The following is a 120,391-nucleotide window of genomic DNA, read 5'->3' as shown; positions in this document are numbered from 1 at the left end:
AATTAGAGTAGTAGTAGTAGTAAGATGTCAGTTCACACTACATTCCAAAATGTAGAACTCAAATGTTTGTTTTTTTACAGTGAACGGAATTTTGTTGTTGGTTTTAATCAACCAGCCAAACTGGTTCCGGGGAACACTTGCAAACAAAAACGGATCATCTTAAAGATAAAATATTTTTTAGTGTTAGAATTCACAGCATGTCAAAGAGAATGGGTTTAAAATACAAAAATGCAGCATACATCCTTATACTGTAAGTTTTCTTTTTTTTTTACCCAGTCCACAACTAGTTTAGCAGGAAATCCAAGAGTGGTTATTTCCTGATTTTACAGGACAATAAAAGACACACTTTATTGTTGGCCTTTCTTAAATTTGTGAAAAAATATATAGATATCTATATAGATTAGATAGATATCTTATTATATTAAATATCCACATTTTATGTTTGCTATAGAAAGATGTCTTGAATTATTTGGCTGATCTGGTCAACAAATGTATTTAACAATGAAGCTAGTGTAGGATTAATCCTGATATTACCATTCTTACAAAAAAGAGAACACCTTCTAGCTTGTTTGGTTACTATTGCAGAATTGATCTGAGCATCTCTTTTAACCATTTCTTGAAAGACCAAAAGGATTAGAGTAAACAACATAGTGTGGCTGTTCTTAACAGACACCCACCACCCTTTGTGCAAAGGATTGCTTTCATAATCTCAGTCCTAAATGTCCAAAATGTTTAAAATTCTATTTTCTCAGTACATTCTCAGGACTTTTAATTCTTCTATCTCATCTCTAGGGACACAAAGTAATTTCTCCGGGAGCCAAATATTATTTTGAATGTCATCAAATATTGAACTCAATAATATAATTCATAAGGAAAACATTGAGTTACACTTGCACAAATCTATGGTACATATTGATAAGGCAATTTGTAGTAGTTAAATCACCAATAATTCTCACACCCTAGGGCAGACACAGGAAAAGTGCTTTTTCTGTTGTATGAGTCAAAGTATTCAAACTATGGTATGTCATGTTGTTATATAACTTTTGTGTGACGACATGATTGTTTTTTGGTTGCACACAGAACAACAAAAGAATGATACCAGCTTCTCAGTCTTGCAAAATCAGTACTAATTTAGAGCTTGGGCTATGTTATCGCTGCAATAGGATATGAATGGTATGCTTAGTATTGGAGCGTTTCATAATATTTAGAACTATCACACAATGTCCTCATGTAAATGTTAACAAATTGCAATATTAATTATTTTTAACATCTAAAATAAAACAAAAGCAATCGAGACAGAACAAAATAACAAAAGGCTCACAAAATATTAAGTACAGATTTTTAATTTTTAATGTGTCTCATCAGTGTTTCACAGAACTTGGCCTGTTCATAAAGTCTATTTTATAGACTCGTATCAGATGATATTCAAATAGCTAATATTAATAATTGCTTACACTTACATAGTGCTTTTCTGGGCACTCCACTCAAAGTGCCTAACAGGTAATGGGGACTCCCCTCCACCATCACCAATGTGCAGCATCCACCTGGATGATGCGACAGCAGCCATAGTGCACACAGTGCGCTCACCACACATCGGCTATCAGTGGCTATCAGGGGAGGAGAACAGAGTGATGAAGCCAGTTCTAAAACATCCTAAACCAATCCTAATAAATGGGGATTATTAGGAAGCCAGGACTGGTAAAGGACAATGGGAAATTTGGCCAGGATGCGGGGGTAACACCCTACTCTTTTTGAGAAACACCCTGGGATTTTTAATGACCACAGAGAGTCAGGACCTTGGTTTTACGTGTCAACCAGAGGACAGCGCTTTTTTACAGTATAGCGTCCCCATCACTATACTGGGGCATTTGGACCCACAAACCACAGGGCGAGAGTTCCTACTGGTCCCACTAACACCTCTTCCAGCAGCAACCTTAGCGTTGCCAGGAGGTCTCCTATCCTGGCAGTGGCCAAGCTCACACCTGCTTAGTTTCAGTGGGTTGTCAATTGTGAGTTGCAGGGTGATATAGCTGCTAGTTAAGAAATCATTTCAAATTAGATTCAGTAATCACCATAATAAAAAAGCCTAAGGCTAATAAATTCTTCATCTATGGTGATGTTGATTATTATTATTATGTCCTGTCATTTGCCAAACCCACTTTATACCAGAGCCTACCCGGCAAGCAACGAGTGCAAGGCAGGGTACACCATGGAAGGGACGCCAGTCCATCGCATGGCAAGTGCAAGCCAATCATACATGGGGACAATCTGGAGGCCACGTTAAAGGCCGAGGGGGGGAATTTGGCCCGGACACCGGGGTAACTCCCTAATCTTATCGAGAAATGCCCGGGGATCTATAATGACCACTGAGAGTCTGAGAGACCTCGATATAACGTCTCATCCGAAAGACAGTGCCCACTACAGTATTGTGTCCCTGCCACTATACTGGGGCATTAGGACCCACACAGACCGCAGGGTGGGTGCCCCCCACTAGTCCCACTAACACCACTTCCAGCGGTCACCATAGCTTCCCAGGAGGTCTCCCATCCAGGCACTGACCAGGTTTAACCCTGCTTGGCTTCAGTGGGTAGCCAGTTGAGAGCTGCAGGGTGATATACAGTAGCTGCTGGCTATTATTATTATTATTATTATTATTATTCACAAGCCATTGCTGTCTCTTATAATGTGACTAGCGGCATTACGATATTAACATAATATTTTACTAGTAATATCTGATGATTTACATTTTAGTCTAGTTTTAGTTTTAGTCTAGTTTTATGTAAATTTAGTATTTACATAAATTCAGACGGAAATTCTCGAGTATTAGGTTACAAGTTTTTTTTTTGCATATACAGTATACATATTTCACATCTGAGGACGTTTTAAAACAAAAACAACGACCCCACGAGTTAACAATTTAATAATTGCAATAATGCAAAACATAAGTGTTGTGCTGTCCCCTAGCGTCATATCTACCACACTTCATGTTTTTCTGAAAATGACATGAGGAATCTGGAATTGTGCTGAACACCTACGCATGTTATCAGTTACATACGGATGTGATTGTCTTGCGTATACTATACCACTATAGCACTGGTGTGTAGGGTTTGTAGTGTCGTTTAAGATCTACAGTTTTTCGGTCACAAATTCACTTGGATTTAATTTCTGTAGTAAAAGGTTTGCTTAGCATCTCATGCAAAGAATAGATGCATTTTATACCCATATAAAGAAAATCATTGTGGAAACTGTAATTGTAATATTAGGTTAATAATATAATGTGATCAAGATTTTATAAATAGAGTTTTGGGTCCCATGGGGTCACTGTGAGTAAAGGCCAACAAACTTAACTGTTCAGCTGTTTCTCTGCTCAGCCTGACTCATAGCGACTCATGGAGCTGAGGAAGAGACAAAAAAGGAACTGAATATTACTCAAAGGTTAGAACGAGGCATTTCTGAATGAATACCACATGGTGTTGAAGTATCACCATCACGTTTTGCGGCAAAAATAATCGAGCTAAACACAGCTGAATTTTACGGAGCTTTGTTTCAATACTTCCTTTTTTTAGATGTCTCAAATGTAAGATTCCAGGAGCCTTTTCTTTGGATACCACAATTATAGACGTTTCAGATTGCTGATCTTTGTTGTTATTATACTCAGGTCTCCAAATAATATTTAATTGCCCATAACAGCCCTGGTGATTGTGTTATTGCCTTCCTTTACATAAGCGTCTCTAAAAATACGATGGACACACAATTTAAATAAAAATGTAACACTGTAATTCCATGTAGTGTAATTGCAGTTTAACGAAATTACCCCAATTGCCACGAATTTATCATTAGTCATAAACGTAGTTTTCATTAATCGGGGTTGTTCAATGATTAGCACAGGGCTAGCATTAAAGATATCTTTAAGAGTGAGGAGAATACCAGCAGCAATTAGTACAGTATTAAAATACATATTACATTATTTCGTAGCCATTTTAGTCTTTTCTCCAATTGTAAGTACCCTGGAGAAAACAGCCCATCAGACCAACAGAAATGTGACACCCCGTGTTTCAGAAAAGGTTGCTTTACTGTTGTTTACAGTTACAGGCTACGGCGATTGTTTTTTACTTTCCTTTAAATGTTATAAATCTATTTTGGTAGCATACGTAATTGGAAAATACAATCTGAATAAGAATTCGGATAATTACTGTGATCTTAAACAAACAGAAAGTATACTAGCAGACTCATCTGTGTAGGGTGTGGCGTAGATTAAAAAAAATGCACTTCTCCATAGCTGCAGAGCTGCCAAGAAGACTCCCATTTTTCTCTACGCTTGATTCTGGAGGATCCGACGATTCTTGTCCCTTCACAAAAGCGTTAGTCAGCCAAATTCGATTGACCTTATGGAAAAGTGACATTTCTTGTTTCTGTGAGTCTCGGTTAATAGGTAGGCAGAAGATAAAGGAAGTAAAAGCTTCCCGGGTAATGCTCTACCTAAATACGAACTAGCTCTGCTGTTGCTAGATTTTCCCTATATATATTTGTATATTTTGCGTAACAAAACCCTCAAATACAGGCCCTTTTCTGTTGTTTTATTTTTGGTAGCGGCAAAAATGTATCAGGCTGTAAGGAGACTGGTTTTCACTGACTCACGTTGCTTTGATGCGGAGAGCAAAAAGAAATACGAAGAACTCTTTAAGAAGCTGGACACCAATAAAGATGGAAAAGTAGATGTTTCGGAGCTGAAAGAAGGCCTAGAGGCAATGGGCATGACTCTGGGGAAAGGTGCTGCACAGGTAATCCACCTACAAGGACTGCATTTGCAACATATTTTTTTACTGTTCTCATATATTGTTTTTAAATTTCTGTTGCGCTTTGAGAGAGGAGACCTTATGGTCCAAAGCTAATCTTTGTTGAGTAAAATGTAAAAGGTGTTGCTGTGCTTAATTGTCAAGAGCGACGTGCAGATTATATACTTTGGTGCATAGCTTTCATTAAAAGTTATCTTTTTGATTTAATGCACGCTTTTTTATAACCGAACTTTAAATGAACCTTTAATGGGATTGTCGGTTACATTTCTCCTTTTTTTAATACAACCTGCTTCCTCTTTTGTAAATGTGTAAGTTCCACCCATCTGAAACGCCATAACCACTAAAAAGCTAGTAAAGCAATGTATAGTGCTTTGTTTCATATGAAAATATTTTCCAGCATGGACGGCAAAAAAAATATGTCTGCATCTTGTGTATGTATAGTCAAATATAAACAAAACATGAATAAAATTTGATACTTAAAATTTAAGACTGAACGACTAGAGATGAGAGAAATAGAATATTAGATTTGTTCCCTGTGGTGGAGAATGGGATTTTGCTGTAGTAAGATTCAATACAGAAGCATACTCGGATAAAAGGATTGCTGCAAAAAAAACAGTGCATTCTATGCATAATGTATGCTATGTCCACACCCATACAGGCTATTAAGAGGCATAGTTAGAGAAATTCAGGAAGCCACATGCTTGTTCTTTTAGGTATGCTTAAAGAATTAGTTTTTGGTTGTTTCCTCTAAGTCCTTTATTGATTTTTTTCTTCTTAAAATTTCTTATATGGGACATCTTATACTTTAACCCAAACACCTTAGTAAACCATGTGTCAGGTAATAAATGTTAAAAGTACTATCCAGTGATAGATATTGTACTGGTGAGCCAAAGTCTTAATAAATCATAAATCTAAAGGAAGCAAATGGTAGGTGGTAGATTTTATCATTTAAAAAGTGGTGAAATGACAAAACCAGATTACAGATTGCTCTTTTTACCGTTAAGGAGCATGATTTACAGTTTATCACTTAATATTAGTCACTTTTAAAATCATTTTACTTGTGCATGTTTTTTTTCTTCGAAAAATAAAGGGTGTGAATTTTGGATATTCCAGTTTTGGCAGTATATTGATTCATTCATTATTCATGACTGACCATGAAACACTTCAGTGATCCTGACTGCTTATGCACTAACTTACCTGATTGGTGAGACAGTTGAATGGACACAGGGGTGGGATGATGTAACGTTTTTAATGTCAAGCCTGGTTAAAATCAAGGAAGAAGATCATGGAAAGGAATCAATATGCTCCACTTATCAAGAGAACAGTGCATGTTTGCATCAATACATTGTAAGCTACATTAAGTCCATATGGTGTTCACAGCCAGCAGTTTCTACCCTGGCATAGTGTTAATGCCAAACACATTCCTTCAATGATAGGCCATGAACTGGGAGACCATGCGTCACAACACTGCGCCAAGATCAATATTCTCAGTGACAGTTCCACAGTATTGGAAATGCCAGGCTGCAGCAAGTGACTGATGGCAACTGGACTGCACAGCACCATATTAATCCGGTCCTGGGGTCTCACCAGGACCGATCCTCCCTTCACATGACAACATTCCAGCAGCACAAAGCATGTCCTCGTGCTGTTTATGTAATGTTGGGTCTTGTGCAGGCTGCAGAAATTGACAGTTGGGCCATGGAGTTTCTGTGTGCCAGGCATGATCCTCGTGGAACATCTGTAGGATGTGTTGGAACAATGTGTGGAGTCTAGGGCTTGTAGGCTTGGGAGCTCACTTGCCCAGGCTCTGCGAGAGCAATAGGAGTCCCACAAGAGAGCATCAAATGTACATCACAGATGTATTGCTTCCAATGGTAGGCTCACATGCTACTGGCCTGTGACTTTTACAGTAGACCCTCTGTTGATAATTAATGATCATTAACATAAAGAATGTACTTGTACAATATGTCATGACCAAAAGGAAGTCTGTGCACATGCTGCAAAAATACTATAATTTTCCTGATAATTGAATTTTCTGTATTTATAAGTGATAATTCTTTGACAGTATAACTGCTTGCTGATTCATTAAAATTATTGAGGGTGCCTGAAAACATTGATATTTAGGACCAAAGGCTTGTGTGTGGTTTGCTCATTTGTTTATTATCTACTCCGATAAGACTTTCTTATAATCTTCCTCAGAGGGTTCAGACTGGCTGAGCTAGTTATTAGTGCTTAGGTGAGGCCAGGAATTATAAGACACTCCTCTTGTTCAAACATGGAGCAAACCATAAACATTCCTTAGGTCTTAGACATAGGCTGCTTGTTGCAGTGGAGGTAACAGTTTCTTAGCCTGACTTCTTGACCCCCTTTAATAGGTAAGAGTTCAGTTTACTGTAGTCTATTTGACCTTTTTCCATCTTTACGGTGAACACTGTCATGTCCATTCTCAATTGCATAACAGATGTTCATTGTACCTAATTTAAGTAATTAAAATTTAATACTTTTCACTGATATGATCATTAAAATCAATTTTGTATTAAACTAGCATGGAATAGGAATATTATTATACACACTTTATTGCATTGAATTTCAAGTAAGTGAATATTGTAATGTTCTTGCAAATTGTACACAAATACTAAATGTATGGTTTATTTCATATTAGAAGATACATTTAAATAGGGTATGTTTACTGGGTGTTTTGCTATCATTATATGAGTTACTTTGGGCGAAAACATGGTAAAAAGTGAATAGTGTATTTTATGGTAAAACCTAATTAAAATTGTTCTGCCTTTTTGTGAAATGTTTGCCTTTCCATCTTAATTATAATATGCTGTATTGTCATGTTGTGACTTTTCATTAGGAAATAACTGAGTTTGTAATATTTACCTACACTTGGAATCCAACCAGTAGGTGGCACAGTATGCACCTCATTAGCTAACTTCCTAAAGGTACAGCATTGCTTTGGATCCTTATAACCCTTTAACCACTTCTCTTCAGAAAACCAAAGCAGAAAAACAGTAATTCCATTTCCAAATTTTTTGTATAAAAATTAAACTGATAACAAAGACAAGAAATGTGGAAAACATACCACAGTCTTCTCTTCCAATTTTGAAATCATAGCTTTCAAATCTGTGACTCCCTGCTTGGGTGAAATAACGTGGAAATATGTTCTATTTAAATATTAAATATTTATTTGTTTAAAAAATGAAAACTTTAGGCAGAACAGAAATGTGTGAAGATTTGTATGTTTTTCTTTTCTGTTATGTTTAATTTTCTGTTGCTTACTTTAAAGTCTGTTGTAACATCCCCATTGTTTTAACTGATCTTTGTATTTGGATGAGTATAGTGGATACAGATACCTAATGCTGTTCATTGTCTTTTGTTTTCATTCTCATTTTAGAAAATAGTTTCATCTGGAGACAGAAACAAGGATGGGGGGCTGGATTTGAAGGAGTTCTCCAGATATCTCGTAGAACATGAAAAGAAATTGCGACTGACTTTTAAAAGCTTAGACAAAAACAAAGATGGTATGTTTCTTTCAAGGATAATGAAAGTATGCTGTATGATTATACAGCTGATTATATTGTGTAAATATACAGTTAATTTATACATGTATGGATTTTAAATCTTAGTATATTTTTTTCCAGTTTGCGGTAGATAGAAGTGTTTCAAAACTTACTTTGATTAAATAATTACTGTTAGCAGTTAAATCACTTGTCTTTGTACGTTGAATAATTCCAGCCTTTGCACTTTAGAGTGTGATCTAATTCTGTGGCAGATAATGTCTAATCTCCCGCAGGAACTCTTTTTTCTGTATACAAAATGTTTTTAACTTACATTCATGTATTGAATATGCCTATGTGCTTAAGTAATAGCAGTAAGGAGGGTTTTTGGAAAATTAAAATCAAGGATTATGCTTTCCTTTAGTAGAGCTACAGAAATCACAATGTGACTGTTAGATGGGAACAAATTGGTTTCATATTACTGATGAAAGGACAGAGTGGAATCATTCTTAATTGACGTATTTAGTTTGCTGGTGTTTTGTCTAACTGAATTTTGAAATCAAGAAATTTTAGTTGAACAATGACAATGCTAAGGGAAATACTTTTTTTCTAGGATGTATTGATGCCTCTGAGATCAAGCAGGCTCTTGAAGACCTTGGAATGGACATAAGTGCAGAGGAGGCAAAAAGGATTCTTCAAAGGTTTGCACACCCACAAAGAGTAGTGCTTTATAGTACTTGTGTATTTTATTAACCATGCTGTAAAATCCCATTGGTATAACTAAATTCAGTTGTTTATAAAAATAAATTGAATTGAATTGAATAACTAAAAAGGCCCATTCTACATGGGCTGCCACATTTGTTTTCTCCAAAAGGATATAATGAAAGAAAAATAGACACCTGATGGCAGGGCTATCAAAGAGATTGAATTCCTGGGGTATTCAACATCTGTAATAATGAAATATCCCCATTAAGCAAACTCAAGGCTTGTTGCCCACAAAAAATATGGTACTTGTGACTAACAATAATGGTTGGCCACTTTGAAAATGTTTAAACTGAACAAACTACCAGAAGGCATGAGCATGAACATGTGTGGTTTCACCTGCTGAAATAAAAGCAACTTCATTAATTGTGATGAATATCATTGTATACTGTGTTGATAGCGATACTTTATAAAGAAATTGAAATATAAGTTATGAATAGGCTGAGGTTCTTTTATTTTGGTTTAGTATTGAAAGAGGCCTTGCTTTAGAGATCCTGCCTACAAAATAATCAGTCAAATTATTTTTTTGCTGTAGCTCCCGTTATAACAGTTTGCCACACAGCGCTTTATAGAATTATGCAGTACAACCATTAACGGTGTTGTACAGCTACTGTAGACCACAAGGGCAGGGTGGAGCAAAAAACAAGAACTCTGAGCAGGATAGATGTTAGATCACGGACAATCTCTGCAACATCAAAGGCTGGGATCCTGCTGCCCTTGGTCTACTGTCAGGATCACATGAACACATGAGCAATTTCTGCAATTTCCCTCACGGGATCAATAAAGTATGTATCTATCTATCTATGAGACTGGGATCCTTGCAGAGTGAATTAAAACAAAAGAAAAATGTATTGAGCTATGTCACATATGCATCCTTAGATTATTTAAATGTACATGCAGATTAGGGATGTTAGTTCTTGTCATATAAAATGTTAAATTTTATACATGAATATTTATGTAAAGAAAGCTTTATTTTATTTAGTTCAGGCGGGTAGGCTGCAAAGTAACAAGTAATAGGTTTATTCCATGCTGAAAAGAGAAGAAAGACAACACAACATTTCGGCCGTGGAGCCTTCTTCAGGTGTACTTTATTTATGAAGCATTATTCCTTAAAGGAGATTAAAAAAACAACTTTTAAGAGAGCATTGTGCTTCAGTTTTTAGTACAGTAAAGGCGTGCATGACTGCTTCTGTTTCTTATTTTCAATTAGACCAGGAATTTGGCTTTTCATCTTTTACGATGTTTTGTCAACTTTATTGGGTGGAGACCGTTTATAAGTAACGTACTACTGCAGAAAAGTTCTTCTGCAGTACAGATGATAAAAAGGAAAGCATGTGCCTTTGGGCATGCGAAAGAGAAAGTGCTTTACATTTGGTTTTATTTTTACTGTGCGCAGTAGGAGCACATTCAGGACATGAATTAAGGATATTTAAGATGAAGGTGAGAATTTTTGTCAGTTGAATTGTAGATAATTCATATTTGGGCTTATATTGTTTTATTTTAAAACAGTGTTTTCTGCTGCATGTGCTGTGTTTTAGTGCACAGTCTTAAATATATTCTATTAAAATATAGCAAAACCTTGATTTAACTCGCTAATAAGGGGAACTAAATCAATATTGTAGTAATACAATTATTATTAAATAAAAACACAGTGATCCAATCATTGCACCTGACATTAAATTCTAATAAAAATTGCACTAGTTTATGTTTTCTTTTTTAGAGTATGTCAGTTTCTTTATACCATACACATTGCACATCCAGCTTCTTTACAAAATTCTGTTTTCTGAATTACACTCAAATCAGCTCACTTCCTTGTCTCACCACCCTTAGAAGCCAGGATTAGATATAAACCCCTTACACCTACATACAAAATAAATTGAGACACATCTAGACAATAGCCTGAAATGGAGAATTCAAGTCCATTTTCACTGGGTGGTCAGGAGGCTAGCCATGCAGTGGGCCTCCACAGATTTTATTCATTGTTTCTGAATCTGTCACAGTGTGGTATTACTGTACTTTAAAAAAGACAGTTTGTTATTTGGGTTTTCTGTTATCAGTGACCACTTACTGTCTAATCCACTTAATGTAATCTAATTAAAAGCGATTTAGAAACTAGAACTAGAAAATCTAGTCAACCTGTCCAAGAAGAGGAGCCATTTTTTGCTCAAAGGGTTGTGGAAATACGGAACAAGCTACTTAGGTATGTAGTTAAAGTCGATATCCTGCTCTCTTTAAAGAAATGGCTTGATGAGATCCTAGGATCAGTTAGCTACTAAATATCAAAAGGCTTGATAGGCCAAGTGGCCTCTTGTTTAGAAACTTCCTTATGCTTTCAGTGTATCCAAGGTCAATTGAAGCAGGAGAAGGTAATGGGAGAGGGTAAAAATTCCATTCTGATTAAGATGAAAAATAAGTCAAAATGTTCAGTAGGACTGATGATCTGAATGAGCAGTGAGGATGAGAAGCCCAAAAAATTGGAAAGGGAATTATCACTGAGCTGGGATTTGAAATAAGAACTGAGGACTGGGCCCCCTTGATATTTGAAGGGCTTATATTGCAGTAATACAATAACATAATTAAAGTGCAAAAAAAACCCTTCAGGTTGTCTTACCTTAAATTTGTAATTGTCTTTTTCTTATCTTGGTATATATCTGTGAATATATACCAAGCTTTCCGGCTGTACTTGTGTTATTTACTTATTTAATGTCTTTTATTTCTAGCATTGATGCTGATGGGACCATGACGGTAGACTGGAATGAATGGCGTGAGCACTTTCTCCTCAATCCTGCCACTAACATCCAGGAGATCATCCGTTACTGGAAGCACTCCTCGGTGAGTCTGTAGGGAGTAGGCCTTCAGGGAACTTAAGAGAACTCTTTTCTCAGCAGCCATATCACCCTGCAACTCACAATTGGCACCCCACTAAAGCTGGAAAACTAAGGTTGCTGCTGGAAGAGATGTTAGTGAGGCCAGCAGGGGGCGCTCACCCTGCAGTCTATGTGGGTCCTAATGCCCTAGTATAGTGACGGGGACACCATACTGTAAAAATTTGCCATCCTTCGGTTGACACGTAAAACCGAGGTCCTGACTCTCTGTGGTCATTAAAAATCCCAGGGCGTTTCTTAAAAAGAGTAGGGGTGTAACCCCGGTGTCCTAGCCAAATTTCCCATTGGCCCTTACCAGTCTTGGCCTCCTAATAATCCCCATCTATGAATTGGCTTAATTACTCTGTTCTCCTCCCAGCTGATAGCTGATGTGTGTTAAGCATTCTGGTGCACTATGGCTGCCATCACATCATCCAGGTGGATGCTGCACATTGGTGGTGGTGGAGCAGAGTCCACATTACCTGTAAAGCACTTCGAGTGGAGTGTCCAGAAAAGTGCTATATAAGTGTAAGCAATTATTAATGTTATTATCAGACTGCCTGGTAGGTTTCACACACCAAGGTGTGGGGCCCATGATTCAGAGTACTTTTCTGCCAGAAACATTCCACTGGGGGCAACTTACTCAACTAGAGCCATTTGTGACATCCGTTAACTCATGTTTCATGCAGCTGTGCATTCTGCTGCAGATATTTTCCTGTAGAAACAGTTTGCTACGACGAGAGAAAATGTGAAGTTTTTTTTAGGAACCAATTTTTTTTAGTCAAAATCTTGTCATCCGTGAGAAAAAAAATGTGAATGTTAACGCATTGGTCAGGAAAGTTAATGAAGTGGTTCCAATTCTATTTAAATCTCTACTAATTACACTCTGGAAGATAAACTATAGTGATATGAATGAATTGAATTACACACTTTAACCTTTATGTGATAAAGTGTAAGAGAAGGTCTGAAATGTGGCAGTGATTCGCTAAGCTGCTTGGCATTCCATTAATAACTGTTAAAGAGAAGTAGGGGATCAAGCTTCTAATAAAACATTGCAGTACTGCTAAGATAATGAATGTGAATGATTATAGAAGGTCTCTGAAAACGATCTTGCAAAGTTAAATGACACCATAAAAAATAACCCCCATCATTGTTATGATTTTTAACAGTTGCCTACTTGAGCTGTTTGGTACCATTAAATTGGTTCTTTTTCTGCTCTTGCATTGATTACATAATTACTGTCAATTAGCTTGGATACCAGATTTTTCTCCTTATGGCACTTTAGACCTGTTCACATGCTCTTTTGGAAGGCTTTATGATGAAAGTATACTAAAGCAAGATAATCTAGCAGACTGTATCATTTTTATTGTATATCCTTGAAGAAAAGAATACTGTACGTATACTCCACTGGCCGAAATAGCTACATTTTGTATGTAAGAAAATAATATTTTATTTCAACTATTCAATATTCATGTAGTTTTCTGTGACTTGAAGACAGTGGGTCTTGCAAAGGAAATCCTATATAATCTAAACTAATCTACAGTCTTCTCAGAGGGATTAGGCTTTAAAAAGCTGGTCTGTACTCTGGGCTCAGGTGAAGAGGGGTACTTGTGATGTGGAAAGACCACAGTGGCACAGTTGTGTTTTGAGAGAAGCCATGGGGTGTTTATTTCAGGGATCAGGCCTGAATCAGGATGGCAGTTTTGCAGCTTCAGAAAGGAGAGTGGTTATTCATTGACTTTTGAGGATGATGGAAATATCCATCTATGAAGTGGTAGGTTTCAGAAGCTGACATCAGTAACACAAAATTAATCTGCTTGTCTATTGAGTGATTATTTTAAGTAGGCATCACGGGTGTAACTAAGATAAGTACTTTCTGTAGGTTAGGTTGAAAGAATATTTAATGAAGTACAAACAAATCCAAGGTTTTAAAGCACCTTTTGAACATTACAACCATCCGTGGTAGATGATACTGGGAATAAAAAGACTTTAGTTTGCAAGCTTAATCATTGTTTATAAATGTATTTAAAGTGAGGAAGTGTTCTGATTTATCTATTTTCAGATAATTATAAAAAACATTTATTTCATTATGTCAGTCAGTATTGGTATAATCTGAAGTCCAATTCACCCTGACCTTTTTTTAAAATAGTAGCAAAAAAGATTATTTTTCCCATTCTTAATCTCTTTCAGCAACTGAAACCTGCATAGTCTTTTATCATTGTTTGAAGGCCTGAGAAGAGGTATCTTTCTATATTTATCCCCAGGTTTTTAATTCACTTCACAGATGCAAGATTGTGTAGTTGTTGAAACTTTCACTTTTGAATTAACATGCACAGCTCTGTGAATTAGAATTAGTTGTAATGTATTGTTGAAGCATTTCATATTAAAATAGAACACTGTCTTATGTTTTTGCATCTTGTCTGTTAGGTTTTAGATATTGGAGACAGTCTTACAATCCCTGATGAATTTACAGAGGAGGAGAAGACAACAGGCATGTGGTGGAAACAGCTTTCAGCAGGAGCAATGGCTGGAGCTGTATCTCGGACAGGCACTGCCCCTCTTGACAGAATTAAAGTTTTCATGCAGGTAAAGAACATCTGGTTGGTTGTTGAGTGACTGAGCTGTGGAGACTTCCTCAGATCTTTAATTTGAGTGTGCTTTGTCAGTGGTTGTTTACACTGTAAATGTAATGCACTGAAGGGACATTTTTGCTGTGTCTTTCATAAGTGTCCATTTCTATTTGCCCAAGATGATTACAAATAGTTACACTTTTACTCTGGATTAAGTGTCTAATAGTGAATATCATGTGTACACGTTTAGTGTGCACTAGAGGGGCATTAAAAATTAGGTCAGAAATGTGGTTGATCACCAACTCACTTTTTGAGCTTAGGTAAGGGTTAAAGCTCACTCAATTCTGATCCAAATCTAAGAAGCTAATTAAATCAAACATACAACCTTGCAAATGCGGGCCAGGCTGCTTAGGAGAAGTTGGAAAAATTCTTAAATATAGCACTTTTAAATTAAACAAGAGAGAGAATACCATGAGAGCTTTAATTCCCCATCCTGACATGCACATGCTAGCTCACAGATTAAGCTCAGGGCAGGGGTGATGAATGGTGTTAGTATTGTAAGAGGACAACCCTGTAATTTTACAGTCCCTTTTTATTTAAATTCTATAGTAATTATACAAAACAGAGCTCTGAAAACAAACGGATAAAAAAACCCCATAGAATTTCAATTCTGTATGTATAATGTGAATCTTTGTTGTAGTTAAAGCTGAATTTACTTATTTTACTTGCATTTTAGGTGCATTCATCTAAGACCAACAAAATAGGCCTTGTCAGTGGCTTCAAACAAATGCTGAAAGAAGGCGGAGTGTTGTCACTATGGCGAGGAAATGGAGTCAATGTTATCAAGATTGCACCAGAGACAGCTATAAAGTTCATGGCATATGAGCAGGTATGGACATTGGCACACTTCTGAAAAGACTTTCCATATCTGGTCTGAGCATTTCAGTTAATTTTGAAAATCCTTATTAAACTGAATTTTTCTTGAAGACTGGGAAAAGGGTGTGCTGCTTAATCTTAAAAGTGCATACAATCCTTTTTGTCAAAGAAATAATTGAAGTCAGTTTTTAAATTTTATTACTTGTAGATACCTAAACTTAATGCCACTTGTGTTTTTCATCCTTAGTACAAAGATAACTTTTTATCTGTGGTAGCTAAATGACGATGGGACCTGTTCAGGGTGAAGCTCACAAAGACTCCTATTATGACTGCACTAAATTGCATGTGTGTTGGGACAACCTGAAAGAATCTAGAAGTAGTTAATTTGGCAGTTAATAGTAGCTTGATTGCAGACCTAGAGTTAACCTTTAACATATCTAGTGCACAAAGTTTTTTGAGGTGGGGGGTGTTGAACTTAGACTGGAATATGGACCACATTCTTTGCCCAACAGGTGCTTTTATGCCCCAACCATAATTCCTCATTATAATACACTTTGGCTCTGTGGCTCTATACAAGTACTACTTACTGGTCAATGATTTGTTATTCACTAAGCTTCCTTGACTTCGCACAGGAATATTTCCTTTATATACATATAAAATGTATATTTGTCATATTACAGTATGTTCAAATTCATGAATGGATAAACTTTTAAGACGCAAATCTCCAAAGCTGTAAAACGCTATTTTTCGAAAAACCTCTTGCAACAAGAACCACATTTGACAAAACGGGTGTAGCCAAACTTTGATATGCATTTCTGCTGTTTTGGATTCTAGGCTGTTTGTTGTATTCTGTCCTTACCGTGTCCTCTTTTCTGTGATAGTATAAAAAAATAATTTCTTCAGAGGGGGGAAAGGTTCGGACCCATGAGAGGTTTATGGCAGGATCCCTTGCTGGAGCTACTGCACAGACCATCATCTATCCCATGGAGGTAAGCAAACTCTGAACACCAGCTCTCAGCTTTCTAGTCTGTTCTGTTTTCTGATTTATAACCTTAGTATATGGTTCAGAAAGGACAATGTTTTATTTTCATGTAGTGTACCTTTCTAAGTCCTTAAAAGAAAGGCAATTTAAGATTTTGGGGAAATCTTGAGGTCTGGGGATAATTGGTCTCTTTTTATAGTGTTCATTTATCTTTTTAATTACCACAGGTGATGAAGACCAGGCTGACCTTAAGGAAGACTGGTCAGTACTCTGGAATGTTTGATTGTGCCAAGAAGATTCTAAAGCGTGAAGGTGTGAAAGCCTTCTACAAAGGCTACGTCCCTAACATTCTGGGAATCATCCCTTATGCAGGGATTGACTTGGCCATTTATGAGGTTTGTATATTGTGATCTTCTTCTATCAGTATATTAGAGGTGTACACTGACTCACAAAGCTGAAACAAATCTGGGTAACATGCCCTTATTGTTCTTTCAACCATTGCTTTCATGTTTGACATGATGTACGTTATAGATGAAGATTTGGGCCATATAATAGAGCTGTAAAAACATTAAGTCGTCTAAAATGAATGAGAAGAATGAATATCATCATAGCTAATACACTTTACCATTCTCTCTTTTCAGAGTTTGAAGAACGCCTGGTTATCGCACTATGCTACGGACTCTCCAAACCCCGGTATACTTGTCCTGCTTGGTTGTGGGACCATTTCTAGCACCTGTGGACAGATAGCTAGTTACCCTCTTGCTCTCATTAGAACTCGGATGCAAGCACAAGGTACGTTTGCACAGTAGTAAATTAAAATGTACGAATGCCAGGTTGGCAAGGATGTAATGTCTGAAGTTTCATCTCTCAATTTTTGTGAATTCTGTCATTTTGTCATTAAATTGAGTTCATTTAAGAAATAACTATGTCCTTGCTAAAATAATATATCTTAACATTAGGAATCACTTGAGTAAAGAAAAACACACAACATACGAAAGAAAACTGCATTGGTAAATCCCAATTAAAAGATTTATGTTTAAAACTAAAATGTTAATTCAGAATCTCTTCAGGTTTTGATCCAAATCTTGAATGTTTTCTTTCAGCTTCCTTGGAAGGATCGGAACAGCTTTCCATGGTCAGCTTAACTAAGAAAATTGTTACCAAGGAAGGGTTTTTTGGACTCTACAGAGGGATTCTCCCAAACTTTATGAAGGTTATTCCTGCTGTGAGCATTAGTTATGTTGTCTATGAATACATGAAGACAGGTTTAGGAATTTCCAAGTGAGAACTGTAGCCAGTTCCTACAGTGGTAGGAAATGCCAAACTGTATTTCCCTAAGAAAGCTTTAAGTGGGGAAAATCAATGTTCAGTCTGTTTGAATCTTTGACCCAAACAGAATAAGGTATATAATGTTTCAAAGATGTACGCCATTTCTATATATTTTTTGTTATAAAATATGTACATGCCCCTTTTACATGTTTTTATTTTGTCTCCATCTCCAGTAGATGTTCTGTAAACTAGCAACTCTTACAGCATTACAGATCTAAAATGAGAAATGTTTATATGGTATTGGAGAATGTTTTATATAAATATCGAATAGAATGTGCCTTATGAACCTTTCCAGGTTTTTATGGACTTCTTGAATGTCTCCTTATCTTTGTGAATAAGAATATTGCCTTCACTCATGTTAAGTTGGTGCTTTTCTTTTTACATTACAGTGTAATTTTAATGTGGCAAAATTGTAATTCAGGTATTCCACAGTTTTTCTCTGAATCCTTAGTTTTGACATATTTCTTTATTGAGGTGCTTCCATTTCTGATTTGCTATGAGCCTGTTTTAGTACTGTGCCATCAATTGCTCCCATTACCTAAAAGCAGAATTTGCTTTTAGTAATTATATTCTCAAAAGTTTCAATAAAATCCCAAGATCAGTAGAAGATTTGTCAGAGATTTGGAGAAAACCTCCAAATCGCCTGTTGCAAACATTTTGCTACAGTTATTTCATATCCAAATTCGTATTTAAAAACCAAATCATGTTGGATATTGCAAAGTCATATTCATTATATGCCAATATAAGCAATAAACCTATATCCAACTCCCCTTTAAGGACTGTTTTGGTTAGTATATATTGAGAACGCTAAATACCTTGTGTCAAGTCACCAAAAATGCATGGTTTATAAAGTAATAAGCTGATGAGAGTATAGGATTTGTCAGGTATTCCTTTCACTACAGATTTCAAAATAAATTTAATATCTGTTTAGAAAATTCTCTTCTGACTGGTTTTTCCCTCAGATGATACTGGTTTTTAAATGATCTTCATGACAATTTTGTCAAATTGAAATATTTGAAGGACTGAAAGAGAAGCACAGAATGACACAAACGTGACAAAAACTACCGTTCTACATTTCAGTATTGCTGCTCATTCCTATAGAAGTTACGCAAACTTTATTTCAAAATTAATAGTGTACTGTAATGCCTTCCATCCCCCCCATGTTTGAGCAATATGAACATTTCATTTTAGCATTGTAAATGGAGAAATGCAATACTGAGTGGAGTTTCATCCCAGACATCCTGTTTTAAACAGTCTGCAATGCTGTACCTACACAAGTTGTCTCAGTTCCAGAAGTATACTCCTGTGGTGCAAAACATCTTATTCAGCCAAGCTCCACACTGACTTTGTTTTTCTGGATTTATTCTTCTTTTTGTAGTTTTCAGTTTATTATTGTTTACATCCAGCAGCACTTAGTTTTAAAATACCATTCATTTAATTTATGCCTGTTCATGATTCAGAAAGAATAGGAAGCACTGGTGTTTAATTGAGCCTGTGGCTACATAATTTACAGTGCATATGGTACTGTTCATTATGAACTCAGTAGGCCATAGAATAAAATATAGAATAACAGCATTTCTATATAATTATATTCTTTACTTACTAAATGCGTATCAATTTTAAGGCATGTCAAAGTTTCCTATGCTTAGGCAGAAGTTACTTAGGATTCATACAGCATCTTCATGGCTCCTGCTTCAAGAGTAAATTTATAGTTTTGCAGAGGTAAATGCTTAACTTCCAAATTTCCAGGTATTTTTTTTTACTGAGTAGCACTTTTGGCACTAAAAACAAGAACAGCAATATTCACTTAGGGGACTTTTTTGTGTTGGTGTAGAACAAAATGTTTCCATACCGTTGTTAGCATGAAAACAAAATGAGGTGAAAAAAAAACTTGAGGTGAAACGTAGGAAAAAACAGAATACTTGGAACACAGTGCAACTTTACCGGACCAGAACACATGCATCAAGTTCCCACCTGATATACTTTCAGTAGGAACTTTCATTAACTGTTCCCTCAAAGCCTGCAAGTTGCATTAAACATTCATAAAAAGGAACACCAATGAGTGGTGAATGCACAAAAAAGGAAATTAAGCTTCATGGAGTTGTGCGACTTTCTTTGCCAGTTCAAGCAAGATCGGGTATCTGAATGTTCTGATCTTCCATGAATCCGGAATTCCTGATAACCCAACCTAAAAGAGAACAAAAAATCTTTAAAAAAAAACCATGCCCAACATTGTATTCGCTTTCTGTAGTTTTTAACCAAGTCTGACACTTCTCTCTCATGGGGTCATTTGACATTAAACAATTTGACTGCATGGGAAATAGAGGCTGAAAATAAACGGGTTCTAATTTCCGTACCTGAGCTCCCAAGCAGGCCCCAATAAAAGAGCTCCTGCTACTGGTGCAACCCCCACAGCTCATGGTGTTACGAATAGCCTGTTCAAACACTGTTTCAGTCAGGACGCCATGCAGAGCCGCTTGGAATGCACCAGGCAATCCTAGAATGAGTCACATGATAGGAGGTCATGCAGAAAGTTTAAGTGCTACATAAAGAATATTGTTTACCTACAATGATGCACATGCACACCGAAATGGATTCAGAACTATTGTAATATGCTTTTTTATTGTATTTCAACAACAGCAGACTGTAATGTGCTTTTTGAAAAATGTTTTATGAAGCCTGTCACTGTCTTTCCCAGGCCCAAAACGATTTGCCTTTTTCGAACATGTGTTTCTGCTTGAAAGCAGGCAGTTAGTCTAGAGGGAAATAAAGTTTATTTGAAGGATCAAAGACAAAAGGTGCACTCCTAGAAGAGAATTAAATAATCAGCTGAAACCTTTCATATTGTGTCATGGAAACGGTCAGAATTTGGCCGTTGGGAATTTTTAACAGGCAATTAAGCTTACCTCATGTGTTTGTGAACACTGCAGGCATCAATTCTTTAGGAATTTTAGATAAGTTCTCCTTTACTTTCTGAATGTACCCTAAAACAAGTATCAAACATTACAAAATTAACAACTTCAGTTAAGATGCATTATAATATAAATTATAATATATAAAAGAACTAGCACTTCCAATGTAATTAACTGCTTTCTAAGTTTTAAGTGTTTCACGGTTTAGGAAGAAAACTTTTCACAGTGCATTTTCCAAGAATCAAGCCTGGGCTACCCGTTTGGAAGACTTCTAAGATGACCACTATCCCACCAATGCTCACAAATAACTTCAAAATAAAATTTAAATATTTTTCTCACTTTCACATTAAAAAAAATAATTTTCACCCCAATTCATTGTATAGCTGATCAATATAATGCTGTGTACTTCTGACTAAAAAAATCTACTCATGTAAAGGGCATTAAAATTCTTCCTGAAATTACCAAAGTAATATGGGTTGTGTATTGACAGGTATATGCCTGAAAAAGGATGTCTAATAATTTCTGCAATGTATTGTATCTCTCCTCCTTTTCACCTTAACACTGCTTCCTCACGGTAATCTATTTTTTATTTTATAAACCCAGTTCTGTGTGTATTGGGAATAGGCTTCAGTACTGTACTTCACAATCAACAAGATTTAAAATCCTTTAAAAATCAAAATTATTCTTAACTGCCTTTTATAATCACATGGTGATGTGTAATTCAGCATAGCTGTAGCAACGATTGTCCCTTTGCAGTAGAAAAAATATTAAATACGCCTGAAAACTTTCAGAACAGTCAGATGAAAGGCTGGAAAAAACCTTTAAGTAAAAAAGGTACTAGCACTTGCGAAACTAATTTAGAGCAAAAAAAAAATTCTCTACTCCACCAACCGTAAACGGGTCCATCCAGATTCTGTGGGTTCATACTGTTCTGGTTCTTCAGCTGGTCTAGTACAACATCCAGGGCTTTCTGATCTGGGCCATGCAGGATGTAATACTCCAGGAATCTGCATAGAATTGGCTACTGTAATTAATCTTACCACAATATGATTATAATTACATGGTTCAAATGCGCTTTATCAAATGAACTTTGAACAGCATGCTCAAAAGAAACTATGCTTTCTTCAGAATTTACCTGCATGAAAAACGATTTGCATTAGATTGTGCTGATGTGCTGCCTGTGACTAGTGACCATGGAAATTATCTCTACAAAGCTAAATGTTCTGACTCAAATCAGTCATGTATGACTTGTTAGGTTGACAAGTCAACTTGTACATTACTACTGTATATTTTAAGAAGACTACACCATTAAAAACACTTTTATGAAAACTTTTTGTTTACACTTACACTATAAAAGTGCTATAAAAATCACAAGGTTACTTTTTTAAAATAATAATTACATGTATTGCCATTTTGTAGACTACAAAGGGGCAAATATAGAAGGGGTAGAAAAGACAGACCACATTTCAGACTGTTAAAAAATACTAGAAACATTTGTAAAAATACTAGCCTGGCTGCTGCTAGTGTCACTGCCACACAAGTGTCACTGTTCTGGGTGACACAAATTGCCTCCTTAACCTTCTCCAGCAACTCTGGTTTTCCAGCATATAAAGCAACAATTGGGGCCAGTTTAGCGATCCCATCTATTTGATTGTCCACATCGCAACCTTGAAGGGAAACAGAAAATTATTTTTTTTATTGCTCGTCTTTGTGTAATCTGCAACTCCTGCCCTAAAACTGTGTAAAAAAAAGCTTTTAATAACTTATTTGAGATACTAATCTCACGGGACAGGAAACTGTTCTTTTTCATAAAATGAAAGTAATATTGCATCTGCAAATATTTGGCAGAAAATTTGGCAGATCCCCAAAGAATCAAAGTGCATTTACCAGGTGCCAAATTGGGAGTTTTTGTGTTGTCTGGATGTTCTTCCATTTATCAAACTTTAAACCCACATGGTTCATTTTTTACATTCAATTTCATTTAATTGGTCTACCACTGTTTCCAAGTCTTTACTCGCTGAGGATAGGTTACCGATAAAACCTGGTGAACTGCAGCCCCTCAGGAGCAGGAGTGAATATCATGGTGTTAAGCTACAATTAATACCATCCCTAATGAAACTAGAAACTCCTAACCCCATCAACTTTAAACCTTACCTAATTGCCAGCTGAAAAACCTAGTCTAAATCCCATCCAATCCTTGTCCCATATCCCTACAACCAAGGTGCAGTCAGTCCCACTCTCCTTTTCAGCATTTTCTTCATATTCACTTCATATTTGCAAAATTCTGCTTTAAAATCTTTGATGCCGAAAGGTTGCTCTTAAATCGCAGTCTTTTAAAAGAAATGTTGATTGTGCAATAGGCTTTGCAGCTAGGTTCGATTCATACTCTTTGCAAAGATAAAGAGAAAGTCATTAAGAAAGTGATGCTGTGGTGTGTTTTTATCAGATGTGTCTGGTGACTGGGTTGAGTCGTAAGTGTCATTTATTTCACACCATTTGTGTGATAGTTGCCACCAACGTATGGTAAATGTTGTGCAACTATGCATCTTCATAGAATCACTTATAAAAGTATAGCTGTATGAAAGACATTGATATAATCACTTTTGAAAAAACATTTTACTTTGATTGATAACTAGTGGACCTATGTCATAATGTAATGTGTAGCTATCGCAGTACCAAAACTTTTAGACTATTATGCATTGTGCGAAGATAATTATAGTCAGAAACATGACGTAATTTAGATTTTAATGATAATTTGATTTGATTTCATTTAATTTTATATTGATGCAGGTTTTGGGAAACAAATACTGAAAAGCTTTCAATCTTATCTGGTCATTAGGATATTCTGATATACAGTATATCTCCATTTTCTGTTGGCATCTAAAATGTTAAGATAAAAACAAAAATAATCTAGAACCCTAAATTCATTTTTAGATTAACTCTATCCCATGCCTGTACCAAGAAAAAGAGTCCCTATCCCAGGCTTAACGCTAAATTGTAACTTTTAAATCTAACGCTATATCAACCCTTACTCTAAGCCCAAAATAAATCTTGTTCCCCCAGGTCTAGGCTCAGGCCAGCATTAACCCTCACATCATTACCCTTTACCTCGAACCACAATTGAATGTTAACTGTTAAAGTCATTCAAATTTTTGCTTAGTTATAGCAACTGTACAGTACATATTAGCTATCATATGCTCTTACCCCAATACTTTATCAACCATAATTGAAACCACAGCGATCCCTAACTCCATCTTATCTAACTTCTAACATGAAACATCACCCTAATCCCAATTCTAACCCTAAATATCTTTACTTATTGTAATCTAACCACAGACAGAGCTACACTATTGCCAAACGGGGATGCTTCTATCAGTACTGATCCCTTAGAAACTATAAATCAAACATGAATGCACTGCAGAATGATTTGTTTAGATTCATAAATTGCATGTGATACCATGAGACAATTTAAAATGAACTTTCCAGAACATCAGACAACACGGCTGATTGTATTTCATAGCAATAAAAAATGTCTAACCAAAACTAATTAATCTATCTTTAGATTTTATCTCCATTTTCTTTACCTGTATCTGTTTTTCCTGCTTCAAAGTTCTTTAAGAAACTCTTGAGGCTAGCATGTCTCCAAGGTCCTTCAATAGGAAGCTGGGGTCTAGGACCTGGAAAACCATAATGCCTGTCACAGGTACTGCAAACATTACAAGGCAAAGTCAATGTGAACAGTGCTGAAGGTTAACTAAATGAAAGACTCAATAGTGCTAAATGATAAGCTGCATAAAAACAAACATTCACCGAGTTTTCTACTTGTCATTTAAATGTCGTCCATTTGTCTATTACCCATAACCCATTACCCAGCCCGAAGAAGGCTCCACAGCCTACGCATGCTGAAGCAGCTACCCACCTGAACTACCATTACACATTACGTTCTGCAACACTGAACAATTCAGCTCAGCAGTTCCCACTTCAGTTAACGTATTTTTACCAGAATATTTGTAAGCAACTTTGAATTCACTGCAGTTTGCTGAGAATTTAGAATTACCACTCATTTTCTTTTTATGTAATCAGCAATGGTGTGGGCTCTGGGTTCATTTCCATCCCTTGGGAGCTATCTGTCTGGAGTTTGTATGATCTTCCTGTGTTTGTGTGGGTGCTCTGGTTTCCTCCCACAGTCCAAATACTGGTAGGTTAACTGGCTTTTGTGAAAATTGGTCCTAGTGTGAGTGTGTGTGTTTGTGTCTGTGTATCCTGTGAAGGACTGGTGTCCTGTCCAGGGTGTATCCTGTCTTGCCCACGTTGCTTGCTGGGACAAGCCTGCCACAAACATGCCCCTGAATTGGAAAATGTGGTTAGAAAATGGATGGATGGAAATCAGTAAAGGTAAATCAACTCATCTTTCCCATTATGACACTTGTACTCATGTGGGTTAGACCTGTTTAAGTTTCTCCTAAACTAGGCACTGTTAGTGCCATCTACCATTCACCCTGTTTATCTCACAGTGCCCGCAGGAGCACTGCACTGAGTTGAGTCTATCTTTCATTGACCAAACCCCAAGCTTGCAGACACACCCTACATATCACATCCGTCACTGCTTCACAGCAAGGTAACGATACTACCTTGCACAGAAGATCCCATTGGTGCTCAGCCAATTCTGTAACACTGCTTGGGGAACTGCAGTCACTGTAAGCTAACAACATAGCACAGGCTGAAAATATTAATGTCTGGACTAGACAACTCACCCTCTGCACTTATACTGGTTAAGATTCACATGTCAATGAGCACTGTATGTTCTTAATAGAAATGTTGTATGTTAATCATGATAAATAATATTTAACCCATGAATTAAAGGCTACTGAAATTGCCAACCTCCTTTGGGACGGTAAGGATCATTAACAGGAGTATCATACTCTGAGCCTGGTCCAAAGAACTTGTATGTGCGTTGTTTAAGGTCATCCACATTAAGCCCTGTTAAAAGAATACAGATCACAAACTACTGCATTAAAAAAATAATCAAGTGCATTGGGATAAAAGTGACTCATCTGTTAATATATAAAAAGCTATAAAATGCTCCCCTTGTAATTCTGTTCAACTGATTTGATTTTTATATCTTGTGCACCATAACTTACCACTAATTTGAAATACTGCAGTATATGTAATTCAGTTTATTTTACAGAATGTTATTCAATTAACATGTTGCCGTAATCTGGAGATGCAGAAGACATTCCAGTTACACACAGTTACATATCCTACAGTGTATGTATGCATGGTTACCTCCACATTCTGTTAAAGACTCCAGCAACACAAATGCCTGGTCTCCATAGCAACTCTGCTGACCAGTTTCTCTTCTGTAAAAGGGATTGGCCGACTGTGGTCTGAATTCTGGGCAAGGTTCATTTGATAAGATGGTATCAAGCCTTTTCAGGTCATAAATCCAGTGGAGGGGTTGGGCTGTAAGCACAATATACGAGATAAGTCCTTCTTTTTTCTTTCTTGGTAAGCACTTTTATTATTGCATGTTACACCCTCATTTTTTTGAGAGGTTTTCTACATTTAACACTGCATATTAAAAGCACTTTAATGTGCAAATAGCCCTTTCTGCTTTAATAAAGAGCTAACATTAGTCACACAGAAAGCTGCTCTTCTTGGAAAAAGGCAAATCTACTTTGAACTACATTTGGCGTTAACCCCCCCAACCCATTTCATAAAAAGCAAAACAACTTTACATCCACCAGATGCTCAAAGCTGATAAGTACTGCGAATCGCTGAAGCTGAGAAAAACACTACGGTGCAGCGTTTGTGCCAGTGTGACAATCATGTACATCTTTAAGAACAGCAGAGAAAATAAGTTACTATGTTACCTGCTGCATCTGCAACTGCCGCTCCAATAATTGCTCCGAGAATCCGGTCTTCCAAAATCAGAGCCATCTACAGATTACAATACCAAACACCATGCCTTCCATTAAAATATGCTCTGTTCTCGAGCTCGTCTGCAAGTAACAGTCTGTTCTTTATTTTTATTCACAGTAAAACAGTTTTATAAAACAATCGGAATTTCTGGAAAAGAGAAGGAAACTTAGAAATAAAAAACAAAAACATTTTGAAGCTTGCAAACGTAGCTGTTCTGCAAGTGAGCTATCGTACCTAATCCCTAGGTACTAGTTATTAGATACGATAGAGCAGCAGTATAAAGTGCGTCAAGATATAACATTATTTTTAAATTTTCGCAGTGTTAATAATATTAAACGTAGACACTAATATGCAATACATCTTATTTTACCTTCCATTCCCATGTGCGTTTATTTCTTACATTGAGCAGCACATAATGTTTCGGATATGAAACAACCTTTGTACGTCAGCGGGCGTGCGCTAACCAGCCAATTAATGGAGAGATCTACCATTCTTCAACAAATCACCAGGCGACTTCTTGTTTCTGCAAGTTCTCTTCCCTGATAATTCGTCATGTTACAAAACAGTGGGCAAGTCATGTGAAATTGTCGTCCAGTATGGATATTTGGTCTGTGGCAATGTCTATAAGTTGTTAATACTGGGTAATTTCTTTAAATTTCCAATATCCGAAAGAGAGAAGGACAATACAGTTAATTTACAGTGTTTTGAGCTAGCAGGATTTTTCTAGACATCTATATCATTCATAAGTAACAACAACAAATTTACGCTCACTTCTCCTTGCGTAGAGTAGCAGGAAAAATACTTAGGTAATTCCGTAACAGTCAACTCAGTGGATCAAGGGACCAGTATTTATACTTTTTTTTACGCATGAAGAGATCAGATCGCGCATGACTCCCCCTGGACGGGGAATGTAGTGGTGCAATTGGGGGTAATATACTTCTTTCAAGGTACAACATCGGTGTCTGGTGGGAGACTTTAACCCACAACTGATCAGTTATGAATCCACAGTACTCTTCTAACGTTGGCAGTACATATAGAAAATCATGCTGCTGTATATTCAGCACTTACACATATGCTGCTTATAATGCAAGTTACTTTAACAATGCCACACAAACTGTTGATAATCATAGGGTGCAAATTGTTAAAACAAAGACTATGTTTGCAATGCCAAAGGGCTGCACAAGTATAAGAAATGAGGAATAAATAATGTATCAATTTATGTCGCGAGTTGCATGAGCCATAAGCGCATTACATGCAGATAGGTTCCTCCTAGTACTCCTAGTAATATTGTAGCTTAGTTTCCTCTTTTCTCCTTTTTTCTTCTTTTAGGTGCTACTGTATATCTAGAGATCAGATGTGAACCCTGATGACCAGCCACTAAATTAATTTACACATAGTTAAAACAATTTTTCAGCCTCTCTGGTGGGGTGGGTATTTACGTTATTGTTATATCCAGTTGTTGTTAGACAGGTTTTACGAAAACTGTGTTTACATCATCCAAAAGTATTCAGATTTCTCTTGTCTGTCTAACCTGCTTTCAACAAACATTTTTGGCGCTTAGCTCTCCACAAGTTTTATCATCCAGTCCTTACTGTACATTTCATAATCGGGAATCAATGCTGCAAAGGTTTAAAGCAGTGGTTAAAATAAGCAGTATTGCAGTTATTGAGTAAATACAGAATATGCAATCTATATATACTGAGAAGCATTAAAAACAAAACAATGCTATTGTTTTATGGTTAATACATTTTAGTTTAATTAATAAAAAAAGCTAATCAAGATTTTAATTTGAAGTGCTTAAAGGATAAAATCTCAATTTTAATTCAATTAAAGTTGCTATGTGTGTTGTAAATGTTGCCTTGTGTTTATTGTATATCCTGTTGATAAAATTCTAATAGATAAAAATTACCTTCTGGTCTTATTTGTCATATATGACTAAACAACTGACTATAAATTTGAGTTTAAAGGCCACATCCTAGCACGTTTGAATACTCTTCTTTATAGGGTTCTGAAATGAGCATATCTTATTCATTACAAAGACAAGATTTTAATGGCTTTCACATATTTAGTCATTTTCTGTTTCTTTTGAATAGTCTTCTCCTGTTGGTAACCTTTCTTATTTAAAAATTACACTCCATATCCTTTGCTGATAGTTTGGTCCTTTTTTTCTTTCTTCGCACACCACTGGCAGAGACGTAGAGCACAACAGAAATAGTAAATCCCAAGAGATTTGTTCCATTTCCACGAAACTCTATCATCAAGAAACCTGGCTATTTTTCTCATTAGGATACTCTCTTGTGGTCTATTGATTTTTAAAACAGAGCCTGAACTGAAGAAAAATAAAACGCATGGTAACTTTATTCAGCCTGCACTTTATGGTAGCTTTATACTAATGAACAAATGTTTAATCTCAGATAAGGTGCTTGCTGGATGAAGAAATGTATTTTCATTTGATAAAAATAAAAAAGAACATGCTATCACAATATTGTTTGCTATTTTGATGTAAGGGGAAATGTTATATACAGTCTTAAATTAAAGAACAAAAATGTCATTCCATGTATAAAATCCCTAATTTATTATAAATGTAAAAGGTTATTGGAATAATTATAGATTTCTGTTTTGAAAAAGAAAAGATGTGCAGTGCTTGATAGATGACCGGAAGTTGTTTTCTCCCAATTAATCTCCAAACCAAAAACGACAGGTCATCTTACACCACCTTCAGCAGAAGAGTCAGTATTTCCAGCATCCAAATAAATGAGACTGATAAACATACCACCCAATGACCTTTTCAATTTATATTCTCACCACATGGAAAAGGAAGGATGTATGGCTCATTGGGTAGAGAACTATAATAATGAAGTGTCATAGAAAAGCAGACAGCTTTAGCACAACACTGCACAAATAAAAGTAATCAGAATAAGCTGTTTTCTAAGGAACATTAAAAGAGGCCATCTTAATATGAATTTGAAATTCTATAATAGCTCAAATACAGAAATTCAGAAGTCTGAATATATAATAGAAGAATTAGCTAGTTCTTGCCACTGGTAAGGTTTTCTGCTCTAGTCAGGCTTCCTTTGTTTCCTTTTCTATTTTTATTCTTTTCAGTTAAGTCATTGTTAGTCATTTGTCTATGTATAACCATAGTGATCATCATATTACTGCCAGCATTTGCAAACAAATTAGGTATAAAGTGCACCAGTGGCACAGTGTGTGTAAATAGGTTTTCTGGACTTACCTGCCCCTTAAGCCATCTTTATAAATATAGCTGTGCTGCTTTTTGTCATCAAGATATACTAGTTGTGGAAAGAGATAGAGATTTACATAGACATTCAGACAACACACAATTCAATCAACAGTCAACAGGGAAGTGCTGATAAAATGACCCTCAAGCCCACAATTTGTGACCTGTACAACACTGGAGGAACCTGGAAAACTTCCAGCAGTTTATCTGCATCTACAAAAACCATTGTAAAATCCAGCTCATTCTTGAAAGAGTGATTGCACTGGAGTTTGAGCTACAGGAGTTGAAAGAGCTTCGTGAGATGAGGGAGCTAGGAAACATCACATTCAGGGAGCTATGCACCTCAAATCATCATCAGAGTGCTAGCAGAAATACAAGAGAGAGAGGCAATGATCCCAGACTGTCAAATGAAGAAAAATATAGCAGTCTATCTAGACAATCCTAACATCAGATCAAGGCAGACAATCCAGGTTTGGAGGCTCAAGGTAGGAACTCCTAGAAAACGCTGATCACAAACACTGAAGTGCACGTACCAGTCACAACATCTGCAATCAGTGTCAGTGACACCAAAAACCTAAAAAAAAGTGTCAGATTTCAGAGATTCTTTTGTCAGAATCACTGAAATCGAGACATGCATCAACAACAGTATGCTGTTCATTGGAGCCAGACATTATCTAGAGATACAGCTTCTGACACAGCCAGGTAAAGACTGAATTCCTTTTAAATCTGAAAGGAAGGGGTAAAATCTAAAGAACCCCAGCAAGGGAGATAATGTACATAGGGAATACAATAAAAAATCAAGGGGGAAAACCAAAATATTAAAGGACCAAATACTTTGTCACTTACACTTTCATGCAGTATGTATTAGACAAAAATCACAAGAAACAGACAACTTATTCTTTAAAATCTGCATTCAGGCTGAGGAACATACAGTAAGAATGTCAGCAGCCGAAAATGAATTGGTAGATAAGGGAAACGACTGCTTTCTTACCTACTTTGTCAAAACATCTATTTTCTTTTCAAACAAAATACAGTGAGTAAAACAGGTGAGAGAACCATAAGGGAACTGTGATCACAATTTAGTCTGACTTGAACTTTACTGTACTCTGAAAACTATTAAGAATCCAAACAATGGTTTACAACTTCAGGAAAGCTGGCTATGAGAAAATGGGACACAGCTTAAAAGAAGTAGACTGGGACATCATAGATATGAAATTAGTAGAAATTGGACTGAAGCTCCTTGTAGATATTCAGCTTGAAGTACAGAATAGGTGGACCTCACAAGTAGGTTAATCAAAGTCAGAAAATAAGTAGTAATTTAGTTAAATAATAGAGAATAAGGAGAAAGAAAGTACTTTATAAAGCATTAAAAAAACAAGATCCAGTTCATAAAAAGAAGTATAATGAACAGCAAACTGAAGTCAAGAAGGACATTTTCAAGTCCAAAAAAGAAATAGGAATATAGCTTATAAGGCTAAAACTAATAATAAAATAAATAATTCTAGTACTCAAAGTCCTCAAAGGCTTTGATAGATTCAACCCAATGGGTATATTGCGAATCAACTCTTAATCATGAATTTGAGGGCATTTGTGGAAGCTACAGACAAGTGCGTCTAAATCTTAGAACAAGAGGGCCTTCTATATGCAGTAGAGATGAGTATGGAATAAGCTGCCCAGCCATGCCATTGATATACCTTGGTTTCTTTCAAGAAATGACTGGATGAAGGTTACTGAAAAACCAAGTGAATTAAGATTGGCTGAATGGTCTCCTTTAGTTTGTATCTATTCACTGTGTATATGCATATATAAATATACACCTTTGTTTTAATTTGTCATATCAAAAATATACTGGTTTAAGCTCTAATAACTGGCCTGATTCTTAGAAAAATGGAACAAAATTGATCTAGAAAATATTTAATGTAGGAGATACACAGTGTAGCGCCCTCATCAGGCAGTGATGGGGCACCAAGCAGACAAACGGTGGTGGCGATGTCAGCCCTGGGATAGCATGCTGGGATAGATGGGATCTTGTCTGGGATAGTTGGGAACTATCAGATACATTGTTAATTCCTGGGACTTGGGTGGAAGTTAATGAGTTGGAGTACATGGTATGTAAGTGTACATACGTGGTTGTTCCATGTTTCCCCATCCAGGTCAGTGACCTCAGGTTCCCACTTTTTATTTAATAAAAGTCCTTTTAAGGATGGCGAAACTATGCCATTTTATTTAATAAAAGAGCACTTCCATCCTCACTCTTCTGTGTGTTTATTGCTCACGTTACAGTATACTCTTTATAGATCACTTGCAATTGTTCCTTGGTTGGGTGTAGATTATGCTTTATAGCAAATAAATCCAAATGATCTAGAGGAAGAATTATTGAGACAGGTGTGAAAAAAATCTTCGTCTCCATGCAATTGTAAACTACATCAATAAAATTTAATTTTTCTGACCCCAAAATCAGTTATATCTAATCAGAATACTAAATTAGTTTGATGTGTTTTTGCTCCTGGAAATTGGGGAAGGTAATCTTATTAAATTCACAAGCTAAACACTAACTTCTTCAAAGTATAATGCATTAATGGTGTGATCTTGAAAAAAAATAAATGCTTTATTTCATGTTGTGTCTGTTATCTGCATGTTCTGATTTCTGATGTGTAAGGGTGGTAAGTAAATAACTTAAAATATGTTTTTCAAATTTCAGAGAATGCTTTAAAAAACATTCACAAAGTGAACTAACATGTGACAAAAGAACAGTTTGTTCTGCCACTTTTAGAGAGGTTAAAGCTATGCTTTGGCTCTCTAGCATAAGACAGATAACAGTTGCACAGATATCAACTGTAATTACAGGATATAGTGGTATTAGCTGTATAGGAATCACCATAAATTACTTGTGAAATACACTGTACTAAAGGCTATTAGCTCCACAAAATGCTTGCAATGTCACTTGCATAAACATTTGGAAAAGAGCTCAGGTTTAAAGCTTTGATCATCTGTCATCCCAGTGGGATCATGCCATCTTGTGCCAGGACTTTAAAATAGCAGCAGGGGGAAGTGGAGATAGACACTGACCTCGAACACACTGAGCTCTCCACTTCCTTCCTGTGCTGGCCTGCCTTATCAGGTTTCCTTCATCTTCTTCATGACAATTTGCTGGCTTACCAAAATGACTGTGAACCACTAGTTTGCCTGAATTCCCTTCTATACTGAATAAGAATTTTCCATCTTACGCAATATGCAGGAATACTTTACACTCTCCCTTACAGTGTATATTAACCTGCTTAACACTTTTATATATTTAATTTGTGAAAGATAGCTTAATTATTATTTTCTATTTTATGATCATATTATATTCTAGTATCAAATTCTGTATTTGATCATTTTTAGATACTTGTATTATTAGTTTTTTTAAATAATTTTTCATATACAATGAACTTGTAGACGTGCCCATCTATTGAATAGACACTGCCGTGCCCATTTGCAAATACCAATTTGATCTCAATGGAGTTATGTGGTTAACTAAACGATTAAAAATATATGACATCACAGGAGAGTTAAAATTACAGGTCAATTTTAATGCAATCTAGGTCAGATTACATTCTCCCAATAATAACCCTAATTTAGCATACCTTTAAGGCAGACTATGATTCTGACTAGGTCTAGGCCCTTTTTAATTTAATAAAGCACAAGGTTAAATCTAAACTTATGATCATTGCCGAGTCTAGACTATTTTCAAACGTTTATGTGTCCTGTGAACAAAAATATGTATTTAGGTCTTTCCAGTTCTACATTAAAAAGACATACTGTACCATTCTTATAAAGTATCATCAAATAGACATTTTTGTAACTTTTGATATAGTATTTCCCAATCTTGATATAAAAATAAATTAATCAACAAAACCTTTAAGTGCTTATACAGTATCTCACTAACCACCCTTCCTCATTCTGCTCTTAAAGATTGCTAAAATAACAGAGTGATGAGCAGTTGAACCTGGACATAAGCCAAGTTCCCCTTGATCTACTGTTGACTTGCAGTAGGATTACGTACACTAGGCGTGCAGCTGCCTTTAGTTTGGATCCCTGCTATTTTCTGAAATGTCATCATCATTGTAGATGTTATGTGTGGATCTTTAAAGGAACATCCCTTGAAAGCTTTGTAATCAATTTCAAAACATTATAATGTTGTTTTTTTCACCCATTCATATTTATTTAGTTTGCACATTGGTTTGTATATTCAAATTGAAAGTCAGTTTTTATTTATGATGACAATGAGATGATCTGTATTAGGAAAATGTAACACTCTCACATGTGTGACAGGTATAGGGTCTCATTTGAGTTCCATAACCTTAAATGTACTATTTAGAAATGAACACATATAATTACTTACAAAGGAACAGGGTTTATTCCATGCTGAAAAGAAAAGAAAGGAAACACAACGTTTCGGCCGTGGAGTCTTCTCCAGGTGTGAGTTTCATAATATTAGTGGGTCAGAATACTTGATTGAGCAATAAACCTCACACCTGAAGAAGGCTCCACAGCCGAAACATTGTGTTTCAATTTCTTTTCTTTTCAGCATGGAATAAACCCGTGGAATTACCTGTTCCTTTGCAGCCTATGCATGCTGATGCAACTACCTATTTTAATTACTTACAGCTGTCCATTAACATGTTAGACTGCAGGAACTAATATTTAGGTATTGATTAATGTATTTAAGCTTTGTAGTGGGCACTAATTTGAGATATTTCGATTGTACATTTCCCTATTTATAAATAAATATAATTAGGCAAAATGATTATTTTCCTTACTGCTCAGTAATACAGTCCAATACTGTAATACCCGAGCTTTAACAAACTCCAATATAGCTGACATGACTATTACAGCAAGGAGTCTTCATTCTGCTCGTTCTTGAATGGTTTATTGCTCAATCAAGTCTTCTGACCTACTAACATTATGAAACTCTAGCAATTGTATGTTTTGCTTTTTCTGGAAACATTACAGAAAGTGTTTATATTTCAGCATTAACATTGTTATCATAGTGGTACAGCTGAAACAAAATGTAGGAATAGAAGTAAATATTGTTATGCATAACAATGTATGTATTTTATACTGAAAGGTATAGAAGAAGTTAGACCTGATAGATTTAAGATTAGGATAATAAATGTGTGCATTCTTTATTTCTCTGAATTGTGAAACTTGGCAGCTGTTTTTGTCTTGCCCCACAGCTCCTTTACAATGAATGAACAGTTTCCATAAATCCGAGGTTAATCCCAGGGGAATGTTTGTTTTTCTGGATCTGGTACTGTACCCAGGAACTTTCTCCATACAAACTTTCTCTAATAAATCACATTACCACAATGTACTTTATTACTGTTTTTCACATAAGAGGGAATCACTAAAATGATTTAAAATATGTATTCTGCTAGTGACACTTGGCACAATTCTTACTTTTCATGCTACTAGCAAATGTTTAACAGAGATTACCAGTTTATGGGTGTTAACTATAGAAGCAGTAACTAAAAGAAAAAGGAACATAAGTGAAGTAAAATAATTTAATGACAAAGTTTATTGCATTTTTCAGAATGAGTGATTATAAATATAAAACGAGACTCATGTATGTTTTGATAAATCATCAAATCTATCAATTTTCCTACACACAACATTCCAAAATCCTTATAACATACTGAAATAAGAGAATATAAACTCCAGCACAGAAACATAGAGCAAAACAGTCTATGTATGCACAATTTGAATAGCTGATTTGATTGGCTCTTGTTGGCCATATTTGTTCATAGAACAACTTTGCATAATTACATTGATAAAATATGATACGAAGTTAATACATACCAAGATTCCAGTCAAATGTATGAAAGGTTCCTGAGAAGTTGTCGGTACAGGATGTTGTTTTTATCTTGGCCTTACTCAAAACTACAAAATATTCTACACTTGGACTCCCATTTATACAGCTACTCTTTAATGGTCATAAGAGTGTATGTTATAATACTTTAATGCAACATTGCTCAACAATGATGGTTGAACCATATTTCTCACAGGTTTGTAAAATGGACGCTGTTCCTTTTATTCTAGTTGGTTTACTTTACATACTTGTTAAAATGTGGTTTTGCTTTAGGCACCCTCTCTAATAAGAATGTTAGTAAATGAATTGCATCATCTTGATTCTCTAGATTATTTCTCCCTAAACTCACCACAGTAAAATATATACTCAACAAGCAACATAACAGGAACGCACAACGAGTAACATGTTGGGCCTCTGGGGTTTTCAGGAAGTGCTTGGTAGGTATTCCACAAGGTTTAAAAATATCTGCAGCACAAGCTGCATTTCGCTCATTAGGCAGGAATTCCTTCAGCTGAAGTTATGACACCAAGCTGTGTGGTATTGAACTCCATCTCCCACCAGCTCTTCCAGTTTTCAGTAGGACTGAGGTCTGGGAATTGTCTGTGCCAGCATGGGTGATGGAACTCATTCTCACTCTTCCCCACCATCCACAGACTGGGTTGACTGGGAATTGTTGATATTTTAGACATCTCATATGATATTTTATATAAGCAATTAAACTATAAAACTATAGTCTTTGGTTATATATTTATATAATCTTTAACTAGTAATAGGTTTATTCCATGCTGAAAAAAAGTAGAAAGAAAACACAACGTTTCGGCCGTGGAGCCTTCACACCTGAAGAAGGCTTACATGTGTGCTTTATCTTCATTTCCTTTTTAAAGAAGCCAGTGAAATTCCTTAGGGCATAAACATGTTCCCTGAAACACATAATTGGAAATCTTGCAGCCATTAAAGCATCGCTTCTGGAAATGAATACAGTACTACATACAGTACAGTATTCCAAGAGGATAAAAGGACACAGTCTCTTTCACCAGTAAAAACGAGCAGGTTTTCAATATTGTAAAGGAAATGAAAACATGTAACTAAATTCTTCAAATACATCAAAGAAATTATAACATGAGAGGAAATTCACTGTAAAACAATGGAGCTGCAAATGCAGTTAAGGCAGAAAACACTTCTTTTTTTTTAAAGTTTGTATTCTTAAGAGCCCATGATCAACCATTTCACTTGCTGTAGCGTTCTTTGCAAAACATTCATAGATAATTATTTTATTATTTACAACAGATAGAGCATTACTCTTCAATGTCCTTTTCTGGTATGCCATATTTACCAAAGTACAAAAAGCTATTCACTTTCTCTTTGCCATAAACCAATGCTATTTGTATATTGTATATACTGTATACAATATTTACCATGCTAACTATTTAATGCTGGTTATATTTGGTTATGGACGTAATTTTGTATTGTTGCAAAGCAGATTTCACAGATATATTTCTTGAATGGAAGAATACTCAGGCTTAGACAGTGACTTTGTAAGACTTTTTTTTTTGCTCTTCCTATTAAAATCCATTATCGCCCACAACATCATCTCTGACCTATCATTGACACATCTGTGAGCTCCCATCCCCCCTTTGATAAATTATTCATGGTTTGACGCCACTGGCATATGTCTAATGTCTCTGATGTCCCCAAACGTGTTTCTGATATCCTTTAGGGGATAAAAAAACCGATGGTTAAAACAATAACGTGCAACAAACAACGTGATTTACAAATTTAAACAGCTTATTGATAACAGTGTTTTTTTACTTAGTAAAGTTGATTAGCCAAGAGGTTTGAACAACACTGAATTGCATTGTTACCGTCACCTCCACTGATAGGGACTCTAATACCCTATATTTTTTAGGCTTCGTTTACGATGACACATTTGTCACCAATTGCTTCTTTCTCACTGTTCCGTTCATCGGGCTATAACCGACCTGACTATAGAGGTGTATTTGCAAACACAGACTCGGGATGGAGCTTTGAGCAGGCACTGTCTACAGTATTATATGGAACGTGTGAGTGGCAGACGGAAGAGAGAGAGTGAGACCGCAGCAGCAAGCGAGCAAGGGGAGGGAGCAGAGCAAGCTGTCAGCTGCACAGCTCGGTAGCTTGAAAGTCTGTGCAAGCTCTATACATCGATGTCTACCCGTTTGCGTGCGCAATGCAAAAGTGGGAAGTGAAATTGCCTTTTATTTCTGTATTTCACTTCCACGTAGGTAGTCTACAAGGGAGATACGGTTTGTAAATATATTAATTTAATCCCGGTTATCTTTTCTTTGAACAACAGTAATTTAAATACGTAGCTATAGATTTTTAAAAATTAACATTATTTGAACAAAATAATGATGGAACATTGGAGGCAATGCGCGTTGTGGCTGATCAATTGTAAGGTGCTACCACCGAACCATCGAGTAACATGGGAGTCTGCACAGGTATTCGATTTAGCCCAGACCTTAAGAGACGGGGTTCTTTTGTGCCAGCTTCTGAACAACTTGAGACCTCAGTCCATTAATCTTAAAGAGATAAATCTGAGACCGCAGATGTCACAGGTAAGAACAGTGTTTACATTTTCTTTCGCCGTACATTGTTACTGTAGTAATGTGATGATGAATGGAGTTTTCTGTCCAACAAAAAGCATCATACAGCTGGCCTTTGTGTAAGTATAATTTGCTGTAAAACATTTGGTAACATCCTCTTTCATTTGGTAATAATTTTTAAACATCTAACTAACGTAGTAAAGCAAAGCAACTTTCACAACTGTATTTAATTGTTCTTCACATTGTGACATCCATACGTTTTCTAGCAACAGAACAGGAAGGGTAAAAAAAGGATACAAAAGGAAAATAATGAACGTTTTAGTCTGAATCTATGTACACTGAGGGATCTGAGCTTGTCTTTTACTTTGCGAAATAAAAGCATCACCTTAACTTTACGTACTGAGAAAGTATAAGGAAGTTATTTTACTAAGAACCGTTATCTCAACGCAAACAATTCTGCCCTCTATAGGTGTAACGCCGGACCAGGATGTCTATGGCAAGTAACAGTAAAACAATGTAATGTTACAATATAACAACCAAAAAGCCGGAAAGAACAGGCAAACCAGCGCACACATACAAAAACAAAAAACGCACTTTTGATAACATTTGGCGTTCTGCATTTTCATAGAATAATGTAAAACTTAAGAGAGAAAGAATGTTAAAACATCCTGTGAGTCACATCTTACTATAGCGTTATTTCAGCAAATTGGGTTTTATTTATATTTGCAGCAATAATTGTTTTTATTTGGTGAGGAACAGTTAATTATGACAATGCGAATAAGAATAATAGCCAGACCAATTTACTGGACTGGACAAGTAAGAAAGATTACCTGGCACTCAAAGTTACAACATGTTAGAGTGAAGAATAGCAGAGTATGTACAGTACTGTATATGTTTAGTCATATGACAACAGTTCTCTAGTATATTTCAAGGTCTGGTGTTATTTTGGGCTCCTCAGAATGCTGCAAGGACAGTTTCATTTGAAACTATCACACAAGAGGTTGGCTATTGTAGAATCTTGTCCCGTTTGAATGCTTGGTTCACGGGATAAGAAACCCGCTCAGTTTCTGCACCTTAAGGGGCAAACGTTCCCGGAATGAACCGAGGCCTTCTTGCACAATGGGTAATGATGGTTCCATCTTACTTCATATTTACTGTATCATATTAGTTCGTCTGCTCTGGCGCTCACTGATGCTTTTCAATATATTTATTACACGTTCGTTGTTCATATTCAATAAAATATTCACTGCTATCCAGTAAAAGCATTCACATAATTTTTTAAAGTTTGGTTAAAATTTGAAGATTAAGATTATAACAGGTTAGTTTTATAAATGGGTACTGATCTGTCCTTGACCAGTCATTATGATTGAGACTTAGTCAGGAACTTCAGCATGGCATTTGAAAATCCTTCCAAATGAAAATGCCCTTTGCCATCTATCATAAATTTAAGAGGACTACCTGCAAAATATTAGCGATAACAAAAAGACAGTTTATGGTTATGAATGCTGTCCACAAGAAACACTTTATTTTGCATATTACCAAGTGAATATCAACATTGTCAGTGTCCATAAGATGGTTTATTCAGAAACTTTATGTCCTTAACCTATATTAAGGGTTTAACCTGTATTTACGTTACTTGAGTATTTTGTACTCAAGACATAGTTTGGAAACCCCAGACCAAAATAGAAATGCTTTTCATTACCGGGTTCAGATTTACATGACTAAGGGGTTTAATGCAAATTCCAAAATGAATTATTCATGAATTTAGAGACAGCTATTTTATCATTTCCACTCTACAGCACATGAGACATTCGCTGAGCTGACTCAAGGGAAAGAAAAGAAACAAAAGCCTGAAAATGTGCCATGCAATACAGGGTGAAAGCAAAACTTTTTGTGGATCAGTTTTAAATTGTATTTACGGGCTTTCAGAAATGAGTGTTACCACACTACTTGTATAGATTGAAATATACATATAACAATTTTGATATAATTCTAACTTAAATGTATGTTTAAATGGCTATAGATGTTGGGCTTGACTCTTAGCCTGTCTGAACGATCACCAGCTGTTACAAGTATTTGATTTTGATTCTGAGCATTGAAAGGTAGTAAATATAAATTATATAATGAGTGGTTTTGGCAGTGGACATATTGAACATAATGAGCTCATATGAAGTGAAATTTCATATATGCAATTATGGAAATAATTGACCAATTCTGATTTAAAAAAGTAGAATATGAATTTGACTCAAAGATATGCTTTCTACATGAACAGAAATTAGGTATAATTTGTATTTTATTGTCAACACGGTATGTTTGATTGAAAGGAAACAGCAACAGTTGTAACAGATGTGAGTGTGTGTTGTCTTTTTAATTTCATGATAGTATTCCAATTATGAAACATAGTAGATTGCGATGCAAGCACAGGGCCTTTTTGCTCATTGTAAGTGATTTTTAAAAAGGGTATAACAGGATCTTGTTAATAAGATAAGAGCTGTTTCAAGAAAGGTAGGTTAATGCATGATGACAAGGTGGTGTCTTTTTAAAGGTCAGAGTATTCTTCTGAATACTGTACATAGCTGAGCATGACCTGAGAACTGAGAGTATTATTATAGCCGTGGGTAACTGTACTGGCAGATGTAGTGATCTGTGCTTATTGGTAGAAAGTATTAGTTGAGAGGTCAGTAGTTTGTGCAAAACGCTTGGTGACTGGTGTCCAGAATGTTCTATCCTTATTACTTAAGGTGCACAAAACTGTTAGTGCGTTTATCCAAACTAGAGCACATTAAGCAAATTAAACCCTGGAGGCTTTTGAGTGCCAAGAATCAGTTTTGTTTTGTAATTTATGCATTAACATTAACATTTTTAAAAGGTGATGTCAGGAAGAGTTACAAATTTGCCCAATTAGGGATAATTAAGACATACAGTATGATGCCACACTTAGCAAAATAATGTTGCTTTTCATGCCTTTAGTCACCTGAAAGCTTGTAGTTTTCTTTCCCTTTGTGCTGTGTGCATTATGGACATATAAATCAAAATCAGACAGAACGACTGCCTCTGCAGTTTCAAAGAAAGCAGCAGGCTATTAAATTTATTAGTAAAACCAACAGACGCTGCAGTTTTACATTAATAATGACCTTAATTAAATGGAGAGATATCCAGGAAATTGAACGAGCAATGCATTGAAGTTAAATCTGTCATTCAGCCACTGACCTGTGTTTCCAGGGACTGATACCATTTCAGCGTTATTACGTCTCTTACCCATAGCTTTTAGTAGCATGTCTCTAGAAGTTTTTTATGCCAAAGTAAATTGTACATTTCAACTACTTAAATGATTAAAAAACATATAATATAGATATTATATACTAGAAAGTTGAAATATTCAACAGGATTGAGGCTGAGAGATTAATGTGGTGCTGCTTGGCTTGTAGAATTTACCTGGGGAAAATAAAAAAAAATGAACACTTATTATAAGTTTACTATATTTTTTTAAATTAAACATAGAAGCCTATGGACTCTTTCTGGCACATAGTAATTTATTTAAAAAATTGAAAGTGAAAATAAAGTACCTTGTTGGTTGATCACTACTAAAATTATGCAAAGTATGGGTTTTTTATTTTCCTATCACTGTCAATTTAAGTGTTTGAAATACTTCAGTATTGGCTCAATACAGTTTCCATGTAAGAAGTGCCTCGCAGTCTCTTCACCGAAAATATCAGATCTTCCACCTGCTGTTGGAAAAAGCTTACATAGTTAAAAAAACAGACACAGTTACCTGGATCTTAATTCTGTTGGGAAAACTGTGTAACTGCTATTCTGAATTTCTTAAATGTGTAAATTTTAAGGAGAGTAATTTCATCTCAAACGTCAAAGAAGTAGAATTCCCATTTTGATTGTAATTTCACGTAAAGTTGCTAATTTTTTCAAACAAACTAAAGCATTTGTCTTCTGATTTTAGAAAAAAAATAATAAGCCATTCCTTTTAAAATAGCTAATGACAAGGTAAACATTTATAGTAAAAGCTTTTACCGTAGTTAAAGGGTAGAACATACTGTAGCGTCTACTTAGGCAGGGAAGCAAGCCACTTTTAGGTTGTATTTTAATAAAATCAAACCTTCCTGCTAATAATCTCTGGAAATTTTCCTTTCATTACGTACAGAGTCAGAGTCTGGAGCAGCTGCCCTTGTAGTCTAATTGATATTTGGCAACTAATGAATTAGTTGAGAAAAGTACAAGTGTAAGCGCTGAAGCTCAGCATTTCCTCATTCTGGTCTACAGGAGCTTTTACGTGCTACAGCAGAATAATGAATACAAAGACCCTGGTTTCAAAACAGTTTTTCTACATTAAGCAAATTCTCACCATAGATAATATGCTATTGTCTTCCCAAGTATATGGAAATTTTGAGGCCTGTAATTAATGTTTTTGTTACAATTGTTCCCATCTTTTTCTCTGCTAACAAAAGGATCTCATTATTGGCTAAATTTGTTGAAAGACGTAGATTTCACTATAAACTGTTCAGGTTCCATGAATTAACTTGTGTTTGTTTTTAGTAATGAAATACTTACATGGAGTTAAGACAGTTTTATAACATTTGCTCTCTATCACATTACAAACTGATATCACAATAGAGCTATTTATATTGTGCTCTTAATAACCAACAATTTAAATAATTGTATTAAATAATAAGCACACTGAAGAATACAGAGGATAAAACAACAAAAAAGTGCCTTTTGGAAAATGTAAATGTTCAGGCTGTATGAGTCTAATGAGGCCCAGTGAGTCTGGGGTGGTATCTGAGGGCTTTTTACAATATTGCAATACATGTAAAAGATCAGTCATCTTGAAGTATGGACGGTCTCAGCCTCCTGTACATTCCTGGATTGTTCTCTTGTTTTTCCCTTTCCTGATGTAGATATCCTGCTGTAAGTTCACAGTTGTTTACGCGTTCTGCCTGCTTACAATTAAACTAAGTTCACCAGACACGCACCCTGCTGTGGAGCATGTTATTGTTAACTTATTTTCCTTATCCTTTTTCCAAAGCAGCTTAATTTTCCAATTATTTTTAACATACTAGTATTGCTACCAATTTATACAGATGGGGGTTTGCTTGAGTACTTTGCTTAAGGACACATGAACAGTTTTCACACCTGTATTTCACCCCAAAACCTTTTAATCAAAAGATTATAACACTACTAGTCACTACTCCACTATCCTCCAAGTTCTCTGGTCTAAAAATGCAATTTTATTTTAATTAAATCAAATTTAATCAAATGATTCATAGAAGTAAATGATCAAGTATCGTTTATTAGTATAACCTTTCACATTATTTTTTTTCAGTTTGAAAGGATGAAGGGCTTTCACTGTCTTGTTAGATAGTACCTTTGGCATCGTTTTAAATAAACTTTTTGCAGATCTTTACATGGTTGACTAGCCATCTTATCATTAGACCAGAGACTCGCACACGTGCAGTGACCTTTCATTTGGTCACCAAGGAAACTGACCTTCAGTCCTCGAGGGATCAAAATGCTGAACAGCTCTGCAATGGTGCTGCACATTTTATTTTCTTAATTAGCAAGGCTATAGATTAAATATTTTAAAATTCCAATTATGGTTTGTGTAACAACACTATCTTGTTTTTTGTAAGGATATAGAATTATGTGGTTTAAGGAAGTTCAAAATTGAAAATGTAGAGAAAAAGGAATATTTCTTATTGTAAGATAAAGAATAATAATACTGTATATTGTTCAAATGGGTGATATATACACCTTAAAGAATATGATTTAGCATGCATGTAAGATCTATATTATAAAAATGTTTGCAGTTCTGATTAATCAAAGCATATTTCCTCTTAGTATTCCTCTTTATATTGAAATAATTCATTGCCTGTTAGTATAATCTCTAAGTTCTGAATTGAGTATTGAACTGGGGAAAGATAGACATTCTCAGAAATTTGATTTGCATTTTGTGTTAAAGGCTCTGTCTTTTATGTTAGGGGATTTATCTACAAATCTCTCCCCTTTTGATGTCAGCCATCTGTTAAAATATCTTAAAATTAACAATCCCATATAAAACGAGAGAAATGTGGTCAGTGTGTAGTCTAAGCATGAAGCAGCATATCACTTTTATGTTTTTGCATTCCTAAGTCTGTTTTGCTGTTTATATTTGAGCAAAGTACTTTTTACGAATTTAATATAAATCCTATATTACATGCTAGCAGTCTGTATATATGCACTAGAAGTAGAATGTCCCTATATGAACTATATACACTATAAGAACTATATGGACAGGCTCAGTAACTTTGGTTCTAATTATAATGAAAGCAATTCTAATTAAAATGAATTTGATGTGAGAAAATATTATTCTAATTGAAGCTGAAAACCACAACTGGGACTGAAACTAGGAAGACAGGACTCAATATGAACTCAATATGTAATGTACTCAAATCAACCATTTTTCATTTTGAATATGGTGTATACAATTTGTAGCAGAATTTTTCTTTCGTGTTTATACATTCACTTTTACTTACAATAATTTGCTGTAGGATGGGGAAGAATAATGCTGAATATTTGCATGACAGTCCAGAGTCATGATAATCAACTCATTTTCCAAATTTAATATTGAGTGCAGTAGTGAGGATGTAGTCCAATTGCTAATGGAATGGGAGAGAAATGTGTTATGCTGTTACTATTTTTGAGAATGGACATTTCTGAAGTGCTACCTATATTCTGCGATTAATAATGTACATACAATGTATAAATATTAATTGCATTTATACAGTATAGTGTTTGATCACAAAAGGATCACAAACTGATTTACATTTAGGAGGGGATCCACTTCATTCACTGCTAAAGTACGTCACCTGCTTGGGTGACACATGGCAGTTGTTATGTGCTAGCAGCTCAGCTACACAGCACATCAGGTACAGAAGTGTGAAATTGCTTCAGAAGTTGCATTATGGGGGAACTTTTGGCAGCTCAGCCTCTGGACAAGCTGAGTGTGGAATTTTAGCAGTACAATGGGGTTAACATATGTTCTACTGTTTTGAACAATGTCGTGGAATGTTGCATTAGGATCTGGAATGACTTCAGTTAAATGTGTTATCCATCATCATCATACTGGAGTATTGGTTTAGAAATGAATCTCCACTGGGAAAAGTGACACCTACTGGACCACCAACAGCAGCAACTTAAGTTTTCCTTAGTGTCCCATGCCAGTACTGACATGAGAAGAGAAGAAAGATTACAAAAGCACGGGATCCGTCAACCCATCTAGCCCGTTTTGTATTTAGTAGCTAATTGATTTAAGACTCAGTCATGGTTCTACAACATGACTGGGTATCTTGTGGAACTGGGCAGCAGTAGGACTGAGCCTTTTTACACAACATTCATTTGATTTGGGAATATTTTTTTCTTTATCATCATCTTATAAATCTACTTGAAGGATAGTGTTGTTAAATCATCCAACATTTACAAACTGACAGTACTTTTCAAACAGATCTATATACTGTATAAATATCACAGTTGAATATTCAAATATATGGTTGGAGCAGTGGTTAGCAGTGCTGGGGCCTTGGGTTCGATTCCTGGGGTGCTATCCGTGTGGTTTATGCATGTTCTCCCTGTGGTCGACTTGGTTTCCTCTGGGTGCTCTGTTTTCTCCCACAGTTTCTCCCTGGCTCCTGTTTTTCTTGCCCCTGGTTTTCTTGTTTCTGTGTGCCCCGCGATGAATTAGTGTCCCATCCAGGGTGTATCCTGCCTTGTTGTTTCTTGCCAGGCTGAAAATGGATGGATGGATAATACAATTTGTACACTATGAACAATCTATGCAATATAAAAATACATTTTTTCTCCTCTTTTTCCCTTTGCATTTTGCACTTGGTTAAATTATTTTGGCTTTGTCTGGAAATTGTTGTCCCATATTCCTTCCTTTCCAGTTCATTTGATTTTTTACTGCATTGAAGCTGGGGAAGGGATATAGGTATAAACGTCTGAAGTATACCCAGAGAACAGCAAATATATTTTCCCTGAAGCACTGGAGCAAGCTTTACTTAAAATAGCTTTCAATTGTCCATTGAAAAAGCAATGTACCTTAGAGTCCTGAAATTAAATGGGTAGTGCTTTGTATAGTTCTGTGTAAAACTAGTGAATTTCTTAAGGACAGCATTAATGGATAATAAACAGTTTTCATTTGTAGTCGATTCTAAGAATACTATGCAATTCTTTTTATCTGCAGTGTTTAACCTTTAACCATGTAAGAAAATTGTCTCTACATGTAAATTATACATACAGTGTATAATATAAGGTCACTACTAAATCATATATAAATTTTGAGACATGATACTGTAATAAAAGGCAATATTTTGTCTTTATCTCTCTCCAATGGGTGTTTTTTTTCTTTATTCCATTTACTGAATGACAGGTTTGTGATTCTATCATAATTTAGCAAGCTTTCTCTATCATTTTTTGTACAAGGCCTTTCATTCAGTGCTAGCACATTACATGTATTATGTGACCTGTTTTTAAATTTCTGTTTAAGCTCTGGTGAGAATTATTATAATTAATTCAAACCACTTTTTCAGAAACAAGCAGGGGGGAGGAGAGATAGGAGCTACAGCTATTTGCCACTGAGAGCACCCAGTACGATTGCTATAGAAGAAACCATAGAAGTCAAAACTTTTAATACATTATTGATACGGTTAACATATGTACTTTATTAATACATTTTTGTCTTCTACCATCACAACAGCTCTTTAAAAACAGGTTTTATTTCACACTGAATTGCAAGGCAAGCAGAAAGATTATAATTGCTCGGAAACTTAACCTGGTTTATACATTCTCTTGTGCTGTGAAATGTGGCTTGGACTGAGAATGCTAACAAATAAGAAAGGACAATTTGACCCATCTAGCTCATTTGGTTTTTTTTAGTAGCTACTTAATCCAAGGATCTCGTCCAGACGTGTCTCATGCCTATACCAGGCCTATACTGTATGCTGTAATTAAGTAATCCCATTTGTGAAAAAGTGTTGAATTCCCTTAAATATTGTATGAGCACAGAAGTAATGTGTTGGATTGCAGCAGCCACTATTAGTGCCTGCCATTTTACCAATTAGAATGCACACAAAAGGTACATTTTCCATTCGCAACAGTGTAAAAATGTATTTATGTACATTGTTGTACAAAAATGTATGTAATTGCTTTTGCTTACTCTGTTTGATTGTCCGAAACCTTTGAACAGTGTCATTGTGTTCAGTCAAAGACACCCATAAGTTTTCTGGATGTTTCTATTGTTTTTCCAATCTTGGAACATTTTGTCGTCAACATGCAGGTATTTGAGTTTTTAATTTTCGAATGACTGCGTTTTAAAAAAGTGTTATTTTCCTTCAAAAAGTAGTTCCTACATTTTTACTTCTAAGGGATTTCTGCATTGTAAATCGTAAGTAACCCAAGTGCTTTTGCTTACATGGTAAAACCAAAATGAAATGTGAGTTTTTACAGTGCTACCCAGAGAAATTAAACATGGATATTTTTATTCTAATTTCTCCTCTTGTACATATTATTTACTGAAGCTGAAAGTGATCAAAAATGTCTCAGATAACATCATGCTACTCTATATACTCGTAAGTATACGAATGAAAAAAATCAAAGAAAAACAATGATAAACTATTTTTGTAAAAGTTAGCTTCTTTTAAAAGCTTCGAGATAGATTACTTCTGTGATCCCTACATTTATTATCAGTTAGGCATAGCATATTGATTTATAAGTGTGAATCATGGATATGTCAATACCGAGTGAATTAGACTGGTCTAGGAATTTTTACATTTAGCTTTAAGTGCTTGGCAGAGTGCTCTTTGGGGCAGCTTTGCCATTGAATATCAGTAAAACAGAGATTATTTAAATGCAGTTGGATAGTGTCAGTTCAGTTGGGTACAGTTTAATCAATTTCTCTGTAAACATATGACCTTGTTTTTCTTACTCAGATGTGCTGTGCTGTAGATTTTCTCTGTTTTTCCCAATGATTTTCAGCCTGTATTCTTGTATGATTTCTCAATGTTTCAAGAGTTTTTTTCTGCCAATGCCAAACGATTTTTTTTCATTATACAGTTAAGATGAACACACTACTCTTTAGACAGGTATAAAATAATAAAAATGTATTTAGTCTGTTACCTATCTATGTGAGTGCTTTAATGTAAAGTGATGACATACTGATTTTTTATGTTATTGGTCTTTTAACCTTATATGTTGGTGGGAGCAATTAAAATATTTTTATATTAAAATTTATAGCATTTAATTTAAGAGTTGGAATAAACTTACACTTTCGTGGCAAGCTTACTTCTAAAATATATCCCATTTTGTATTTGTATACAGTTGCAGAAAACTGGTCAGAGGCTGGAGGCATTCCAGCCATTTATTAAGCATTATTTTCTTTTATTGACAATGAATTTGTATCACTAACAGACAGCTTTTTCTACTGGCAATTGAGTAGCTAATGCAAAGGACCACTTGTATTTGGCACGTCATTTATGTAGGTCTGTCTGTGCTAGTCTTGCTTTCAATTACATGATATCAATAATGAGGATGAAAGGTTGCATTCAGGAAGATGGAGATTTTTTATTTACAGAAAGTGTTGACAGAATATTAGATATATGCGATAGGGCAATAAAAAAGAAGACAAATATAATTTTTCAATTAAAACATTTGTCAACTGCCTTTATCAACACTGATGGTAAAAGATGAACTAAAGAGACTGTGTTATGTGTTCCATTCCACTGTTGAAACAATTCTGCATTTGTCTGGTTCACAATCAGATTTTTCTATTTCGATGGCCTTTTCCAATTTATTCCACGTTGTCTACACAACATGCTCATCCATCAGACACCATATTAAATTTTATGTAAATGTTTGGCTGTTTTCCACTGCGCCTGTAATATGTTTGGAAACAGTAATTGAGCTGTAAATTATTTGTTGTTAGCTTATTTATTAGACCTCACAATTTCACAGGGATTTCCATTAAATAGAATGTACTATATCTACTCATGACTTACTATACGTTAAAAGAAATCACTCCACTGGCTATTATAATGATTATGTAAGGTGACAGTGCAGAGGTACACTGAATTGTCTTCTTTTGATTGACAGATGGTGTCTGTCAAATGTGACCTTTGGTCTTACAGTGCTATTGATTATGTTTTCAAAATGAATAATTTTATCTAAAACCTTTTACTGAACAACTGCGCCAAAGGGTTTGCCAGCTCTGGTCTTTGGAGTCCAGAATACAAGAAGATTTCGACATCTCTATAAATCGTCCACAGCTTAAAGCTGTGGAGGAGGGAGAAAGTAACTGGCTCAGTGGAGGAGTTCTCTCAAGTGAAGAGTTGTGAGGATAAAATTTAAGGATAAACAGAAGACCTAGTATAGATTCATCACTTCTATCCTGAATTCAAGAATTCTAAGCAGTTATTTGTATAAATAAAACAGATTAATCAGAGCTGAGTCATTAAATAATTTTGCAGAATCTCCTACGGGTTTATAAATAGGGTATTACATCATATCCTCGTGTGGAAAAGCAATCACTTGTAGGTGTTTCTTGTAAAAAGGCATCAGTACAATTAACACAATAACTGGAAAGAAGTTGCTTCCTTTTTAAAAAATATATGATTCCTAATTCATAAAATATCATATTGAAATACTCTGTAGCCTTGGTACAAGCAGTAACTGACTGTGCCATTTGCAGTGGTGCACCACTGCAATTTAGTAGCTTTGAACGTAAAAGGCCCGTTTCCTTCAGATAATGATCCTTTGGGGAATTGCAAATACTCTGGGATGTCTGCAAGATCAGCTTTTTTGATAAGATGGAATGCATAATACTGTAAGAATATATTTGACAGTTTCTGTGCCTTATGCTTCATTCTTGTTTTATTGAAAACTTTATTTTTCCAATTGTTTTCCTCTCTGTCGCTACTCTATGGACAATGATGATGATCCTGGAACTGTAGAGTTCATCAAGGGAAGCTTATTGTAAAATCCCAGACATGCCAAAGCAATTATCTTTGTTTCTTCAAAGTTGTTGTTTTTTTTTTCCACAGACCCAGCATGGATACACTTCTTACTCTGGGTTAGGCATGATAGTACCTGAACCTGACACACTGGTTAAAAGGACATTAGTCTGCAGCAGGTCCGACAGATACAAACATAGACACACTCACACTAAGGCCAATTTTCCCACAGTTTAATGTACTAGTGTGACCATCGCAGTTCTGCACGGGCTCGTACCCTCCGCCACCCATTTCGTCCCGCAACACTTGGGACGCGAACCCGGATCTCTGGTGTAACGTAACAGGGAACCAGCTGCATGAGCTAAAGGAGACCTCCCCCAGCCCAGGCAGCCAAGGTCCCTGCTACGCGCAGGGAGGGTGGTGACGTCACTGTATCCGAACTAGCTCTGCTACATTAGTATGTCTCTGGACTGTAGGAGGAAACTGGAACTCACATGGACATAGGGAGAACATAAAACTCTGGGCAGAAAACAGCCCAGGTCCAAAATTGAATCCAGGGCCCCAGTTCTGTGAGGTAGCAATGCAAACCACTGCACCACCATGCTGCCCAATGATATTTTCATATTTTCCAAAAAAGTAACATGGGTTAGTTAACCCTTATTGCTAATATCTAGAGACAAAAGCCATTTGTGGTTATTATTCTTAATCCTCCCTCAAAGGTCTTTGCTAATTTTACGTTCTAAAATACTATTGGTATTATTTTATTAATCATTATAGATGAAGCATCAATTTTCTGTGAGATTCTGTTATAATTTAAATACTGAATAACTCAGCTTCAGCCACAGAAATATTCTCTAAAACAACATAAAGAAAAAGTTCAATGTCTTTTGGTTGGGCCTCCTGCAATATTTATATACAGATAAAATCTATATGCCAAGTTTTGAGATATTCTGTGCTTTTCCTTACCCAACTTCCTCTTGAACTGCTCTCAAGTGCCTTGAACGGTTTTGTTGACCTCATAATAAAGATCACCAGAAATCTAGATACTTCTGAAAATGTTATAACAGTTGCCAGCAATTAGAACTAGTCTTCTTAGATTGATAAAGATTTCTGGGGTTTATCATGGCTGAGATTAGGAATAGCTTCTGATAGGAGGTGAGCAACTAAGATTATTGCTTTCAGAGATTTGGTATGTGTACAATGCTCATATTTTAAACTAATATAGTTTGGAAAATGTAACTGCATAGTAGTATGCACAATTACTCTTCCGTGATTTCGTTTACATTAAATCATAACCTATTAATTCACATAATAAAAAGTAACAGAACATTCTAATAAATATACTGTGTAGCATCAAAAACACTGCCAAACATCTGCAAATATCTTATCAATAGAGCAATAAATTGCATTCAGTAGTAATAGTGTTCTATATGCTGGTGCTCAGTTATTCCATATTTATGCAGAATATGCATTGCTACATAAATTGATTTCATCACACAGGTTAAACAGATTTTATTAATTACCTGATTAAAAATGTATTAGTCTGTAAAGTGTACTGCATTTCAAGTAATGTGTTTCATTGAGTACTAAGGGAACTTTGATGAGTTTTTTTTCAGAATCCTGAATTATGAATTAGGCTTATTGTATTCGGTTTATGAGCATTGTCTGTGTTGTTCTTGCGTTTGTATTTCTCAACAGAATGTGACTTCTGAGGAAAGGTAAAAATGACCTCCTAATGTATGATTTTATCAAATGACATCTTGATGTCAATAAAGCTGTTATAAAGCCTTCCCTGGAGTTAGTGAGTTGAAGCTAAGATGTTTGCTTTTATTTCATATGTTCAGCTGCTTAGTGTATTACAGCGTTATTTCTGTTGCAAGCCGTGATTAGATTGGTGGATTAGATATTGGTACATGCTTCATAATTACTATGTAAATCTCCAGTGTAAAAAATGAACCTTATTAACCAATCCTAGGTATATTTACAGAACATAACCTATTCTATGGTGTTGGGAGCCATTTGGAATAGAATGTATGGGGTCAAAAAAAGAATGAGAGGGCACACCTTTATTTTTTTTTGTAGAATACAATTTCAACACACAACAGAATCTGGTTAAAATGTCCTTAGCACATACTTTCAGTACTTTCAATATTTATTAACATTTTACGGTACAAACCAACTGTTGTGATAAAACAGCAGTGAATAAACAATTACACCAGTACAAAATTTAACAACTGACAAGACAAGTAAATTTAAATATAAATGAACAAAGATAAACTTAGAATTCTAAAAGTGCACAAAAAAGGCAGAAATCTCTGCTTTTCTTAAAATGGCACACAGTGCCAAGATTATGTGAATCACCCATGCCCCTTCAGTGACCTGGGGCCCTAGCAGCTCGATGAGTAAGTCTGATAGTGTTTATTGTTAGATTTGCTTTCATTGTATATCTTGTGACAATGAAAAAAAATGTATTAAATGCTGATAAGATACACTGAGGATACACTTTTTTTTTCTAGTTTCTGTGCTTGAAGAACATCAGGACATTCCTAACAGCATGCTGTGAAATATTTTCTATGAAGAAAAGCGAATTGTTTGAGGCCTTTGACCTGTTTGATGTTCGGGATTTTGCAAAGGTAAGCATACGATTCATTAATATGATTTCCAAAAACATGATCTTTGCCTAAATGCATTGTAGGGAAATTACTTGCACTTGCAAAATTGTATATGCTTTATTTTGGTTTGGCAGTTCTGGTTATTTGATTAAATGTTAAAATTATAAAAAAGTTATTTACAGTACTGTAGGTGTGGTTGAATATTCTAATAAATATATTTTTTCTTAAAATCACTACTGCATTTTAGTGATACTCTATTTAAGCATTTTCCATAGATATTATCATTAATTTTCTCCTTATTTAAGAAAATCTTTTAATTCCTGCAGAATTATTTTAAGTAATTTTACACCTTTGCGATTGTTTTCTTTTTCTGTTGACCGTTAAGGTCCCTGTCCACTCTTTGCTGTAGAAAAACATTTATGACTCTCGTAGCCTGCTGACAGTTTTAATGAAGTCCCATGTTAGCTTTAATTAAAAATGGATGCTATATATTGCATGACCAGGCTTTTTGCTCTGTGTGTGTCCAGTTTGGTTGATAGTTTATTGTGACACATACTGCCTCAATCAGGAAGTGGGTCAGGCAAATACTAAATGGGGGCACTTCTTAGGAGGTAATGCATATTGTGCTGAGAGAGCCTGTGTGACTTGTAAATTAAAGCAGTCTGTCTGGCTAAGGACAACAACACTAGCACATGTACCGATCAATGATGTCCTCAGCTGTAGGTTTTAGATTGTCATTGAGCCACAAAAACGACTTCTGTATAGCTCACTTGTCTCCTCTGGCTGTCTGAAGGGAAGCTTATGATTAAACCGTATATCTGGAAATACTGTTGGGTTTATTGTTTTTGAGGTGAGAAAATTAGCTCAGGAAAAAGAAAAAAATACATCACAATCAGATGTATGAAACTTGTGGTTTCATCTCTGTTTTGTTTTCCAATTAGACAATACATACTTTTGGAGGAATTTGAAATATAGGGCAAAATAAATGCTGGTGCAGCTATTTATTAAGTTGTTTTTATTAATTTTTAATTACTGTAGTTTTCAGTACTTTTGCTTGCCTAAACAGCCTTTTTGAGTGTTTTTTTCACTATTTTAGAAATGCTGCAGTATTACTTTCTCTCTCTCTGCCAACTGCTGCGTTCTGCTTTCCCAAGGTCATCTGTAATCAATAGCATGGTAATCTGTATGGCTCTCACCAGCCCCACTATACCACACTTAAAGATTTTGCTAAATTCTGGGAACCTTCCTTTACATCATGTAATAAGATATGTTAAAATGCTGTGATGGGAGTGCTCTTTACAAAATTCAATCAATCCTGTTGCTTTTCGGATTTTAATGTACAGTCTTATTTGATTATCATTTGCCACATGTGTTTAAATGCGTTTTTGTACCATGTAGATCATATTAAAAAACAATTCAGCTTTTAGAACACTTTAAGAAAGTTATAAAAATATCACGAACCAAATGTTTTCTTATATTGACTTTGAAATGCTTCATATCTTACAGGTTTGTATGTTTATATGTTTAAATTTATATGTATTTCACACTTGATGTTTGATTTGTAATTTTTAAAGTGGAAACCACATTTAAATAGCCTAAAAATACTATTTATAAATAAAGACTTTCAGTTGTCTTTGTATTCCATTTTTTGGGGGGCATAACAATAGAAAATCTCACAACATAAATTGAAACAGATTGTTTAGAGCACGTATTATTTTGTAATAATACCTTTGTAGTTTTTTTTCCAAGAAACATAAGTCTTATCATCTCATTTATTTCTAAGCAGCAAGAGCAATATGAAATCCTGCGTTGAATAATAGTATCGATTCAATTGTAGCACGTAGGCCTCTTGCTAGATGATCAGTTGATGAAATAAATTTAAATTAGCTGATTGGGTCTTAAAAGCAAAACCTTATTGGCTAGCCATCATAATGTTTAAAGTGTACTTTCATTTATATGATATGGCTTTTTTCCATTTTGTCATTCATCATAAAAATGCAATCTTTTTTTTAAAAAAATGCAATCGTTCTGTAGATTTAATGATTTAATAATTTCTTAAGAAACTCTTTTGTGTTTTATATCTGTACTTAACTGTCATATTATATTTCTTATTGCTATGTATAAATGTATATACAAACAGCAGTAAGTTTGAAAATTCAAAGAATTATGTAAATATGTAAAAGCTTCTACTTAATTTCTTCAATAATACCAGCTATAAACTTCAAAGCTGCATGAAGAAAGACAAAGGAATTCCTTTGCAAAGATCCAGCTGACACTTCTAAGCCTTTAGCCTGGTAATTTTTCATCATGATATTACTTCAGTTGTAAGTATTACTTTACATTCAAAACCTTTGCATTGCAGAAAGGTAAAATTACTTCCTCGTTTGAAAGCTTCGTTTAGTTAAGGTAAAACCAATTTTATCTTGATAGCAGCTAAAGAAAGTCAGTGTATAACAGCAACATTTAATTGCAGCCAATAACACCAGGTGGGACCTTTGGAAGAAAGTTCACGGTGCTGTCATCATTTTTAATTGTTGTCATACAGTAAGTCAAATACTGATCTCAGAAAAGAAAGGAGACAGTTATTTTACACCGATGTAGCTGGGAAACGGATATCATACCCACTCCCCATCTATACTTTTCATAAGTATATATCAAGCCATTTAAAGGTATGATACTAAAAATCAAACTTAATAATGCAGGAAATTTCACAATTTCACATCTGGTCTGGCATACACCTGATCTACGCTTTGGAAACTAGTTAAAGAGTCTATAGCATGCTGGTGCTTTCTTTATCGTGCAGCATCACCGTCAATCAATATGGGTCGTAAACCGAAAACAAGTACGAAGGGGAAAGAAACAAGTGCGAAGGGGAAAGACATTTCAAGAAAAGTGCCGATTTAGTTTAAAAAAATTACATTTTGAACAAGTTGCGTGGTGGGAGACCAGTTTGGCACATGTATTGCAGGCATGAATCTCTGATTTGTGCAATTACAGACGGAGAGAAGGCTATTCTTGAGAACTATGCATCTGCTATGTTCCCTGTATTTTATTATTAAATACAGGGTGTGTTCTCTCACACCCGAAGAAGGCTCCACAGCTGAAACGTTGTGTTTACTTTCTTCATTTTTTATTATGGAATAAACCTAAAATGAAATTTTATTTGATCAATTGTGTATACTGTATAATACAGTATTTGCTGCATTACTGTTTTCATAATACTTTAAACTACACACACACACATACTAATAGACATACGATAGATTTGACTTGCTGGAAGGGGGATAGGCTGGTCTAAGAGGGGTGTTCTGATTATCCGTGATTTTGGGAGAATGCACCATGTTAGGAACCTAACTACCACGTAAAACTGAGTCTACTGTACAATATTTTGGTAATTCCAAGATCAAATTCCAGTCCAAAAAATCTAAATTTGATCAAAAACACCGTTCAACATAGTGATTTCTAAAGGCCACATTGTCCTTAATTAAAATTTAGTGTAAAAGTCAGTATTTATTGTTTATCCCTTTGAGGCAGTAACTTCATGAAGTTTGCATCACATTGATACCATCAAATGTTGTTCAATAATTTGAGATGCTTTACCATGTCTGTGCTACAGACACTTTGTGCTCTTGGTGGTGTTCTGACTTTCTTCAACAGGTAAAATTCAAGCTCAGCTGGAATGAAATTGGAAATTGTCTTGGCCGTTTTTCCACTTTTCCCCCCGATGAACTCCTTGGTAGCAGTATGTTCTGGGTCATTTTCATGCTTCATGGTGAAGCGGCACCCAATAAGTATGGATGCATTTTCTTCTACATCAACAAAATAAATATTTCTATAAACATCAGAATTCATTCTGCTGCTGACGTCATTAGTTTAATCACCATTTCACTAGGAATAACAACATCCAAGAATTAAGTGTACTGAAAGGATTATGGAGTATTTAGTGAAAATATAGCTTAACCCACTGGACTGAGGGCTGACCTCCTGACCAGGTTGGGACCACCATGCAGAGTAAGGAGTGACCAAGGGGCAGCTGCAGAGGTGGAGATGGGGTGGTGGTGGGATGCAAAAAGGTGTAATTGAGGGAGAGAAGGGGATCACGTATGGTATTTAGTGTTTTAGAAGAGGAAATGACATCAGGAGTGATTGCGAATTATTGACAGCCGAGTCTGATTGAACTTGGTTGTTGTCATCTCTTGCTAACTTTTGTTACAAACTCCATTAAAGACAACTGAGCCAGTTACAGAGGTGGCCATGCATGTCCAGGCCACGACATTTCCTTCACTATGCTTCACAGATGAGGTGTTATTCATATCTGCAGTTCCCTTCTTTCTCTATGCTTTAACCTTTATATCACTTTGGTATACCTTGGTATCATCTATCCATAAAACTTTGCTCCAAAACTCTACTGGCTTGTCTTTGTACTACTAAGCTAATTCTGAAACAAGGTAATGTGATTCAATAATGTCTTCGCTTATTCACTGTTCGATAGGGGAGGACTGTTGTTTTACAGAATTCAAGAGCATTGACATTCTGGTAGTGCCTCAGTAACCATGTTACACAGACAAGTTACTTTTTTGTGCAGTGACTGCAGCAGAACCTGTGGGATCAATCAGCTGTGAAGGAGCCATGATGCTTCATACAGAGTTAAATTGGGAAACATCTGTCCGAACAATTAATTTCCATTGTTAAATATAATACAGTTAGTAAAGGGATGATCAATATTTCCTCTCTGGTGTTTGTTGCTGACTTGTGCTTTTCAGAACTCTGGTTTGGTGGATGGATTTGATTCACCCTTTATTGTTAGGATACTTTATAATAAATGACAGACGATAGATAGTTCAAGGATAACTGCTACCTCTGCATCAGGACAATGGTTGTACTCCAGGAGGAAGTCCCGTGTGTTCACGGGTTCTTAGGATTTCTTACAGTGTCACATCCGCGGTGGTGCAGAAAATTACAAAAGCAAAACGATAGAGGTTAAAATGATCTCGTGCATCATGTCTTTTTACAGGCAAAAACAGCAATGACTAAGCAGTAAAATAAAAAAAATTGCAGTTTTCATGCATTTTTTTCAAGCATAAAGTACTTCCCCTTAATTATTTAGCCTTTTTAAATTAATGTCATACTTCATAAATTTACAGTTACCCCTTAAAAATGTGTTCCCCATACTCTTAGAAGACATCTGTTTTTATTTGCATGTTTTCCCAATGGTTTGCATGAAGCTCTACCTTAAATTTCTATATAATGCGGTGATGTTACCATGCTTTACTCATTGTGGTTTTATCAAAGCATACCAGAGTAACATTTTTTAACAAAGAAGACTTTGCAAAGTAAAACGCATGTTAGTGTCACTTTCACACATATGCAAGTGTTTTCCCTTACCTGAAGATAAAGTCTCTTCTCAGGATGTAAGAGAAAATGTGATAATTAGCATTGAAATTAGTGTATTCTTGAAATGCCACGTTAATCAAGGTCTTTCAGCCCACAGCATTCTTCACACTATTGTTTTTATATTTTATTATTCTTGGGTATTTTATTTTTTTCTTATCAGGTACTAGTACCTACTGTATGAAAGTAGTACCAGTTTTTCTTTATGCACAATTCAAACATTTAGTAAGCATATGTAATTCAGTTCACCAGTAAAAATGCAGCTTCCTCCATTCTCTCAAACATTCGCTCAAACATATATCCAGTAGGGTCTTGACACTTGCGAACTTAACATTCGTGAATTTGCTTCTTTGCAATTAGCTCTGGCTGATGGGGTCTTGGTTGAAAAACGAGCAGGACAGGATAAAACCAAGCTAGGCTGTTAAGCACAACTGTGAAATTAGTGGTGCAACAGACTAGGTTTGTGAGACTAATATAGACAGTGAGAGAGCCCCTCCCTGTCCCCTGTCCATGTACCCACTACCCAGCATCTGTATCTCAGCGTGGTCTTGTTTTCGTATTGTAACGAACGCTCCAGGTTCTGTGTTGGTGGTGTGGGGAATGACGAGCTGCAGATGACTTTACAGGCTCACTGACAGTTTTATCGCCTATTTCATTTCAGAGGGGCAGGCTCATCACAGAGGCAGAGAAAGTGCGGGCAGCCGCTGCATGCTAAGGAGGGATTCATTGTTGTTAATTTTAGCTGATAATTATAAATTTGTGATTACTGTTGTTTCTTTTAGTTGATCAATGTTATTTTCATAAACCTTATTATTATTATTTTAATTGCTATTTAATTAGTAAATAAAGGATTACTTATATCTTTTAACCATCTTTACTATGTACTGTAGTACATAAGTGACAGGATAGGGGTGGGCTTGGTTATACAGTATACAAATCAGGGTATTTGTGACGGTGCTTTGCGCCAAACTCTTTGGAGTACAGGTCTCAACCAGTGACAGAAGAGGTTTCTTTGCACAAGCTAGAAATAGAACTGCAACTTTTTGGATAATTGAAAGAAGAAACAAAACTACATAGAACTGATTTTTTTGGGGTGAGTTGTATGTGATTTAGAGAAGTTTGCTCATATGATGCTGTCTACCACGTATGCAATCACACTGTGTTACGAGTTGCATTATACAGTATGCAATGTCCATCTCTGTGTTCTCCCTTTAACCCCATACTCCAAGTAACCAGGGTACATTATATCTTCATATAAGATGGTTTCCATTATATCTTCATTATACCTTATATCTTCTTTGGAACTAGTGATTTTATATTTGAAACATGCGTGAAGTCAACTTTTAAGGTGCTTACATGTAACTGAATTACATATAATTATATGATCATATGAAGATATAATGAAGATATAAGGAAAACCATCTTCAGCTGAATTGCTTAGACAATGGTTTTGGAAAATAGATGTGGAATGTCCTGAATGGTCATGATAACCATTATCAATACATAAAAGAAGGGGTGAGCTTGATTTAGCATCCAGTTCTGTCACATTGTCAATTATTTGATTACAGGATCTGGATCCTACATTTAAGTCTGCTTTTTAGCCTTAAAGCTACGGTGTTGGCTGTCAGTTTATTTTTGAATGTAAGATATTAATCAGACATTTCTTATTTTGAATGTGTTTGTCTTATGCCTACCGAAAGGCATTCATGTATATCACTTTGCATTTTGCACTGCTTCATTCTCCTGTTAAAGTTTTGTAGAATAGGCCTTTGTTGTGTACTACATATCAAGTGCACATGAAACTAAGAACAATGTATGCTTCACTTGCCTCAGCAGATCAGGATTTGGCCACAATGAGCTTGGAAAAAGCAGTTTGCTTCCCTTTCCTGTTCCTTCTGACCCCTTGCATTACATTTCTGAAACTTGTGTCATGCACTTACTCATATTTCCTGTAACAACCCTGGGCTGAGAGGCTGCAGTTGGTTCCTTTTATAACACTTTGGTTTTCAAACTGCGAGCTGTTGGTTCGAAACACCTCCAGAACGCTCAATGACCGACACGTTCGATCGCCAAACAGCAACAATTTAAAAATGTACACGCTCGTTTTAAAAATTGAGCTGGAGTGTATATGAAAACAGAAAATGAGTAGCACAAATTTAAACTGGAGCTGAAGGAGTTAATACTGTGGGGAAGTTGGTGTCAGATGTATCTTTGTAAGTTTCAAATAATCAGTTTCAGTGTGCTAGATTGTATCACTATAATTTACTAATTATTCCCTTCATGTCCCATGCATTGCGTACGGCAGTAATATTATATGGATACTGTTTTTTAAAGATTTGTCTCTGCAGACACTTTAATATTTCTGTAGCTTTGCTCTAAGGGCATCATACTGTAACTCCTACGGAACACAGTAAAGGGTTATCATTGTCCATTTGCAAGGTGTTATATCTTCACTCTTTTTAAATGAGTTCACATTACAGCATGCAGAGAACTGTTTATGGATTTTGCTATATAAGGCAAAATCATATAAGAAATGGGTTTTAAGTAGGACAGTACACTACATATTGCTCTAACATTGTTTGATCTTAACCACAGTTATTAAACATAGTGGTCAATGCTGCTTTCAAGTGTTTCTGTGGCGGTGCTTTGTACATAGAGGCAGCAAGGCATTGCTCAGAGCAATGCTGGCTGCTGCAGTGGCTTTTATTTTTTTGCTCTGCTGCCTTGTTGTCTCAATCTGGAGCAGGCCTGCTCTCAACAGGCCTGTGTCTTTCTGGAGACCTTTCTGGGATCCTTCACGAAAAGGCAACATTAGGGTATTGATGGGTTTGGCTTCCTGCAGCCAAACAAGATGGCTTCATACTTACAGTGTGTTAGTCAAGGTCCTGTTTCATAGTAAAGCAGCACCACTGACAGTTTATCTACTGTACAAATGTCCATGTATCATAGTAAATAAACATATTTTCAACAATTCTCAGGGGCTCATTTATTGAAAAAGTAATGGACAAATGACTAAACTAATGTTGAGATACATGAGCATATGCTGAGCTTTGATTTCCAACTGCACTGTATGGTACTGTACATGTCAGCAAGTACACATTTAAATTAAAAAAAGACAAAGGGGTCACTTGGTGGAAGCTTCCCAAGGCTGTGCACAAGCATTTGAGTTGTCTGTGTGTGATACACAGAGAATGGAGACACATGTGGAGGCAGAATCTGAAAATAAATGTGGCAACTTTCAATTGTGTAGGCTACAGATGACTTTGCAGCAGATGAGATTGCATTTAAAAATACGCTCACAGCTTGTATGCAAGTGTTAACCAAATTGCTCACTGCCGCCGTGTTTAGAGAAGCTTAGACCAAAAACACTGGAGAAAAAGTCAAAAAGTCAATGTCCATTGGAAAGTGTACATTACTCAATGCTGTGCTTTTCAGTTTGACAACCCCTCCACAGGTCACTGTTTCTGCGCATATTGTAGCACCTTAAAAGTTGACTTCACGCATTTTTCAAATATAAAATCACTAGTTCCAAAGAACTTTACTTCACATACTCATTGCTGTCTGTTTATTCCAGCTGAGTAAATGATAGATAATGGATCTTCCAAGATGTCTGTGAACACACAAAATATGCCGTTTTCCTGTCTAAATTGTCCAGAGCTGTGATAGCACTAACAGTTTCTAGATTTATGCAGCCCTCACAAAAATGTAAAGGATTTCAACAAGCGTGACAAAATGCATTACTAGAATCTCTTAAAACCTACCTATGGTTGTCTTGCATTTAATGGCAGAAAAAGCTTCCCTAAATGACTGTTTAAAGAAAAATACTTTTGCACAATAGGATGTTTTTAAATGTAAGATGTCTGTTTTACCCGAGGACAGTTTTTAATTATTATTCTCTGGACACTGTTGAAACCATGTCTCTCAAAAGAAATGACACCATTTAAGTTGATTATGAAAATGAAAACAACAACAACAGCAACAGCAATATTTTGAATTTTTTATATTATGATAATATTCTATTTTTTAGCAATTATTTCTGGCTAAACTTTTATTAATAATTATTTATTATGCATTGTTATTAATAATATGGTCCCTCTGGACCTGGTATTTGAGGACACTGTAAGAGGTGCCATTCTACGGATGAGAAGTTCAATGGAGGTCCTGCCTGCATGGTCATGAAAGATACCATGGAATTGTTTGTCAGAGTAGAAGCGTTAACCACATTGTTCTGGCTTAATTCCGCTCCAACTTTGCAGGATGTGACCTACTTACATTTCTCCCTCATTTCAGATGTTGAAGCAATTTCTCACTTCTCTACTTGAGATGTTGTGTGTGTAGCGGGTCTACATTTAAAGCACTTCAGGATTGTCTGGAATGAAAAGCACTTAATGCAGTGCCTTCACAAGTACTGCATCAGCAAAGAGAAAACAGATTTTTGATTTACAATTTGTTGTATTTGTGGCCTTGAGAACATCTCCATGTCCAGCCATTACATTAACTTCACCATTCTTCAGACCTTGTGCAAAACTACCAGTTGAACCCAGAGAGTTTTGGAACGAAGTTTTATGGACAGAGGAGACCAAGAACCTTTAGCCTTGTCACCTTAAAATGAAGGAAAGGTTAACCTGTGGAGGAAGAAAGGAAATTTAGTTGTGAAGCATGGCCTAAAAATGCAAGAAATGAACTTGTTCATTCATCTTTATTGATGAAACTAATGATGGCAGCAGCGGAATAAGTTATTTTTTTAAGTTTACAGAAACATGTCTACTTATGTAGAAGAAACTGCTTGCATAGTTTTTTGGTGGCTCTTCACCAGTCCAAAAACATATGACAGTTCTGTCAGTGAGTTCATCAGGGGAAAAAAGTGGAAAGTCTTAGACTAGACAAGTCAGTTTCTAGATATAAGTCTGTCTGAGCTTGCATTTTATGCATGACCATGCAGAAGAAAATATTTTAAGTTAAAATACTTCAAGAATAGGCAAATCAAGTGAGAACGCACACTTTTTCAATGAGTCATGTACTTCATTGAGATAGATACAGTATGTACCTAAATACTGACTGTGAAAATGTTTTTAATTACAAAATTTATTCAAGGTAACTCAAAATCACTGGGTTGAACACAAGTGTGCTTTTGTTGTAATATGTTCAAATGCATGCGCAGACTTTCCTAAAGCAAAATGTGTATTATATTGTACTTCACGGCTGTCCAGAAATATAAGTTGCTTGATGATAAATCAAAACACATTTTGACTACGCTATCCCAATAATTTTGGAGGGCACTGTAAATACAAATCATATTATTAAATGTTTTTTGGAAAGATTTTCATCCTCAAAATTTCATATGCGTCCTAAGGAGTGTTATGGTGGCACAGTGGTTCGCATTGCTGCCTCACAGTGCTGGGGCCCTGAGTTCAAATCTGAACCTGGGGTGCTGTCCCTGTAGAGTTTATATGTTCTCCCTCTGTTCACATGGGTGCTCTCTGGTTTCTCCCACAGTTCATAAACATACTGGTAGATCAATTGGCTTCTGGGAAAATTGACCGTGTGAGTGTGCCTGTGTGTGCCCTGTGATGGACTTGCATCCAGTCCAGGGTATATCCTCCCTTGCCCCTGTTACTTATTGGGATAAGCTCCAGCTCTGGCACAACCACGAACTGGATGAAGGGATTAGAAAAAGGAAGGATGGGTGTTTTTACTCATTTTCAAAATGCTGCTACTCTCAGAAACTCAAAACTCTTAAAAGACAACCATCTGTTCAAACTGGTTTCATAGCTCAGTGTACTCATAGCAATATCTTCCGGACTATGCTAATAAAGATAGCCATGCAAGGGACTGAATTACTTTTAAAAGAAAGTAAGTCATGATAGAAAGTGAATAATAGTATGAAGTAGTGTGTGCTGATTTTAAAAGAAGCTGAAGAATGCTGCTCACTTTATCTCTTATGCCCATTTATTTATTGCAGTGTATTGGGCATTCAGTATACATTTCTTGTCTGAGTTAATTCTGGAAAGTCTACAGGCATGGTTGATGCATAAAACGCTTTCCTAATTTGCACTACAGAAAATTTTGATTTTCATAATACTGTTTTTTTTTTCTTATTAACACAAGATGGTCTGATAAATGCATATTTTACTGACAGAATATACTGTATACAAAAGTTAAAAGTGTTCTTTCATTCTGTGAGAAGTAGTTAAGGTCAGCAAAAAGTTTCATGTAACTATAAAAAAATATTTCATTCTTCAGGAAACAGTTATTTTTGTACATCCCTTCATGTACATGTGACAGTGATACATCCCAATTACAGGAAGAACAATTTCTAAACATTATTTCTAAACATTTCTAGGGATGCTCATCTGAAACTGGTTCTTCATTTATTTTGGTAAATGTAGAAAATGTATACTTAAAAAATGTATACATAAATGTATGAAAAATGTACATTTAAAACATGAGCAATGAGTCTTGTCTTTCATACAGTTTACTAATGCTCATGTTTGATTACATACTGTATGTGCTCTATATTTTCAATCACTTCTTTCCTGGTGGTAGTCTGAAACATAAACAGTGAGAGTCTTAAAGTAGGGTAGATAGAACTCCATCTGATAAGGCCTGGCCCAAATCAACAACAAGGCTGCTATTAAGCATCAAATCTAAGGATCATGCATCTGGGCACACCCTATGGCATTACAATTTTCCAATTTTCAAAATTGCTCTTTTACTTATATTGGAAGGTCAGCTTAATAACACTCTACCACATCATACTTCATGTTGAAAATGAATTCAGTGCAAGTTACCATTGAAACATACAAGCCTTAATATGTGTATATTTGGTTTCTTGCCACATCTCTTCTGAAGAAAGATCCTAGTTAATATAGTTTTGACTTCCTTTTTTTTTTACCAACGACCGATTTACATAGACAAAAAAGTACACAGCTTTCCATATGATGTTGTAGTATTACTGCTTTATATAAGGGAAAAGATTTTCTACATTTCAAAGTGACAGAGAAGGATGAGATTCTACTTTTCATGGCTGTCAAATTGACATGGAATAGCTTCCATCTAAAAACTGGCAAATGTATTTTTTTATGGTAGTTGGTTTGGGGTTGTGGACAGGGTGTGTTTTTGGTCATTGCAATAAATCTTGGTGGATATTGTCATAATACACATTAAAAACTAAATGTATTCAAAGCTTAGATGCTTGCCTTGATGTGTCTGGAACTAATACTCAGTATAACATATGGCTTAAACAAAATATATTAAAAAATGTTGAAAATGTTTTGTATTGAAAGTATTTATGTTTTAACTTTAGATAATATTGTGGCTAAGTTTGTGGTGAAATATTTTACAGCTGTACTTTACACTCTGTGTGTTAAAAGATTAAAAGAAGGTAAAAAAAGCTTCATTAAAGTCTAACTGAGGATGTTTTACAGTACTTTGCATATCAATAGTGAAACCATCAGAAAAAAACATCACAACATTCCAATTTGGAGAATATGAAATTAAGGCAGCTTGCACTTTAAATTTATTAAGTACAGAAATTGCTCAGTTATCTTGATGGGATACAATACCAGGTGTTATTTAATTAAATAAACAAAAATATAACCAAACAAATGCATGATATGAAAAAATAGTATTGTGATATATACAGATATTTATAATGGGAGCTGATTACTTTTGGAATTAAAGAACAAGAAATAAGTTGTGCTTTCATTTCCCCTGTTTTTCAATGGTATCAAATACTTCTAACTAGTATTTCTAAGAATTGTATTTGCCTGAATTATACTGTATAATGTGCTGCTAATGTCTGTAACAACAAAATTAAAAACCTTGGTTTTTATGTTACTGATTTGATATTAATGTTGTCAGCTTATCAAATGCAATATACTGTGCAGGAAGTTATGGATAAAGTAGCTGTAGATATATATTTAACAAATATTACACATACAAAATACCAAAATTAATAAATTATCTTATTATCAAAATGATCAAATTTTCAAATACAGTGTAAGAGTGTAAATTCTGTAGTGCTTGATGCTATACTCTTTTCTAATGAGTACTGTATGTAAAAGACTATTCTCAGACAGATTTCTTGAAATTTTTTCTGCCTTTTTTTTGCTGTTAGATTTGAATGAGGCACCATCTTAGAATATACAGTTTACACACAAAAAACCTGTTTGACCTATTTTCTAATGAATGAAGATCCGATATTTCATAAGTGTCATTCTCTTGATTGACACTAAAGAGGTGTAAAATACATCCACGAAGCTCTGCATGAGAAGAATAAAAGCACTGTAAGGAAATGAGAATACTTCTAAAAACGTAAAATAGCCACAGAGCACACACAGGAAAGGCAGATTCATGCTAGGCACCTATGGTGTCCCATTTTGTAAAATTACAAACTGATACGTCCACTTAACAATTTATTCAAATCCAAAATGTTTAAGATTTCTAAGGGTAAGATAAGCTAAAATAAATTAAAGCAAAAACTAAAGAGGAAAAGTAATTAAACCTGTGAATTTGGTGGAGGGACTTTTGATACTAATTACTGTACATCTGTTTGTCTTTTTTGATAAGTATCTACCAACTTTGCACACTGGCTAAAAGGCATTCTATTTCTTATTCAAAGGACACTCCATTGTAGATTTGGCCTTTATCCTTCAGAAAGGTGAATTTTCAAACCAGTTTTAAGAATTCCATTAATCGTGGACTGTACTTTGCTCTGTCCATTTTTCCTTCAATCCTGCATGCTTTCCCATCCCTGCTAATGAGAAGGATTCCCATAACTGTGTTGCCACCACATTGTTTGACAGTAAGGATGGTGTTCACTGAGTGATACACTTTGTTGGGTTTCTGCCAATTTTGTTTCATCAGACCACAGTACCTTTTGCCACAAGTATGCAGTAACACATATTTTATGTAAACTTCGAATCTGTGCATCAGTCACAGGAACTAGTATTTTTGCACACAGGGAGAGAGCTCACACAGAGGTCTTTAAAGTCATTTTGTACCATTAAAATTTAGGTTTGTCAGAGCAAAGGTTAGGGTGTAGTATAACGTGGAATACTTTCGTAATCATGACTTTTCCTTTTTGCTTTCATAACAATCTTTTTACTTCTTTCATTTTTTGCCTTGAATGTGTAGAGTAGGTTGTTTACATTAATTGCCATTTCAAGGTGTCAAGTTTTAAAATCAACACAATGTGAAAACTGCACAACACTTTTGCAAGGCTCTGTATACAGTATCTGTATATTATCATAAATCATTTTATATTTATACTTTACCATTTTGCTTATCAGGTCATATGTGGCCTTTTGCATTAAATAAAATGCAGCAGATTAAAGAAGATAGAAATAGAGTTGTTTATGGCAAACATCTGTACTGTGAAGGATGTGTGCTTTAAAGTATATAACATGATCTCTACACAAATGTCCACACATACACTATACATCTCCTGAACTGTTGTAGATCTTTTTCATCTTGGGTATCTTATTCAGTGGGAGTGCTTTGCAGTTTATTGCCATCTGTTTGTTGGCTTCAGATGATCCATTAGCTAATAAGACATACTAGTGAACTGCAGTATATTCATGCTATTTAAAGCAGGACCAGTGCTTCCTCTCTGCAGTGGCAATGTCATTACTTAAAGGCCAGAACAGGTCTAGGATGTAGTATAATAGAGTAATATGATTATGGAATGAAATAAACTCTGCTGTAAGAGAAGAGATAGTTGCTTATAAAGTTAAGATGTAAAAGCTTAGGTTTTACTGTATAACACTGATCTGATAAGGAAGCATTTATTTTTTAATTGACCCAATATTAATTACTTTAATAATAACATACAATGTGTTGTGGAAGTTTATACTGTATATACACACGCATCACAGTCAGTGGGCTGTGTTGGTAGATTTAAGAATAACTCTTTGAATTTGAAGCAAATGGAGAGCATTAAGTGGCCTGTGCTCTGTGGAGCATATCTCCACCACTCAAATATATCAAGAGCATTTCTCAAGAATTCCCTATTCATAATTAAACAGAGAAGAAACTATTCATGCAAGAATCTTGAAATGAATCTTTAAACGAGAGATAAGTTTTATGGTAGAAAATAGACTTGTTGGCATTATATTAATATATTCATATTTATATCCCTCAGGACACAAATGATAAGGTTTGTGTGGTTCTAGTGCGTGTTACCCTAGAAGCAAATTTCTTTATGGCACTTTCTAAGATCTAATAAAAAGCAACAAAAGTATAATAAAATGCTTTAATTTTTTGTCATAGTTAAGGTTATTGTCAAACTATTAAAAACTCCCATTTTAAAAAAAATAAATCCTTCCTGAAGAGGAAGTACTAGTACATCTGTAACATTATAGTGCCAGGTGAAAAAAGCGAAAACAAATCAAACTAGGTCATATGGAAGCCACAGCAGTAAGAGTACTATTGAGAACCACCTCGTAAACCATTCACACAAGTTTTTCTTCACTTATATGGATCACAAATTATCTCTTTACTGTGAGAATTTTGAGAACATTTCCTTCAATATTTAAGAACAAAGAAAATGTCTTCTGAAAAACTGGGTCACAGAGATCTAGATTGCTGTTGCATAAGGAGCACTGCTAGAGCAGGGCAATGCACAGAAAATATTTCTTTTTCTAAATGGTGTGCTAGTAGAATGCTATGGGATATTGTAACATGGGTCAGGAAGCTTTCTTTTTATTACGATGCCAGTCCTATTTTCTACTTTAAAATCAATGTACAGCACTCTGGTAGTGTAGCATTTTGACAAACTGTCAACCAATACATTCAGTCCACAGATTAAATTAACATACAGTAGTCAGCTATGTATATACTGGACATAGTTTCATTAAGGTGTTAGCAGTAAGTTAATGCTACTGTTATAATCAAAGTCAGAAAGGTAATAGCCTCTTATTAAGTGCCTTCATAGACTAGTTTTGAGGAGAGACTTTGTGTCTGACTCTGACACAGAAATGTTGTCTATATAGGAAATGGATTGTACAATCCACAGGATTATTCATCCATTATGGAAAGTACATGTTAATTATAAGTTAAAGGTACTTATAAGAAGTATAAGAAGTTGTTCTTGTTTCTCCATTTAACGTTACCTTTCTCTGGGACAAAAAGTTCATCTTGAAAGTAGGAAATATTAGTTGAAGCCAGATACACGAAGTAAAATTTTGCAAACCTGGGAGTATTAACTCTGTAATAAAGCAATAAACTTAATAATTTGGCTAACAGAAATGGTACAGATACAGTAGGTTTAGCTCATGCTGATTTTGCTAAAGAATCATCTCTTCTTCCTTGTCTTCCTGGTTATATAGGGATTTCCAGTGTAATCATTTCACAGTTTAAGATATTGCTTATCCCTAAACACTTAAATGTTAGAGGAACACGCATTTCTAACAATGGTAAATGGTAAATCGACAGGGCAGTGACAGTTGTCACAAATTTGCTGTTGAAAAGAGAGGAAACAGCCTACATGATGTACTGTATTGAAATTAAATTAGGAATACCAGTTTCTTTTTTAAGGTTCCCTTGCTTTGGAAAGTATTTACAACCAGCAACAAAGAACATGCCTGTGTATCATACATATTAGTAAAAGTCCCATTTTGAGGCCCCATGTGTTCAGTTACTTATTTTAAACCTCTCTCTTGTGAGTATCTTTGTAAAGTAACAGTCATTTATCTTCCGACTAAATACAGATACTCATTATGACACCTTATGGCCTAATTCTCACTAAGACATCAGAAAAGGATTGTACACCTCAATATAAAAAACAAACAATGTAAATATATTTTAATCTATGATCCAGCATGGCATTTGCTAAATTTAACTGTCTCTCATTTGCAAATTGAGGGCTAAGCACACGTTTGTAACTAGTATTAGGTAATAACAATTTTAGCCCAACTTAATATCTACAGGTAGCACTTAAATAATGTCACAGTATGCAGCACAATATACAGTAACTTTGCTAATATTTTTTCAGTGTTTTAGAAAGCGTTACAACAAATAGCTTTGTCATTGACAGTTTTGAACTGTAGTGTGGATCTGGGGAGCACTCAAACAGTAGTTGCATGGGCTGTACCTACTGGTTACCTAAGCAGAATACACTAAAAATGTTTAAAATTAATCATCCTTTATATCTAGGCAGATACAGTAGATTAAAAAAAAAACTCAACTGTTTTTTTCCTGTGGTTTGACGTCATTTGCAGCCCACATTTTTATGAGAATCAAAATTTAAACCTTTTCAATTTTACCTTGTATATATATTTTTTTTAATTCTGGAAATTCTGATGACACAGACCACAAGATATGCATAAATACACAGTATTGGTTGCTTTCTGATTTCATCAGATTGTTATACTGTGATCTTGCCTTGTGTATTATCAACAATGTTTTACTTTTACTATAGGTGCAATACAGTTTCAAAATGATCCAATACAAGGGAGGATATAAATAACTTTTGGTCATTGAATCTTTTTATAATGCATGCAATTAAAAAAAACTAAAAATAAAGAAGTAAACTAAAAACTTACCTAATTACTTTGTAAACAGGAATGGTTTTGTAAGTAGGATTATTCAATTGCTGTTTCTCTGGCATCTCCCAGCCCAGATCTTTTTTCTATATTCTGGTTAGAAAATGAGTGAAGCTAGCAAAGGATACCAAAATCTGAGGTTCAGCAAACACTGTGGAAATGTCACAGGAAGTTTAAAAAGATATGACATTGAATTCAAGATGGGAAAAAACACCTGACAAATGACATTTTAATGTAGTGTGGTATAGTTTTTTCCTTTGAATGGACATGCAGGGAGCAAAAAAATATGAATATAAAATGGGAAAGGCAAACAAACTACTTAAAAGACTGAAGTGTCTGTGTTGACAATTTCTTGATAAAATGCTGATACTGAAAAAGGTGAGGATATATAGTTAAAATGTTGAATTAAAATCAAATGATGTGTTGTTAAGATTGTACAGTGTACTAAAAAGACCTACAGATATTTTGTAGGATACTACAAAAAATGTTTTGAATCAGTTCCGAAAAGAGTAACCTAGGACATTCCTCAATATCTTAATCTAACAGGTCCTAATCTGAAAAAAAAAATGTTTTCAGTTTAAAACAGAAAGGACCAGGATTCAAGTATTTAAAATTCTTAAAGACATTGATAAAATCAACTTGGACTTCTTCGAAATCCACAGGAAAACATGACCCAAAGGACAAAAAATGGGACCTAAGAGGAAGGCTGCACAAATTGTCTCCTTTTACACTTCACTCATGACTCATTATACTCTATATATCTCCTCACTAACTGTCCTGGCTGATCCTTTTTGGCGCAGACACACATCTGAAATCAACACATGCATTCCCAACACAGCAGTAGCAGCCAACCCCAAAAAATATTTTCTATCTCTTGTCTCATATTCTCTCAGAATGCTAGTCTGTCTTCTGTATTTTCTCAGGCATCCCTAGCTCACTGAGTCCTTTAGGCCTGTAAAGTAGTCTAGGCTGCTGCTGTTGAGCATTTCACTCTGGAGCTCTTACTCCTTCCAGGCTAGTATCTAAATGCAGGCTAAACCCTATTTTCTCCTAGCTGTTCCTATGTAGTCTCTTATTAGCCTAGACCTGAGGCTAATTTCAAGCAGAGCCTGTCCTGACATCTCCTCTCCCTCATGTGGAATTTCAGTGCCTCTGAGTGCGAATTACTCAGTCAAATTAGGTGTGCCTCATTCTGCAGGTCTTTTTTTCCCATTAACAGGTTTCTCTTAAAGCTACCTTACATACTCCTCATTGGAAAAGAATAGTCCTTATTAGAAATATAAAAATATAAGAAATACTGTTTAAACCAGCATGAGGATGATAATACCTAGGAGAATAGTGTGCAATTTATAATACGGATTGGAAAATACTTTAAAATGTAATTTCTACCAATTTAACTTGCCTGTTTGTCTACCAGTCTCCTTATGTATCTACACTTGGTTGTTTTTCTGTTGCAGAAAAAAAAACTTTTTTGTTTTTTCCTTTGAATGGACATGCAAGTTTCTTTGTAAAAAAAATCCTTAAGATGTATTTAGAATTATTTACTGCAGCACTGGAGTCTAAAGGTCTTACTTGTATTTCTAAAATTCAGAGTGTGGTATAACAATTTTACCACTGCTGTCAAATATTAGTACAAAAATACAGTCCTATCTAGGGAAGAGCTTCCTGAAACTGATAAGAGATGAGCACAGTGGTTAATACTACCTGAACCCGGGCAAAACCTCAAACTGCAGGTGATACTTTGAGCTACGTTGGTTTCCTTAGTGACCTTATAAAATACTTGCTCTTGCTGTATTCGCTGTCTCAATTTTATCAGGTTAAGATTAATTATATTATCCGTATGTTCACCTGTATGTGTTTACTGTAGTATAACAAGGTAAAAGCACACTAAAGTCTACTAAAGCAGAGTGGAAACAGCACACTAAATGTGGGAATTCATGGAACAGCAAACTGAAAGAATATGAAAAAAAATCATTTCAAAGTTATTTTTTGTCAATTTGTGTTGGTGTTATAAACCAACAAAAATACTGTACAGGATGCATAAATCATTAAAATTACAGAACATGTAAATTGTTGGAACAGTGTTTTGTCTGAGAATAATTTATGAAAAGAAAAATGCCAATTGCCAATTGCCAATCCCCTTCCTACATCCCTCCGAAATCTTCCCTTTCAAAGATAAGTGAAACTAAAGGACTCAGAAGACACAAAAAGAGCACAGCAAAATACTAATTATACTAAACAGTCTCTAGAAATTAAAAAAGTGGAAGGCCAGTCCTGTCATGTATCATCTGACTAGCCAGTTGGTAACACATTAGGGTCTAGGGTGTAGAAGGGAGGCTCAAAGTATCAAAATAGTTCAGAAATGGTTGCCAAGTTTTAAAAATTGTAATGGTGCACTTGCTAAATGTGTATCCAATTGCATCATTTCTCTGATTCATAGAAAAAATGTGAGGGGGGCAGCTTGCTTCCAGTTAAAGAGGTTAAGGCAGCTTGCAAGGAGAGTTGCTACTAAAGCTAAGGAACATATTTTTCATTAAAAGTCCTGTCCCAAGTAAGTTTTTCCCTTATTTTTCCATTCTAAAATGGACGTCTGTGTCCCTTCCTAGCTGAAATCTGTACATAAGCAAGGAAGAGATTTTGAAATTACAATTCAAGTCACCTTTTGTCATTTGTTGTTCTTCTTACCCATCATGGTATTTCTGCTTTTCTGATCATAGAATTTGTCCTCTCTCTTAGTGCCCAGTATAATTATTGTTCAAGCAGTCAAACTTATTTATCAGTTCAGGTGGGTAGCTGCGTCAGCATGCGTAGGCTGCAAAGGAACAAGTAATAGGTTTATTCCATGCTGAAAAAAAGAAGAAAGAGAACACAACGTTTCGGCCGTGGAGCCTTCTTCAGGTGTGTCAACCTGACACACCTTAAGAAGGCTCCACGGCCGAAACGTTGTGTTCTCTTTCTTCTTTTTTTCAGCATGGAATAAACCTATTACTTGTTCCTTATTTATCAGTGGCTTTTTTATACCTTGAATTTCAGTGATTTATAGACTGTACATAATTTTCATTTTTATAGTAATTACACTCTTTTTGTGTTTAATACTGTGTTGCTAATTTTATCTGAATAGATCACTGAGTCGTCAAAGTAAGAACACTACTGCTTGTTAGTGACAATTACAATATTTACCTTAGTACAGTAAATAGACTTAGTAAAATGTACTAGTCAGGTTAGTAAAACTAAGAATGCAGATGCATTGACGAACGGTGTTATGGGATATAGAGTGGCATTTTTCATAGAGAAAAGCTCTCTGTAACTGCAAAAAAAGGGTCTGAAATGCATGCTTCCTTAGAATGAAAATTAATAAACTAGGTTTTTGTAAATAGAGAGATGCATGTATTCTTTCATTAAAGTAATTGATACAGGAGTATTAAATACAGTTCTTGAGTGAAAATAATGTTTGCCTAGATTAAATTAAAAGTAAGACATTCATGAGGTTCCCAAATCCCATAAATGGCTTTCTCTTTGGAAGAATACTGTCAGATGTACCCAAAGGAACCAATAGAATCCAGGTTTCTGGGTTGGAATTTGTGATTGGTTGGTTGGTACATTTAATCCAGGCTTTGTACAGTTATTAGCACGTGACATTGTTTTTCTAGTGGATCTGGGGTATTAATGAAATATCTTTCTTAATGAAGTGTCTCACTGTGTCACTGTTTTACATAATGGCATTATTACCAAATCAGTAAGGGTTGATGACAAACTCTTAGTGAGGTGCATGTGCGTTTGTAAGGTTATATGAGACAGAAACTAACTGTAACTCAGTGTCTATGAAGTATCACAAGAGTAAGATCCAAATGCAAAGTAATTTTATTTTCCAAATAGATACAAATTAATTAAATGAGCCACAGCTTTGTGGAAATTGTTCAGGATATAATGCTGTATGTATAATACTGGTGCAATAAATCTTAAGACTGAAATTTGTATGTCTCCATATTCTGTTTTTTATCCAGGCTTTATGGCACTATACATACAGTATGTTTACATCTAAAGCCTGTTCATCTGAAATGTGCTGTTCAGTCAAAAAGCTTTGTTATACAACTCAAACTCAGTGTTCAGTTAAGAAGCGTGCTAGTGAATGGTAGAGTCAGCAACTCAATTATTTTTAACATATTTTTCAAAAAATATAAGCCCCTCGGAAACCTGCAGTGTAAGTTGTAGTGCACAGCCTTTGGCGGATATATACACAGTGAGATAAAGAAATCTTCAAAAGCCATTTCCTGTTGTATCTATTTGAAGCTCTGTTCTTTTCCCTTTTCGGTGGGAGCTGTGCTGTATAACTCTGTAAGGATTGGTCTTGTAAGAAGCTTTAGTAACTTACTACAAATATAAATATTGAAAATGCCAACTTATAACAGATCTTATTTTTTCACAGTCTGACCCAGGAAAGCTTGTTTGCTGGTGATAAAGGCTGATTTGGCTACCATAAATAGAAAAAACAGTTTTGTGTCTATTTTTCAATCGAAATAATGGATTTTTTTTTGTTTGTAAACAAACTCCTTGAACTGAGTTCTTGTTTGGTCATGACATATCAAAATATAGTTTCTTGGTTATTATACTCTTGTACTATCATACTCTTTTGCTGTTTCACTAAGATTGTATCTGTACATTCACACTTAAATAGGATTTATACTATTTGTGTGGTTGAAGTAAAGCAGAACAAGTTATGTTTACTGTCGAGCATTAAATAATGTGTTACATACAGTATAACAAGTACATGCACTGCAGACTTTATTGCAAATATATTAAACTGCTCTATACCTTTCAATAGGTACAGCAGGCAACATTAAGAATGATTGCCCTTTAGCAATGCAGAAATCTATAGCAAAGAGAAACTATAGTTGTAGGACAGTATTTTAATTTATGGGGGAAGCAGGAGGGAACAACATATACAGAGAAATCACTACTATGGCTCAGATCAGTTGTCAACACATTAGTAGGGACCAGTGTGAGAAGTGACAAGCCTCAGTTAACTGTATACAGTTATTTGCTAAATTGGTGTATTTGAAGAAACTAGTCAGGTGAACAACACAAATCCATAGACTGCACATAAAAGCACCAAGTGAAATCTGGCAATGTAGATTGATGCTCAACTATAGGACAACATACAGTACATCTGTGAAGTTAGCATTAGCCTTCAGCACCTATTACAATGTTTCCACCCTACTCAGGAGGTTGGTGGCAGTACTGATGATTATTTCAGTCTATAACAGTCAAATACTGTTATATATCTCATAATGGATTATGAGATATATGGTTGGTAAAACTTTTATTAATGGTGAGGATGGAGGACTATTTCCATGTTGTCTATAACAAAGTACTGAATGATTACATAGGAAGGCTACTAGTGCTATGTGGTGTTTTTCATTTAAAGGCAGATGCTTCAATACATCAATGTTGGTATATATTAATGACTAGAATGCTCGAGCAGTCAAATACAGGAACAGAATTTTTTTTTTAATTGATCAGAATTTTAAACTTGTACTGTTTAACCTGACAACAGTGTTCTAAGTCAAAAATAATTTTATTGAAATTAATATAGTGTGACAAGTCCTTATAATGATGGAGCCTTAATTTTTGGACAAAGCTATTGCAATATTTTTCCTTCTTTAGGTGCCTTTAGGTGCTACAGTATGTATTATTACATATACTGCTACTGTATTGCAAGAGAACAGCATTACAAACAAAACTTTTAATGTCATCACATGGATGGGGTCTTGAAATGTTCATCATGTATTGTAATATAACATTTTTAAATCAGAAAACTTAAATGCAAATTTTATAATAAGGGAACTGGGTTTTTAGCGTCTATGAGGTAACTCGTGTTTCCGCATGAATTTGTCCTGTAAACCGTTCAGGCTGATCCTGTCTCTTCTGGAGTCTAAACTTCAGTCTAAGCAGTCCCTTTCTCTTCTGTCCAATGTCACAAATACCTGTCTTGAGGAGTGCTGCTTTAATTTCTGGCTTGAAATTTTAAATAAAAAAAAACGTGAAATAATGAATTTATATGCTTATGTTAGATTACACAGTTTTGTTTTTGAGCTGCAATCTACAGTGTTTTTCAAATTTAACATCATAACCTCTTTAAGCTAGCTGCTTATACACAGTGGATTGCATTTGGGAACTTAATGACCTAGACTGAATGGCTGCTCTTCGCTATACTCTTGCTTATGTTGTCATGTTCATTCTGATTCATGTAAATTGGCTGATTCATGTAAATAGATTGATATCTACAATATGCAGTATGCATAAAGTAAGGCTTTTAGGTTTCTCGGAAATTGGAAGATTGTGTTAATTTTGGACCATATTTTACAACTTTATGATTAGGGAAGATTAGTATTTATGTATACAGCAAGTACGTAACCTTTCTGCTTCATAGTGCATTGTAATTATTATTTAGTATACATATTTTATTATTTTAAAGGTAATAAGTGAACGTTGGCATTTTGTTTTCATGCAATTCAGCAAGTCTAGTATTAAACATACTATTCTACATTAAGTGCTGCGTTTATTATAAGTTTAGGTCATTTTTTTCCAGTGACCTACAGTAAGTCAAGATGGTAGAGGATAATGATAAAGGTGTCAGAACTGTCACATAGACCCATCTGGTTTTCTGATCTGTGTTCACTATCACCTTGCATTACAAGAATATTTGCTTTATTTCCTGTGAAGCCAGGCTGTAGTTAGGATTGTAACGACCACTTCCTTCCATGGTAAGATGAATAGCTGCAATGTTCTTCATACATGCTTCATGTTGTGTTGCTTTTAAGTCTGGTGGTGGGTTTCTTTCACAAGCTGCACTTGTTACCATTCGTTGACTAAACTACAAATCTCATTCAATGCACGCAGTACATATAAAGAAGTATATACAAAGTAACACTGTAATATTTTGCATTTATTGTATTTTGCAAATAATTTGTTATCCATTACTTAACCAAAAGTGAATACATTGATTGTTATAACAGTTGATTATTTTTTAGTTATTGGGTTCACAAATTCACACTAATCTACATTAGTTTCATTAGTTTATATATGTTTCCAGATTGCATTATTCCCTTTAAATATTAGCTGAAATAAAAATCTGAATAAAATGCAGATTTTTTTTTCCACTTGATAAATTTAACCTGTGAAACGTGTCATTTTTTAAAATTCTGCACCCATTGTATCAGAAAGTCTTCTAAAATCCTAAATATAATTTATGTTTCCCAGAAAATAGATGTGGTAAGTATTAATTGTACATTGTTTAGTTTCATTGTCCCTACTGTATATATCCTTTTTTTTTCAGGTTATAGAAACCTTATCGAGACTTTCTCATACAACGATAGCACAACAAACAGGAATAAGGTAGGCCTGAGGAAACTTTTTAACAACTTGTAGAATTGAAGAAAATGAGCACCACATTAATTGAGCTGTAAATAATTTATGGACACAAGTATTATTATACAATTTCATCATTTTAGGGTGTCATCTTGCTCTCAATGTGGATCCTGTTTTGGATTTGAACCAAATCATGTTCTGGGTGGAATGCCCTACATGGTTTTAATGTGTGCAGCCTCCATTACAAGATTTTTAAATGATTTCTAATATAATAATGATAGTGAGAGATAATGATTTTTTAAAAAGTTTTTTATGGTGTATTTTGTTTTACAATAGGTCTTTCCCAACAGAAGAAAGCGTAGAGGATGAAGATATCTACAAAGGCTTGGATGAGTTAATAGAGTATGTGTGAAATTTATTTTAAAAGCGTGCATTTGTGGCTGTAAATCACAGAGCTTTTAACGTGTGTTTTACTGAGAGAGACAGTACTGGGATTGCCCGGCATACTTTGAAAACGAAACAAAATAACAAGCAAATCAGAGGTCGATGAAACTTAATAGTTCTTTTGGATAATCTTTAATTGTATTCATGATGTTGAAATGGTTGAAATGTCATTCTTTTTAGTTTACCGCCTGTTCCAGGCTATTACACATATGAAGTAAGATAATTTAAAATAAGATTGATTTTTATGATACCATTTACCGACTGCCATCACAGGATTTAGGCACCCACATTCTTCAGTAATACTAAAAGGAAGCTGTAGTTTCAGATTTACTTTCTCTTGGAGCTATATTAGAATTTGCAATTGAATTCATAATCAAAAGAGCAGACACCCACATAAGTACAAAGAAAGTTAAACATTAAAAGTCCCTGACTGTCACCTGGATGGGGGCTGTTAGCAGTGGGGGAACTTTCAAGATATGAAACACAGTACTTTTTCAACCTTGTCAGTGCACCTGAGGGTCAGTAGAACACACATTAATAACCTAAGTCAAATTACAAAAAAGAAAACTATGACTGTGGACGCTAATCCAGTTGGAGTTTGTTACTGTTGTGCTAAATACTGCTTTTTATTAGCAAAAATACAAAAGTCGTTTCAGTTTTATTGGTGACTCCATAAATTGACAAGCAGTCAAACTACCTGTACCTGTAAACAAATTTCTGCTTACTGGGGCTCATCTGTGTAATGCAGCCTTGACTAACATAGTTTATATAATGTACAGTATATAAAATAAGCTTCTCTCTGTGTGTCTCATGGAGAGCAATTGCATAGGGCTTATAAAGTGATCTTATCTTATATATGTTTAACTCATGTATAGCTGCCCATAACATATGTATAACGACACATTAAAATACAACAAATGCTATATTTTGTTTTATGCCTAATAGTATATATTTTATGCCTTGAGTGTGCTAAAAATGTTCCATTCTTCTTGAGATAGCACATCTATCCAAAGGTTAAATCTTTCCCTTTTGGGGGAGATGCATAACCAGTTAAACTCCTTTTTTAAACTCCTGATGCAAATCAGGTAGGATATTCACTAATTGGTGTATGCACTGGCTGTCAGAAATTGCCTATGGCTTTGTTCTGACACTTCTTGTAGCAGAAACTATTTGATCATAAATCAGAGACATTTATTGGTAAATAACATGCTCAGCCATAAAAAACAGGCTTTGTATCTTGATTTTGACTACAGGAAACCTTAAGAATCTTATGATCTACGTGGCAGATGAAGGTGTCAAAATGACTATTTTGTTTTTCTCTTGCTTTACATTTATGTCTCAGATGTTGCCCTTGTTAACACATCACAAGTTTGCAGACCTTATTCTTGTATTTAAGGTTACAATACTGCACGTTATTGAAACAGATTATTGAAACAGATAAAGTAGTAAAAAGTGTAGGGAAAAAGTGGAGATTTTTTTTCCATTTATTTGGAAATATATTGTCAGTTATTTGGTCAGATCCTATTAACTGTGATATAGAGATGAAACGTATTAGAGGTTGTTTGGTGTAGCTCACCTAACTATGAGAATGGCTGCCCGACCATAAGAATGCGGCAGACTGAACCCCTCCTCACTTTCAAGGGGAATTGCTACATTCCACATCCCTCCTCTAGAGGGCGCTCCTACCCCTTTCGGTTACGATACGTTTCCATTGTTCCCTGGTGCGTCTCATTTGGATTTCGGTTAAAAGCCTAGCGTCTCTGCAGTTCCTGGCTCAGTATTGGAAGATGTTTCAGAGCACCGGGTCCAGTTATGTTTTTAGTTCCTTTTCCTATGCTGGCTCCGACCTGGTTCCCATTTTTATCTGTTTGTCTTGGAGGGATCTCCCGGCTCTTGGATTACGGACTGTGCCCCACCTTCCCTTTTGGATTTCCTTGGATTTGGTTATTTCCGCATTTCCCCTGTGCACCTGATCACTACAGTCACCGCCCCCTGTCTTGTCAACCCATCCTAACCCCGTTGTACCTTCCTCCGTCGTCTTTTACAGATTATACCACCCACATAGGGTCTTTAATAACACACTCCACGGGAGTCAGAACCGGCTCCCGTTACAGGAATGAGCTAGGGAGCTGCTTAAAGGGTGTAGATGGGGTGGCAGGAAGGAATTGTGAAAGGGATGAGCTAAGAGAATTTCAGGAGGTAAGATATACAGTATGTACAGTGCAGTCTGTAAGGATTTGGACAGTGACACAATTTTTGTTGTTTTGGCTCTGTACCCCAGCACATTGGATTTGAAATTTAACAATGACTATGAAGTTAAAGTGCAGAATGTCAGCTTTAATTTGAGGGTATTTATGTCTATATGGGGTGAACCATACAGGAATCACAGCCCTTTTTATACATAGTCCTCCCATTTTAGGGACAGTGTTACACAAAGGAGATATACCAATATATTTAGATGGCTGTAGTCATTGCAATAAATATTGCAACCTTAACTGAAATGTACTGAACACTTCTGATTGAAAGTAATATTTCAAAAAAACATTCAGGTACTGGTTCTGTGTTTACTCTTGAAGTTTTCTAATACATTCAGACAGAGAAACATTCCCAAGGCAGCCATTTGTAGTCTGTTTGTCAGATTAGAGCTCATTGCTGTGGAACATCCCATACTCTAAACAAGAATTTGGCAAGTGAGCCTCTGCACATGAATTGAATTCAAAGTATCTCCCATCTTCCCTCACAATGGCCAGTGTCTCCAGGCATCTTGAATAAATGGATGAGCAGGTGTTTTATTACAATACACAGATAGTGTAAGTTGATGAGAAAAGCCTACATCACAGTCACACTGCAATACCCGAAACATATTACTTATTTAAATAATCTTATTACATTTGCAATCCTTCCAAAGATAATTTCCTGAAATATGCTTTAAGCATGTTCAGTTTAACTAAAAAAGGAATTCAGTGACATTGCACAAACCTTGTATTCTCGGAATGAAAATTAAATTGTTTTGAAAGACATCAAGTCAGAAAATACGTCTAACTAATATATATATATTTGATATGCACTAGTGTCTTTCATTTGGACAAGGACAGAATGCTGTGTAATTCCTACATATATATTCCTGGGATTTTGAAGAGATTTTGGCTTTACACTGTTCAAATAGAATACAAATAAAAATAGCTCCTTCTTGAATTTTTTTTGTTATGGATTTAAAGAAAACAAATTAGCTGTTGATGGAATGTTGTTCTTTTCTATTTTAGTGAAAATGGTGTTGAGGATGAAGAAGATCTTTATGACTGTGTGTATGGGGATGATGAAGGAGGAGAGGTTTATGAGGACCTGATGAAGGCCGAACCTCTTCCCCAACCAGTAGGATGAGTTATTTTACACCTTACCTTTTTCTTTGTTACTAGTCCATACTAATCCATACTAGTTACTTCTTCCATTTTCACAGTAAATTATATTTCCAAACTGAAGACACCCACTTATTTGTATTTGTATTTGTATTACCTAATAGAAGTGATAAATGATCGCTTTCCATTTTGCAAGTTCATTATGATATATTGTAGTAAAATCAGAGTATTCTTTGCGAAAACTGTGGGAAAGCTTTAAGCAAACATACAAAAATACAAAACTGTGGTATAGTTAAGTATACTGTATGTATGGTAAGACATGGATAAACCATGAAAAAATTCCAAATATACTGTAGTTATTTTAAATTACAGTTCTTATTGCAAGCCACTTAAGGTTACAAGAGTGACAAGGTTACAGTTATATGATGGTGGATTATTTTACTTAATGAAACCCTTGTCAGTGAGAATCCTTCATACAGTATATCCTTTGAAATATTAATAATAATTTACAAGCTGAAGATAAAGAAATGACATAAATAAGACATTACCACTGAGTGTGGCTTTCTAAATATCAAGCTTTTTTTCAAATTGCAGAAACAGGTTGAAACCGACATTCGTAGTTGCTGCCTTTTAGAAATCAAACAGACAGAAGAGAAATATACAGAAACTCTGGAGTCCATAGAACGGGTGAGTGTTGTTTTCAATGACTGCTCTAACTCTATACATATGGGATAACGTTTGGATTATTCTGTAAATTAGTGCATTCAAGTCAAATGTCTACGGGTCAGTTATAATGTTAAGGTGCACCATCAGTTCAAATACTTGATGAAACACAGACTGGCTGAACCATTGCAGTTGGTCCACTCAATCTGTGAAGCTACCAGACGCCAGATGAGTGATAATATTTGAAAGTGAAAATGTTTAATGCACCATTGCCTATAGATGTGAATGTCCAGTTTAGTATGTTGACCAAACTAAGGTTGCTGCTGGAAGAGGTGTTAGTGGGGCCAGCAGGGGGTGCTCACCCTGCGGTCCATGTGGGTCTTAATGCCCCAGTATACTGATGGGGACACTATACTGTAAATAGGCGCCATCCTTTGGATGAGACGTAAAACTGAGGTCCTGACTCTCTGTGGTCATTAAAAATCCCAGGGCGTTTCTCGAAAAGATTAGGGGTGTAACCCCGGCATCCTGGCCAAATTTCCCATTGGCCCTTACCAATTATGGCCTCCTAATAATCCCCATCTATGAATTGGCTTCATTACTCTGCTCTCCTCTCCACTGAGAGCTGGTGTGTGGTGAGTGCACTATGGCTGCCGTCGCATCATCCAGGTGGAGGGGAGTCCCCATTACCTGTAAAGCGCTTTGAGTGGAGTGTCCAGAAAAGCGCTATATAAGTGTAATATTAATCTTTTGTCATTTAAGATTTGATGTGCGCATTGTAATTACAAACCATTTTGTAAAATTATATGTGCAAATATCAAAGACACATGATGAAGCATTTTAGCATTTGTTTTGCATGCATTTTCTGCTTTTGTCTCCACAGTATTTTATGACACCCCTCAGGAAATTTTTATCTTTGGTGGAAATAGAAAAAGTATTTGTTAACATTCCGGTAAGCATTAAAGTATAACATTCTCCAGTGTCACAAATCTTTAATTTGTAAAATAATTAATAATATCTTATTATATATTTTATTAATAATAATTTATTATCTTTCATTATATTATGATTAATAATATTTCAGAATCTTCCACACAGTATTCTGTTTGGGCCAAAGACCCTAATGTAGGATATGTTCAGTTTCAACCAAGGAGCAAATATCATAGTTAAAAATCACACTTTAAAAATTGCAAACAAGCTCCTGTTTTGAAACGTTTATTTAGTGCTTGACTAGACAGATTGAAGCAGTATATTTTAAATATTTGGAAAGAAATGTATGTGAGTGTTTTTGGAGGTTAAGGAGATTCATAATTAAACCAGTGGAAGCACTTTCTGTACGCTGCATATTCAAGCCTATTCGCCGCGTGATTCTCAACACCATTTTGGTCAAAGCGCTTTAGTTGCTGAGTAAGCTACAATTGCGCCACCTGGTGGACCTTGTGCCACTTGTCAACTTGTGTCACTTTCATGCTGTTTTTGTTTAGGTGAAAGTGAGTTTCATAAACTGGCAGTATAAGGCCAGTATGAACAGACAGGCACTTTCAACTTCTACGTCATTGTCCCCACAATGCTGGCTTTGATTCATTTATTTTTTCCCTTTTACCCACATGAAACATAGACTGACTTTCGATAGTGATCACAGGATTGAGCAGGCTGTGTACCTGTGGCTAAGGGAGCAAGTAAAAATTATTGTTGTGTTAGGACTGTATCAAGAAACTTATGATGTACAGTATTCCACCTGCACATTAGAACAATTGAATTGAAACCCATTAAAAACAATGGGAGATATTCTTTTGTCAAAACAAATGTTTTGTGGGGTATAATATTTTAATAGCTGAATGAAAAGTAGTATCATACAGTGAAGTCACAGATGAAGAATGATAATGCTTACATATGTGTAATTGCAAATTGCAGAGTATCTCTCTAAGTTCTTAAGGATCTTAAGAAGAAGGATTGGACCATAATAAACAGCTATGCAACCAAGAACCAAGGCAATTATCTCTTTATCTTGCATAGCAATATTTGTTACAGTCCTCTAGAAACTGAGGCCTTTTAGATGGCATATTGATAATAACACATGTAAATTTAAAATTTCTTTAGTTTAATTTCTAACTGAAGATTCTTCTATTGTAGGAGCTTGTGAAAGTCCACAAAAGCCTAGTGCAGGAAATACAAGACTCCATCACCAACAAAAATGCTCAAAATTTGTACCTTATTTTCCAAAACAACAAAGAAAGGTAAATAATAGTTTGTTTTTCAAGACAGCGCCTTCATTTTACCCTTGGTAATATACTGTAGCCTTATGATATAATATACCTTTTAATGTTGTACATATAGACACAGTGAGAGCTGGATTATGCAATATAAAAAGTATATTATTATGACAGGAAATACAAAAGCAAGAGAACAACACATCTGGCACAGTTGAAAATTAGAGCTCTTGTAACTTGTCATAAGAAGAGGTTAGCACAGATGAGGAACTCTTAAACACTATTGAAGACTGTTAAATATATTAATCACCATCACTAAGTTAAGAAACAAACTGTTTACTCACAACACAGACAAAACCTGCAACTTGTACTTTCTTTACTATAGTGACCTCTCTGGGTAACTTTAATTACTGCTTCAGTGTTTTGTGATTACCCACTGAGTGTATTTTGTTAAGTAGTTATAAGTTAAAATTGATCATTTAGGTTGCTAATTTACGGGAAGTATTGCAGTCATGTGGAAACGGCCATAGCAGTCTTGGATGATATCTGCAAAGAGAAAGAGGATGTTCGGTTGAAGTTAGAGGTGAGACTCTAACAGTTTATTCTAATCTTCCCTAGGCTTATGACAAGCATACTGCTGTACAAAAGACTACTCTACTCACTCAGCAATTTACTTCTTTATGCAGAAGCACAATTCTGTGACGATCCTCTATTGAACTTTTAGCCATTTATGTAACATGCTAACAATAAGTCTTAATCAGTTTATGTTTTACAGTGTGAGTACAGAGAAATGCATTATGTTAATGATAAGGAACATCTGATAATGATGCATTAATATTTGATTAAATCCCGTTTTTAAAATTCTGATGTGGAAAGATGCTAAATGAGCCTGTCACAGAGGTCAGTGTGTTGTATTTCTGCTTTAATTGTGGAATACCGGTACCCTCTTGTGGTCAAATTGAGACATTATAGTTACTGCGACTGGTCTTTCAGCAGAATGCTTTGAGGCCTTTTCTGTTTTGTTTTTTTTAATATTTACAGTAAGATTTAATTTTCTACAATGTGGAGAACTGTCAAGCACATTTTGTTCCTTTTAGGAATGTTCCAAGAGAGCAAATAATGGGAAGTTTACTTTAAGAGATCTTCTAGTTGTCCCGATGCAGAGAGTTCTGAAATATCATCTGCTATTGCAGGTAAGCATTTTGTAACTGAATTATTGCATAGTGTTCATGACTGAATAAAGATATTGCTTCTTTATGCAAAACAAGAACAATATTGTGGAGTAGTGCTTAATAGGCTAGTAAGCACTGCTTAACCTAGTAAGATTGACTCATTATAAGAATGATCTTCCAGCAAAGAAATTAAATTTCTTTTTAATTGTAAAAAAAATAAAAAAATGTATATATATATTGCCATCAAAACCATCCACTCAATCCATATTGTTGTTCCATCCTTCTATCCATTTTCTAATCGCTTCTTCCAAACCATGGTTGCAGGGCAACTGGAGCCTGTTCTAGCAAGCAATGGGTACATGGCACCCTGGGCCAGATGCCAGTCCATCACAGGGCACACACACAGACACACACTCACTCACGCCACCAGCCAATTTTCCCAAAAGCCAATTAACCTACCAGTATGTTTTTGGGCTGTGAGAGGAAACCTGAGCACCCAGAGGAAACCTACTGTATGTGAACACGGAGAGAATATACAAACTCTACGCCTGTGTCTGAAATAAAATTCAGGGCCCTAGGGCTGCAAGGCAGCAGTGCTAACTACTGCACCTCTGAGCCACCTCCATTTTGTTATTCCTTCATTTAAATTATTTTCTGTCTGTTAATAAGAATTTGAATGCAACTGATATTTATTTTAACTGTTGCTTTAAGACATTTTTAAATGTTATGATTTCATAATCAGGGACAGTGGGTACTTTTAAGGAACACAATTAATCTTGGGTGCAGAGGGAAACAAGCATAAAAGTCTCCACTAGGGGCATGCTTGCCCATAATTTTTTGTGACGCTAACTGCTTAAAGTACCACTTTAAAATAATCATTTTAGGAACTGAATTTCAGTTTATTGTTTTTGATAACTGTTGAGATAAGCTTGAGGTGAAAAAAACAACTTAAAGGAAAAATAAATGTACTATAGGTGGGTAGCTGCGTCAGCATGCATAGGCTGCAAAGGAGCTCACACCTGAAGAAGGCTCTACGGCCGAAACGTTGTGTTCTCTTTCTTCTTTTTTTCAGCATGGAATAAACCTATTACTTGTTCCTATATATAATATATATAACCCAATATTGGGATATTTATATAAGCTTCAAATATATATATATTTTACCACCGTTTGGTTAAAATTGTATAATGCAATGGTGATACTTTTTTTTTTGATTATTAAGGAAATCTAAAAAGCTAAACAAATGTTTTAGAAAAGTGAATAAACAACTTAAATACAATGTAGACGTGATACTAATATCATACCTGATAATGTATAGGGCACCAAGTAACCTTTTTAGTTAAGTATGGTGGTTCTGCAAGGAAATATTTTGTGACTGGCACTGTGATCTCTTGAATACACTTAGCCAGTTGGATGTTTCTTGTGCATCAAGTGCATGAGAGGTTGCATTGTCTAAACAGCAGTCAGAACTGAATTTACCTCAAAGATGAAGCCAGCTGGGCTTCTTTTGTGACAGCAGCTCACTTTGTTCTGCTGAACTGAGCACCTGCTGGGAAACTAAGAGGGCAGTGCTGATGGATTGTAGCTGTAGGGAAGCTTTCAGCAACAACACTGCTCAGCCAGAAGCTAGCTTGTGTGCAAAGTGCAATTGGAGATCTCACAGGTTTTGCTGTCCCTTTCTGTCATAGTGTCAGTATCAGAGTTAAGTATACAAAATGATGATTTTCCACATCATTTCATATTTTCTTTCTGTATTATTGAGCGAATTACCTACATCACTGTACCTCAGATTAATCATTTAGGTTATAGCATGCTGAACTATGTCAGAGGCTCAAAATCTAGTTCACTGTCTGTGCATGGCTATGAACAAAAAAAAATACAGTTGATGTCTCATGGCCTTAATAAAGCAAAAGATGTGTTTGAGCAATGCAAATGATTCAAGGATCATCTTGCATCTGTCTTATAAGTTCTGATAAAAGTGGAAAGACTTGCATGATGGCCTTTCTTTTCTTTTGTAATGAGTCCTTGATGTCTTGTTTAAACTGCAAGAGATGAAAAAAGCTCATTTGTTAAATACCACGAGTGGTTTTTGCACTGCCACTCAAGCATACGAAGTTTTAGTGCAAGGGCTTGCAGAAACTTAATTGTTTTCTGTTTAATTGGCTTTTCCTTCTCATAAAACAGTGAAAAAAGCAAAATAAAGATATTGCGGCAAGTCACTGATGAAGCAATGAAACGAAGACTTGACAGCTAGAATAGGAAATTCTGTGCCCGGGTAGTTCTGAAGCTTGTGATAAGTGTCTAGCAATGCAGAGTGATGCCCTAATTAGAATAAGGCATGTCTGGATGTTTCCGTTTCTCATGTCTGACTAGATACTGCTGTATTAAACAATTTGTCACTAATTAGCTGTTGAATAAAAACAAGTTGTGGTGCACTGTATTAATGCTCTGTGTTTGCTTTTATTAAACAGGAATTAGTCAAACACACTCATGATCAAACTGACAAGAGCCATTTACGAACAGCACTTGATGCAATGAAGGTAAGTATCTCCATGTAGAGCTTTCTCTGTTTATGTGATTTGACCTTTTCACCATATCACATACAGTAATATGTCAATTCTGTTTTGCTTGGAAAATGATCACCTCTCCCACAGTCACAAAAAGACTCCTGAAACACTTTGAGACATACTGTACTAAGTCATTGGTGTGCAGTCAAATATTATTTTAAGAAAATGTGTGTTTAAAACAGCAAACATGTTTGTTAGACACACGATGACCTGTTTTAAACCAGTTTGCATTCTTGTTTTCTTCTATATTATAGCTTACTATAAGTTGAAATTAAATATAATGCTGAACAAAGGAAATGTGATATTCTGGGTGAATCATCCATGTAAACTGTGTTTGAGGTTTATAAGAAATATATTTAAGGTTGATTTTTCCTTAGTATGTTAATACAGTATGGTGCTAATGTAAATGCAAAATGTAGGTGTTTTTTCTTACATTAGCAGAGAAAATACATTTTGTAGGGTTTTTAAAATTCTTTTAAGAAAGAGCTGAAGAAAACTGTTTTAAATGATTGTTTAAAATTAAATTTGTTGACAGCAGAAAACATTTCTCTCAAACTGTCTGGCTTAGTTCAGGAAATCACATTTTCCTGAGTAATTGTTCAAATAAAGTGAACAAACTAGTGTAAATAGGCATGTTTAAAACAGTTTTATTGTCGACCAGGGACTTCTGAAGTCGACTTTCTTTTACATGTTGACTTGAGGTTTCTCTATGAAAGTTATAGGAAAAAACAAAAAGTGCATTGTCATTTTTTATACAGTTTGGACTACATTTCTATCCAATAGTATCATTTTCTGCAACTTAACAAGGTGTACTGTACTTTAGGTACCAGATGGGAATAAAACATTAAAGTATGAATACGTTTTACAGCAATAAATGATAATAATTTACAGTGAAGTCCCATCACATAAACAAATGTTTCAAATTACTTTGTTAAGTAAATTAAGGATGCTCAGGTGTTATTGAAGTGCTGTCATTTGATGACACAACTCAACTGCAGTGTGTTGGGTAGAGTTGGGTGGTGACTGTTCAGGGGCTGAGTCGAGTGTACATTACATTCTTCTCCCATTTTTCTTGTTCTGAAATGCAGGACCTTGCTCAGTATGTCAATGAAGTAAAAAGGGATAATGAAACGTTACGGGAGATAGATCAGTTTCAGAAGTCTATTGAAAACATGGTAAGTCTATGAAGTGAAATGAAGAAACAAAAAGGCGCCCTGGCTTCCCTTTTTCACAAAAGCTCAAGCGTGTAATTTGTGTTTCAGAATCAGTCTCTAAGAAAGTTTGGAAGGCCAAAAGTCGATGGTGAGGTACGGGTAGCTTCTCTAGATAAACGTGCCAAACAAGACAGGTGAGATTGTTGTGCAGAACATATCATTACGTATATCTTTTTGCCATTCTTTTTTTAGACTCAGATCCCTGTAAGTTACTTAAGGCACGCTCACATCTCTATTTTATTGGATGCAGGCATATCTTCTTGTTCGACAAAGCGGTGATTGTTTGCAAGAGACGAGGAGACAACTATGAAATGAAAGAAATAATTGATCTCCACAACTACAAAATCACTAACAACCCCACCACAGACAAAGAAAATAGAAAGGTTTGTTGTTAAATGTACAATATACAAACAAAATGTCAATGAAAAACTGGAGATGAGATGTGCATTCGGGATGTTTTTTTTCAAGGAATCACAGATAGTGCTCTTCTCTGAATAGCATTTGAAATGCATTATTTCAAAGTGGATAAACAGATCTTTTAGAACTGTTATTAGTATTCTAATCTAATAGAATATTTGGTCATTATTCACCCATTCTATAGTCTGAATGTGCCTCATCTCTGCCTTAAAGATTAAGGAAGGTTACTGCTCATCTTTACAAGCCTTCCAATATTTTTTTCTGTCAGTCTTTCTCAGCCTTTGGCAAATCATGTATTTTGTAGCAGGAAATGAGTTTGCTCTCAGTTGCCAGACATGATATACTGTACACTTAATGACAATTGTCTTTGAACTGGTGGTCCAAAACATGATTTTAAATAAGGATTCTTCTGCTGAAGAGGTACCCACTGGCCTTCTCCCTTTGAAGTGAGACGGATCTGTGCTCTTACCCATTAGCTTGTATGCTTACTGTGATCATACTATATCTCTGTGGGACTGAAGAGATCACCTGAGACTCTGCACATGCAAAAATACTAAGTAGTCACAGATGTTTGGTGGATTCTCAACAGTAAAGGATGAATTGTAAACCTTATTTATTGTTAATGACCCCTTATTAAGTGGTTTCCACCCTTTCATAACAGAATTACTCAAGGGTTTTCCAGAACAGCCTACATATTTTAGCTTCAGTACTAAGATGCAAACACATTTAAACATAATTATTCCCCTCTTACTTAGGAGTCTTTATAGACTGTTTCCTTAGAGCCCTTTTTAATAGTTTTCATCAAATATCAAGCTGCTTTTTAATTTAAACACTTATTTTAATGGCTGTTATGTCTTTTTTTCCTGTGAATTCATCATGTGTTTAATTTTATAATTCTTTTTAACAGTGGTCTTACGGCTTCTACCTCACACACAACCAGGGGCAAAACGGATTTGAATTCTTCTTCAAAACAAAAGAATTAAAAAAGAAGTGGCTGGAGCAGTTTGGAATGGCAATGTAAGCACGTGAAAGGCAATAACCACTGCGGGAGCCACTGCTGGTGGTTGTTTTTCAGGTTCAGTCACTAAAAATTGGTTTGTGAGCCATGCAGGGTCATCTGTTTGTTGAATCGCCATTTTCAAAAACCTTCTGCAAGTGTAAAAAGCCATATGGAAAAGAGTGTGTTGACATAAAGTTCTTTCTTGTTTATCCAGGCTGGGGCTTTATCACTGATCAAACACGTACCTTTGATTAAAGTAACACAGTACACAACAGAAAAAAATCATCCCGCTAAGTAGAATTGCAAATGACTTATATTTCTGATATACTGAAATTGCAATGTGCTAAATTCTTTTTGTGTGTGGGTTTGCAATTCTAAATTCCCTGTTGGCAGAAATAACCTAATATAGTTTACAACAGGGGGTGTTCTGGTTGCAGTGCAAAGTCAAATACATTTATTTAGTAAAATTCAATCTGTTAATTGTGTTGAATGCCATTTCCGAACATTGTGCTGGCATCTGTTTGAAAGTGAAAGGACAAATCTAAAAAGATTTCAATAAAGCTTCTTTATCAAGCGGAAAATGAATCAGTTTGGAACCAATTTAAAGGGATACATAACTTTAGTTATAAATTCCCATGAGTGTGAAGTTCTTTCCTAAACCCTTTACAACTGGATCAAAACATGTTATGTGAAATACGAAAAGAAATTAACTCACGCAACAAAAAAACATTTCTTCAGCAATTAATGTGTACAATACCACATGTGTGTTTAAGTGCATGTGTACATGGTTCATATATACTATATAAACTGAGAGGCATATATCAATGCATGTACAGTATAGAAATATACATAATGCATAAGAACATCTATAGAAAATATGAGAAGATCAGTGTTTTCATTCATGTGAAAAAATAATTACAGTAATGCACAGCAGGATCCTGCTACCACGCTAAAGCCTTCTCCAAATTGCAGCCTTGTACAAAACAATCTGTTTGTATATTAATGCATATATGTTAGCATTAGCAATGGTGGCTTTTTTGGGACTTACACAACCATTATTTCTTAAACACTCATAACCTCAGAAGGAAGACGCAGTAATCACACACCTGTTCCCTTCCTACAGATCCAACATCAGACCTGAAAATGCAAATGGAAATTTCCATGAGTTCAAAATGCATACTTTCGAGAGGATCACATCTTGCAGTTCCTGCCATATGCTTTTGAGGTAAGCCGTCAGTAAGACGGAAAGAATTTGCATAATGATTCTGAGCGCAGCTTGCAGTCACTCTTCATCTTTCATTTTAGGGTTTTATTTCATAGTTTGATTTGTCCTTCAGTTTATTTGAACATTTTCTATATTAATGTAGCAAATCTAAAACAGTAGCTGGCCAGCGGCGCTAAGCGAAGACTTTTGTTTATTTAGGGTGATAGTCAGATTCAGTAAGTTATGCTGTATGCTTTTTCAGTTAGGATTGTGATTGAAGTTATTTGATTGTATTTGTCATAGGTTAGTGAAGTAAATTCTGCCTAGGACGGTTTTGTTGCAATGAGATAAGATATTTTAATTTATGAACTGCAATAGAACAAAGAAGAGGGAAGTTAAAATATAAATAAAATATGTCAATCAACATTGTAGAGATAGGGAAATATAACAGTTCAACTGATAAGTTTTGAGATACTTTGTGAATATTGTGCTGTCAAAAGAAAATTATGGACAGTATGTTGTGTTTTATTGTAAATGTGATGTCTGTTTTGATGTGACATTAAGATAATCAGTTTTATATTAAATAAGAAGCTCTTCAGAAAGGCTCCCTGGCTACTTTTTATTGTACAAGGAGAGAAGTGACACACTTGACCTCAAACCTGCAGGTCTGTTAGACACCAGGCACCTGTTTCTCATCATTTCAGCCCTCGGGAGCTGTGCTTGTTAAAAGAAAGCTAGAACCACATTGTAAAATGTCATTTTTTTTCTTTCAGAGGAATATTTTACCAAGGCTACCTCTGTTCCAAATGTGGCGCTGGAGCCCACAAAGAGTGTCTTGGTAGGATTGACAGCTGTGGAAAAACAAACTCAGGCAAAGAAACTTTTCTTTCAATTCCTTCATTTATAATAGATTCAGGGACTCTTTGTGCAATAGTGTTGCCTAAGTGTTTTTTTTACTATAGTATGCTACTTTTTTCAGCAACCACTAAGCTTGCCATTTTTGCGACTTACTTTTATTGACTGTCTTTTTTGATCATTTCAGATTTTCTTCAGCTTATGTATCTCCCCATAAATATGTTTGTTTAACAGGAAGAGCAAATACAAACACATATCAAAATTCATAGGTACTCAGAAGGGGATAGCTGCACTGCTGATGACAAACCATTAAGTTATTTCTTTAAAGATAAGTTGAATATCACTATGCGATACGTGAAACAACTCCAGAACAGTGACCTGAAACAGACAAAGGAAATGTGTTGCTTTTTCCATTACAATACTAAATTAAATGAGTTTATTGCACAGGTAATGAATTTCTTGACTAGTACACTTCTGTAAGATCAGCACTGAGCTTTGACCCTCAGTCTTACTGAGTGTCATTTCCTGTTCATTTTGGCACTACTCATATCAAACCATATTATGAAATTAATGCACTCTAGGAGTATACCTGGGCAGACAGACAAACTGTAAAAGCCCTAGAGAATTGTGTGAAAACACCATAGTGTTGAATACAATTAGTGCTGAGTGATCACTGACAATTCTGAGCAAAATTGGATTTCCACACTCTTGTGAAGAATGAAAGTTACTTAGTCCTTGAGCAGATAAATTGATGGTGGACTGGTAAATGGGGACAGCTGCTTGGCTAGAGTTATTGCAATTGTACCCTAATCTAATGATCTTTGAGCTGTGACCATAAACATCCATTGAAATTTATATTCATGCCTTTTAGTCCATCTGACAAGCATTTTACACGTTATTGTCATGTTATTTCTGAAGGAAATGAAGTGGAATTAAAACAAAAAAGATTTTCACAACAAATGGAATGTACATTTTGGAATTCATCCCCAAAGCCATTGCCTAATATTTACTTTTTTTTACATAATATTTACTTCAATTCCTTCATTAGTAATGCAAGAGAATTTTCTACACTTGCTCAAGAGATTGAATTGCCAGTACAGCACGTTGCTTTGTTTGTCTTGTCAAATCACTGTAATCTGCGTTTTACCTCTGTAGTTCTTTTTTGAATTATCTCAAAACTATGAATTTGTTTCTGCAACATTGGACAAAGTTCAACATGATAGACAGCCAATTAAAGGCAGTCTCAAAGGAACCAATGAAACAAACTCTTTAGTCCTGCCCCAGGGCAGTTAAGCTTCTGACAGGTATATGCTGCTGAACAAAACAAAGCAGATAGCGCTAGCCAAGCACACAGAAAATACTTCAGCAATTTTTCTCTGTGAAATCTGATTAAATTCATGATGCCTGTTTTCAAACTCATTTCAGGTTCTTGTACGCTAAGATCAGAGGTAAGAAATGCATTACTTTAAATGATTTTCCAGAGCAGCTACATATTTCTGCAATAGTTTAAAAACACGCAGAACAAGGTCTTCAAGTTGTTCTGACATGTTTCTTAAAAATACAGTACCTAGAACTATTTTTGTAATCATTTTGTTGCATTCAACATTCTTTAATCTTTCCTTAACCTTTATATTTGTGTATTTTTGCTTTAAAATTATGTACCTTGGAAATGTATTGTGTTGTAAATAGTAATAGTATACTATTTATACCTATATATGCTTTCTTCATTCATATATGCTGATTTTTGTTGCATCAAGTTATTTTACCTTATATTTATCCTTTTTTTAAAATAATGAGTATCAAAACATCAAAATAAACTGATGGTGTGGATAAGTGTTCATAAGTTTGCTTTCTTATATAACATTGACTTAATGACAGGTAGATATTTTTACTATTTCACAAGAGTATTTTAACATAACAGTACCCTTCACATTACACTTGACAAATGCACTAAAGACACATTACATTTATTAAAATTATGCAGGAACTCTTTAAGTTTAGATAGAACATTAAACTGAAAAATAATCTAAAAGTGAAATATTTGAAAAATAGACACAGTAATGTAGAATGCATCCTAAAGTAAAACATTTTTCACCTTGATGTATGTTACAAGGAGCAGCCTATTGTATCATATATCCATAGAACCATTGCATATTATCATTGACACTGTCAGTCTTGCTAGAAGTACTTTATTTAGATAACACCCTATTTATCTTTCACATTTTTCTTCCAACAGAAAAAGAGACACGTGGATCCAGGTCAGTATGCTTCATTATAGTAATACAGATATCTGTTTATTACTGAATATGACTTTCCGGTTGGCCCAATAAAGATATTTGTGTACCACCGTACATTGCAATGGACAGAAGTGTTACTGCCTTTTACCCTGATATCATCAGATCTCACAAGCTAAGCAAGCCTGGGCCTAGTCACTACTGGGATATGAGACCTCAGAGGAAAATCAGACTGCTGCTATAAATTGAGTTTAACATAAAAGACTACATAAATGTAGTCTTATTAAGTGCCTGTAAATGTAGTACTGTACAAACAGTATTCAGTATACAAGTCTGTATACAGCTATACAAACCATACTAACATACTGTAGATCTTGACTTATATCATATGCCTTTAAGAACAATCAGTCCTATTAGTATGGTGTTTTGGCATTGTGTTGTAATGCTGTGCTCACATGGATTGTGAAAATGATTGTTTAAACTTGGCTGTCTTTGTTTCATTTAATATACATTGTGCTTCAGGGCTTTAATAACTCATTGTACTTCGCACAGTAAAAGACAGGCTTTTGCAAGTTACCCACACTTAACTGTCGGTAACTGGATACCTAGAGATAAAACTTATTTATCTTCATAATGTTAAATCACTTTTTTTTGTCATTTCCCATTTAAAGCTAAACAGAACTAAGTATTGTAGGCAACAAAACCCATGCTAATAAAATAGTTCATAACAGCTTATGACTATTTTGGAATTCAGACTTATTCAACTGTACAAAATTTTGGAATATGTTCAGCGCCTTTGATTCACTAATTGACCTAATTGACAAATTTAAGCAGGACATGAAAGTTCATGTTAAAAAAACTTTTTTTGTTATTCGAATCAAGGTACTGTATATGTAGAAAACTACTGTATGCTTAAAATGATATCCTTCAGAAGCAGTGACCAGTTATAATGTATGATGTCAGAGAGAAGATAATCATGGTAATATATAGCTTATATACTGTAGAACTTTTAAAAGGAATACTCTCAAACCTCTTACTATAAAATGATACTATTGTCTTTAAAGAGTTATATGACATTATATTGTATTTGTGAATATTTAATATCTTTAACTTACTGTAGAGTATGTCTCTAGAGTAAAGTTAAGGTAAAGGTACAGTAACTTCCTGTGATAGCTAATGAAAGCACACACATAGGAATGCTGGAAAACAAGTTGATTATATTTACTGTGCATTCAATGAAGAGTGCTAGCATGCACACAGTGGGGATATTTTTAAAAAATAAAGATCTTATCAGAAAGCTTCAGTAACTATGGAGGAGAAAAGTGGTTGGGTGCCAAGAGTAAAGCATTTTCAAGAGGGTAGGGTTTAAATGAAAAATAAGTGATGTCCACCGGGAAATCCATTATTCTCTCCAACATCAAAGCAGTTTAATGGTGATAAAATGTCTAAAATATTACCACTGACCATCCATTCCATTATTTAGGAACGAGTAATAGGTTTATTCTGTACTGAAAAGAGAGAGCATCAAATAAACCTATCACTTGTTCCTTTGCAGACTTCGCATGCTGACGCAGCTGCCCACCTGAATCCCTTTATTTATGTTAATCAAATTTTAAATATTTTTTAAATAACTGAAAAGGTGTCAGTCTTCACTCAGGTTGGGAGATTGTCAAACTGAGATCTTTAATTCAATCAGCTGAAGGGGAGTATATCACAGAGAAAGGGTTTCCCCTACCACTCAGTAAGACATGCTCACTGGACTGAAGTGACACTTTCCTTTTTATATATTAAAAGTAGGCAAGACTTTAACATATCAAGGAACATAAGGGAAAGGGGCAGTGTCAGAAGTCAAACAAATAGGACAGGAAGATGCCATTTGGCATCCTGCATTCTGTTTCATTTCTCTCTGGTTGAATGGGTGTGGAGAATCACAGGCTAAGACAGTGGTCTTAGGTGCAAACAGAAAACCTTTCCCGTGCATAGTCACTGTCTTGACCTTTTCACTCGGTATTCCACAGTAGTATGCTGATTTCAGAACTTTGAACATTCTGACAAAGGCTGAAATTGATGAGCATTAATCTTGCCACATCTGAACCACAGCAAGAAGCACGGGGCTGAATACATGAAGCTTTTACCTCAGCGCTAGTTTTGCATGAATTTTTCTTTAAAATAAATCCTACTGGTTTTACCGTAGAACATTTCTAAAACACCCAGGAGGTAAAGTGAGAAGTTTATTAATTTATATTTTCTGTCTTCATTGAATAATCTTTTTCAATCAGCTGCTGTTCTTTGTTTGAAACAGCACTGTGCTAAAAGGTTTATACATCAAGACTTTATTGATCACAACAATGGCATCAGAGGATTTATTTTTTCGCAGTATTATTTAGTTTGTTTTACAACAGAGCTACAGTATATATTAAAGAATTATCTTTGTTACTTTGTTAATATTGAAAAGGAATTGAAAAATCATCAGCAAATGGAAAATGCAAATATGCATTGCTTCTAAATATGGTACATGATTCTTATTAAATCTGTTGTCTAGGTATTTGTCAGTAGAAAAAGCTTTCACTTTATTTGCTTTTAGCTCCTTTACCCAGAAAGCATTTGTCTAAAATGCTCTGCTGGAATTCTCATGGTTTCTTTAAAAAACTCTCTCGATGCTAACAGTCTTTTATTGCTTATTGGTATAGCTCTTTTGTCTTTAACTACAAAGTACTGGGATGCTTGTGCAGTCATTCCCCCTGAGAAAGCATCTTTCCTTGGCCTTTCTTTGTTTAAACTACCTTCAAAGGATCCTTTCAATACAGGCTTCCATAATGTGAATTATTTTACTTTGAGGGAGAAGTTATTTCGTTTGTAACTCGGGCTTTATCCCAGGGCACGAAAAGTGAAAGCCAAGTGTAAGAATGCCTTTGCATGTTGTTTATAAGAAAAGAACGCAAAACAAAAAAAAAATGCCCTGGGTAATCTTTGTGTTGCTTCCCTCTCAGATGCAATTTTAGTCTGTGTTAGGATTTTAATTTGAGATAATGCACGTTTCAGTAAATATTTGACTCCTTAGAATAGATGCTCATTTTGCATGGTTTATCCAGCAGTGGGAGACCTTTGAGCTCAATTATGTTAATTACAGAATCATTTCTCCAATCTGTAATTAGGATAATTGCTACAGCATGCCACTTGCAATGGCAGCCAACCCATGAATGTTAGAAAGATGCTAGCAAATGAAACCAAATATGTTGTGCTGTGTTTTGCCATTCGGAATACATAGGCATTTCTTACTCTGCTATGAAGTGCTGTATTCTCCCCAAAAAAACAAAGCTCATTATTTATTCATTCTAAGTTCAGATTAATTGCTCTTTTATTTTGGGAGTTCACGGTCACAACAAAGTAAGGGTAATCGTGTATTCCTTTTAATTTTAATCAAACCTCATTCTGGTCAGAATATCTTACAAACATTGTCAAAAACTTCAGACACAACACATGTTTTTTCCTTTCGAAGTTGACAAAGCATTGCACATTTTCTTGGGTGTTAGTCTTTTAAAGAAGATAGGAACAACAGGATTTTTGAAAATATGTACACATTTTAATTCAATACTGCATTTATAAATGCTAAGTGTAATTGTCTACAGTACCAGCAGCATGTAACCTCTTATAAATTAGAACAAGGCTGTGTTGCAAAACCATTGGCAAAAGTGCTATCCAGAACATAAAATGTAAGAATAGGAAAACCAGTAATGAATAAAAATGATGTCCTATTCCCACTCCTTCAACACGTTGTTTCTTTTTTGTGGTTTTATTTCAGGTTTACCAAGGATGCTGGTTATCCGTGACTACCAAGGTGTCCCACCTCCTTTTAATGGCCCTCCTTTAAACATCCATATTGGTGATATCATTGAGCTGCTCTGTGCAGATATCAAGAGCTCATGGTGGAAGGTATATGCATACTCTGTTCACGAAAATGCTTATGAAGCGAATATATTTAGCCTGAAGGACATGGGATATTATACACATTTTCTTTTAATTTAATGGTCTTTCCTAATTTCTGCATGTATCCCTTGTGAGTTTTCTCATGCAGTTTTTTTTCCCTTAGACTGCTGGTTGACAGACTATAGCAGAAATAGCTTCTGAAAGGGCTTTTCAGGGTTGCATTAGAGGAAAAAGCAGAAAATCAGATCTGTGTTATGGCACTGTTATAAAAAATTGTTTATTTAGTGCTTTCCTATGATGGGTTCAGCACAGAAGTTTCAGAATTTGCACATATCTTTTTGGAATTCTTGAGCTTGAAACAAAACAGCAACCTGAATACTGCGAAACAATGGATAATCATACATATATTCAAATGTGCAAAATTAAAAAAATTAGTATAATGTAGTGTGATAAGTGTAGTAACAGGATTGTGATAAAGTATTATTTTTTATTTTAAATGGGTAAACCTAGACTTGTAAATATTGCTGTTTTTGTTTCCTGCAGCTTGATCACTGCCCTGAAAGAATAACTTTCTGACTCAGCTCCATTTCTGTTGCCATTCCTCAAATTATCCAAATGGGTATAAACATACACATTCAGGGGTTATATATGATGTCATTTTCTGAGGAGGGAATGAAGAGTTTAACAACTCCAGACTTGCTAAATTGACAAGTGTTGAGAAACTACCCTGAGTTTTCACTACCATGTCCATGTGCATTGGGCAATTTGTCTGTACTGATATATTAACAATGATTTTTAGGAGACTTGAACCAAATTCCATCCATGTAGAGATACATTTATTGTATTTTTTATTATTTTATGCAAAATTACACTTCACACTGTGTGATGATACTTAATCTTTACAGCCTTGTGGCGCCAAAGGACAGAATTACAGAACACTAAGCATTAATCTCCTACGTAACCTGCAGACAATTATTTTTGTACTGGTGCCAGAAAAATACAATCAATCACTGTAATTTTATTTTACCCTTTGGCTACCATCTGTTTACTCTAACAGGGTTATAAGTTTAATCTGTATCTTGTGCTTATCTGTGGCGTAACAAATAGAAGGGGTTTTCAAGATCAGAGATAAAATGTTATTACATTAAATATATCATTGACATTTTAGGATTCAGTTTCAAAATCTAATTTGTGCAGAAGGGAATATGGGAAAACCTGAATTGAACTGTAAGCAAAACAGAAGACAAAGGAAACATATCAGAAACATATTAGACTACAGGCCTTATGCCTGTATCTTAATGTATATTATTTAGGTAATATTAAGCACAAGCACTATTGTTGATTGTATCAGTGTCTGTGCTTTTTATCAATGGACTATGTTTTAATCTGAAGTCTAACATAGTAGTAACACACATGAAGTCGGTGTCTTCTGAATTAACTGAATTATTAGAAAGGCACTGTGTTTTTTGGCCCACTAAAGTTAATTATTGCTCTAATTAGTTAAGAGCTCAGATGGAATGCAAAAACAAAGATACAGGGCCGTCGAGGGCTGGAGAATTTGTGCATCTTGGCTGTATAGCATGCACAAGTTATGTGAAGAAAAAATGGTAAAATATTCCAAATTAGGAAGGTAGCAGCAATGCAGAGTAGTGTTTAGGGCTTTGGATTGCTGCACATGAAGTCAAGAGATTAAGTATTAGGTGAGATACTGCTGCTGTATGATTGAACAATGTATTTCACACAGAATAGCTCCAGAAAACCCACAAACCAAGATGCTTAAACTATTCACAGCATCTGAATGCGAAGAATAGATAACTGTAATCTCTGAATGTTACTTTATGCTGTTATATAATTGTATACAATTAAATTAAATTGTTCTATTTATCACATTTTACTCTTCATCTAAACACAAAAGGATAACATAAGGTAATTAACTGAATGAACGGTAATAATTATCAAGTATCTGGATGCTTCTGGTTTTTACATTTTTAAAAATATATCTGTAAACATAATGTTAATAATAATTAACACTGCAGGTAAATTAATTCTGATGCTTGTGTTAAGCTAATTGTCAGAGATTTATTTGAGGAAGTCTGCTAGCCATATGTAATGCAGTTGCTTGTCATGGTTTCAGGGACAAATGCCTTTAACTAGGGAAGTTGGCTTCTTTCCAAGTGATGCCGTTAAACCCTGCCCATGTGTAAGTATACATTTGTAATTGTTTTACATGCAATATAGTAATAGATTTTGTTTGTAAATGAATATATTCACAGGTGACTGAACATTTTGCAGTTTGCTAGACCTGCAGACATGTGGGAATGTCTGTAATCTTCCCTCTTGTAGGAATGAATAATGCCTGCTGCTGACTTCAGATTTAAATGCTCCGTAAAATTAGATTTTTTTTCATCCCTAATGTGTGTGGCTCCTTGTTATTGTTATTGGATTTTAAATATGAGTCTTCACTGAAATGCACAAAAGAGGAAATAAATCCTCTCTGGATATCGTTAAATTGAAGCGACATGCAATTATGGAATGTAAACCTTCCCCTTTTGCTATACAAAACAGAAGAATTTCAAAGGTGTTGCTTGAGGTTAAAGGGATTGAGAACTGTTGATCCTCCTTTTACAACACAAGTCTTTATTATGTGTAAGTTGTGTTGCACAAGCTTTAAAGATGAGTTTAAAAAAGTATATTTACTGGACTTTTTTCTATTGCTTGCAATTATGTTTAGCCATTCATTTTTACTTTTTTTATTTTTACTTTCATGCCGTAAACAAGTACTGAACAGAAAGGAGATGTTGGTGGATCTGTGATCACAAAACATCCTTCCTTCTTTTCTCGAACTGCTTCATCCAGTTCAGGGTTGTGGGGGAGCTGGAGCCTATTCCAGCAAGCAAAGGGTGTGAGACAGGGTACTGTACATACACCCTGGATAGGATGCCAGTCCATTGCAGAGCAGACATACTGTACAGACACGCACACAGTCACCAGCGTCCATTTTCCCAGAAGCCAATTAACCTACCCAGTATGTCTTTGGATTGTGGGAAGGAATTGGAGCACCCGGAGGAAACCCACACAAAAATAGGGAGAACATTCAAACTCGTAGCTAAAAAAAATGCCCTGAAACATCGTTTCTTAAGCTCCCTCTTTACAACATGTTAATAATTAACTTTCATTTAAGAGTTCATAGATAAGATAATGAAGGAGGACACAGGGCTGACTAAGGCCATCTCTAAATCATTTGTGCCCTTAAAATCTTTAAAGAATTGACTTTAATTGTTTTTCAAACATTTGGAAGTGCATTTCTAACACCTTTGCATTTTTGGGGGGGTTTCATTCATCCATTATCAGAACTTCACTCAAACCTGGTAAGGCTCTCAGGGTTTCACTATTTCAGGGTGTACACACTACAGTAGAATTTGGAGACACTAATTAATCTAGCTGTGCACAAATTTGTATTGTTTTTTTTATATTAGGATTTGTTTTGTTACTTCTGTTACTTGCTCTGTTTTTTTATCAAATTGTTTGAAAGCAATGTATTGTTATGTTCTTTTAAAGAAAAATATACTCAAAGCTTTATTTTGCTGTATTTGTCATTATTGTAAACAATAACTAAATGCTTACAAATGAAGTCAAGCTGGACTGCTCCTTATCATATAATAATAATGGACTATTCCTTTTTTAGGGAGTTTGTTCAAATAGCAAATAGCAATAGTCTAAATGGAGGTATAGAATCCATTTAAATACCTTTTGGCTACTGTTATTGAGTCAACACATAATTTAGAAAATAAACAAACTAGCAAAACAAAAAAAAAACTCAACATTAATTGATCTACATATTTGTGTGTCTTTAAATCAGGTTCCTAAGCCAGTTGATTACTCTGCCCAGCCATGGTAGGTCACAAGCTATTCATGTGCAACCTAATGTTTATTTCACAAATAAAATGTGTCTTAATATCTGTTTCTCGCCTAACGTTTGCATGAGTGTCTTTCAGAAAAAAATGTAAAATAACAAGAAAACTATTTTCATTTTTTTTTTCTGAAAGACTTTCCGGTAGTGGTCATTAACGTTTACTGCTAAACCTTTAAAGTTTCATAGTTTTCAGTTTTCAGCCTACATATGTTCTGGAAATTTGCCAGGAAAGAAAAAAAGGCTTGCCTTAAAATAGGTCAAAAGGGGGACAGATTTGCTGTTTCTACAGTTAATGTATACTTGTAAAATTATTGTTGCAGTCATCCACTTAGAGTTATTTAGATCTAGGTCTTTAATTGTAGTAACCTGTTGTTAAAGTGACTTCTTATTGACATCATCAGATATAAGCAAAACTAGATTTTGTCAATGTTGCTGGCTTGCATTTTCCTCCCATAATGTTTTTTTTATTTGTAAATTACAATCGACAGTTAATGCTCAATGTTTCTGTTCTATGTAGGTTTGCAGGTCAAATGGAGAGGTTACAGGCCGAAGCAGAGCTATTAAATCGAGGAAACAGCACATACCTTGTGAGACACAGGAGTAAAGAAGGCACAGAGTATGCTGTTAGTATAAAGTAAGTGAAAATATCTATTATATGATTTATGGGGAAATAGTTTTCTAGGTTTTGTATTCAACTTTTTGCATATTGTAAGCTTTTTGTTCTGTAGGCACTGACAGTATGATTAAATTCAGATTACATTCAGCTATGTTTCATTTTATGATTCAGTGTTTTAATTATTTATAACCCCTTTCTAGTTTTTCTAATTTCTGGAATTATTTGTATTGTCCTTTTAATGTATTGGCTGTAAAAGAACATACCCCAGGCATGTTAAATGCTGCTTAATAAGTACAACCATTTCACACCAAATTGTGTGAAATGTACTTTTATTTGAGTGTATCAAGTGTATAATGTTGCTGTGAAAGTCATCTGATCAGGAAGGGCACCCTTTGCACAAATTGTCTGTCTTAGAGATGGCAGTCCATTTCTATTTGTTGCTCTTCAGAAAAAAACGTGAATGGAGCAAAACGTTTTTAGTTAGCCTTATGTTGGCTACTATATATACCTTGACATATGTTAAAATAGAAAACTAGACACATCCACAAGGATATTCAGCCTAACAGATAAGGCGGACTGTAATGGAGTTGACATTTTCTGAATAGAGTATTTCGGAACTATCATATTTTTCTCTTCATAGGCACGCCCCAAGTTCAATGATTGAAATTAGAACTCAAAATACTAAATTAAGCCTCGGCATTTCAATTTATAATAAGCATTGGATTTCTACATACAATGTGGATTAGGCATATTATTAGGAAGCTTAGTCTACAGACACAAGATAAGAACCTCATTCTCAGAAGTAATGAAGATCAGAGAACTAGCACATTGAGACACAAAGAGTAATTTGATTGGACTCTGTTTATTTGAACAAAGCATATGCCTGTGCAATTAACCATTCAAGGAATGATCCACTGCAGAGGTGATAGATTTACATCAGCATTTCTGTCCCGTAAATACAGTTTGTTAATGAGATCTTGGGCTTCTATTGGCATTGGTGTACATTTTGTGTCAAAAATTCGCCCATGTGTTATTATCAAGACTTGCCCTTAGGTCAGTATCGATCTAAATGATCACCAGAAAATTACACTCATAACTTATTCATCACCCACAGGTATAACAATGATGTGAAGCACATCAAGATTTTAACCAAGGATTGCCTTTTCTACATAGCGGAGAATAAGAAGTTCAGAAGCATATTAGTGAGTATATGATTCCTTTTTCTTAAGCCATGGTACAAGGTTACAGAAAAACTGAAACTTTCAGCTTAAAACTTTGTCAGACCTTAATGCACTCCAGCTTTTTTTTCGGTGGCTTGAGCAAACAAAATAAAGAGCAATACGAATTTTCTGCTGTGTGGGCTGACAGAACTGGGGGAACTGTGTTAGTGCATTGGTATGCTTTGTGTGTCTAGTGTTTTGTTTTTATTTTTTCCTAATATAATCTTCAGCTCATTAATTTAGGGGTTGTGATTTGATGAGAAGATGATTTAAAAATGAAACTTGCATGCAGGGCTAAATAAAACTCTAGCTCAAATAAGAAATAGTCACCTAAAATAAGAAATAATGTAACATACAGTATAAGCTGCTGGTTCTTATCTTATTTGTATCAAATTCCTACATTATTGTGAATCCACATGGGGAATACCAGGTTAGCATTATAGAATTTTCTTGTCAAGCTTTTATTTCTGAAAACCCTGTACTTATTTTCTTCATACAAATTGTATGAATTTAATTGTATAATGAAGGTTTGAAGTCTCTTCCCTATTTTGCAAGTTTTTAATAGCAATTGTAAATGGTATTGTTATAAGTATTGTAATATTGTTATAGTTTATCATGGGTGGCACAGTGGTGCGGTGGCTAGCATTGTTGCCTCATAGCACTGCTGCCCTGGGTTCAATTCTGGACCTGGGCTGCTGTTTGGATGACGTTTGTATGTTCTCCCCATGTTCGCGTCGGTTTCCACCGGTGCTCCATTTTCTTCCCACAGTCCACAAACATAGTGGTACATTTAATTGACTTCTGGGAAATTTGGCCAAGTTGCGAGTGCGTGCATGTCTGTGTTTGTGTCTATGTGCCTGCCCTGCAATAGACTGGCGTCCCGTCCAAGGTATATCCTGCCTTGTGCCTTTTGATTGTGGGGACAGGCTTCGCCTGCTCCGTGACTGGTAAAGCAGTTAGAAAATGGATGGATATTTTGTATCTAATCAACAGGAACTGATAGAGTACTACAAGCATCACTCTTTAAAGGAGGGGTTCCGAAGCCTTGATACAACCCTGCAGTTTCCGTTCAAGGAACCTGAAAACGAAGCAGCAATGCAAAGAAGCAACAGATCAGGAGGCAATAGTAAGTACTAGAATGTGCTGTCAAATGTTTGGAACAAAACAGGTTTTTCTGGCAGGGTACCTGCCTGTGAAGATATAGAAAGGTTTTGAGTTTTTTATTTTTATTTTACTGAGATACAGTACTTGCAGTTGATTTTCTGTGCTCATGTTCTAGTTTTAGGTTGACATTAGGAATTTCCTCAGGTCTGCGTGTCCAGGATTTATCTGTTGCTAGTCGTTTCTGTATTTTGATGAAAATATAATTACAACAGGAGATGAAAACAATCTAAAAAACAGCTCTGGGAATGTTCAAAAAAGGAACAGGTCACCCAGGTAGAAATGTTGTGATGGGTCTTGTTGGTTTTGCTTGTGTGAAAAAAAGATAGGAAATGAAAAGGACATTTGGTTTTTAAATGCTGTAAGAAATTTAAAATATCTGATACGAACAGAGTTATTAAACTGTTTTAAAATGTATTGGCTTATTTTATAATTTTAAAAAAACTTTATCCTTTACAGCACCTTGGGGTCCTGTGTTTTGCCCTGAAAAGACTTATTTAATTATGTTTACACTTCAACACCATGCAATACTGCCCTAAGCAGTACAGGAGAGGATGCAGACATTGTGAACTGAAGAAAACAGGCTCTGTGTATTAGAAATTAACTATCACGTGGCATAAGCACAAGGCAAGAACATGTGAAATCAAGGGGGTTTTGTTTTGTTGGGATGGTCTTGTGAAGAAGGGGTTAAAAACTGTACTTGTACCATCAGCACACCTCCTGCAAGGCTAGAGTTCTGGGTTTGATCAAGTGTTTATGACGCATTCCAATCAGCGCTGGAATGATATTTGACTCTACTTCCATATGTCACTCTGCAAAACAAATTCCTAAGGTTTCTGAAGGACATGTGCCTGAGACAAAATGTAGCCAGATCAGAAAGCAGTATTTTATTTGGCTGTCATTTCTCATTGTGTGAAATACAGTGGTGTGAAAAAGTGTTTGCCCCCTTCCTGATTTCTTATTTTTTTGCATGTTTGTCACACTGAAATGTTTCAGGTCATCAAACAAATTGAAATATTAGACAAAGATAACACAAGTAAACACAAAATGCAGTTTTTAAATTAAGGTTTTTATTATTAAGGAAAAAAAAATCCAAACCTACATGGCCCTGTGTGAAAAAGTGATTGCCCCCTAAACCTAATAACTGGTTGGGCCACCCTTAGCAGCAACAACTGCAATCAAGCGTTTGAGATAACTGGCAATGAGTCTTTTACAGCGCTGTGGAGGAATTTTGGCCCACTCATCTTTGCAGAATTGTTGTAATTCAGCCACATTGGAGGGTTTTCGAGCCTTAACCGCTTTTTTAAGGTCATGCCACAACATCTCAATCGGATTCAGGTCAGGACTTTGACTAGGCCACTCCAAAGTCTTCATTTTGTTTTTCTTAAGCCATTCAGAGGTGGACTTGCTGGTGTGTTTTGGATCATTGTCCTGCTGCAGAACCCAAGCACGCTTCAGCTTGAGGTCATGAACAGATGGCCGGACATTCTCCTTCAGGATTTTTTGGTAGACAGCAGAATTCATGGTTCCATTTACCACAGCAAGTCTTCCAGGTCCTGAAGCAGCAAAACAGCCCCAGACCATCACACTACCACCACCATATTTTACTGTTGGTATGATGTTCCTTTTCTGAAATGCTGTGTTACTTTTACACCAGATGTAATGGGACACACACCTTCCAAAAAGTTCAACTTTTGTCTCGTCAGTCCACAGAGTATTTTCCCAAAAGTCTTGGGGATCATCAAGATGTTTTCTGGCAAAACTGAGATGAGCCTTTATGTTCATTTTGCTCAGCTGTGGTTTTCGTCTTGGAACTCTGCCATGCAGGCCATTTTTGCCCAGTCTCTTTTTTATGGTGGAGTCCTGAACACTGACCTTAACTGAGGCAAGTGAAGCCTGCAGTTCTTTGGATGTTGTTGTGGGTTTTTTTGTGACCTCTTGGATGAGTCGTCGCTGCGCTGTTGGGGTAATTTTGGTCGGCCAGCCACTCCTGGGAAGGTTCACCACTATTCCATGTTTTCGCCATTTGTGGATAATGGCTCTCACTGTGGTTCGCTGGAGTCCCAAAGCTTTAGAAATGGCTTTATAACCTTTTCCAGACTGATAAATCTCAATTACTCTGTTTCTCATTTGTTCCTGAATTTGTTTGGATCGCAGCATGATGTCTAGCTTTTGAGGATCTTTTGGTCTACTTCACTTTGTCAGGCAGGTCCTATTTAAGTGATTTCTTGATTGAGAACAGGTGTGGCAGTAATCAGGCCTGGGTGTGGCTAGAGAAATTGAACTCAGCTTTCCAAAGATGTGATAAACCACAGTTGATTTATGTTTTAACAGGGGGGGCAATCACTTTTTCACACAGGGCCATGTAGGTTTGGATTTTTTTTTTCACTTAATAATAAAAACCTTCATTTAAAAACTGCATTTTGTGTTTACTTGTGTTATTTTTGTCTAATATTTCAATTTGTTTGATGATCTGAAACATTTCAGTGTGACAAACATGCAAAAAAATAAGAAATCAGGAAGGGGGCAAACACTTTTTCACACCACTGTATAGTGAAATTATTGTCTTCTCTTTCGAGAGAGCAAGAGTTAAAAACTAGATAAATTGTAATCTAGGCAAGAACTGTTTCCCCCCAGAGTTATTTATTAAGCCTTATCACACAAATTTTTACTAGACCTTGTTAGAAACAACTCACATCTGATTTGTATTTTTGTTTTGTATTCAACACAAAAGCATGCACATATTTTTCACATCAGAACTCTATTGCATAATTTATGGAAATTTCCATGGGAATGTGGCAGTGATACATGAGATAAATAATAATTATATCAAATAAAGACATACGATCAGTAAGATAATATGTTCAGAGCACAGGAGCCAAAATATTTCAAATTACTCTAAACCACTTTTCTATGTGAAAATGTGACTTACTAAGAAGCAAAACGACCTTTTTTGACAGAAGAAACGGTGGAGGTTATCCATACTGTAGTTTGCTGAAAATGCAGAACAGGCTGCAGGGTTGTTTACTTCAACAGACTTATTAATATTCCACCATATCTTAAGAGTTCAGCAGGTGGTAGATATGTTAAAATACTTGTTTCGTGAACAACAGATAAATATGTAAACATGAAATTGAAACTGAATGTGTTCAAAAGAATTAGGAAAGAAATTGATAGGAATCCTTGCATTAAATATTTTACTCTTCGTATTTTTATTTCAAGCAAGAAGAGTAAAAGACACACTAGAGCTTCTTTGATGCCTCTCAGTTAGTTTGACATCACAGACAGGCAGAACGGACATTATGCCAAGAAGAGACCTTTTTGAAAAGCAGTGTGTGGTCATGAATAAATGCATGCCTTTAAACAAGCTCAAGTTGTGCCAGGAATTACCTTTTAAAAATATGAACAGATGTTTTTGAAATTGCAGTAAGCATGAAATCATGAACAACCATTTAAAATGCGGCCCTGTCACGTGGATGTAATACATACATTATACACAATCCAATCCAAGGCTTTAGGTGTAGAAATTGATTTTGTGTAGTATTTTAGGTGTTTTACACCTCACAAAGAGGTAACTCTTCCCAACAAAAAATATATTTCACTTTTAAAATGCTTAGTATACGTTACTGAAATGGTTTAATATCAATATCTATAAAACATTTCCCTTTCCTTGCACAAATTATTTAGATTCTTGCACCTTGGGTTTGATTGTATATTTTAGATTCCAACTACACATTTTTATATCATTAATAATCATCGACATTTATTATAATTCTGATGATTCCTTCATTTTCCGGTCGAATTATTGTAGTTTGTTCTGTATTTATTGTAGTCGAATTCTGTTTGTTCAGCTTAGAATATTGAGAGATTGTGGTTAAATGCAGTGGTTTACATTTGTGTGCCATGCAGCACTGAGTTGTTGATCCTTTCAGACTTTAAGCACATATTTTATTTTCTGGCAAGCAGGTACAGTATGCCTGTTCAGGAAATCTTGAAATACATTATTTAGGGCTTTTATGAAGGGAACTTCATGGTTTCTAAGAAAATGAGCAAATGTCCCAATAAACAGAAGGAATTTCAAAAGATAAAATAAATCTTGACTTTTTATTTGTATTTGGGTTGGCATATACCGTTTGTTTACTAATATTCTGTGAAGACCCTTCGGTGACTTCCAATATGAAATACATTAGAAGTGTTTGTTTATGGCTGCTATTCGCTTGTTTACCTTCATTTCAGAGCTGAACAGGCCTGGGTGCTCATCTCAGTCTTATGAGAACTTTCCAGGTGTTTTAAAAATGATTTCATAATAGAGATTTTGAGTGCACTTCACTGAATACATGCTTTATACACTGCTTTAGTAAATAAGAAAGATTTTATGGTCTGGTCCAAGCAAAGCCTTTTGTTGAGAAGCCATCTCTTTTTTGCTTGTCCTCTAGTAAATGCCCTGAAGACAGCAGTGGATGGCTGTATCCAATAAGCACGGAACAAAAACATTTTTATTTATATATATATAAACATCACTGCATAGGCACTAATAATGCGCCCGATTAAAAAAGGAGAAATCCAAAAACATATTGCTGAGCTGTCAGAAGCTTGCTTGCAGCTTGTTGGCCATTGTGGTCATATGGGGTATCAGATGGCAACACAAGTCTGTGTTATTACTGGCAGTAGCAGTTGTTTGTGTGACTAGCCTTTATGTTCTTTAAGCATCTTTTTTTCCTGTTTTCTCTATGCTATTTCCCAAAGCCAAGGACAAAAAAAAAGGTGTGACTTGAATAAAAATTTCAGAATCTTACAAAACATATTTGTCTTTCTCTCAGATACCTATTCCAGATACAAAATAAAACCACCAATGTTTGTTGTACAAGGGCCAAATAATCTTGATGACTGTCAGATATGAATGAGCTACTTGAATTTTACATATACCCATTGCTTATCAGATTAAGTTTTCTGTTAACTGTTCTGTTATCAACTTTTGCCAAACTTTTAGTTAATATTTAAACGTTTCTTTGCTTCTCTCTTTTTTCACCCCCTAAGCCCCATTGCTCTGTGGGTTTTCTTTTGTAACTCCTCCGGGCTATGGCTTTGTTCCTCCTTCCTCTGCTCCTTTCTGGTCAGGTACTGCTTTATATTCCTTTCATTTGGCTTTTTTGCAGTCTGAACAGGCCTGGCTGCTCACTCTTATAGGAACTTTCCAGCTGTTTTTTTTTAAATAATTTAATTGGCTTTGAATTGCTGTGGACTTTCAGAGCACACACACACCTACATGTGTGTATACAAACACCCGCCCACACACAAACACAGCTGGACAGCCAAATTACAAGATAATGATGTTTTTTGTCGGCTTCATTTTGTGTTTTGTTTTGTGAATACATTAATTTTAATTTTTCAGAACTGGCAAAAAGGAAACACATTCATTCCCCGTTTCTTCTGTACCCTGCCAGTTGTAGTTGCTTCTTGTTTCCAGCCAAAGGACCCCAAAAATGAAATTCTAAACAATGGCAGAATTACAGTTCAGTAAAACCTGACTGCTTCAGTGGCTGCACTCCAAACAATCACCACAGCCAGCTCTATGAAATGGAGTAATGGAAAACAATACAACAAAATAAATTATTTACATGAAATCTGTTTCAAGATTTCAAGATTGCTCATTTTATTATGGACAGATAGAAGACAGATAATCTTTTAATCTATTTTACATACAATATGTGTTTGATGACCCAAGGAATGTGACTTCCCATTAGAAGACTGATTGCTGAATTAGGCAATCGAGTTTGCAGAATGGTAGCAATGGAGAGTAAATGAAATTTAGGTAGGTGCTTTCAAAAGAGAACGATTGCAGTGAAAACAACAAGACCAGCTAGATATGCACTCTCTTTCTGCAACAAAAACTTTTCTTATTAGATACTGATAATGTTATGCCATACAAAAGCCTTCATCTGCCTTCATCTGCCTTCATCCTTATCAGTTAAGATCTACAGCAGCTGATATAAAGTTGAATTTCCCTTTTCATAAAACCAGACCTCTGCTTTAATATAATCCCAATGTTTGCATGTTTTCAGCTTACCAAAATTCTGTACTGTCTGTACAAGCCTTGTTTTTGAAAATCCAGTGCAAGAGGGGATTACTTATGTAGCACTGACATACTGGAAAAGCATGTTAACACATGCCTGGTAGCAAATTTGTTTTTTGATAGTTTCTTAAGAGTTTCTATTTAAGTGAAGAAAAAGTTTTAAAACACAATAAGCAATATGTCTGCAACAAGCATGTGAGGAAACATGCTGGTCTCTCATTAAATGTTTTTGGAGGGAACAGATAAATACTGATTTTACAAATAATATCAGTAGTATAAATCCTATTCATCTTGCACATAACACCTAGGTAACTGAAAATTGGTAAAAAATGCTCTTTGACAGATCTCATCACATAATGAATGAAAAAAGAGTTTGAATGAAATAAGGCCCACCAATAATACACACTTACACTGCTAATTCTCTCAATTCCCCCTTTTTATTACTTTTCTTTTATTCTGGTGGAATTCTTTTTTCTCTTATTTGCCTTTCAGTGTTAACTCCGAAAGTAATTGGCACTGCTGTTGCACGCTATGACTTCTCCTCCAGGGATACGAGAGAGCTTTCTTTACAGGAAGGAGATGAGGTAAAGATCTACACAAAAACGGGTGCCAATGGCTGGTGGAGAGGGGAAATTAATGGTAGGGTAAGTATACTTTTTATCAAGGGAAATATTTCTTGTAAAGTTTAACCCGTGCAATAACTGTACATAAGTGGCCTCAAGAGACAAGTAGGATTGTCTTCTGCAAGAATATAAATACAGTGTCCCTGACTCCAAAAGGTTTTTGAAATATCTAGGAGAATATTTTCAGAGAAAGAAGTGATCTATTTTCTTTGAAGTAATCCACACAGATGTGTTAATTCTCATCGATTATGCTGCAGCAGACATTTGTAACATTTTGGTACCTAACAACAGAACGATTTAATAAATAGACATTGCTAGATGGTAACAAAACAGCTTGTTACTAAGGAGAAGTGGCGTGCGTGTGTGTTTTTTTAAAGCCCTTCTACTGAAAAAAAATCAGGTTTTAAATAAAAGACATACTTGCGCATCAGGCCAAATAGGGTGCCTTCCTTAAAATGATGAGTAACATTTCTGTGTGGTTCACCCCAAAGTGAACTCATTTGAACCAACTGCTATACTCAATTTGTTTGGGATTGAAATCAAGATTTTTCTCTCACTTGAATGTCAAGGGGTTTCCTATGTGTCACTTATTGTTTTTTGGATCAGTGGGCTTCACAGGCTTTAGTGTGAAGTTACTTGAAACAGGTTGAGGGTTTTTATATTCTGTGGTTGCCTTAAGGTGAGCCCCTGCAGAGCTAGTGACCTCTGAGATTATTGAGAGGTCTGTGTCAGACTTCTGGTAGCACTGCTGCATCTGAAGTGCTCTTTTGAGTGGAAAAGAATATGGGAGGGGGTGTGCTTTAGTTGTAAATGACATTGTACCTGTGGTGATTATCTTGAAGGAAGATGAGCTGCCAGTGAATCAGATAATAGAGGGTGCGCTTCAAGTAGGGCTTTGATGGACTGCTGTTAGATTTCATTATCCCAGCACTGCAGCAGCAATCAGATTTGGTAACCCAACACGGTAACCATTTTGCCTAATGTACTGTGAAGCATGTCTTGTTTGCCCTTCCGTTTTCCAAAGATACAACTAGTTTGCTTCTATCCTGAAATTACTGATAGGTATAAGGAAATCTAATGTGATTCTAGCCTAATTGTAATAATAATTTGACACTTTCTCCTTTCATTTGTGTCTCAGGTGGGCTGGTTCCCCTCGACCTATGTTGAAGAGGAGGAGGAATGACGGAAAGGGTAAACAGCGATTGCAAGCAACGCACCGCTGTGGGGCACCGTGAAATGTGTACTGCTGCCACTCCATTGTAGGCTTGGAAAAGAAATACGCACACAGCACTGCTGTCTATCCAAAAAAACCTTGCCTATAAAATGTTGGGAATTCTCCACAAGCTTGTGTTGACAGATTAATGGCTTGCCTGCAGCTTTACAAGTAAAAGCCTGCCAGTCTGCTGTCAATAGGGACCAGCTCAGAGCCAGAACCTCTCCCTCCCAGAAGAACTTCACAAATATAGACAGCTTTATTCTTCTTGTCATTCTTCCTACCAGCACGCAGTGTCAGCTCGGCTGCTGGTAAATATTTAAATACATTTCCACCCCCAGCTAAGACTCTCCTTGATGAGTTGGAAAAGTCCTGAGCTGTTTTATTTTACCTCAGATACTTTTTCTTCCTGACCTTCCTCGCGTCCTACTTACCTGTGTTATTATTGATGACTTCATCTGCTGTCTTCACTCTCAAAGAGACAGCATAAAGACTGTATGATCTCCATTACGTAACCCCTTTGTGCACGGCTCGCCATCACTACCCTAGACTCGTCAGTACAAATTGCGATACAGTTTGCACTAAAAAAGAAGATCACTTGCACAAGAATAATTGATTTATTTTTTTTGTTCAAAGAAAAAAGTTTTTTTGTAGAAGGCTTATCTCAAAAGACATACTGTTGTTATTCTGTGTTTATCTGATGTTCAGATTACTGAAATTTTAGGAAATTTGGTCTGATTGAACTACAGAACAAGCTGTTGACAAGAAAACAAAAGGAATTATTGCTACGTGCAGGCAAACTTTTATATGCAGTGCCCCTGGCCTTGAAATAATCATTGATTTCCATTGGGCAGGTATCCAAATGAATGATATTGGGATTGTAATGGGCCGTGCTCTCTTGACCCTATAATAAGTGGGATTAAAAAATGTAAATCCTGTTTCATCATAGTGGTCACTGAATAATTGTTTTAAACAGAGGAATTACGTATTCCACTAAGATTCTAAGTGTCTCTTGCCCTGCTGCACCAAGTGCAGTATCAGTTATGGGACCATCAATAAAATAGTGTCTCTCCCTAAAAAAAATAATTTAGGATTGGAAAATGACCAGACTTCGTTAATCTGGTTTTATCAGTGCCCGCTCATACCAGCTCAGCCTCTCAGCCCCACAGACCTACAGACCTCAGAAATTTAACATTTTAATTTGTGACAGCACACGCTTTTAAGTGAGGTGGTGTGGTCTTCTTTCATATTACGATAATAAAAACAATAACTATAGTTGAATTTTCTGTTTGATGACAGTTCTAGAGCCTTGGTAAGAGCCATTCTATACAAAATAAAAAGTAGCTTCATTAAGTATTCTTACAACTAGGGAATATGTACGTAATTACTGGAGCCATCACAACCAGGAGTAGGACAGAAAGCCATGACACTCTAATTGCTTTTTTATTTAAATCTTAAAAGTATGTATGAAAGATTTTTTAGTTTTTATTTTGTGACTAATAACAATCTGTAAAGTATTCCTAGATTTGCTATGTCAGAACAGATCTTGTACAGAAAAACATACATGCACAGCCAAACACATATACAAAATGGTTTTCAATTGTAAATGGTAGTTAAAAATATTTAAAGTATATTGCTAAATAGATCTTTCTGCACTTCCTTCAAGCAAGTAACGACAGTTGTTTCAATCAGCTTACACAAATAAACTATGCAGAAATTAACGGTAATCACTGTCAAAAATATGTCAAAGTAATAGCAGTGGAGATGTCTTCCATCTTGTTTTATAAACCATCAGAAGCAATCAACTTTCCAGGGCAAATTGTGCAGTAAACAAAGATATATTGATCAACTTTAATTATGCATGACTTAGAAAAATGTTATAATTCTTCACAATATAATTTTCTCCCCAATAATGAAGTATTCATTTTTTTTCTCGGTAGCTGTTCAGGGAATTAAATAGCTACAAGTATTGATGGCCAAAGTGCTGGCACAAAGTATATGGACAGGGGGCAGTTTTTGCTTGTACGTAGGTGGCTAAAATTTGAAAACCAAGATACCACTTCAGCATTGTTAAGTATTGTTGCTTTCATATTACAGCCACGGGGTTCTGAAATTAACACAAGCAAAGCAATTAAGGGGCAACAGAAATCCTTAGTGCTGAATCGTAAACGTTTGTCCCAACATATTACAAAGCCATGTGAGTTTTAACAAAGGCCAGACGGCTCTAAAGACCATCCTTGCACTAATCATTTTGATTACATTAGGACATTAGGTAGGTAGCAGTGCGATGCTGTATCTGACTATCATACCTTATATTGTAATGTACATTATGCTTAGAGAACACGTTAATGAACACACCTACTTCATCATTGTGCTGACGTGGTTTGTGGAGGCGTTGTCAGATGTTTCACACTTTATAACTCTTAGTTATTAGGGCTAAAGTTCCAGTCATGCATGTGACATTAGACCTTCATCACCCACAAAAAGATCTGGTGCATTTTTACAGCTTTAATATATACAGTATATACACATAAAATGGTTCACATACGCTGTGAATATCCCATGGTTTGTTGCAGTATGCTTTCAGGGAAATTACTTAATTGAACTGTCAGATAAAATGTGTATGAGAATCTGTAGTACTTGATGTAACCTATTGTGAACAGTGTATATTGTAAATACTTGAATGTTTCATTTTAATTATTATTGTTGTTCTTTTTGTGAAATGTTTAAAAAGTGTTATGAGTTGGTTCTCCATATGCCAACTCTTGTACCTTTACTGCACTAAGTATTATCAGCCATTTTTGTGGCACTTATATGTTAATTTTATATGAATGGTTTAAAATGTTTTTTTTTACTTTGGGAGATTTTTTTTACATATTTTAAAAAGACACAATTGTCCTTATCACCGAAGTGAATCCAGATAACATTTACTTTTTAAAGTTTCATTGCAACGTACTGGCCACTAGATGTCATCATTAAAATAAAAACTTCAACCGCTTGACATCATTTAGGTTCTATAAGCTCAGAAATCTCTCCCCCCCCCCACCTCCTTTAATTTGATGAGAAATTATTTACATGGTCTAATTTGAAAATTATCTGTTCTGGTGATTTTTGAATACCCTAATTATATGCCCATCTGTTACTATGCAGCTTCAAATACTATGAACTGCCTTATGTGTAGCTTACAGTACAAGGCTGATCTTTAAGTACTGTCAGTAAAATACTGATATAGGCACTACATTGTACTTAGGTACTATAGATTGCTTTTTCTCTAGGCTTTTCAACATCCATCACATTAGAGGTGTCCCTCATTAATGCACTGCTCATGTAAAATTAATGGGAGGGCAATCAAGTTTTTCCAGGTCACCAATCAAATGATGTTTTTAGTTACTCAACAGATTAGATAAGCAGCTTTAGCCTTTTACTTAAATCTGGAGGTGGTCCACATGGAGAAAGAGATTAACTGCGATGGTTAGCACACTGCTGTTTAAAGTAAAAAAGGAGGCACAAGAATTGGTTTTCTAAGCTTTCATTCTAGTAATCAGTTTTCACTTCTTTATGCAGCGGATGAGCTCTGACAACATGGATTTAGCAATTGCTATATAGAAAGTCCCTCTTACTGGTGCAATAGCAGTCATTTTATAATCTGTGAACGCTAAAACGCCTCACCCACTAGAAATCTTCAATTTGACATAAACAAGGATTACTAGGTATCATCCTAACTGTGGGGGACTACAAAAATTACATCACATCTATCCTAACTGTTAATTTATTAATTTCATATTTATAATTATAATTGTCAGAAGAAGAAATTTAATAATGCAAACAAACCTTAAATCACCAGAAGATGAAAGATATATTTAAACAAAGGGGAGACTGAAAAATCCTAACTGGACCAGCAAGTACTCTTTCAGAAACATTTGCTGTGATATACAGTATTTTCCATAAAATCACCAATAAGAGAATTCCACTCTGAAGCCAAAGATATTTGTATGCCTGACATGAGAGCTGTAAACCTTGTGATTTTACCACTGTGGCCTAATAATTAATAGTGTAATCTGAGATTGTTTTACCACATGCTATTGTACAATTTTGTAAATATGTGTATAACACACAATAAACTGTATATTACCCTTTTCTTTATTGAATATTTTCACTTTTAGTTTTTGGGCACAATTGAAGACTTCAGTCACTTTTTTATCAGTGCAATTATGTTAGCAATTCGTTTGATTATGGGTTGCAGAAGGAACTAAGCATTTTGTGAATGAAAAACATTTTAAAACTGTATATACAGTATATATAGAGATGTAAATGTGATTAAAACAACCTACTGCAGATTAACTGGATGTTAGTAGCAAAATAATTAGTACACTTGTGTCAGCCCAGGAAAGTATCTGGACTGATATCCAGATCTTTTTTGTAATATTGTAACCAATATTGTACACTAGGCCTTGCTAGTGCATTGTACAATTTTACCATCATGTACCTTGATTTAAATTCTATGGCTTTACTATTCTATGACGTTTGCCTGGTCTTGTATTCTATGTAAATCTTTTTTTTAATATCCTTAGACGCTTCTAAAGTGTTTGCTAATCTTATTTAGTATTGTTGTGTGAACTTGACTATCATCAATATACATTTGGAATTATCATCAATTACATTTGGAAGTGGTCCTTATACAGATCCAGGTGGTACTCTACTAATTACATCCTCCCAATCATAGTATTCACCGATATATGTACTGTGCTTTTAATCAATTAACCAGTTCTCAGCTCAGACACATGCAATCTCTTGAATTCCTACTGCCTGCACTTAATCTGTTATGAGCAACTTTATAAAACACCTTATGAAAATCTAAATATACAATATTGTGTGCGCTATGTGTATCAGTTACTGTTGTTGCTTGTTCAGCATCTCTCCCTTCTAAATTATTGCCTACATGCAATTCAAGGTAAGACCTATTGGACTTTATTTGTTTCAGTCTTGTCACTATTTGTCTGGATGAGCACTACATTAGCAATTTCCCAGGCCATGGTTACTGCCTTTGTCTTGAGCAACAGCTGCAAGAGTTGAGTAAAATGGAATCTTATTTCCATTAGCATTTCCAGATTTTTGTTACAGTACTACTCTTAAAAATAGGAGGGTGGAAAGGCAGCAAACAGATGGCATCATAGGAATGGTGATTTGTAACCCAATCCTTATGTGTTAGAAAATACATCAGAAATCACTGAAGGACAGAAGAAGGTCGCATTTTAAAGTTGGGTTATTGTGAAGTAAAAAACAAAAGCATCTATAATCAACTGCCTGTGTGTTAGCATACCAAAACTAATGATGGGTAAAATAAAACATTTTTGCAAAATATAAAAAAGGAAGAAATACCAACACGTTTGTCAAAGTTGAATGACATAGCTTGTTGAGCCTGTGAAACCTATGGAGCAGCTCAGTCTTCAGCGATCTGACATAATAATGGGTATCGTTTCTGAGAGTGACAGAAATGGAGGAGAGTACTGCAGTAAAATAAGCCAAAATGTGAAGTGTTGTTTGGTAACAAACCTTTCATAGTGCTGTCAAATGCACCACAAGTTTCCTGTTGTGTTTGATTCAGTACAGTAAACAGTGTTTTTCTTTGCTCCCATTTTTTATCACTGACATTGTTATATTGGCAAGCAAAATCCTCACAATTTCTGCCAGAATCTCGTAATCCCTGTTGCGGGTTTGTTTAATACTATTGTTGGCCATCAGGGAAACATCATTTCATGCTCTACTGCTATTGTGCAGCTAGCCCTTTTTTCTTGCATTGCACAACCATTGACAAGAGATATATAATGTATTTTATTTTATCCAATATAAATATAAAAACTTTTATCTAGTATAATAGTGGGTACTTTAGCTACTACAATACCCATATTTTTACATGCATACACTGCATGAGGTGACATTGTTTTTTACTCAAGACTTCTGTATGTTGTGGGTCACTAGACATAAAGTGGATAATAAAGGTACTGACACAATTGCATGTGGAATCTAACTAAATAACATCCTAGAATGATTGAGTCTAACATGTTGGATTAGCATATCGTTAGCTGCTGTATGTCTCAGGAGATTCTAGAGATAAAGGATAGCTAATGTCACTATGCAGTACATCATGAGAGACTATATAACAAATACAAGGAAAAGAAATTTAGACGTAAAACCGAGGTCCTGACTCTCTGT

At 35.4% G+C, this 120,391-nt stretch overlaps 3 protein-coding genes across 8 annotated transcripts; 2 read left to right on the top strand and 1 right to left on the bottom strand.

The window, feature by feature from the left end:
* The first annotated feature begins 4,282 nt into the window (after window positions 1-4,282).
* Window positions 4,283-18,617, top strand: slc25a24 (solute carrier family 25 member 24). 2 transcript variants are annotated; one of them, XM_088926707.1, is made up of 11 exons: window positions 4,283-4,432; window positions 4,591-4,781; window positions 8,197-8,323; window positions 8,913-9,000; window positions 11,782-11,893; window positions 14,353-14,511; window positions 15,232-15,384; window positions 16,253-16,360; window positions 16,581-16,748; window positions 16,995-17,145; window positions 17,457-18,617. In XM_088926707.1, the coding sequence occupies exons 2-11, from the start codon at window positions 4,599-4,601 to the stop codon at window positions 17,636-17,638; spliced, it is 1,431 nt and encodes a 476-aa protein (XP_088782833.1). In that variant the 5' UTR covers window positions 4,283-4,432; window positions 4,591-4,598; the 3' UTR covers window positions 17,639-18,617. The 2 variants fall into 2 exon arrangements, with proteins under 2 accessions (XP_088782833.1, XP_088782834.1); XM_088926708.1 differs by having other exon boundaries at window positions 4,425-4,467.
* Window positions 18,618-19,023: 406 nt separating this feature from the next.
* On the bottom strand, window positions 19,024-26,956 carry selenoj (selenoprotein J). Of its 2 annotated transcripts, XM_088926705.1 has the most exons (10): window positions 26,887-26,956; window positions 26,468-26,534; window positions 25,881-26,057; window positions 25,476-25,574; window positions 24,179-24,271; window positions 22,105-22,261; window positions 21,486-21,601; window positions 20,589-20,666; window positions 20,040-20,179; window positions 19,024-19,870 (listed from the first exon to the last, which is right to left on the bottom strand). In XM_088926705.1, exons 2-10 carry the CDS (start codon window positions 26,532-26,534, stop codon window positions 19,769-19,771), a joined length of 1,029 nt encoding a protein of 342 aa, XP_088782831.1. In that variant the 5' UTR covers window positions 26,887-26,956; the 3' UTR covers window positions 19,024-19,768. The 2 variants fall into 2 exon arrangements, with proteins under 2 accessions (XP_088782831.1, XP_088782832.1); XM_088926706.1 differs by lacking the exon at window positions 25,476-25,574 and having other exon boundaries at window positions 26,887-26,947.
* Window positions 26,957-37,615: 10,659 nt separating this feature from the next.
* Window positions 37,616-118,326, top strand: vav3a (vav guanine nucleotide exchange factor 3a). 4 transcript variants are annotated; one of them, XM_088926703.1, is made up of 28 exons: window positions 37,616-38,202; window positions 52,697-52,813; window positions 78,065-78,123; window positions 78,433-78,498; window positions 81,804-81,912; window positions 82,491-82,583; window positions 83,443-83,511; window positions 84,693-84,796; window positions 85,253-85,352; window positions 85,867-85,962; window positions 88,413-88,481; window positions 89,597-89,683; window positions 89,771-89,856; window positions 89,973-90,105; window positions 91,047-91,156; window positions 92,263-92,364; window positions 93,117-93,214; window positions 94,624-94,646; window positions 95,435-95,456; window positions 99,235-99,365; window positions 101,494-101,559; window positions 103,219-103,253; window positions 103,790-103,906; window positions 105,003-105,090; window positions 106,102-106,234; window positions 111,307-111,387; window positions 112,835-112,986; window positions 114,104-118,326. In XM_088926703.1, exons 1-28 carry the CDS (start codon window positions 37,996-37,998, stop codon window positions 114,146-114,148), a joined length of 2,598 nt encoding a protein of 865 aa, XP_088782829.1. In that variant the 5' UTR covers window positions 37,616-37,995; the 3' UTR covers window positions 114,149-118,326. The 4 variants fall into 4 exon arrangements, with proteins under 4 accessions (XP_088782829.1, XP_088782827.1, XP_088782830.1 ...); XM_088926701.1 differs by lacking the exon at window positions 111,307-111,387; XM_088926704.1 differs by lacking the exon at window positions 94,624-94,646 and having other exon boundaries at window positions 93,117-93,287; window positions 95,443-95,456.
* Window positions 118,327-120,391: the final 2,065 nt, after the last annotated feature.

The sequence above is a fragment of the Atractosteus spatula genome, chromosome 11 (assembly GCF_055471065.1).
Source record: "Atractosteus spatula isolate fAtrSpa1 chromosome 11, fAtrSpa1.hap1, whole genome shotgun sequence".
NCBI lineage: Eukaryota > Metazoa > Chordata > Actinopteri > Semionotiformes > Lepisosteidae > Atractosteus > Atractosteus spatula.
The sequence above is the reverse complement of the archived record's forward strand: the minus strand, read 5'-3'. Positions and strand labels throughout refer to the sequence as shown.

Excerpts from the sequence above, each read along its gene's own strand:
- slc25a24 (XM_088926707.1), top strand. The coding sequence starts at position 4,599 with ATGTATCAGGCTGTAAGGAGACTGGTTTTCACTGACTCACGTTGCTTT. Across the intron at positions 4,782-8,196 it reads TGGGGAAAGGTGCTGCACAG|AAAATAGTTTCATCTGGAGA; the intron begins GTAATCCACCTA and ends TTCTCATTTTAG. Across the intron at positions 9,001-11,781 it reads GCAAAAAGGATTCTTCAAAG|CATTGATGCTGATGGGACCA; the intron begins GTTTGCACACCC and ends TTTTATTTCTAG.
- vav3a (XM_088926704.1), top strand. The coding sequence starts at position 37,996 with ATGATGGAACATTGGAGGCAATGCGCGTTGTGGCTGATCAATTGTAAG. Across the intron at positions 84,797-85,252 it reads TTCCAAAACAACAAAGAAAG|GTTGCTAATTTACGGGAAGT; the intron begins GTAAATAATAGT and ends TTGATCATTTAG. Across the intron at positions 90,106-91,046 it reads CAGACAAAGAAAATAGAAAG|TGGTCTTACGGCTTCTACCT; the intron begins GTTTGTTGTTAA and ends TCTTTTTAACAG.